The sequence below is a fragment of the Bubalus kerabau genome, chromosome 2 (genome assembly GCF_029407905.1).
Source record: "Bubalus kerabau isolate K-KA32 ecotype Philippines breed swamp buffalo chromosome 2, PCC_UOA_SB_1v2, whole genome shotgun sequence".
In the NCBI taxonomy this organism is placed as follows: domain Eukaryota; kingdom Metazoa; phylum Chordata; class Mammalia; order Artiodactyla; family Bovidae; genus Bubalus; species Bubalus kerabau.
In genome coordinates, this window is record NC_073625.1 from 162,558,922 (window position 1) to 162,703,100 (window position 144,179).

The window sequence follows — 144,179 nt, forward strand, 5'->3', positions numbered from 1 at the left end:
TCCTTGGAAGAAAAGTTATGACCAACCTAGACAGCATATTAAAAAGCAGAGGCATTACTTTGCCGACAAAGGTCTGTATAGTCAAAGCTATGGATTTTCCAGTAGTCATGTATGGATGTGAGAGTTGGACCATAAAGAAGGCTGCGGGCTGAAGAATCAATGCTTTTGAACTGTGGTGTTAGAGAAGACTCTTGAGAGTCTCTTGGATTGCAAAGAGATCAAATCAGTCAATCCTAAGGGAAATCAGTTCTGAATATTCATTGGAAAGACTGATGCTGAAGCTGAAGCTCCAATACTTTGGCCACCTGATTCGAAGAGCTGACTCATTAGAAATGACCCAATGCTGGGAAAGACTGAAGGCACAAGGAGTAAGGAACAACAGAGGACAAGATCTTTGGAAGGCATCACTGACTCACTGGACTTGAGTTTGAGCAAGCTCCAGGACATGGTGAAGGACAGGGAAGCCTCGCATACTGCAACCCATGGGTCACAAAGAGTTAGACACAACTGAGTGACCAAACAACAAAAAACATGATTTTCTACCTCTGAAACAGTACACACCTCTGTATACAATCTCTGCCGCGGTACACTTCAAAACTGATTTAGGACTTTGCCTCCAGATGCTGACAACACAGGACAATAAAAGAGCCTGACATCTGTGAAGGTAAGACATGATTTTTGAGGAGCACCACCATTGAGTCCTACTTGAGTACACCTTTAAGGATTTCATTTTGGCTAAGTCATCAAAGCACTACAATTCATTTCTATGTTTCTATACACCAATACAGGGCTTCCCTGGTAGCTCAGCTGGTGAATAATCTGCCTCCAATGCTGGAGACTCAGATTGGATTCCTAGGTCGGCAAGATCCTCTGCAGAAGGGATAGCCTACCCACTTCAGTATTCTGGGGCTTCCCTAGTGATTCACATGATAAAAGAATCTGCCTGCAATGCCTGAGACCTGGGTTCGACCCCTGGGTTGGGAAGATCCCTTGAAGGAGAGCACAGTAACCCACTCCAAAATTCTTGCCTGGAGAATCCCCATGGACAGAGGTGCCTGGAGGCCTACAGTCCATAGGGTCACAGAGAGTCAGGCACAGCTGAGCAACTCAGCACAGCACATATACCAATATAGCCAATCAGCAAAAATATGTGCCACAGATTTCTAATATTCATAATTTAGAATTTACCACATAAATTATAATACACTTACCACATAAAATACTACATTATTTATAAGTATATCCTTTATTTCTAAAATTATCATTCTTAAAACATTTCTTCCCAACACATAAAATTTTCATGTTTCAAAAACCTCACCCTATTTGAAAATGTACTACTAAACTTCAATGTGCAAATAAACCAGTGTCACCAAACTGAAAAAAGGAAAAAAAAAAAAAACAGGGAAACACACTGCTGTATTGGGTATATAGTTTTACCACAAATAATGACAACATGTGTCTTACACGGTAATAATATACATATTCTTGTTTCACTTCTCAGTCATTGTCAGAACCATTCATAGGTAGGAAAACCAACACATCATTGAAAACATGCCCAAATGCTCTTAGATGATATACCCCATACATCATCACATACATCTGATTACATGTCAGCCCATTAAAAGTAATAGCCATATCTGAACAACATCCTTCCACCACCTGGTTGGGATGATTAGTCATTGCCTCTTTAATAAAAATCCCAACAGATTTGGTATTAAACACATCTTTTCCTTTAGAATCTTCTGCATTTTCTGCAAACACTCCAGCATATTTCAGGCAGACTGCAAGCTGCTTATCTTCAGATACCTCTCTAACCATCCTTCCCTTTTCAGGACACTTTTCAGGAATACTGAGAAGGCTGTTAAGTCTTTTAATTGATTCTATACTTAAGACAATTCCTCCTCCCACACTCACATATTCAAGATCTCCAGATTTTGCAGTGTGGCCTAGATAGAAAGGTTGTGAAGAATTCTTTTTTAGCAGAAAGTACTTTAAGTTTTCAATAATAGCAAACGTAGTGGGGTGTGCAAGGAAGAACCAGTTGTATTGGTCTCTATATTTATCGAAGGCATATTTGTAAGCTTTTCTCATCATTAACCACATGTCATTAGTTTCCATGTTAACTGACTCAAACACTTTAACATTTTCAGAACTGAAGAACTCTGCTTTGTCACAATGTTTGGCCCACGTCTCCTTCACGGCCGCCCAGAGACGCACATCCTTTGGTTTTACAAGGATGATACAGTATACCCGAAAGCTTTTACTGAGTTCCGTGCGTTCATCCTCTGAAATTTTCAAGATATCTTCTTTAGTAGGAGCTTGTAGGTGGTGACGCTCATGGCGGTGCGTTCTCTTTCCATAATCAATCTTAATATGTCCTAGCATAGTCATCAAGACACATAAAATGCTTCCGAGCAGTACACCCTTCAAAAACAAACTGCTTTCTGAAAGCATCTTCCCCCACGTCCGGTATGGTTTAATGACCGAAAGCGCAAGCGCACCCGGCTTTCCTCTCACTTTCGCGAGCCCCTCCTTTACGTTCCAGGCTGCTCTAGATGCAGGCGGTGTCCTCTCGTTGGTTCGGCTAAAGGTGGAGGAGGCCAAGCAGCAGCCTGAGGGCCACGGGGCGGGGGCAAAGGAGCCCTGGGCAGGTAGGCTGAGCCGCCCTCGGAATAGAAGAGAAAGAGTTTCCACTTAGATCTTGGATCATATCTAATTAGGATACTGTATTTCACTATGACTGGGTCTAACCAGCCAGGATGGTTAAACCCTGCCCACTGGTCCACCCTAGAACACTATCAAAGATTTTACGCTGAACAATAAACAATAAAACTCACTTTAACCGATCAAAAACAGACTTCTAGATTCACGTCACACTACCCAGGGTGCAAATTTCAAACCATAATTAACGTAACAGTAAGAAACATTCTCTTCCTAAAAAAATTATCGGAATTTTCTTCTCGGTGTTGTAGCAAGTGTTTTTTGTTCTGTTTTGTTTTGTTTTGACCTAACAAGTAAACAAGTTCAGCACTTATTTACTTAATCACTGCTACATTAACATATTGATTTGGTGTTTTGATTATGTTTTATGTTAAGTTGAATTAACCTTGGGCTTCCTTGTTGGCTCAGTGGTAAAGAATACGCCTCCAAAGCAGGAGACATGGGTTCAGTGCCTGAGTTGGGAAGATCTTCTAGAGGAGGAAAGGATGATCTACTCCAGTACTCTTGGCTGAGAAATCTCAGGGACAAAAGAGTCTGGCTGGCGCTCAATGAGGTGGCAAAAGAGTCAGTCAGACATAACTTAGGGATTAAACGAACAATTTTAAATTAACCATAACACTTTAAAGAGGTTCACTAATTCTTACTTAATCTTAGCCTTGAAACTGTGAATTCCTATTAGTCAAGTCTGCTACTAAATTAAACCTGAAAAAATTATGGTGGTTGCATTCAAAACATTTAATGAAGAGTAAACATTTTCCTCCTATGGGAGGGAAAAATGCCAACCCTAAAAAAGAAATACCAACCCTACTCTACTTGCTGAAAATGATTTCTCATTGAGTACTCACACAGCTTTGCATACGTTATTACCCATGAAGACATAAGTGTGAAAATAATAGGTCAATAAATGTATTTCCTACTTTCAAAATTCTCCAAGCCAGGTTTCAGCAATACGTGAACTGTGAACTTACAGATGTCCAAGCTGGTTTTAGAAAAGGCAGAGGAACCAGAGATCAAATAGCCAACATCCGCTAGATCATTGAAAATGCAAGAGAGTTTTTCTGAACTCTCCAGAAAAACATTTATTTCTGGTTTATTGATTATGCCAAAGCCTTTGACTGTGTGGATCACAATAAACTGTGGAAAATTCCGAAAGAGATGGGAATACCAGACCACCTGACCTGCCTCTTGAGAAATCTCTATGCAGGTCAGGAAGCAACAGTTAGAACTGGACATGGAACAACAGACTGGTTCCAAAGAGGGAAAGGAATGGGTCAAGGCTGTATATTGTCACCCTGCTTATTTAACTTATATGCAGAGTACATCATGTGAAATGCCAGACTGGATGAAGCACAAGCTGGAATCAAGATTGCCAGGAGAAACAGCAATAACCTCAGATATGCAGATGACATTGCCCTTATGGCAGAAATCAAAGAAAAACTAAAGAACCTCTTAATGAAAGTGAAAGAAGAGAGTGAAAAAGCTGGCTTAAAACTCAACATTTAGAAAACTAAGATCATGGCATCCATGATCATGGCATGGGCCCATCACTTCATCGCAAATAGATGGGGAAGCAATGGAAACAGTGACAGAATTTATTTTGGGGGGCTCCAAAATCACTGCAGATGGTGACTGCAGCCATGAAATTAAAAGACACTTGCTCCTTGGAATAAAAGCTATGACCTACCTAGACAGCAGAGACATTCCTTCACCAACAAAGGTCCATCTAGTCAAAGCTATGGTTTTTCCAGTAGTCATGTATGGATGTGAGAGTTGGACTATAAAGAAAGCTGAGTGCTGAAGAATTGATGCTTTTGAACTGTGGTGTTGGAGAAGACTCTTGAGAATTCCTTGGACTGCAAGGAGATCTAACCCGTCGATCCTAAAGAAAATCAGTCCTGAATATTCACTGGAAGGACTGATGCTGAAGCTGAAACTCCAATACTTTGGTCACCTGATGCCAAGAACTGACTCATTGGAAAAGACCCTGGTGCTGGGAAAGATTGAAGGCAGGAGGAGAAGAGGACGACAGAGGATGAGATGGCTGGATGGCATCACCGACTTGATGGACATAAGTTTGAGTAAACTCCGGGAGTTGGTGATGGACAGGGAGGCCTGGTGTGCTGCAGTCCGTGGAGTCTCAAGGAGTCTGACATGACTGAGCAACTGAACTGAACTGAACTTAGATTTTTTATTTTATAAAACATTTTGTCATTGAGGAAAATATTAGATGAACCACTGAGAGGCAGTGTAGTCCCCCAGATTATCCTTTCTTCCCATGAAGAGATAGTTTTAATATTCCTTTTGAATGCAGAACATACTAATACTACTTTCAATATTTTAGTGTACGTAAAGGATTAAGAATCACTAGCAACCTCTCATTTTTCTTACTGGCTCTTTTTCTATACAACTGAAAATCAAGCTATTTTGGAATCACATCCTGGAAAATTGAAAACTGTCTTTTAAAAGAAAATGTTTCCCAGAAAGATCACAAAGTGAATATTGTCATCATTGAAACAAGGATGGATCTAACATTTGTTAAGGATCTTATTCAAATTGAGCAACTATTTTTAGCAAGTAATTTTACTGCAACAAATTCAGTGAAAAGAAATAAAGTATAAATGATCTACTGTGAATATGTTAAGCAGATTTATAAAACTAAAGTAGACAAACTCACAGTAAAACATTTCAGTTGAACCACTAGAAATTTTTTGGTTTCTGCTCCATCTGCAGGTGATACTGCGCTACTCACCACATCATCTCTGGGGAAGGAAAACTCAGAGGGACACAAGCTGTTAAAAATACCCCCCCCCCAACTCTGGCAATGTTTTACAAAAATGACTTCAGAATAAGTAGCTATCAAAAGAAAGCAAAACACACAGAGAAAGTAAAAACCAAAAACAAAGAAACATAAATATTACCACAGTTATAGGTTTTCTGTTCAAGATGGGAAAATAGCAGTTTGCTCACTTGATTTTTATATCTGCCAGGGCCAAAGGTCATCGTATATCTCCAGTCATCAGTATTTCAAAAGTCAGGGAGATAGCAACTTAGCAAAAGGGCTCAAGGTTTTACTTACTTAGAAAATGCTCTGAAAGAATGTTTCTGCTTTAAATTTATCCTTTTAAGAGGATGTGAATTCCTTTTTTTCTAACTGTTATATCATGTGCTTGATAAAAAAGGCAGCAGAGCAAGGATCTATTTTGCACTCTCAGCCCCTGTCTCTGGTCAAATATCATTCCCACATAAGTGGAACTTTGACCAAAGCTGTTTGTATAGCTATTTCTAATTCAGTGTCAATAATGTGATGTTTTGTTTATTTGGCTGGTTTTATTTTATTTTATTGTAATTAATAACCAAAAATTATTAACTTTTGTGATTAATGTGAACCATATGAAACTAGAGTGTGATATTTGATTTCTCTCTAAAGGGTTTGTAAAGAACTGAGGGCCATAAGTTAATCACTTATTACAAGGTTGCCTTCAGAAAACAACCAGTGTATCCCTACTAAGTTCTACCTGCAATGCGTATAAATGTTGACATATTTCTTTTTCTCTAAGATTTCCAAGATTCCTGACCTATAAGAAAGTGGCATTCTTTCCTATCTGAGAGTCTGGGAATCTATAAGTCATAGACAGAAACCAAGGAGTATATTGTAGCAACATTTCCATATGAGAAAAATATTCTTTGTTCCTCAATTATCTTATCATGCCTTAGTAAATAAGATTCTTATTGAAACTATGCAAATAATTATATTTAATAAAAAGTCACAGAACACACTAAAGGCATTTTGCCTAATATTTAACCATTGTTCTGAGCAGTTCTGCCAACAGGAACCAATAATGTACCTTTGAATTAAACAAAATCATCGTCTTAAAATTTTTCAAATTATGTTTATTTTGTATATTAAGGGCTTAAATAAGAAACCATTTAAAGAATTTTACTGTTTGTAATAGGATAGCCTGTTAAGGTTGATAGATCAAGAAGAAAAGTAAATATTAAAAAAAAACACATTAAGCACAATTACATTTTCTCTTTAGACTCATTCAGTCTGAAGTAATTGTTTCTTATTTGTCTGATTTGGAGTTTTGGGGAAGTCTATTATCACATAGTTATATGCATATATATCGGGAATGCTAGAAATCCTTTCTGCTCCTGGGAGCTGTATACTAAAGGCTGTTCCTTATAGAATCAGTAGTTAAGAGTGTGTGATCAATTCCTTTACTGAAGTCATCATTTTTTTTTTATGTTTCTTTAGGAGGGGCCTTTAGGCAAGGGTGAATGAAAAGCAAAAATCACTTTTTGATTTTAGTATTGAAAGACTATGGCTATTATAATAATGAACAAAATAAGAACAGAGAAGCCACCTATTAAAGATAAATTGATATTTTAACAATTTAATAAAAGATCACCCTGAGAATAACTACATATTAATGAATGCCTTTAGTGTGTTCTGTGACTTTTTATTATATTATTTGCATAGTTTCAATAAAAATCTTATTTAGGCATGATAAGTCAATTGAGGAACAAAGAATATTTTTCTCATATGGAAATGTTGCCACAATTTACTCCTTGGTTTCTGTCTATGACTTATAGATTCCCAGACTATCAGATAGGAAAGAATGTCACTTTCTTACAGGACAGGAATCTTGGAGATCTTAAAGAAAAAGAAATATGTCTACATCTATAAGCATTAATATTAATGACAGTGAGATCATTAACAAGTCTCCAGGGTCTGTTAATTTATCCTCAAATTGTGTGTTAATAATTTTCATCAATTGCAAGCTATTTTAAGCCTAGAAACTAACTCTTTATCATCAACTTATTGATATTTGTACACTATGGTTATCTTTGTACATTAATTTGACTTTTCTATTCATCCTAAAAAGTACAAATATACTAAACTATTTATTTTGCATATAATTATTATAGGAAAAAATTAGCTCTTTTTGATTTGTCATCTCTTCTTATATGTTAGGCTTGGCAAACAAGACAGGTTTGACAGTAGTGTTGAGCCAATTAAAATTATGGTATGATTTTATAAACATATACAATTATCTTTAGCTTCCCTCCTTTTGTAAATTAAAAGACAAAGTTACTGATGTATGATTGTTGGTTGATCTATTAGTCTTCTGAGTATAAAAGATACCGTGATAGTTTTATTACTCTGGTTTTGAGAGCTGAATTTGTTGCACTCAAAAGAAGACAGTATATATTGCGAGGTTTTAAACATAGTAAATAGTTATAGGAAACAACTATAATCTTCATATAGCCTGGAAACAAACACAGCAATGAGCAACAAGATACATGAGAAAATCTAATTTTCAGAAGTGAAATCTTGTTAAAAATATATTCAAAGCATGGAAAAAGTATACATGCAAAAATCAGTAGGCTTTTGAGTGAGATAGTTTTGTTGATTATAAGAAACTTTTGCCATCTAAAACAGAAAAATATACTACTATTTGTCAAGAGTGGCCAGTAGTAGATCAAAGATCAAATGTAGTTTGAACTATTTGGTCATTTTTTTCCTTATTATCTGGAAGCTTCTTTTAACCATTTTATATCTTCATATTTATTTTTAGACATGTATAAACAATATTTAGTTAAAGGCTAGTTTTTTGATTATCAGTTCAGTTCAGTCACTCAGTCGTGTCCAACTCTTTGTGACCCCAAGGACTGTAGCATTCCAGGACTCCCTGTTCATCACCAACTCCCAGAGCTTATTTAAACACATTTCCATTGAGTAGGTGATGCCATTCAACCATCTCATCCTCCGTTGTCCCCTTTTCCTCCTGCCCTCGATCTTTCCCAGCATCAGGGTCTTTTCCAAAGAGTCAGTTTTTCACATCAGGTAGCCAAAATATTGGAGTTTCAGCTTCAGCATCAGTCCTTCCAATGTGTATTCAGGACTGATTTCCTTTCAGTTCAGTTCAGTTCAGTCGCTCAGTTGTGTCCGACTCTTTGAGACCCCATGAATAGCAGCACACCAGGCCTCCCTGTCCATCACCAACTCCCGGAGTTCACTCAGACTCACGTCCACCGAGTCAGTGATGCCATCCAGCCATCTCATCCTCTGTCATCCCCTTCTCCTCCTGCCCCCAATCCCTCCCAGCATCAGAGTCTTTTCCAATGAGTCAACTCTTCGCATGAGGTGGCTAAAGTACTGGAGTTTCAGCTTTAGCATCATTCCTTCCAAAAAAATCCCAGGGCTGATCTCCTTCAGAATGGACTGCTTGGATCTCCTTGCAGTCCAAGGGACTCTCAAGAATCTTCTCCAACACCACACTTCAAAAGCATCAATTCTTTGGCGCTCAGCTTTCTTCACAGTCCAACTCTCACATCCATACATGACCACTGGAAAAACCATAGCCTTGACTAGATGGACCTTTGTTGGCAAAGTAATGTCTCTGCTTTTGAATATGATTTCCTTTAGGATGGACTAATTGGATCACCATGCCATCCAAGGGACTCTCAAGAGTCTTCTCCAACACAGCAGTTCAAAAGCATCAATTCTTCTGTGCTCATCTTCCTTATAATCCAACTCGCACATCCCTACATGACTACTGGAAAATCCATAGCTTTGACTAGATGGACTTTTGCTGGCAAAGTAATGTCTCTGCTTTTTAATATGCTGTCTAGGTTGGTCATAGCATTTCTTCCAAGGAGCAAGTGTCTTTTAATTTCATGGCTGCAGTCACCATCTGCAGTGATTTTGGAGCCCAAGAAAATAAAGTCTCTCACTGTGTCCATTGCTTCCCCATCTAATTGCCAGGATGTGATGGGACTGGATGCCATGATCTTAGTTTTCTGAAAACTGAGTTTTAAGCCAACCTTTTCACTCTCCTCTATCACTTTCATCAAGAGGCTCTTTTGTTCTTCTTCATTTTCTGCCATAAAGTGGTTTCATCTGCATATTTGAGGTGATTGGTATTTCTCCCAGCAATCTTGATTCCAGCTTCTGCTTCATCCAGTCCAGCATTTTGCATGATGTACTCTGCATATAAGTTAAATAAGCAGGGTGACATATACAGCCTTGACCTACTCCTTTCTCTATTTGGAATCAGTCTGTTTTTCCATGCCCAGTTCTAACTGTTGCTTCTTGACCTGCACAAAGCTTTCTCAGAAGACGGATCAGATGGACTGGTATTCCCATCTCTTTCAGAATTTTCCACAGTTTGTTGTGGTCCACACAGTCAAGACTTTGGCATAGTCATAAAGCAGAAGTAGATGCTTTTCTGGAACTCTCTTGCTTTTTCAATGATCCAACAGATGTTGGCAATTTAATCTCTGGTTCCTCTACATTTTCTAAATCCAGCTTAAACATCTGTAAGTTCAAGGTTCAGGTACTGTTTTGAACCCTGGCATGGAGAATTTTGAGCATTACTTTGCTAGTGTGTGAAATGAGTGCAATTGTGTGGTTATTTGATCATTTTTTGGCATTGCCTTTCTTTGGGATTGGAATGAAAACTGACTTTTTCTAGGCCACCACTGACCCACACCTCCCCTGGAGACTCCTGGACACTCACAAGCAAGTCTGAGTCAGTATCTTGTGGGGTCACTGCTCCGTTTTCCTGGGTCCTGGGGCACACAAGGTTTTGTTTGTGCCCTCCAAGAATCTGTTTCCCCAGTCCTGTGGAAGTTCTGGTGGTTCTATGGTGGGGTTAATGGTGACCTCCTCCAAGAAGGCTTATGCCATACCCAGGTATACTGCACCCAGAGCTCCTGCAGCAGTCCACTGGTGAGCCATACATCCACTGGAGACACTCAAACACAGTTCTGGCTCAGTCCTTGTGGGGTTTCTGGGTTCTGGTGCACACAAGGTTGGTTTTAGCCCTCCAAGTGTCTCTGGTGGGTATGGGGTTTGATTCTAAATGCAGTTTTTCCCCTTCTACCATCTTGCTGGGGCTTCTCCTTTGCCCTTGGATGTGGGGTATCTTTTTGGTGGGATCCAACATTCTCCTGTCAATGGTTGTTCAACAGCAAATTGTAATTTTGGAGTTCTTACAGGAGAAGATGAGCACACAGGATGCAAATTGCTTCCTCCCCCAACTCTGTGGGAGGTAGTAGGCTCATTCAAAATGGCAAAGAACAATGAGTCAACTTTCCTTCTTACCTGGAACATAGAGAAGAAAGGACTTGAAAGGAGAAATACAATCAGTTTCTTGTCCAACAGATATCACACATATAAGCTACTGTATAAAATGTACCTTCTCTTTCCAAAATGAACACAGTGGGCTTCTGTTTCTATTAATTTGGCAGATGAAGAAACCATGAACTAAAGAGATAAGTGTGACATAAGCCAAATTTCTTAATTATTCATCCTGTTTTTAAATGGTGAAGACAGAGGTTCCATATAACTATCTATTTACATCCTGCTGTTTAACAAGCTAACAGTTAAGGAAAATGATCTGCTTTAAATATACTGAAGGAAAGATCAAGAACACTCATTTGATACAAGCCTTATGCACCAAAAATCATATAAGGTTGACCTACAAAATCACAGCAAGTGAAATACACTGAAATAATCAAATACATTTAAGAAAGGTTAAAAGAACTTTGGAAGTGGAAGTTTCAAAATTGCTATTTACAGACTCTGTACTTTGTTAGCTAGCCATAATTTATCTTTAAAATATCCCATAGTACTGTTATGTTTAAAGAGGGGAGAGAGAAAAGGGGATATAATAATTAATTTGATACAGTTGGACATGACCTATACATTTTGATTCCTAACCATCCCACAACACCACAAGTATATATTTTACTATAAAAATATGCCTGGTAGCTTCAACAAATCATTCAAAGTAGCCTAGGTTTTGTCAAAAATTAAAGTATACACATCACCAGTTAATGGTAATTTTTAGGATCTTAACATTCCTTGGGTGAAAAATGAAAGAGTAAGAGCTTAACCATAGATGTTTTTGCAAGGGTGATTTTTCTATAGAGGAGCCCACTTACTGTGACTTGCTTTAATAAGGAATCTTTGAGTAGTGATGCCCCCCCAAAAAATGCTGAACATTTTTAATGGAAAGAAAGAATGGTTTTCTTTCTCATTTGTTATTAATTACCAGATTAGAACTTGTGCAAATAGAAACAAATTGCTTCACTTCATGAACCATTTTCTAAATAAACATACAACCCCCCCCCCAAAAAAAAACAGAATTCAAATTAAATATCTCATGTATTTGAGGCAGGGCTGGGCCAAATTATATTTCTTCCACCAAAAGAAGTACCAGAAAAAATTCTGAGTGACATCAAGAAGATGGTAGGATAGGAAGTTCTAGCTCTAACATAGTAACACCAATTCTATAACTGTCCACAGAAGAAAATACCTTCATGAGATTTCTGGACTCCAGGTGAGAGGTAACAGTACTCAGTGGAGCACTGAAACAAAACAAAACAAAAAGATTGGAAAGTAGGAAAGAGTAAGAGTAGCTTCACTTCACCTGTATCCCTTATCAGAGTGCAATCCCAAGAGAGATCCCTTTGGCCCACAGATCTCCCAGGGTGGAAGGGAGAGTGAAATGAGCAAGCGACTTTGCTGCAGACCCTTGAACACTGGTTAACCTCATCAGCCAGCCCACCCAGAATTTTTGTTTAGACTGACTGGTAAAGTATTTTCCTTGCAAAGACTGGGAGAAGTGCTGCTTCTTCAAATGCATAGACAGTAACAAAAGCAACAAGGAAAATAAAGAAGCAGGGAAACTTAACACAACCAAAGGAACTAAACTAGAACCCTAGTAACTGTCCTAAAGAAACAGAGATATTTCTACCTAAAAAAGAATTAAAAATAATTGTCTTAAAGAAGTTTGGTGAGCTACAAGTGAACATAAATAACCAAATGACATAAGGAAAACAATACATGAGAAGAACTTTACATAAAAAAGCAAAAAAGCATGTTCCTTGTAAACGAGAATCATCTGTGCTGCTCAAAAGACTTTGTTTTTAACATTCCATTATTTTACATATAAATTATTGTGCATGTATAAAGTCATGTTTTCAAAGACTATATATAGCTATTTTTGAGACATTCCTAAATCAGAGGCCCTGTACAAGAAATACATTTAGACATTTTTGAATAAAATAATTAAATATTAAGCAGTAAAATAAACACACAATTTTTGGATTCCAAGCAATATAAATTATATTATTTTAAATTCTAATTTAAGTGAAAATAGTTTTGCTACTGTACAGATGGGTGCAGGAGCCAACATGAAGGGGTTCCCACTGACCAAATATGGAACAATTCAAATTTTAATATAGAGAAGAAATGCAATGGATTAAATTCTATAAAAAATGTTTAAATATGTAAATTTATAATAATATTTTAAGAGTAAACCAACAAACTAGGTATCTTCTGAAAATGACAATGAAAACAGTTTGTCATATTGAAAACTGTATGTACGGGAAAGGATCAAGAATTTATCCTGGGCTTCCCTGGTGTCTCCAGTGGTAAAGAATCCACCCGCCAATGCAGAAGACCCAAGTTCAATCCCTGATCCGGTAATACACCACATGCCTCAGAGGAACTAAACCCATGCACCACAACTATTGAGCCTGTGCTCTAGAGCCCAGGAGCTGCAACTACTGAACCCACATGCCACAACTACTAAATCCCACACACACTAGGGCCCATGCTCTGCAACAAGAGAAGCCACTGCAATGAGAAGCTCGTCCACGGCAACCAGAGAGTAGCTCCTGCTCACCACAACAAAAGAAAAAGCCGGTGAAGCAATGAAGACCCAGCACAGTCAAAAATAAATTAAATAAAGAATTTATCCTGACTTTCCCGTATAAAATACTAATGGTCAACCTAGGAGTAGGTAAGAGGAAAATGCTTTTTATTAAAATAATTACAGCTAATGAATGAAAAAGAAGTAATACAATTAGAATATCACCTTTTTTCAAACCCAACTGAGGTTAACAGTTTTAAATACTAAGCATCAGTGGTTACTAACAACAAAAAAGAGCAAAAGCCAACAGCATGTTTTCTGATGGGTGAACACAGCTTCACCTACAGAATGGCCAAAGAGATGGATCCCGAGTCTGATCAGTACTTTTAAACCAGCTCCCAATTTGCATAAAAATACTGAAAACAGAGTATCATTTTGAACTATACCGTAACTGGGCAAAATGAATGTATAAAAATCAATTGTATTTCTATACACTAGCAATGAACAATTTAAAATTAAGAAAACAGTTCTGTGTACAACAATATCAAAAAGAATGAAATACTTAGGAATGAGTTACCAAAAGAAGTTCAAAACATGTTCTCTAAAAACTACAAAACACTATTTAAAGAAATTAAAGAATACCCAAATAAATATAAATATATGCTCTGTTCATACATCTTTTCTCCTTCACAGCTTAGTCATTAAAGTGCAAAATCTGTTCCTTATCTTTGAGAATATTCTCTAGCATAAGAGATTAAATAGAAAACAACAAAGAGTTCATTCATCATTTTAGCCTCTATAAATAAAAATGAAAGTTCTAAGATCAATAGATTTATAAGCAGATAAAAATTTTAATGAAGTAAAACATATTGCCTATTTTTGAGGAAGACCTAAGAATCCCCATTGCTAATATGAATGCAAATTAGTACAATATTTTTGGTGAAAATGATAGCATCAAGAGACTGACAAATATTTTTATTCTTGGATTAAGTAATTTGCATGCTCTTCTTAGTCTTATTAAACACAGAGAAGGCTTTAAATACTAAGAAAAGTATTGTGTGTTGTTGCGGTCCTTTAATGGACCAGAACCTGGTGGTCCAGAGTCGACGATAAGAAAGTGAAAGAGAAAGAAGCTAATATTCCCTGGGTTATGCAGAGAACCAATAAACACTCATTCCTGTTACCAAGAACTGATAAGGAACAGAGGATTTATGAGAAATAGAAAACAGCACACAGGAATCCTCCTGTTAAACGTTCCCTGACAGTGTGTAATTTTCATCATAGCCATATTTATAAGATAGGAGAATTGGAAACAGTTCAATAACAGGGGGATGCAAAAGCAAACCACAGTACAGCTATGCAATATAGTACTATGTAACCACTAAAAATATTTCAAAGTTTAGCAATGTGAAAAGGTATTTATGTTAAATATTAACTAAAAACAATCAGAATGAAAATCTCTTTGTAGAATCTCAATGGTATAAATGTGCATGGGAAAAAACAGGAAAATGTTAAATTATTAATAATTGTTACCTTTGCATGATTGTAAGAAATCCATATGATCATTTTTCTTCTTTCCAACATAAACACTTTTATATAATGACTATATATACTAACTATAAAGAAATACATGTAACACGATTTCCATGACCAGGAATTGAATCCTCACTCTATGCATTGGAAGTTTGTAATATTAACCACTGGACTGCCAGGGAGGTCCCATACAGCATTTTAAAGAAAACAAATGACCTGAAAAATAACCTGCTAAATCAAAAAATTGGCATAGTATTTTTTAAAATATAATTTGCTTGACTAGTTATTGGCTGACTTGTTGCTTATAAACAAATATACAGGGATTTTTGTTTCTCCAAGTTAATTTCCTTAACTTTATGCTCAAAGTGACCTTTTGTTTACAACTCTGAGAACTTAAGGAAATAAACTTTCTTTACCAAATATGACTATTAAAGGAAGATGCATAATTCTTAGCATAACTCTAGAAATGATTACTAAAATTCAAAATGTGTTTAAGGAAGCATTCCATTTTTTAGTAATCATATGCAACTTAAAAAAAATCAAATCCAAACGTTACTGATTCGTTTACACTTACATCATCAAATAACTGAACCCGGTTTTGGCGAGATTTAGTGATTCAGGAGCATTTAAATGGTTTTTCCAGTAGTCATGTATGGATGTGAGAGTTGGACTGTGAAGAAAGCTGAGTGCCGAAGAATTGATGCTTTTGAAGTGTGGTGTTGGAGAAGACTCTTAAGAGTCCCTTGGACTGCAAGGAGATCCAACCAGTCCATTCTAAAGGAGATCAGTCCTGGGTGTTCTTTGGAAGGAATGATGCTAAAGCTGAAACTCCAGTACTTTGGCCACCTCATGCGAAGAACTGACTCATTGGAAAAGACTCTGATGCTGGGAGGGATTGAGGGCAAGAGGAGAAGGGGACGACAGAGGATGAGATGGCTGGATGGCATCACTGACTCCATGGACGTGAGTTTGGGTGAACTCCGGGAGTTGGTGATGGACAGGGAGGCCTGGCGTGCTGCGATTCATGGGGTCGCAAAGAGTCGGACACGACTGAGTGACTGAACTGACTGAACTGACTGACTGAAATCTATTTCACAAGCTTATTTTTTCCTCTTAGTATTGTCGTACTATCTCAAACTACCAGCCTACTTTCTATCTCATAGTTACAAAGAATTTGATTTATGGATGAACAATCCCCTCTCAAAACATAATTTTCATTGTTCAATTTTATCTCAATGAAAAAGAAAACTAAAGATCAAAGTGTATAAAGAGTAGAAATGGTATACTGATATATTTGTTGATTTATATTATACAAGATAAATATACAATAACTGCATTTTGATTAAAGTCTGTCAGAGCTTGAGAGAGGCACAACTTTTTCCTTTTAGCTGAGACTACTAATATTTGGGGGTTTCCCTGGTGGCTCAGAAGTAAAGAGTCTGCCAGCAGTGCAGGAGACCTGGGTTCAATCCCTGGGTTGGGAAGATCCCCTGGAGAAGGAAAAAGCAACGCACTCCAGTATTCTTGACTGTAGAAGCCCATGGGTTTAGGAGCCTGGCAGGCTACAGTCCATGGGGTTGCAGAGTCAGACACAATTGAGCAAACTTAACACTTTGACTTTTCACTGTTATTTTGATAAATGAAGATGTGCCCAAACATGTCTATTAAAAACTGGATTTTCTTTAAAATGTTTACATTTAACACAAAATTATAACATAATTGTATTATTCTCAAGATAATTAGTTTAGTGAAAACATTAATTTGACATATGAGAAACATAATATGGTTCATAATGGACACAAACATAATGAAGGCATCTTCTTTTACACTGTCAGAATATCTATGGAACTACGTGTAAAACTTGATTACATGTAAACCTTTAACCCAGGATTTCCTATTCTAAGGCAGTTGCACTTTTCACTGATGTTGCAGAAGACTTTCAGGCAGTAAAGCTCTGACCAACACTGACATTGAAATGACACACAGACTCTTCATCAACTAGTCTAATAGCTGGAAGGGCAACAGGTACTACAAGGTCCAAGATTTCCAAGAAGACAAAAAACAAAGACACAACAGAATAATGTGATAAGGAAGTAATTGAAGTAGACTAAAATAGGGGTGCTGGCACTTTCCAAGACCAGTGGAGCTGCAGGAAATGCCAAAGGATGACCTTACACATGAAGCCCTGGTCAGGATTCCATAAATTTATTTAGATAAAAGAAGAAAGCATCAAAAGATATAGTAGAATTTTGTGGACTTCTTACATCTCAGCTCAGATGTTACCCCTGCAAGAAGATCTTCTTTACAGAAAACACTAGAGAGGTATAATGCATCATTTAAAACCAAAAAAACCATACAAGTGACAATTTCAACTCCTTGAGAGAAACCTGAAGTGTACAACGTCAATATTTTGCTACGGATAGTGTACTTTTCACATCAGGATAGACATCACCAGCGAGTCTATAGAATTCCAAAATACAGGTCACCCCAGACCTACTAAATCATATTTTGCATTTTAACAAGCTCATCAGTTAATTCATAATTCTACTTGCCAGAAGCAGAAATTGTATTAGACAGATACTCTTTCATCTTGTTTAATGGGTAGATGAATGGAATCATATAAAAGAATATGATCCTTTTATCTAAAATATTAAGGATTATTTTAGTCTCAGAACTTCAGAGCAAGGTGATCAATATTTTATTTGCTTCTTTAACCTACAGCTTGAAACAGTCTAATTGAACATTTTCATAGGAAATAATTACTTGAGTTACTAAAACTCAAATAATATAGATATAAAACTATAAAAAAAGTTACATTTTTTGAAAGCCTGGAGTAAGCATGCTGCTGCTGCTGCTGCTGCTGCTAAGTCGCTTCAGTCATGTCCAGCTCTGTGCAACCCTGTAGACGGCAGCCCACCAGGCTCCCCCGTCCCTGGGATTCTCCAGGCAAGAACACTGGAGTGGGTTGCCATTTCCTTCTCCAATGCATGAAAGTGAAAAGTGAAAGTGAAGTTGCTCAGTCGTGTCCAACTCCTAGCGACCCCATGGACTGCAGCCTACCAGGCTTCTCCGTCTATGGGATTTTCTAGGCAAAAGTACTGGAATGGGGTGCCATTGCCTTCTCCGGGAGTAAGCATAACATAGGCTAAATGTTGTAGAAAATATTTAAAAAGAAGTTTGACACCTCAAAAATATGATCAGAAGTTTACAGATACCTAGAAAAAAACATTCTGTATAAATACAGACATAAAAAAGAATAAATATACTTGAATATTTGAGGATAATAAAACCACCTTGAATCAGAAATGGAAATATATGGGGGGGGGTGGGGAATGGGAGAAATAAACGAAGAGTTGCTTGAACTCAGGAAAGCAATGGGAAAAAAAAAGACAAAATTATCTCAGAAATGTAAACTATAAAATGCTTAAGGCAGAAATCATGTCAAATAAGAAAGTAACAAAGGGCACTGGAAAAAGGCAGGAAAATGACTAAGAGGCTGAAAATAACATAAAGTAAAAACTTCAGAAATGGAAGACAGGCAAATTAGGAATAATATTCATATTACCAGAGTCACTGGAAAAGAAAAAAAGAGGCAATGGAACAGAAATATGTAAAATAAAGCCTAAGAAAAAGTTTCAGAAATTTTAAAAAGATCACCTAAATCTACACATTGGAAAGGTTTACTGGGTAACTGGCAAAATGATGAAGTCATTTTCTTAGTAAAATAATTAGATTTAAAAGATAAATTCAAAATCTTCAAGATCTCCAAGCAGATAATTCAGATAGTTTACCAAACCAATATTATTAATTTACAGACTTTAAAACCAAATACAACTATGAATCAATCTTTATAAAAATATTCAGCAAAAGAAAATGTAAAACATAAAGAATTTTATATCCAAACAAGTCATCCATCCTTTAAATACCAAGCATAGTAAATTCATTTCTAACATATAAGAACATATGTGATTCTTCATTCAGCAGCCCTTCTTGGGGAATTAACAATCAAATGAATTTCAATCAAGTAATGATTGGGAAATCTTAAACAAAAGGATCAATAATAATTGTATTAAAATACATAAATGTACATGTAAGATTAAAACAATATGGGATAAAAGTGGAAGACTAAGATACAAATGTTACATGCTATGACATGTAAGTAGAAGTTACTTACATGGTAGAAGTAACCATGTAAGAAGAAGTTAAAAGTAGAAGTTAAAAGGCTCAATGCTGTAAGGGCTCATTGCAATAAGGGAGTATTAAAAAATGTTAAAAACATAATATAAACTGGATATTAAAAGATTAGATAAGAAAACATGGGACTAAATATATTTTTATAGAAATAAATACAAAGGTAACCACAAGGTTTGTAAAAATACAAACCCTCCTAAATACAAATAATAAGTGAACAAAAAACATAAAGAATATACATCTCACAGATGAAGACACATAGCAAATCCAACAAAATATCCATAATTACAAAACATTTTGTGACAATTGAAACCAAACCTATCAGTCATATCAATAAATGTGAAAGAATTTAACTCACTTATTTAATAAAAAAACAAATTTTAAATTTGGCTCAAAAAACAAGACCCAAATAAAGTAACTCAGAGAGGCTAAAAATTAAATGGACTTTGACTTACAGGAAAAGAGAACAGACACACTTTTCCTTAAGTACAACTAAAGTACTCAAATAAGTAAAAGTAAAAGTCCTGAACATTGTACATAAAAGAAACTTAAAAAGTCTCTGATAGGTGGAAAGAAGGCAGATGGGCTAGAGAGCTCCAAACCTAAGGAACAAATCTTAAGTTCTTTCAGTTGAGTTCAGTTCAGTCGCTCAGTTGTGTACGACTCTTTGTGATCCCATGAATCACAGCACACCAGGCCTCCCTATCCATCACCAACTCCTGGAGTTCACCCAAACTCATGTGCATCGAGTCGGTGATGCCAGCCAACCATCTCATCCTCTGTCGTCCCCTTCTCCTCCTGCCCCCAATCCCTCCCAGCATCAGGGTCTTTTCCAATGAGTCAACTCTTCGTATGAGGTGGCCAAAGTATTGGAGTTTCAGCACAGCATCAGTCCTTCCAATGAATACCCAGGACTGGTCTCCTTTAGGATGGACGGGTTGGATCTCCTTGCAGTCCAAGGGACTCTTAAGAGTCTTCTCCAACACCACAGTTCAAAGGCATCAATTCTTCAGCACTCAGTTTTCTTCACAGTCCAACTCTCACATCCATACATGACTACTGGAAAAGCCATAGCCTTGACTAGACAGACCTTTGTTGGCAAAGTTATGTCTCTGCTTTTGAATATGCTATCTAGGTTGGTCATAACTTTCCTTCCAAGGAGTAAGCGTCTTTTAATTTCATGACTGCAATCACTATCTGCAGTGATGTTGGAGCCCAAAAATATAAAGTCTGACACTGTTTCCACTGTTTCCCCATCTATTTGCCATTAAGTGATGGGACCAGATGCCATGATCTTCGTTTTCTGAATGTTGAGCTTTAAGCCAACTTTTTCACTCTCTTCTTTCACTTTCATCAAGAGGCTTTTTAGTTCCTCTTCAGTTTCTGCCATAAGAGTGGTGTCATCTGCATATCTGAGGTTATTGATATTTCTCCTGGCAATCTTGATTCCAGATTGTGCTTCTTCCAGCCCAGTGTTTCTCAGGTTTTCTTTTTTGGCTCACGAGTTCTAAACTTGGAGTTGAAAAAAGCAGCTCCCTGGAAAAACCAAGGAACACAGGCAAAAACCTGCTCTAACAAAGGATTAGGAAAGGGGCAGCTTAATTAGTGTGACATAAATATATAGATAATAACCACTCTGCTCCAGTCAAAATACAGAAAAAACCATGGCTCACCCCGATGCACACCCTAAATGGCCAAGTAAGCAGCCTAGACTTCCACCATCATGCTTGCTTTCCACATGGCAAAGACTATAAAAGAAGAGCAATTAGCCTGTCATAAATACAGGAGACAAGAGACAGGGGTTCAATCCCTGAGTCAGAAAGATCCCCTGAAGAAGCAAACAGCAACCTACTCCGGTATTCTTGCCTGGAAAATTCCATGAACAGAGAAGCCTGGCGGCCTCAGTAGTCAAGAGTAGCATGGGTAGCAAAGAGTCTGACGCAACTGAGAGCGTGCACACAAGCACACAAACACACACACACATAAACACACTATAATTCACTCTTTTTTTGTCAATACTGCTTGCTATTGGGCCTCCAACGTTCTAGACTTCCATCTACATGTACCTCTGCCCACCTCATGAAATTGGCCTTCGAGTTAGATTTGTAAGATGTGACATCCACTCTTCAGACTGACCTTGATGCCCTCCACATTCCAAAATTACACACCAAACTATAAGGTCTCTAAATGGATTTAGCTTCTTATTTCCCAATTGTTTTTAAAGTTGCTGAAACAATACCATTTTCACTAGACTACTTGTTGAAAGAGAAAAAAGCGTGGAAAAGTAATAAAAGCTAATATTCAACACATGTTAAAAACCACTACCACTAAATATTTGAGCGTTATTTGCTTATGTAAGGGGAAACCTCACTCAAGCTACTGCAAATGATTTTCAAATGATATTGCATAATATTACCAAAAATCAGGAATTAGAATAAAATGCTTATTTTCTAATCACATGAGATTCTCAAATAGATCCAGACACAGTGCAATGTCTTCTCAAAAAAGATTGTATTAGAAAATACCTTTAAAGTTCTAAAAAAAATCAGTCATGTTTTACATCAAAGATTTCTTGAATTTGAAAGATAATGTTATATTTGCATTATCTGCTCAACTATAAGATGACTTTGGCATAACATCTTTATGAAAAGATAAAAACTATTACTATATTATTTCTCCAATAGGACACCAAAGGCACAGGCCATAAGAGAAAAAAACAAACAAATTGGACTTCGTGAAATTTCTAAAATTTGTGAACCAATTGATAATGTCAACAGAGAAAAAGGCAACCCACAGCATAGGAGAAAATATTTGCAAATTATATATCTAATAAAAGATTAATATGCATAATACACAGAGAATTCCTATAATTCAAAAATTAACAAAATAACTTTATTCAAAAACAGGCAATGAGTTTGAACAGGTATTTCTCCAGAGAAGATATACAAGTGTCCAATAATCACACATAAAGATTTTTATCATCAAAACTTTAACAACATACCATATCATACCCATTAGGATGGCTACTAAAAAAACAGAAAGAAAATATCAAGGGTTGGCAGGAGGTGGAGAAATTGGAACACTTTATACTATTGGTGGGAATTGAAAGCAAGGTCTCAAAGAGATATGTATAACAATATTCATAGCAGCATTATTAACCATATGTATAACAATATTCATAATTCATATGGAAGCAACCAAGAGTTAGTTCATAGATACACAAATGGATAAGCAAAATGTACATATGCATACAATGGACTGTCATTTGACCCTCAAAAAGAAGGCACTTCTGACATACATCACAACATGGGTGAAACTTAGGGACATTATATTAAGTAAAATAAGTCAGCCACACACAAACACACACATACACACAAAAACATACTGTATGATTCCACTTATAAAAGATATTAGTACTTAGAGTACTCAAAATCATAGAGACATAAAGTATAAAGTATCTATGGGACATCCAGGAAGCAATTAGATGTCAGATTGTCAGTGAAGTAGACTGGGATAGAAATGAACTTTAAACTCAATGAAAATGTTAGTCACTCAGTCATGACTGCCTTTGTGACCCCACGGACTGTAACCTGCCACGCTCTTCTATCCATGGAATTCTCCAGGCAACAATACTGAAGTAGGTTGCCATTCCCTTCTGCAAAGAATCTTCCTGACTCAGGGATAGGTCCCTAAATAATTAATTTCTCCCGCAATTGGTTCTTATATTTATTTTCTCTATCTTGATGTTAGTATCTTATCCAATTTATCTTCCAAGACCACAACTCTTCTTTCCCTTCCCCAAACTTGATTCCCCCATTTAATTGTACACCAGTAACTTCTCTTCATTCTAACTCTCACTCAGCCTAAATTATCTCTCCTGGGTTCCTGCAGTGCTTCCTCAGGGGGGCTTCTTGTCTCATTTCTCCTGCCCACTCCGAATCTGTCCTCCAAACTGCTTTCAGGATTATCTTTAAAAAACATTTTTCTGTTGTTTCTCACCTAGTTGGTGTCATCAGTGATTCTTTATCATTATCAGGATAAAAATATATTTCTTAGCAGGATACTGTTTCCTTTTCTAAACTTATCTGTTGCTACCTTCCCCCTTAAGAAACATTTTAAATTATCTTTGTTTCTCCTAACATGAAGTGTGGTAAAAGCAGGCACTAAATATTTTTCAAGTGAAAGAATAAAGAAGGCATATTTCCCTTAACAAACAGTAATGTTTTATGTTCCTTAGTCTTCTGCACAAGTCTAGAAAATCTTTACACTCCATACCACACTGCTGCTCTCCATTGTCTTTATCTAATGCTCACTTATTTGTGCTTCCGTATTCAGTTCAAGTATCACTTCCTTCGATATATCTTCACTCACCCCTACCTAATAATAATAAAGTAAATGAATCTCTCCTCTTCATGACCTTATCACTGTGATGCTATTCCAAGCAGCAACAAGCAATTATACTTAATCTGTTTAACATATATTCTTTCTTAACAGGCTTGAGGATAATATTTCAATCAATTCATACATTCCCAAGGTGTGGCATAGAAATTAATAAGCAGTAACATAGAAAGGGTACAACAAATGATTCCTCAAAGAGTAAAGAAATAAAAGTGTAAATCAAAATATAAGAAATTTGGTAAGGGAGATGTACAACATGTATCATTATAGTAGAGCTAGTATCTATTAGAATAAATATTTTCAAATGTTCTAACTATTAACATAGGTGTATTCTTGATGTGGTATGCTACACTTTCAAGAAATAAAGAATAATTAATGATCAATAATCTTCCAACCCTAGGATTTTTGAAAAATATTCTGAAAACCTAGAACTAATCAGAAGAAGAGTGACACAAATAGAAAAGAATAAAACAAATAGGAAAAAGAGACATTCTCTGATAAAAACAGAAAGTCTAATTTTATCCAAAAATAGAATTGAAACACATTCTTCAAATTCAAAAATCTTGGTTTTGACTTCTGTTGCTTATTTTTCTAAATCTCTTCTCATCTTGCAACAGAAGTCTCAGGGTACCATTTCATGGTCTAAACACTAACTAAACACTAAACCCTGACCAATTTCTAGACCAAACACACTTTGCTAAGCTTTTTATATCAGGATGCAAATGCTTGCCCAAAAGTAACTCTTAACTGCTCATCCATCACAAAACAGTGGGTAAGAAGAAGTATCTCGGATCTGGGTATGCATAAGCTTTGCTCTGAGGAGCCAAGATTGATTTTAAACAGGACACATTTGTTCAGTGGTAAGTCAAAATGTTCACATGAGAAAGGAGAGAAGGATATTTGTAAGATTAAGAACAAAAGAATAGAATAGTGTCTGGTATATAGTACATGCTGGGATAAATGTTTGTTAAATAGGTCTGTTGATTATTTGTGATTGAATAAAATAGAATATATTTGTTAATTCCTGTTTACTATCCTTTATGTAACAGAGAAGATTTGAAAAGCAATCCTTACCTTTAAAAAAGTGTCTTTTCCTTACAGAATGACTCAGTAGTAATTCCTTCTCTGAGAAATGGACACTATGAAATTATTCTTATGAGAGCAAATTGTTGCATATGAAATCTATAGAGTTAAATGTTACTTGAATTATTTTTACTTGAATTACCCAACACACACACACACAGTATTCCATGTATAATTAGTAAGTTTACCCCTCAAATGTTAAGAGGAAAGTGAGAGTTGAGATAGTACCTACAAGGGAGTAAAAAAAGTATATTAAGAGTTCAAGGAAGAATGTTTTTGAGGAGACTCCATGAACAAGCAGGGAAGAGAGGGCTCCTGTTGTGGGGAGGTTCCTACAGCTGGGACAAATATGTGAGACAACTTTCACTCTGTCTCATGGCTTTGCCTAATTTAGAAGATAAGACATTGATCACACCCCCAGCTCTCAACCATGCCTGTCTTTTAAGATGAAGCAGCTTTCTATGGATCCCTTTCTCTTTGCAATTTTCTGAAGACCACACCTTATGAAGCTCCCAGGGAGCCACTTAGATTTGTAATCCTAGGGATTTATAATCCCTAATCCTAGGGATTAAGAATCCTATGGATTCCTTTCACTTTGCAATTTTCTGAAGACCACACCTTATAAAGCTCCAGGGAGCCCCTTAGATTTGTAATTCTAGCCCCTTAGATTTGTAATGCCCTTAGATTTGTAATCCATTTTAATTACATTAAAAATGTAATAATTTTTAATGTAATTAAAAATTCATTTCTTAGTTACCTTTCTAAGAACTTAATGCCAAAAAGGAGTAATTCATCCATTCCACCCTTCTATCTTCTGTTTTCTATTTTCCCAGTATGGGAATAATGAGAAATCTAAAACATCATTTAGAGCCCCTCCTGTAATTTTTAGTTTATCTGTAAATACCCTTAGGAAAAAAATGATCTGCTAGAAGGAAAATCTAAGGACATATCAACGGCTATTTGACATCCAAAAAAGAGTCTGCTTATAGCTTTCAAGTGTTTAGGAGACAAGCTCCAAGAAGAGACAAGGATGGCTTTTCCAAAGACCCCATAACAGACAAATAACTTCCCCTCAACCTGCACCTGATCACCACTGAATGTGAAGGTCCTTCTTTTGTCCCTTAAGATGTTGAGTGCTCTTATTCTGATTAACTGAAATATTTTCTTCCATAATTTGTTGAGGGCTTACTGATTAAAGACTAAATGCCAAGACATAGGTAATATATGTTATTTCCCCTGTTTTGCAGGAAAATTTTTAAATAAAGTTCTTCCATACCGAGGCCAAAGCTTTTCTTCATATAGTGAAACCACTCATTGAAAATTGTACAAAGCATTTTAGAGGTGTTTATTCCACCTTTGGCACTTCCCAGGTGGCTCAATGGGTCAAGAATCCCCTGCAATGCAGGAGATACGGGTTTGATCCCTGGGTCAAGATGATTCTCTGGAGGAGGGCATGGCAACTCACTCCAGTATTCTTGCCTGGAGAATCCCATGGACAGAGGAGCCTAGCAGACTATAGTCCATAGGGTCACAAAGACTTGTACATGACTGAAGTAACTGAGCATGCATTTGCATGCATTCCACCTTTATGAATCAAGATTACTTTTCTGTCTACCACTATACTAGTTTAATCCATCTTTGGAACATCCACAAACAGATCATAAAAAATTATCATCAGCAGAAAAGAAGATTAAAAATTTAAAACGAGAAAACAACCTGTTCAATTCAGTTCAGTCGCTCAGTCGTGTCTGACTCCTTGTGACCCCATGAATCGCAGCACTCCAGGCCTCCCTGTCCATCACCAACTCCTGGAGTTTACCCAAACTCATGTCCATCGAGTCGGTGATGCCATCCAGCCATCTCATCCTCTGTCGTCCCCTTCTTCTCCTGCCCCCAATCCCTCCCAGCATCAGGGTCTTTTCCAATGAGTCAACTCTTCATATGAGGTGGCCAAAGTATTGGAGTTTCAGCACAGCATCAGTCCCTCCAATGAAAACCCAGGACTGATCTCCTCTAGGATGGACTGGTTGGATCTTCTTGCAGTCCAAGGGACTCTCAAGAGTCTTCTCCAACACCACAGTTCAAAAGCATCCATTCTTCGGTGCTCAGCTTTCTTCACAGTCCAACTCTCATATCCATACATGACCACTGGAAAAACCATAGCCTTGACTAGACAGACCTTTGTTGGCAAAGTAATGTCTCTGCTTTTGAATATGCTATCTAGGTTGGTCATAACTTTCCTTCCAAGGATTAAGCATCTTTTAATTTCATGGCTGCAATCACCATCTGCAGTGATTTTGGAGCCCAGAAAAATAATGTCTGACACTGTTTCCACTGTTTCCCCATCTAATTCCCATGAAGTGATGGGACCAGATGCCATGATCTTTGTTTTCTGAATGTTGAGTTTTAAACCAACTTTTTCACTCTCCACTTTCACTTTCATCAAGAGGCTCTTTAGTTCTTCTTCACTTTCTGCCATAAGGGTGGTGTCATCTGCATATCTGAGGTTATTGATATTTCTCCCGGCAATCTTGATTCCAGCTTGTGCTTCTTCCAGCCCAGAATTTCTCATGATGTACTCTGCATATAAGTTAAATAAGCAGGGTGACAATATACAGCCTTGATGTACTCCTTTTCCTATTTGGAACCAGTCTGTTGTTCCATATCCAGTTCTAATTGTTGCTTCCTGACCTGAATACAGGTTTCTCACGAGGCAGGTCAGGTGGTCTGGTATTCCCATCTCTTGCAGAATTTTCCACAGTTTATTGTGATCCACACAGTCAAAGGCTTTGGCATAGTCAATAAAGCAGAAATAATGTTTTTCTGGAACTCTCTTGCTTTTTCCATGATCCAGAGGATGTTGGCAATTTGATCTCTGTTTCCTCTGCCTTTTCTAAAACCAGCTTGAACATCTGGAAGTTCATGGTTCACATATTGCTGAAACCTGGCTTGGAGAACTTTGAGCATTACTTTACTAGCGTGTGAGATGAGTGCAATTGTGTGATAGTTTGAGCATTCTTTGGCATTGCCTTTCTTTGGGAAAACAACCAAGGCTTGATCTAAACTTTATCTTGGTTATTAACAAGTTTATATTTCAGTGCCAAGATGACTGGTAGGAGGGTATGGAGGAAAGAAAAGAGTAAATGATGGTGTAAATTTTCTTTTTGTTTTTGATCATTTTAATTTTATTCCTCAAATAGTTCCAAAAGCATATTCCCCCTTTATCTTGCCTTTCTTTTACATTTTATTTATTGTCCCTCTTTGTAGCCTTCTTTTTCCATTTCTGCCTATAAATGTTTGAGTTGATATGGAGAGGAAAAAAATGAGGCTTAGGAAAGCTTAATAATGAGGAAAAAAAAATGATTTCAGAGCTATTAGTTTAGTTTTGCCCATGCAAAGGCAAACTCCAAATGTCATTTGGGTTTCTATAAAGTCAATTTTATTTAGCCATGAGCAAGCTTTTATTAAATAAAAATAAGGTTTTTTAATAATCAAAATTATGAAATCAAAATAGCTGTATGAGTTTTCTACCATCTTTTTCCCCAGAAAAAGTAGATTTTTAACAATTGTCCATGAATGAGAGAGCATTTGTGGATTTCCAGAGTTCAGTGGAGAAGATCTAGTATATCAAAGGAGCAAAAAAAGCCCAAGATTGGATACACCGAAGAGGTCAAAGGAGCTGTTTTGCTTTACCTGTGTCACTTTCCCCAGGGTGCACAAACTGCCAAGAGAGACCTTGTTGGCCCATGGATTTCTGCCAAAGAGAAACTAAGAACATATGAGTGAGCACCTGATTTTCCCAGCTGTGTGTGTCCCTGCCAGTTCTTTCTTGCCCACCCATAATACTGCTTCATGAGCTACACAGCTGAGGAGCAGTGAGTGGCTGGGAGAACAGTGTCTTGGGCTATGAATGAAACACATCGAAGAAATGCAGATCCTAATAATTGCTTTACAGATGCCATCAGGAAGGCCATCCATGAGGCTCTGGAGCTGCTTCACCTGCAGATGATCCCAGCTAGCTCATGGGTTCCTCCAACACTCCACATACCTCACTCCCACCACCTCTTCCCCACACACCCCAAACTAGCTCCCTATGTGCACCCCTAACAGCAGTGAGAGTGAGCCTTTGCAGAAACCTAGTGAATGTATGCAGAAAGAGGGTCAACTCTGCAGGTTTGGGGAAAAGTACACAAACCTGTGAAGGCAATGGCACCCCACTCCAGTATGCTTGCCTGGAAAATTCCATGGACGGAGGAGCCTGGTGGGCTGCAGTCCATGGGATCGCTGAGAGTCAGACACAACTGAGGGACTTCACTTCCACTTTTCACTTTCATGCATTGGAGAAGGAAATGGCAACCCACTCCAGTGTTCTTGCCTGGAGAATCCCAGGTTTGGGGGAGCCTGGTGGGCGGCCGTCTATGGGGTCGCACAGAGTCTGACACGACTGAAGCAACTCAGCAGCGGCAGCAAAAACACACAAACCTGAGCATTCAATACCACCTTAGAGAAAGCAAATAAGACACAGCGAGCACCTGGCCTGGCTTACAGAATCCAGAGAAGGCATATAACCCTTAGAATTCCTCAAGAAGGCACAAGTAATGTAGGACAGGTATATCCACATAAAAGGTCTGAGAGAGCCTCAGAATCCTTAATAAAGAAGTATAAAAGAGTTTTTCTATGAGATCAAAGTTAAGTTGCTATCATCTTAAAACAGACTGCTTTATCTATAAGATGTTGTGAACCCCATGGTAATCACAAAGTAAAATCCTACAGCAGATACACAGAAGATAAAGGAAGGGAATCAAAGCATACCATTACAGAAAGTCATTAAGTTACAAGAAAGAGCAAGAGAGGGAGAAAGAAAGAAGGGAACTACTTAAAGTCAAAAAACAATAAGCAATATGCTATTGATTAGTCAGTGTATCAAAGCACTCAAAAAAGAAATCAAAATTATCTGAAAATAAATGAAAATAGCATATGAACACTTATGGGATACAGGGGGAAAAAGCAGTTTTAAGAAGGAAGTTTATAGTGATAAATATCCACATTAAGTAAAAAGAAAGATGACAAATAAATTACTTAACTTTATCCTCAACAAACCAGAAAAACATTAAGTCCAAAGTTAAGAGAAGGAAGGAAATAACAAAATAGAGCAAAAGTAAATAAAATAGAGACCAAAAAAATAACATAAAAGATCAACAAACTAAAACTGGTAAGATAAATAAAATTGACAAGTTAAGGTAAAAAAATGTCAGAAGGTAAATAAAATTGACAAACATTTAGCTAGACTAGTGAAAAAAATAAAAAAAATTTTTTTCTAGGATCAAGAATAAGACAGAGATGCCTATCCTTATCCCTTTTATTCAACACAGTATCGGGAGCCCTAGCCAGAGCAGTTAGGCAAGAAAAATACAAGTTATCCAAATCAGCAAAGAAAAAAATTCAAATTGTCTCTGTCTGAAGATGACATGATGTTATACACAGAAAACCCTAAAAACTTAGCAAAAAACTGCTAAAATTAATGAACAAATTCAAGAAAGTTGCAGAATAAAAATAAACATATAAATATCTGTTGCACTTCTATATGCTAACAACAACAATACTCGAAAAAGGAAACCATGTCATTTACAGAGGCATTAAAACAATTCTAAAAAGCCTTTGGAATTCATTTAATCAAGAGGGTGAAAAATCTGTACACTGAAACATGAAGACACAGATGAAAAAAAAATTGAAGACACAAATCAAAATTTCATCTTGTGAGCAGAAAGAATTAATATTGCTAATGTCCATACCACTCTAAGCCCTCTATAGGTTAAATACTATCTCTGTAAAAATTCTAATGTTATTTTTCATGGAACTAGAACAAACAATTCTAAAATCCGTATGAAACTACAAAAGACCCCTTATAGCCAACACATTCTGAAAAGAAAAAGAAAGCTATGGGCATCACACTTGCTGGTTTCAATCTATATTACAAAGCTACAATAACCCAAACTGTGTGGTACTATCATAAAGACAAACTCATAGATAAGTGGAACAGAATTGAGAACCCGGAAATAAACCTATGCATTTACAATCAACAAATACTTTATAAAGGAATCAAGAATGCTCAATAGAGAAAGGGTAACTGTTCAATAAATGATGCTAGAAAAACTGGATATTCACATGCAAAAGGATGATACTGGACTCTTAACACTGCTCACAAGAATTAAATGGATTAAAGGCTCAAATGTAAGACTTGAAACTCTAAAACTCCTAGAAGAAAACATAGGGGAAAATCTCCTTGACATTGGTCTTGCCAACAATTTTTTGGATATGACACCAAAAGTGCAAGCATGTATACTAAGTCACTTCAGTCATGTCTGACTCTTTGTGACCCCATGGACTGTAGGCCAACAGGCTCCTCTGTCTAAGAGATTCTCCAGGCAAGAATACCGGAGTGTGTTGCCATGCCCTTCTCCAGAGGATCTTTCCAACCCAGGGATCAAACCTGCATCTCCTGCACTGAAGGTGGTTTCTTTTACCACTGAGCCACCAAAGAAGTCCCCAAAATACAAGCAACAACAGCAAAATTCAACAATTTTGAGTACATCAAACTAAAACACTTCTACACAGCAAAAAGAAACAGTCAACAAAATGAAAAGACAAAAAATGGATCCAGAGAAAATATTTGCAAATATGCCCTCTGGTAAGGGGTTAATACCAAACATATATAAGAAACACATATGACTCAATAGCAAAAAAAAAAAAAAAATCAATTAAAAACTGGGCAGAAGAACTAAATATACATTTTTCCAAAGAAGATATACAAATGATCAACAGGTACATGAAAAGGGGTCAGCCTCACAAATCATCAGAGAAACACAAGTCAAAAACACCGTGAGATATCACTTTACACTTGTTAGGATGGGTATTTTCAAAAAGATAAAAGATAACACATGTTGACAAAGATGTGGCAAAGTGGGAATCCTTTTGTCTTGGTGGGGATGTAAATTGGTAAAGCCACTGTAGAAAGTAGTATGAATAGAAATAGAATTAGAATAGAAATAGAATTACCATATGATCCAGCAAGCCTATTTCTGGGTATATGTCCAAAGAATGAAAACAATAACTTGAAAAAATTATCTGCACACCCCTACTCATTGTAGCATTATTCACAATAACTAAAACATAGAAACAACCTAAGTGTCAGTCCTGAATATCCATTGGAAGGACTGATGCTGAAGCTGAAACTCCAATACTTTGGCCACCTGATGCAAAGAACTGACTCATTTGAAAAGACCCTGATGCTGGGAAAGATTGAAGATGGGAAGAGAAGCAGATGACAGAGGATGAGATGGTTGGATGGCATCACCAACTCAATAGACATGAGTTTGAGTAGGCTCTTGGAGTTGGTGATGGACAGGGAAGCCTGGTGTGCTGATGTCCATGGGGTCACAAAGAGTCAGACATGACTGAGCGACTGAATTGACTGACTGAAGTGTCTGTCAACAGGTCAATGGATTGGAAAATGTGAAATTTATATGAACATTATTCAGCCATAAAAAGAAGGAAATCTAGCCATTTTTGACAATATAGATTGATCTTGAGAGCATTATGCTGAGTTAAATAAGACAGTGAAAGACAAGTACTGTGTGATATCCATTATACATAGAATCTGAAAAGTCAACTCACAAAGAGAATAGAATAGTGGTTTCCAGAAGCTTGGGGTGGGGAAATGATGAATATTAGTCAGAGAGTGCAAACTTCCAGTTATAAGATGAATAAATTCTGGAAATCTAATTTACAGCATGATGACTAAAGTTAATAATATTGTATTATTTACTTAAAGTTGATAAGTGAGAATATCTTTAATGTTTTTACTACATTACACACTCAAAAAGGTAGTTTAGGAGGTTATGGATGTGTTAACCAAGATTATTGTGGTAATCACAGCATTTACATATATCAAATCATCACATTGTGTAACTTAAACTTATATAGTATTATATATTAATTATATCTCAATAAAGTTGGGGGGAAAAGAAATGCAAATATATTTTCTTTACATCAAAAGAAACGTATTAGGATTTTTAAAGTAATAGTCACTACCAGGTAAAGGGCACACGAGACTTCAGTACAATCTTGGCAATTTCCTATGAATCTAATTTAAAATAAAAAGTTTAAAAAATAATAAGCAAGAGAAAGCAGTGTGCGAAATATTAATTCTTACTGAATTTAATAATGGGTATTAAACATAGGTACAATGGGTAAAATAAATATAATTTAAATATTAAATATAGATATAGGTGTTCGTTGTGTTATTCTTTTTACTCATCTATATGTTTGGAAATTTTCATAATAAAATTTTGAAAATAAAAAGAAAACTTTTATTTAAAAGAAGTAAAAAATTATTACTCAAGCCTGGAATTCATTCATTTTAATTGTGTTTACATATCTATTCTGTTATAAACTGATTTGCATCCATTTAGCTTCTGCATATGTATCATGTTTGTCTAAATGGGTGATGATGGACAATTAATACTCAGGAAAAAAGTGAAAGAAAAATTATGAGAGAAAAGAAATGCACATAAGTCAATTTAAGTCTTCAAAATTCACTTTAAAAATGTCTTTCTTAGGGCTATTTTATGAAATGAGTTTCCTACTTATCCCCTTTCAATGTGTAATTTTCAATACTTGATCCCCCCCCTTTTTTTTTTTTTACCATTTTCAAGGTTTCAGAACACTAAATCCAAGGGGATTTAGTTTGGCTTTAGTTAGAAATTTCAGGCTAAAGTTGGATCCTGCTAAGCTTTCTGTCTTTTTTTTTTTTCTTTCATCTCTTCTCTCCTCCCCCTCCTTCTAAGAATTAACATTTGACTCTAATCACTAATCTCTAACAACTAGAAAAAGACTTGACTTTCATTTCTGTCTTAAAATGATACTTTGAAGGTAATGACAAGAAACCCAGGATTAGTTCATTACAGAAAAAGAAGATATATGAATGTTAAATTACTCAGCAAAGTATACCAGGATGATATCAATATACTTAGAGGGGCCTGATACAGAGGCTATCTAAAACTTCCAAAAGATGCTAAAGTCCTTTAAAAACCTAAAGCATCCAAACTATGTGCAACAATCTCACTTGCTGCACAGAAGACTGATAAAGAAGACTTTGAGATTGAAAATCAATAAACAAAGATAAAAAGTACACTCAAAAGAGTCTGGAAATAATCAGTTTTCCTATATCTTCATAAATAAACCATGTCTGAAAAAAACCAGATTAATTTCAACTCCCCCTAGTTGAACCACTTCTCAACTTCTCTCAACATCTATGAAAAAATCATTCAATCCGTAACACAAAAGATCTACTTGACTTTTAACAAAATTACTCACTTCCCATATTACATAATATTTTTCAAAACATCACTATAAAAGGGTAACACATGTCAAGGAAAATAAAAACCTTTCATTAAAATTTAGAGAAAGTGCAACAGGATAGTCCCAGGAATGTAAAACACTTCTGTTTATTTTCTTTGGGTCCCTGTTAGATTGGCCTTGCTGTTTCCAGTAGTTTGAACAACTAAGGGTTCAAGAATATATTCATGATTTTTCTTCTGGTCTGAGTTAAAATTCCTGCAAGCCCTGCAGTTTATAGCATGTTATCTATAGAGTTGTTGTCAGTCTCTCCCCTTGAAAGGAAGAATAATAATTTTTAAGGTCTTTAGCATAGGAAAAAATAGGTGGAGATATCAGAGCATTTATTGCTGAATAGGAAATTATGCAAATGATTTTTTTTTTAAGCCATGTGTAAAGAGAAACGTTTAAAAGCTGTTCTAATACAGCAAAACCTGTACCAAAGCAAGCTGAGTGACCTGGATTTCCTTTTCTTTTTCACATAAAATTTGTCAATAAAAAAAAAAATCCACAATTTTTATTCCATTGTTATAAAGAAGTGAAGACAAATTATCAGAGCATAAAATCAACGCATTGATGAAAAATAACCTCTCAGGAAGAGAAAGTTAACAGAGCGTGTGCCCTAGCCCTGATTTATATCAGTGTTGTATTATTAGTGTTTCCCTTTACGAGAGGGAAGGTAGGAGAGAGGGAGGAAATAAGGAACTAGAAAGAAAGAAGTAACAAACTGTTATGATTGTAATCCAGAATTTCATACATACATTTAATGTTCAGAAAAACATGGATCCCCAATTTTACAGCATTCTCTAATATCAGTGAAGGAGGAAACAGACAGAACAGGCTCCATCTTGAAAGCAGGACTCCATCTTGGGCCGGACTGTGGACTTTGAGCTATATGCCCAGTATCTACGGAAACGACACACCAACTGGAAAACCAGACCCCCCAGATAGAAGAGCCCCGGGGCTTGTATGTGGACTCTCCATTGCCTAAAAGAATACCTTTATTATCTGTGTAACCGAACAGAATCATAAATTCTATTATGCTTATTGGGGTATGACCACAGGCCTATTGATAATTGTCCACTGTTAACTACCTAGGCTTAAGGCATGTGAATCACGGGTTAACTTTGATTGTATCTTTCTTTTCCTTTGTTCAGACTCATTTCAGGGAATTTGGGGAGGTGGGTTTGGGCATGTACACTTAGGGTATATAAGGTTTTCACAAAAACTGGTCAGGGTCCTTGGCTAAGAGGAGACTCTGCCTGGGGCCCACCAGTGTAATAAACTGCACTCCACTATCTGCATTGTCCTTCTGAGTGAGAGTGTTTTCCTGGAACACGTGGCTACAACATCAACCAGCTAGGACTCAGTATGTTTAGCTGATCTTTTCTTGCCCTGGGTAGGACTGAAAATTACTTACAAAGCTATGTAAAATGCAGATCTCAAAACCCATTCCAAGATTAATGAATCTCCAAAGATAAGAAACAAGAATTTATATATATATATGTTTTATTTTTTGTTTAACTTTTTAACTGAACTGTAGTTGATTTATATTGTTTCAGGTATACAGCAAAGTGATTCAGAAATATATAATTCTTTTTCAGATTCCTTTCTAAGTTATTACAAGATATTGAATATAGTTCCCTGTGCTACATGGTAGGTCCTTGTTGTTTACCTATTTTATTTATAGTAATGTATATCTGTTAATCCCAAATTCCTAATTTATCACTCCCCAACCTCTTTCCTTTGGTAACCACAAGTTTGTTTTACATGTCTATTGCATATATTTTGAAAAAAAAATGGTAAATCACAAGGGATTCAGATTGCATCTTGGTTAAAAACCTAGTGCTACTAAAAATCCAGAGAACCAAGTGAAAAGGTAAAAGAATTCAGCAAAATAAGTGAATATAAAATTAATGTATAGAAATTTTTAAAACTTCATGCATCTTTAAGATATAGTCACAAGTAAAATAAGCAAATAAAATAACAACAAAAATATTGGAGTTACAGGCTACTATATACAAAATAAACAACAATAACAAACTACTGTATAGCACAAGGAACTATATTCAGTATCTTAAAATAACCTATAATGGAAAAGAATCTGAAAAAGAATCTATCTATCTGTGCATTCATATATATGAAACAATTTGCTATACTCCTGAAACATCATAAATCAACTAGACTTCAATAAAAACAAATGATTTTTTAAAAATCTAGGAATAAAATTAAATAGAAACCTTCAAGATCTCTCTAGAAGAAACTTTAAAATTCTCCTGCAGGACACAAAATAAGACGAAACAACTAGAAAGTCTGTGTCCTCTGGAAGGAAGATTCAACACCATGGAAACACCCAGCAAGATAAACAAGATGATTCTAAAGTTCATATAGAAAAGTAACAAAGAGAAATCACCAGGGAAACTCAAGAGTATTGACTGATTATCAGTTTTTCAGAAGTAAAAGCATATTATAAAACTATAATAATTAAGCCAGTACATGAATGTCATAAAGCATATAATTTGCTATAATAATAGAAAACTAATAGTGGGAAAAGGAAATCCAGTAATAGGTGAAACACACACAGAGACATTGTATATTAAATACAATAAAAGCAACATTTCAAATCAATGAAGAAAATTCAGTTTACTCATAAATGCTCTCATCAACAATAAAAAGTATAAATCTACTAGATGAAAATATGGAAGGAGCATATAAAATAAACTTGGAGTGAAATTTTTCTAAACGTAACACAAAACTGAGAAGCCAAATAAAAGATTGATAACTTCAACTACCAAAAATTTTATGAAGGTCAAAAAGAAAATCTACAGAAGGCAAAATAAAACTAGGAAAATTATCTAAAACTCATATCACAATGTGAAGTCCTCAAATAACTCTTAACCACATGCAACTACAGATCTTTTCCTCTTGTCAGATTGGCAAATATCACAAACTGTTATTTTCAAAAAAAAAAAAAAAATATCTGGCCAAAGTGTGGAAAAAAGGCATTTCCATATATTACCAGAGGGAGTATAAATTGAAGCAGTCATTGAGAAGGGTGATTTAACAATGGCAATTCAAATAAAAAATGTGCATATCCTTTGATCCATAAAAACTACTTCTATAAATATAATCTGATTTATATTTGGAACCGATATATGCACAAATTATTCATTTTAGCATTGTGTGTCAGATCAGAAGGTTGAAAACAATCTAAATCTCTATTACTGAGGATCTAGCTAAATAAATTGTGGGGACACTTTTATGCAATGAAATAGTCAGCCAGTACTTAAAAGAATAAGGTGTATCTATGTAGATTGTTTTGGTGGAAAATCAAGAACTGTGCCAAGGTGCCAAGAACTGTGTTTACCCTGTTATTTTCATGTAGCATATATACTTTTTTGTGAAATAGAATATCTCCAAAGTATACACAGAATTGGTACTAGTGCTTTCTTCTTGGGAGGAAGGTTAAGTGGCTTCAGAAAAAGAATGGGAGGAAATTTTACTGTTCATTGTATTTGAATGTTTTTGTTTTTATAATATTTATTCAATTAAAAAAATGAACCAGAACACTAAAAACCAACACCTTACTCCTGCCTGAGGGTTAACCAGCTTGTTTTTCAGACAAAGCCTCTTTAAAAAGAAGAGAGACAACACTCAAGGCAGAGCTGTCCAGGAAATGCCAAATTGGTCTGTTCAAACAGTGATCTTGAATTACACCTTCTCAGCTACTGTGCCTGACTGGCTCCATTATTGGCTGGCCTTCTTTCAGCTCTCCTGGCTGAAATGACTTCCATTGCTCCTGCTTCTTGATTACTTTAAGCTGGCTTGTCTGAGGTCTGTAAGTCAGCTTGTTTACTCCCTCCAATGATAGCTTCATTCTCATCTACATTCCTGAAACACACAAGCAGTACTTTATCCCATCATCTACCTTCGATTATTATTCACAGTCCCTTTGACCTAGCCCCAGCTCAGTTTCCCACCTTCTATTCCTATGTCTACAGAATAGTTAGGCATTTGAGCAGGCAGTCCCCTTCTCACTCCAATTCTCAATTTCATTACTAGCCTTCCCTCAGCCTCCTCTTCCCTAGGCATAGATGTCTTCTCCTCAGTTCAGAGGAGAAGAATTTCATGCAGGGCAATGACATGTGTACTAGTATGTACAGTATAGACAGTGGATCACAAAGATCAGGTGTGGGAGGTACAAGAGGAGGTGGTAAAGTCAGTTAGAATTCTTCTACTAAGATCCAGAGAACAACAAACAAGAACTTGGCTAGAGAGTTGAGGGAGAAAATGAAAAGTGAGTGAATTTGTATATTTTTTTGGACTCAGAGAAGTTACTGATATCTAGAATACCAGGAGGAGAAGGCAATGGCACCCCACTCCAGTACTCTTGCCTGGAAAATCCCATGGATGGAGGAGCCTGGTAGGCTGCAGTCCATGGGGTCGCTAAGAGTCGGACACGACTGAGCGACTTCACTTTCACTTTTCACTTTCATGCATTGGAGAAGGAAATGGCAACCCACTCCAGTGTTCTTGCCTGGAGAATCCCAGGGTTGGGGGAGCCTGATGGGCTGCCATCTCTGAGGTTGCACAGAGTCGGACATGACTGAAGCGACTTAGCAGCAGCAGCAGCAGCAGAATACCAGGGGCAACTATTGAGGATAACTATGATCTTTGGCTTCATGCTTGATAACAGCAAGGAAGTTGGTGCTTTCCTGATACGGGAAAAAGCAAGACACAAAAGGGCAGAGGGACACCCAGAGTTTGAGATGCTTTGATAAAACCTGTCAGGGAAGTAGGGTAGCTATTTGGGTATAATCAGTTCAGTTCAGTCACTCAGTAGTGTCCAGCTCTTTGTAACCCCATGAATCGCAGCACGCCAGGCCTCCCTGTCCATCACCAACACGAAGTTTACTCAAACTCATGTCCATCGAGTTGGTAACACCATCCAGCCATCTCATCCTCTGTCATTCTCTTCCTCTCCTGCCCCCAACCCCTCCCAGCATCAGGGTCTTTTCCAATGAGTCAACCCTTCGCCTGAGGTGGCCAAAGTACTGGAGTTTCAGCTTCAGCATCAGTTCTTCCAATGAACACCCAGGACTGGTCTCCTTTAGGATGGACTGGTTGGATCTCCTTGCAGTCCAAGGGACTCGCAAGAGTCTTCTCCAGCACCACAGTTCAAAAACATCAATTCTTCGGCACTCAGCTTTCTTCACAGTCCAACTCTCATATCCGTACATGACCACAGGAAAAACCATAGCCTTAACTAGACGGACCTTTGTTGGCAAAGTAATGTCTCTGCTTTTGAATATGCTATCTAGGTTGGTCATAACTTTCCTTCCAAGGAGCAAGCGTCTTTTAATTTCATGGCTGCAGTCACCATCTGCAGTGATTTTGGAGCCCGAAGAAACAAAGTCTGTCACTGTTTCCACTGTTTCCCCATCTATTTGCCATGAAGTGATGGGACCAGATGCCATGATCTTCGTTTTCTGAATGTTGAGCTTTAAGCCAACTTTTTCACTCTCCTCTTTCACTTTCATCAAGAGGCTTTTCAGTTCCTCTTCACTTTCTGCCATAAGGGTGGTGTCATCTGCATATCTGAGGTTATTGATATTTCTCCCGGCAATCTTGATTCCAGCTTGTGCTTCATCCAGCCCAGGGTTTCTAATGATGTCCTCTGCATATACATTAAATAAGCATAACAGCCAATAACTATTAGCTGACTTAACTGCACTCTAGATCTAAGTGGGTTTATATGTGTAAGAGGTTTATATATCATTATGGATTGACTGTTTATGTCACCCCCAAAATTCATATGCTGAAGTCCTAACCCCTCATATAATGGTGTGCCCTCAGTCATGTCTGACTCTCTACAACGCCATGGACTTTAGCCTTCAGGCTCGTTTGTGCATGGAACTTAACAGGCAAGAATACTGGAGTGTGTAGCCACTTCCTACTCCAGGGATTGAACCTGCATCTGTTGCATCTCTTGCATTGGCAGGCAGGTGTTTTACCACAGTGCCACTTGAGAAGCCCAAATATAATGATATAAAGAGGCAAAACCCTTGTGAGGTAATTAGACCATGAGGGTGAAGTTCTCATTAATGAGGTTAGTGCCCTTATAAGAGACACAAGAGCTTCCCTTCCCTTTCTGATCTGGAAGTTACAGAAGACAGCCATCTGCAAACCAGGAAGGTGTCCCTCATTAGGCAGTGGATTTGCTGGTATCTTAATCTAGGAATTTCCAACCTCCAGAAAGCATATCTTTCACCAGTACTGTAAGAAAGAAATGTTTGTTTTTTACTCATCCTGTGGTATTGCATTACAGCAGCACAATCTAACATGTAAGTAATTCAGGGTACATAACTCCTGGTGTTATATGTTATTATTAAGCCAATTTTTCTGCCCTAACTCACTTAACCCTCAGAACAAATGTACAAGTTTTGTACTATTATTAAACACATGAAAAAACTAGAACATACAGAGGTCAAGAAATTTGCCCAAGTTCATCATGTAGCTGAAGAGGGGAAGAGCCAGGGTTTAAATTTGGGTGGTTCCTAAAATGAGCTCAGAGAAGAGGTCCTATACAGAGAAATCCATGGTGGAGTCAGTCAATAAATGGTATTTATAACTATGAAAATGGATTGACACAGTTTAAGAAGAGCATGTTATTAGAAAAGAATGCAAGTCCTGTGGAAAGCTAATGATGTAAGGGCATTTAGAGAAGGAGGATTTAGAGAAGGTGAAGGCAAAAGACCAAAACTGTAGGAAGAAAACTCATGGATCTGATGCCCTGCCAATGTCATTGTGTGTTCACAATGGTCAGCTTTGTTTAAAGAAGAAGGAAAAGGAAAGGAGGAGAAGGGAAAAAAAAAAAAAGGAAAGGCAAAGGAAAGAAATGTATAAAAATATTAAATCAAATATGCTTATAATACATCAGAGGGCAAGGGGTAGAATCTTAAGTCTCAGGTAACAAGTCAGGGTCTCATTTTTCAGATGAAAAGCTGTATGTCTAGCTTAGATTTAGTAATCATATTTTCCATAATATATAGTTGAATTTATTGGACAACTAAATTGAAGGGTATTCAAAAAACTCCAAAGCACAGTGCCCATAATCACACGAGGCATATGAGTATAGGCTCCCTCAAGGAAGGAATTTCCCTTTTACTTCCCAAGCCTGGGGCACAGTAAACACTCAAAAGTGACTTGATAATATTGGACATAGCACAGAAAGATTCATTTAGAAGATAAGTAATTTTGAGGAAAACAATGTTACTTTGCTAATTTCTTTTTATTTTTAATGTCACCAGATTTGCAAAGTTTGCAGTCTCAGAATTAGATTAGTTTTATAAAGTTTTCCTCACTTTGTTTTTCCCCAATCCCATACCAGTCAAATAAAATAAATTTTCAGTTCTGCTAACATAGCTTGAATTATGAATTTAGGTCTTATTTACAGACCAGAGTTCAACTTTTGAAAGAGTTTTACTACCACATTATAAAGTAACAAATGTTCAGTAATGTTTGACATTTCAAAAGCTAGTACATAGAACTGTAAATTTCAGATTTATAAGGGGAACATGTAGATTTTTAATTATAGCAATTTCATTAACTTCAAGATGTGTACTCAACCACACAGAAACATTTCTTTCTTATAGTTATTTGGGAACCAAAGAAATACATGTGCATCACTACAATCTTCTTTAAATGGAAATTTCAAGTCTCTCAGAGACAGAATGCCATCTTTTATGTTTTTAAGTATAGAAACATTTCACTGATTTTCCATAAAATGTTTTCATTAGAGTCAGGGAGATCTTGGATTTTTAATCTGACCTCTTTCAAAAAGAGATGGAAAAAATGTTTAATGCATGACTACTAAGAATTTTGCAAAAGACTTTCACACTAATGTTTAAAGAATTCCCAAATGTCATTTATCTGATACCTTTTTTCTTTGACATGGGAAAAAAGGAAGTGGCAGAATCGAAAAAAAAGTATTGAAAACAAATAGACTGACCTATGCTTAGCCTGTCTCCATGTTGTCAGGTTGAGATAAAAGCCCCAACAGAGTCCCCAAGAATCCCACAACTGCATGGGTTCTCAGTACACTACATGTGCCCAAGAGAAGAAAAAGAAAACTGAGGAAGAAATAGAAAACAATGTGTAATTGGTGATTTTTTTCTTCTAATGAAGACCAAATAAAGGTGTTGTCCTTCTCTCCTCTTGAGGCCAACTGAATGGGTCAAAACAGTAAAAAATAGGGAAGGAAATATCATCTTCAATAGGTCAGGGAAATGGCCATGTTTTCAATACATGAGTCAGGACACAAATCTGCTAAACTGTGAAGGATAATAAAAGAAAATGCATGCTACATCAGACTTGGAGGAGGATACAGTTCCCTCTCAAAATAGATGTCATGACCCAGCTTATCTAATAAATTCCAGAATTCGTAGGAAAATGAGTAATAAAGGCATGATCAGGTCACAGGGACCAAAAGAGTCACAGGTTGATACTACAGAACACGGAGCAGAGATGAAGGAGAAACCATGTTGACATAACCATTGTTGTTCTCTCTGGATGGGCCGCTCAGCTGTGGAAGATGAGTAGAGGGAAAGCAGGGCAGTATGGAATGTGGTAAGGAGACACACGCAGGTGGCACTAGTGGTAAAGAACCTGCTTGCCAATGCAGATAGACGCATCCATTTTCCCCTAAACTCCCCTCCCATCCAGGCTGCCACATAACATTGAACAGAGTTCCCTGTGCTATACAGCAGGACCTTGTTGATATTCCATTTTATTAATAAATATAGCAGCAGGTACATGTGGATCCCAAACTCCCTATCTATCCCTTCCTCCCATCCTTCCCCTCAGCAACAGTAAGTTTATTCTCTAAGTCTGTGACTCTGTTTCTATTTTGTAAATAAATTCATTTGTATCATTTGTTTTTAGATTTCACATACAAGGGATGTCATATTATATTTCTCTTTGGCTTACTTCATTCACTATGACAATCTCTAGGTCCATTGATGTTGCTGCAAAAGGCATTATTACATTCCTTTTAATGGCTGAGTAACATTCCATTGTATATATGTACACATCTTCTTTATCCATTCCTCTGTTGATAGGTATTTATGCTGCCTCCATGTCTTGGCTCTTGTAAACAGTGATGCAATGAACAATGGAGTGCATGTGTCCTCTTGAACTATGTTTTTTTCCGGATATATGGCCAGAAGTGGGATTGCTGGATCATATGTCAATTCAGTTCACTCAGTTTTGTCCGACTCTTTGCGACCCCATGGACTGCAGCACACCAGGCTTCCTGTCCATCACCTATTCCCGGAGCTTGCTCAGACTCGTACTTCAAGTCAGTGATGCCATCCAACTATCTTATCCTCTGTCATCCCCTTCTCCTATCTTCAGTCTTTCCCAGCATTAGGGTCTTTTCCAATGAGTCAGTTCTTCGCATCAGGTGGCCAAAGTATTGGAGTTTCAGCTTCAGCATCAGTCTTTCCAATGAATATTCAGGACTGATTTCCCTTAGGATTTACCTTAGGATCATATGGTAACTCTGTTTTAAGGAGCCTCTGTACTGTTCTCCATAGTGGCTGTGTCAATTTACATTCCTACCAACAATGTAGGAGGGTTCCCTTTTCTCTGCACCCTCTCCAGCATTGTTTGTGGATTTTTTCATGAGACTCATTTTGACTGGTGTGAAGTGTTTGCAGATTTAGAATTGACAACTCCACAGGAGAACAGGTTACTTGTGACAGGCACTTGGAGAGGGCTGCTTTTTAAGGTTATGAGAATATTTTTCTGATGTAAGTGAGTTTAGAATAACTGGGAGGAACAAGACATAAACACAGGGCCAGCACAGCTTGGTTTCCCCAGGACTATCCAGGTTTCAGCATGGAGAGTCCTGCATCCTGAGAAACCTCTCAGTCCTGGGCAAATGAAGATGGTTGGTCAGCCAAGGGAGGAGCCACAATTCCTCCAAGATTCCTCAGCAAAAGGGATCCTAAAGGTAGTATTCTAACTTCAGCTTGGGAATTACACTAGGAAAGCGAAAACGATCGAGAATGTGAGTGGGGAAGAGATGGGGCCCAGGTAAATGACTGAAAACATCAAGGCTACACAAATCTGTCACGACACTGGGCCCTTCAATTTACCCAAAGGTAAATAAGTGTTCGGGTCCTGACAAGTCTCATGCTTGTAATAAAATGATTAGTTGATTTCTAAGCAGTTTAAAATATCACCCTGTTGCTGGAAAGCAGTAAGAAAGACTCAAAGAAGACTGAAGTTCAGACTCCAGAAAGGCTGCTGCCACATCCCTGTGTGGTGGCAGAGGGAATTTTGGCAGTGAAAGTAGTGAGTTTTATTAAAATGTCCAAAAATATTGTGCCTTTTGTGACTAATTTTATTGTTCCATTAGATGACTTCCTAGAACTCTCCTCTGGAGAAGTATTAGTCATCATTAAATAAATAAAGCCCTGCTGCTCCTCCCCTGTAGCTCACGACATGGAGCAGCTCACATGACTGACAATTCAGGTCTGCATTTGTGCACTAATAGTTCAGTCAAAATTATAAATCATACATTTGTGATGACACCAGTTAAGCCCAGATGTGTTCTTTCTTCAACACCTGTCAATCTGAGGAGAAAGGATGGTTGGGTGAATCACAGTGATGCTGAGAAGGGCCTAACAAGTTACTGGGAATGAGATTAAAATGATTGACTACAGGGCCCCAGCTGGGGAGGAAAGGATGTGAGGGAACTGGGTAAATGCAGTGCAGGTAGCAAGACCACCATGTAATGGAAAAGCAAATGCGTTAAATGGAGTTTTGACCAAAGGATAGAATGTGAAAATACAAGGTTTCAGAGACAAAAACCCTTAAAATTGATTAAAGCTCCAGAGTACCGGCATGAAAGTACCTTGCTAAAATTGAGTGAAGAAAAATGTCCTTGAAGGATGATTGAAGGAATTCCTAAGGGATTGGATGGGTCAGTGTGGGTGCTGAATTTTTCTAGTCTTATGTCAAAAGGCACACTGAGCCATGACGAACCCCATGGAATTTGGAGAACGATCAAGGCAATTCTATCTCTGTCACAAATTCTCAATGTGGCTCACAATGAAATTCTCATTACAGCAACTCTTGATTAGCACTAGTAGTTAGTCCTGTCTGACTCTTTGCATCCCCATGGACTCTAGTTCATGACCCCATGGACTGTAGCCTGCCACACTCCTCTGTCTGTGGAATTTTTCCAGGAAAGAATAACAGAGTGGGTTGCCATTTTCTCCCCGAGGTGATCTTCCTGACCCAGGGATCGAACTTGTGTCTCTCGTGACTCCTGCATTGGCAGATGGGTTCTTTACAACTGTTCCATCTGGGAAGCCCTCCTGAATTTTGTGTTAGGGGAAAAGAAAAAGATGATATATACTAGAAACCTAAACTTCAGGGGCTAATTTAACCTACCTATTACTATACACAGTGCTCATAAAACTGCATTAAATATCCAATGCTGAAATAATTACACTTGATGTGCAAGATTTCCTGACTTTGGAATGGTTGAACAGAGGCCTCAATGATAGGACAGCCAAAGAATTACTTAACTGCTTAAATATCAACAAACCTGATCTTAAAGTGAAGCCAGTCACTTCAACCACAGGATAAAAGAAAGTTTATGGAAAAAATGACTAAATGATCACCATATGAACAGCTTGGATGCAAAAGGCAGAGTATCATCTTGTGTGTGTGTGTGTGTGTGCACACAAATGTGGTTGTTATTCTGAAGTTGTCAACATGAGTTAGCAGAGGGAAGAGAGGCATATTCACTTTATTTAGACTTGGATCTTTCAACTTTTCTTTCTAGTCATGCCTGGATGTCCATGTGGCTGATCATCCTCAAATCTTATACCTCTTACCTTGTTTCATGTGGTTTCTTCATATCTTTCATTATGCTCTCAATGTAAACATTAACAAGACTTGCTTACATTAAAACAGGACTTTTCCCAGAAACAGAATCACTATAACTTCATCAAAAGCACTATCTTACTGAAAAATAATACATATTTACTGTGTGCCAACCTCTGTCCTAAGTATTCCATATTGATCAATTTATCTAATTCTCACAGTGATCTTATGAAGTAGATGCAATCATTACCCTCATTATATCAATATGGAAACCAGGCATGGAGAGAGAAGTAACTTGCCCAAGCTGAAGCCTTGATTTGAACTGCACAGTCTGGCTCCAGGGTACATGTTCTTAACCACTAAACCAGTGGTCTTCATAGGATGGTCCCCAGACCAGCAACAGCAGCCTTCTCTGGGAACTTGTTAGAAATTTAAATTCCTGGACATCACATCATGTCTACTGAAACTTTGGAGGTGGGGCCTAGGAATATGTGTTTTAACAAGGTCTTTAGGAGACCCTTTACCAAGGATCAGCTTGACCAAGCATTTTCCAAGCAGGCTCAGTTTGGGAAACACAGCAACATGCCACCCTGCTCAAAAGTAACAATGCAGTAACAAATATGTATAGACATTGAAAGGGCTGTGCTGACAAATTTTCCCCCATACCTGGGACTTGGGATAACTGTTGTTTCAAATTTTCTGTATTAAATTTTTAGCCTCAGGTCTTGAATTCTACTGAAAGGAATTCACTTAAAAACCCACAACAGGGTAATGTTCATGGCATAAGCTGTCAGTATGTGGCTTGGAGTAGAAAAATACAATTCCTTCTTGTCCAGCATGGTTTCTACATCTGCCCATTTGAAATTTCAGTTGGAGTGGTTTTGGCCAACAAGCAGTGTGTTTTGAATCACAGAGGTAAAAAGCCACTCAACTTTTTCAGAGTGGCAACTATCAAATCCATCTGCCAGAACATCTGCATTATAATCCCAGGCAACACCCTGCCAGATCTATCATTATGAAAAAGTGACTCTGGGTCATTTTCAGGGTTTCAACAATGTGTTTCCAAATCATATTAAGAGATAAAATATCATTGCCTTTGGCCAAGATCCTATATATTTTTAAAATATTCTTTCTGCTTAAATAATATATCTGCATAAAAAGTCTGAGAAGTAAACCAGCAATTAACAGTGTCTGCTTCTGGCAGGTGGAATTATGGGAGTATTTTTCTTCTTACATTTTTGTATCTCATGTCTTGACCTCTGCCCTGAACTCCAGACTCAAATATCTAATTGTCCACTCAACATATATTTATATGTCTGATAAGCAACTCAAATATAAATGTAAAAATACAACCACTTTATTTCTAGACCCCCTCAAGAATCATTTAGGCCCCTTTCTTTCCCATCTTACCAATAGGCAAATGCTTGGATCAAAATCTTATCCTCATTTTTATTCCCTTTCTCTCATAAATTATATCCAATCTGTCTGAAATCCTACTTAACCAAATATATCCAGAATAGGACAACTTTTCATTAACATCACAAAACCACCCTAATCCAACCTACTGCCTCTTCTCACCTGGATTACTGTGGTTGTCTCCTTGAAGGTCTCTGTTTTCATCCTGGCCCTATAAGTATACAGTCTATGGGGTAGTCAGAGTGACCATTTTAAAACATGAGTCATGTCATTCTATTGATCAAAAACTTTCCAATGGCTGCCAAAAACTGTGAAGAATTTAAGATTTTATTTTTCCTACTTACAAGTCAATAAATTAGCCTATTACTATTTTATGGATGTTAACAGAAAACACAAGGCTCCTGGGTCCAAAAGGATTTTATTACTCACAGGCTGGCAAGCAGCATGAGTATCAGCATATTTGCAACAGCTCCTCATATGCTCCAAGTTCCAAGAGGGCAATACAATGGGCCTAAATGATTATGTGCATAGACAATGGATCTCTTTGTAGAAGATGAACATTGAGGTCAAAAAGTCCATCATTTTGTAGGAAGTACTGAGCAAGCCTGATCTTTGTTCTGGTGGAAGATGTCACATCATCCCTCAAGGCTGCTAATTACAAACACAACCCTGAGAAATAGTTTGCATAAAGAGTGGTCAGGGCCTTGCATTCTTGGCATACTTGGCAAGACAAGTAGGAGTGCAAGAAATCCATGAAAGATAGTTTCTCCCAACAGTAGCTTCAATGTTAATCATAATAAGTTGTTAGTCAGTCATGTCTGACTCTTTACAATCCCATGGACCGTAGCCCACCAGGCTCCTCTGTTTATGAAATTCACCAGACAAGAATACTGGAGCAGGTTGCCATTTTCTTCTTCAGGGGATCTTCCTGAGCCAGGGATCAGACCCAGGTCTCCTGCACTGCAGGTGGATTCTTTCTTTCCCTGAGTCACAAGAAAAGCCCCAGAATAAAAGCCAAGGTCTTTCTTATGATCTACAAGGCCCTACACTATCTGCATTCCTCTATTTCCACGTCTTTCTTTCTTTGCAAATTATCTCTACCAATCATCCTACCTTAGTCATACTGGGCTCCATGCTATTCCTCACACACACCAGGTACAATCCTGCTCAGAACTCTTGGACTTACTGTTGGTCTGCCTGAATGCTTTTCCTCCAAGATGTTTTCATGAGCTTGTTCAAATGTTACCTTCTTAGTGAAGCCTTTCTTGGCCATATTTATAACTGCTACTTCTGAACCTCTTGGCATTTCATGTCCCTCTATCCAGCATTTTTTACTTCATACTTATCACAATCTGACTTTATGATATACTGTATATAAATTATGTGTGTCTACATAAATGTATACACATAACTTGTTTATGTCTATTTTATTATATATCACTCCTCTAAGAGGTGGCTTCCCTGGTGGCTCAGATGGTAAAGAATCTGCCTGCAATGGGGGAAACCTGGATTTGTTCCCTGGGTCAGGAAGATCCCCTGGAGAAGGGAATGGCAACCCACTCTAGTATTCTTGCCTGCAGCATTCCAAGAATAGAAGAGCCTGGTGAGCTACATCCATGAGTTGGCAAAGAGTCAGACATGACTGAGCAACTAACACTTTCCTCTAAGAGGAGAAGGACTCTATTTGTTCTATGTGGGATTTGTTCACAATGGGATTGCCAGTGTCTAAAAGCAGCACTATAGCTCACAGTAGATCCTTAATAAGTATCTGTTGAATAAATTCATGTTTTTGCATACTTTTCAGATTTTCTAAAATAATCATTCGTATACCCAGGAAAAACATTATTTTCTATATACAAGAATTTCCTAAATAACAGCCAGTTGTTTCTGTATTCAAACAACTTAGTTTGACCCTAGCCATGCCCCTGGCCAAGGAAGAATTGCTAGTAATAGTCAATTTTACTAAGCATTTTCCATATTTGGGGCACTTTATAAATTAGTTCATATAGTTTTCACATCTTTGTAAGGCATTATCCCCATTTTACCTATGATAAAACTGAGTGAGGCTCAGCTGAATAACTTTTCTAAGAAAGGAGGGCCACTGCTTGAGTCCCTGTGATTTTTGGGGTAGGCTTGCCTCCTTCGAAATGTTGACTTATTCTCAAGTGTGTGGGACAAATTGGGTTCTGCACTGCTGTCTGGGAAAAATGCCCTGAGCCTGGGTGGAGAACCAGATAGATCCTGAACCTATTTCTTCTCTTCCAAGTGCTCTCCAATTCTCTACCTTACATTGGGATCAACTAGATCTTGAGGATCTTTGAAACTGACACTTATGGGTAAAAAGAGACTGGCCCAAATGTGGGTTCCAGGACAGTGGCTGGACATGTGAACCACTCCTTCTGGCTTTCCTTAGATATCATGAGACTAGACCACAAGAATGACAGACTTGAGTGACTCTTACCCCACTCCCAGGCCATGTCCCAGGCTCAGGGCTACTAGGGTCCACTGCTGACTATTGGTCTTGAGCCACATTTGAGTCCTTGCATCATCGTTTGCCCGTTTGTTTCAACCATGGTATCACTTAACTGTTTACAGCACCTGAGAATGGTGGGGGCAGTGGTCTTTTATGTACCCACCCTGTGTGCCCACGCCCTTCCTCAGTGTTTACATCCCACATCTAGCGGTATCAAAAAAGCCACCACAACTATCTATTCCTGATGGAAGAAAACCAGCTGTCACATACAACTCTGCTAAATACAGTTGCATGCATTTGCTATGATGTTACAACATGAATCTGTGCACGTGTTGCCCTGCAGCCTGAATACCTCTTGTGCTGCTGCTGCTAAGTCGCTTCAGTCGTGTCCAACTCTTTGCAACCCCATAGACGGCAGCCCACCAGGCTCCCCTGTCCCTGGGATTCTCCAGGCAAGAACACTGGAGTGGGTTGCCATTTCCTTGTACTCTTGTCTAATTTCCATGTCCCTCTCATAATACCTTTTAGGAAAGCCTTCCCTGATTCCTCCTGCATTTCCCTCCAGAGGCCTAGGCTCCTTTGGAGTCACCCTTTGTTTATACCTCTTTTGATAGTAACAATGACTCTGTATTTCTAATTATTATTTCATAAGACTGTCTTGCCCTCCAAACTATGAAGTTCTTCAAAGCTATCTTTATATCCCCAAAAATTTGTCACCATACTTGATCCATACTAAGTACCTAATAAATATTTGTTGAGTTAATGAATGAAGAAGAAAACCAAGAAGTACAGACCCAAGTGATTTTGAAAAATTTTTAAATGAGTAACTTCAAATCATCTAAACACTACTTCAGGAAGAAAAATGTTATTTGAATCTACCCCAAATTTTATTGATTTCTTTATGCAAAATATGTGCTATGTTCAAAGTCAATGGCTTTAAGTCAGATCCTCCATCAAAATCCTTTGGAAGTAACACTGACAATGAGGAGATGGCAAATTATAAATAAGGCTAAAAAATCACTATGAACTAAGCTAGTGGAGGTGACGGAATTCCAGCTGAGCTATTTCAAATCCTGAAAGACGATGCTGTGAAAGTGCTGCACTCAATATGCCAGCAAATTTGGAAAACTCAGCCGTGGCCACAGGACTGGAAAAGGTCAGTTTTCATTCCAATCCCAAAGAAAGGCAATGCCAAAGAATGCTCAAACTACTGCACAATTGCACTCATCTCACATGCTTGTAAAGGAATGCTCAAAATTCTCCAAGCCAGGCTTCAGCAATATGTGAACCATGAACTTCCTGATATTCAAGCTGGATTCAGGAAAGGCAGAAGAACCAAAGATCAAATTGCCAACATCCGCTGGATCATGGAAAAAGCAAGAGAGTTCCAGAAAAACATCTATTTCTGCTTTATTGACTATGCCAAAGCCTTTGACTGAGTGGATCACAATAAACTGTGGAAAATTCTGAAAGAGATGGGAATACCAGACCACCTGATCTGCCTCTTGAGAAATTTGTATGCAGGTCAGGAAGCAACAGTTAGAACTGGACATGGAACAACAGACTGGTTCCAAATAGGAAAAGGAGTATGTCAAGGCTGTATATTGTCACCCTGTTTATTTAACTTATATGCAGAGTACATCATGAGAAATGCTGGACTGGAAAAAACACAAGCTGGAATCAAGATTGCCAGGAGAAATATCAATAACCTCAGATATGCAGATGACACCACCCTTATGGCAGAAAGTGAAGAGGAACTAAAAAGCCTCTTCATGAAAATGAAAGTGGAGAGTGAAAAAGTTGAATTAAAGCTCAACATTCAGAAAATGAAGATCATGGCATCCGGTCCCACCACTTCATGGCAAATAGATGGGGAAACAGTGTCAGACTTTATTTTTCTGGGCTCCAAAATCACTACAGATGGTGACTGCAGCCATGAAATTAAAAGATGCTTACTCCTTGGAAGGAAAGTTATGACCAACCTAGATAGCATATTCAAAAGCAGAGACATTACTTTGCCAACAAAGGTTCGTCTAGTCAAGGCTATGGTTTTTCCTGTGGTTATGTATGGATGTGAGAGTTGGACTGTGAAGAAGGCTGAGCACCAAAGAATTGATGCTTTTGAACTGTGGTGTTGGAGAAGACTCTTGAGAGTCCCTTGGACTGCAAGGAGATCCAACCAGTCAATTCTGAAAGAGATCAGCCCTGGGATTTCTTTGGAAGGAATGATACTAAAGCTGAAACTCCAGTACTTTGGCCACCTCATGCGAAGAGTTGACTCATTGGAAAAGACCCTGATGCTGGGAGGGATTGGGGGCAGGAGGAGAAGGGGACGACAGAGGATGAGATGGCTGGATGGCATCACTGACTCGATGGACGTGAGTCTGGGTGAACTCCGGGAGTTGGTGATGGACAGGGAGGCCTGGCGTGCTGCGATTCATGGGGTCACAAAGATTGGACACGACTGAGCGACTGATCTGATCTAATACCATTTAGCATTGGGTTTTTCAAGATCCAAAAGTATCCATGTGTGGCATTTAAACTTAACATCTGCTCTTTCAACCTGTTCAGTTGGGCTATTTGTGAAAAATTCTCATTTATTTCTTCAAACAAAGGGAGCGGGAGTAGGATTCCTTTGTTAAGAGCACTTTTGTTAAACCATAAAGGTGAGGTTGTGGGTGGAAATCAGATGACTGTTGGTGGCACTGGAGGAGCCACAAATAGATGGAGAGAATAACTTGGTTCCCTGTGACTTTTTCCTTATGCTAACCTTCATTCTCCTGAGCTGAGAGCTTCTGGTCCTCCCTCCCCAAACAGCTCCTTCTTACTCGATAGTCCACTCCTTTCCTAAGCCCCACCACAGCAGCTATTTTAACTGACAGAGGAGAATTTTTCTTTTAGGCATCCTAAAAATGAAGGTGCTCTTCTAAACAAAACATCCTCCAAGAAACTGTCAAGGAAAAAACACTAAATCAAAAGACACACCAAAAACTTAAAACAACTGGAATTTTTCCCATATTGAATTAACTGTTTCTCAGTTATCCTCTAAATTACATATTTTCTTCAGAGAAGTTCAGATCATCATCTTCAAGGGTCAAGGCAAACTTTGGTAGGAAGCCTTGACACTGGGTATAAAGAAATTCTCCTTCAGCTAACATCTTCATGGCATACCTTCCACAATTAGATGTTCATTTGGAGAACACAGGTATACCTGTGGCAGATTCATTTCGATATTTGGCAAAACTAATACAATATTGTAAAGTTTAAAAATAAAATAAAATTAAAAAAAAAAACTATTGCAGACTTTTTGTCTGTATAAAAATCTGTAATAGTGTTACAACCAACAGAGATACCTCAGAGTGAAGAGATATATATCTGTTTCTGAGACCAAAAGACAAGGGGCTGATAGCAGGGGGTTGAATAGAAGATGGGGTGAAAAAGGAATATGTCAGACTATCTGGGCTGCTGGGAGTTAGAGAATCAAAAAAATTTCAGGCCAAATTCTTTTACCCCACAATTTCTCCCAGTCCAGTCCTACTTAGTTTGTGGTAAAAAGCACAGGTTTTCACCATATGTTCTTTGATTCCCTTTCCTAGAAATATTAACAGCCCCCCCAAAAATAAAATATTCTGGTATTCTTTAAAGAATAACAAGGAGAGATAAGTCAGCCTTCCTCGGAGATCAATGCAAAGAAATAGAGGAAAACAACAGAATGCAAAAGACTAGAGATCTCTTCAAGAAAATTAGAGATACCAAGGGAACATTTCCGGAGAAGGCAATGGCAACCCACTCCAGTACTCTTCCATGGAAAATCCCATGGATGGAGGAGCCTGGAAGGCTGCAGTCCATGGGGTCGCTGAGGGTCGGACACGACTGAGCGACTTAACTTTCTTTTTTTTTTTTTAATTTTATTTTATTTTTAAACCTCAAACACTGTATTAGTTTTGCCAAACATCAAAACAAATCCGCCACAGGTATACATATGCTCCCCATCCCTCCTCCCTCCCCACACCATCCCTCTAGGTCGTCCCAGTGCACCAGCCCCAAGCATCCAGTATCGTGCATCGAACCTGGACACTTTTCACTTTCATGCATTGGAGAAGGAAATGGCAACCCACTCCAGTGTTCTTGCCTGGAGAATCCCCGGGATGGGGGACCCTGGTGGGCTGCCATCTACGAGGTCGTACAGAGTCAGACACGACTAAAGTGACTTAGCAGCAGCAGCAGCAAGGGAACATTTCATGCAAAAATGGGCTTGATATAGGACAGAAATGGTATGGACCTAACAGAAGCAGAAGATATTAAGAAGGGGTGGCAAGAATACACAGAACTGTACAAAAAAGAGCTTCATGATCCAGATAATAATAATAAATGATGGTGTGATCACTCACCTAGAGCCAGACATCCTGCAATGTAAAGTCAAGTGGGCCTTAGGAAGCATCACTACAAACAATACTAGTGGACGTGATGGAATTCCAGTTGAGCTATTTCAAATCCTGAAAGATGATGCTGTGAAAGTGCTGCATTCAATATGCCGGCAAATTTGGAAAACTCAGCAGTGGACACAGAACTGGAAAAGGTCAGTTTTCATTCCAATCCCAAAGAAAGGCAATGCCAAAGAGTGCTCAAACTACCGCACAGTTGCACTCATCTCACATGCTAGTAAAGTAATGCTCAAAATTCTCCAAGCCAGGCTTCAGGAATATGTGAACCGTGAACTTCCAGATATTCAAGCTGGTTTTAGAAAAGGCAGAGGAACCAGACATCAAATTGCCAACATCCGCTGGATCATGGAAAAAGCAAGAGAGTTCCAGAAAAACATCTATTTCTGCTTTACTGACTATGCCAAAGCCTTTGACTGTGTGGATCACAATAAACTGTGGAAAATTCTGAAAGAGAAGGGAATACCAGACCACCTGACCTGCCTCTTGAAAAACCTGTTATGCAGATCAGGAAGCAACAGTTAGAACTGGACATGGAACAACAGACTGGTTCCAAATAGGAAAAGGAGTATGTCAAGGCTGTATATTGTCACCCTGCTCATTTAACTTATATGCAGAGTCCATCATGAGAAACGCTGGGCTGGAGGAAACACAAGCTGGAATCAAGATTGCCAGGAGAAATATCAATAACCTCAGATATGCAGATGACACCACCCTTATGGCAGAAAGCGAAGAAGAACTAAAGAGACTCTTGATGAAAGTGGAAGAGGAGAGTGAAAAAGTTGGCTTAAAGCTCAACATTCAGAAAACTAAGATCATGGCATCCGGTCACACCACTTCATGGCAAATAGATGGGGAAACAGTGGAAACAGTGTCAGACTTTATATTTTGGGGCTCCAACATCACTGCAGATGGTGACTGCAGCCATGAAATTAAAAGATGCTTACTCCTTGGAAGGAAAGTTATGACCAACCTAGACAGCATATTAAAAAGCAGAGACATTACTTTGTCAACAAAGGTCCATCTAGTCAAGGCTATGGTTTCTCCAGTGGTCATGTATGGATGTGATAGTTGGACTATAAAGAAAACTGAGTGCCAAAGAATTGATGCTTTTGAACTGTGGTGTTGGAGAAGACTCTTGAGAGTCCCTTGGACTTCAAGGAGACCCAACCAGTCCATCCTAAAGAAGATCAGTCCTGGGTGTTCATTGGCAGGACTGATGATGAAGCTGAAACTCCAATACTTTGGCCACCTGATGTGAAGAGCTGACTCATTGGAAAAGACCCTGATGCTGGGAGGAGTTGGGGACAGGAGGAGAAGGGGATGACAGAGGATGAGATGGCTGAGTGGTATCACTGACTCGATAGACATGAGTTTGAGTGAATTCTTGTAATTGGTGATGGACAGGGAGGCCTAGTGTGCTGTGATTCATGGGGTTGCAAAGAGTCAGACACGACTGAGCAACTGAACTGAACTGAACTGAACAGAAGGTGTTAGTGCACTTTAAAGATAATTTTAATTGTAGTACATGAACCCACGTTGCGACAGAGACCTAAAGTCATGATGGTCATTCTCAGTAGATGCAGAATAAGATTCACAAACCAACAACAACAACAACAAAAATAGGAGAAAGAAAAAGATACGTTGATCATATCACAAGCTGTACACAGCTACATGTTTTCTCACAGAAATGAATTCTACTAACCATTATGGGTCTACAAGCCGAGAATGTTGGCATGAGTCAGGGATTCATTTTTATCAAATTATTAATAGCTTGACCAAAAGCCCCAATGTGATTCAATTATCTACACTTCCCTATTCCTAATATGAGAAATGCTTTCAGCAAATTAAGGTCCTGAAAATGTATTTGGCATCCCTCTAAAGTCTTCTCATTCTTGCTCTTCTGTCTTCTAACCCTCTGATACTGCCCTAAATTCTTTCCTTCTGTCTATTTATTACTAGAGCTAGTGCTTTAATGTTCTTTATTATCCATAAATTATCTGACAAAAAAACTGGATATGGTTTAAATTAAGTTCCTCTGAAACAGGTTTAAAATACGGACATAGAATTTAAGTAAGCTAATAAAGACTGGGAATATCTACCACTTTTCAGTTCAGTTCAGTCCCTCAGTCATGCCCTACTCTTTGTGACCCCATGAACCTCAGCATGCCAGGCCTCCCTGTCCATCACCAACTCCCAGTGTCCACCCAAACCCATGTCCATCGAGTCAGTGATGGCATCCAACCATCTCATCCTCTGTAGTCCCCTTCACCTCCTGTCCCCAACCCCTCCCAGCATCAGGGTCTTTTCCAATGAGTCAGCTCTTCACATCAGGTGGCCAAAGTATTGGAGTTTCAGCTTCATCATCAGTCCTGCCAATGAACACCCAGGACTGATCTTCTTTAGGATGGACTGGTTGGGTCTCCTTGAAGTCCAAGGGACTCTCAAGAGTCTTCTCCAACACCACAGTTCAAAAGCATCAATTCTTTGGCACTCAGTTTTCTTTATAGTCCAACTATCACATCCATACATGACCACTGGAGAAACCATAGCCTTGACTAGATGGACCTTTGTTGACAAAGTAATGTCTCTGCTTTTTAATATGCTGTCTAGGTTGGTCATAACTTTCCTTCCAAGGAGTAAGCATCTTTTAATTTCATGGCTGCAGTCACCATCTGCAGTGATGTTGGAGCCCCAAAATATAAAGTCTGACACTGTTTCCACTGTTTCCCCATCTATTTGCCATGAAGTGGTGTGACCGGATGCCATGATCTTAGTTTTCTGAATGTTGAGCTTTAAGCCAACTTTTTCACTCTCCTCTTCCACTTTCATCAAGAGTCTCTTTAGTTCTTCTTCGCTTTCTGCCATAAGGGTGGTGTCATCTGCATATCTGAGGTTATTGATATTTCTCCTGGCAATCTTGATTCCAGCTTGTGTTTCCTCCAGCCCAGCGTTTCTCATGATGGACTCTGCATATAAGTTAAATGAGCAGGGTGACAATATACAGCCTTGACATACTCCTTTTCCTATTTGGAACCAGTCTGTTGTTCCATGTCCAGTTCTAACTGTTGCTTCCTGATCTGCATAACAGGTTTTTCAAGAGGCAGGTCAGGTGGTCTGGTATTCCCTTCTCTTTCAGAATTTTCCACAGTTTATTGTGATCCACACAGTCAAAGGCTTTGGCATAGTCAGTAAAGCAGAAATAGATGTTTTTCTGGAACTCTCTTGCTTTTTCCATGATCCAGCGGATGTTGGCAATTTGATGTCTGGTTCCTCTGCCTTTTCTAAAACCAGCTTGAATATCTGGAAGTTCACGGTTCACATATTCCTGAAGCCTGGCTTGGAGAATTTTGAGCATTACTTTACTAGCATGTGAGATGAGTGCAACTGTGCGGTAGTTTGAGCACTCTTTGGCATTGCCTTTCTTTGGGATTGGAATGAAAACTGACCTTTTCCAGTTCTGTGTCCACTGCTGAGTTTTCCAAATTTGCCGGCATATTGAATGCAGCACTTTCACAGCATCATCTTTCAGGATTTGAAATAGCTCAACTGGAATTCCATCACGTCCACTAGTATTGTTTGTAGTGATGCTTCCTAAGGCCCACTTGACTTTACATTGCAGGATGTCTGGCTCTAGGTGAGTGATCACACCATCATTTATTATTATTATCTGGATCATGAAGCTCTTTTTTGTACAGTTCTGTGTATTCTTGCCACCCCTTCTTAATATCTTCTGCTTCTGTTAGGTCCATACCATTTCTGTCCTATATCAAGCCCATTTTTGCATGAAATGTTCCCTTGCTGCTGCTGCTGCTAAGTCACTTTAGTCGTGTCTGACTCTGTACGACCTCGTAGATGGCAGCCCACCAGGGTCCCCCATCCCGGGGATTCTCCAGGCAAGAACACTGGAGTGGGTTGCCATTTCCTTCTCCAATGCATGAAAGTGAAAAGTGTCCAGGTTCGATGCACGATACTGGATGCTTGGGGCTGGTGCACTGGGACGACCTAGAGGGATGGTGTGGGGAGGGAGGAGGGATGGGGAGCATATGTATACCTGTGGCGGATTTGTTTTGATGTTTGGCAAAACTAATACAGTGTTTGAGGTTTAAAAATAAAATAAAATTAAAAAAAAAAAAAGAAAGTTAAGTCGCTCAGTCGTGTCCGACCCTCAGCGACCCCATGGACTGCAGCCTTCCAGGCTCCTCCATCCATGGGATTTTCCATGGAAGAGTACTGGAGTGGGTTGCCATTGCCTTCTCCGGAAATGTTCCCTTGGTATCTCTAATTTTCTTGAAGAGATCTCTAGTCTTTTGCATTCTGTTGTTTTCCTCTATTTCTTTGCATTGATCTCCGAGGAAGGCTGACTTATCTCTCCTTGTTATTCTTTAAAGAATACGAAAATATTTTATTTTTGGGGGGGCTGTTAATATTTCTAGCAAAGGGAATCAAAGAACATATGGTGAAAACCTGTGCTTTTTACCACAAACTGAGTAGGACTGGACTGGGAGAAATTGTGAGGTAAAAGAATTTTATTATTATTATCTGGATCATGAAGCTCTTTTTTGTACAGTTCTGTGTATTCTTGCCACCTCTTCTTAATATCTTCTGCTTCTATTAGGTCCCTACCATTTCTGTCCTTTATTGACATCTTTATTGACATCCTAACCTACTATCTTTAAGATATTACTAATGAAGAGAACAGTCTAGTGGAGGAACTTATGGTCTAGTGAGGAATTTATAATCTAGAAGGAAATGATAACCTAGTGAGAAGCAAAGACAAAGCAACGTGACTTTGCAATGGAAGAGGAACAAAGTTTAGTAGGAACACCAAGGAGGAAGGTGCTATTTCTGTCAAAAAGAAGGGAAGTCCTCCCAAAGGAGGGGGATAATGCTAATTGATCATCATCAATTATATGGTTATCCACTGGTTTGAAAACTACTGCTTTGAATAATAATTTTAGAAAGTATTATTGACCTAGATTCTTCTCTATAAATAAGTTTTAATAAAACATTAAATGTCAGAGAGGAAGGTTACCTAAACTACTAAATGAAGACTTATTTTTGCTCTTAAATCTTAATAACAGCACTTTTCTAAAAGACTGCATCCAAGCTAAATCCCTGTAGAATGTGAATTTAAAAGTAATTCAAACCATGTAGACTTATACAATTTCAACATCTTTGAAAACTGTTTCAGTATCAAAGTTAAGTGCCAAGGCTGAGAGGTAATGGGTGTCCTTGCTTTGCCAATGGAGGGAACTGAGTTCAAATCCCAGCTCTGCTGCTTGTTAGTCCTGTGATCTTTGATTCAGGTCCTTTAATGTTTCAACAAAAGTTTTAGTTCTTGTCTCCTAATAGAGAAATGTTATATAGATTTCACTACTATACACACCTGAATACATTTTTCCCTCTTTCTTTCTTTTTTAAAACTTTTGTTTAATGTTTTATTTTATAAAAAGTATAAAATACACATTTATATAGTACAAAATATACTTCAAAAAACTATTTTGGGGTATAGTTGATTAACAATGTTATGACAGTTTCAGGGGTACAGCGAAATGATTCAGTTATACATATGCATGTATCTATTTTTCAAATTATTTTCCCATTTAAGTGTTACATAATACTGAGCAGAGTTCCCTGTGCTATACAGTAGGTCCTTGTTGGTTATCCACTTTAAATACAGTGATGTGTACATGTCAACCCCTAACTACCCCTCCCCCATCATTCTCCCTGGCAATCATAAGTTCCTTGTCTAAGTCTGTGAATCTGTTTCTGTTTTGTAAGTTCATTTGTATCATTTACTTTTAGATTGCACTTATAACCAATATCATGCAATATTTCTCTCTCTCTCTGACTTATATCACTCAGTTTGACAATCTCTAGGTCCATCCATGTTGCTGTAAATGGCATCATTTCATTCTTTTTAATGACTGGGTAATATTCCATTGTATATATGTGCTACATCTTCTTTAGCCAGTCCTCTGTTTTGGATATATAGCTTCTTCCATGTTTTGGCTATTGTAAGCAGTGCTGCAGTGAATATTGTAGTGCATGTATCCTGGAAATACGGATTTCAAGTTTCCCTCTGCTAGTATTCTTGATTTGTGCACCTGTTTGCCTCTTCAAGTGCTTTCATATTTATAATCACACTGATGATACCACAATGAATCTGGGCAGTGTTTATTATCACTTACCTAGCACTCTGCTGCTTCAGTCGTGAAGCAGTCATGCTTAAGTCACTTCAGTCATGTCCGACTCTATGCGACCCCATAGACGGCAGCCCACCAGGCTCCACCTCCCTGGGATTCTCCAGGCAAGAACACTGGAGTGGGTTGCCATTTCCTTCTCCAATGCATGAAAGTGAAAAGTGAAAGTCAAGTCGTTCAGTCATGTCTAACTCTTAGCGACCCCATCGACTGCAGCCCACCAGGCTCCTTCGTCCATGGGATTTTCCAGGCAAGAGTACTGGACTGGGGTACCATTGCCTTCTCCACACCTAGCACTCTACCAGAAAACTAAATCCAACCTAGGCTGTTTGTTTCTCTAGCACCAAACTCACTAGTAGAAGAGCCCAGTCTTAACCTAGATTTCATAATTCCAATTGCTAGACACTCTTATCTTCAAGCTTGTGAGGTTTCCCTCCTCACATTTCCCAGTGGCAACATCATGCACTTCTTTCTGGACATAATGCCAAGTGCCTTACATGCAGTCTCTTGAATAACTTGAACCTCACTGCAAGTTAGAAAAGAGGGTACTTTGGAATGAATTCTACAAATGCCCTCTCCTCCTTACCCACCATTCCACTGTAAAGTCCTAAAGACCAGTGATTGGCTTACTCTACTTTTGTACCATTCTGAGTGCTGTAACAGCTCAGATATAGTTTTAAGTCAGTAGCACTACCCTCCAGAAAGCCATCCCAAAGAAAGGAAAGTCAAGCCTGTGACTCCACCACTTCACTCACTGAAAATCAGTAAATGACAGGATGCATCTGAATTAGTCAGATGTTTGCTTTCACAGGAAGCAAATAGGTAGCCTCCTTTTTTTATTTGCTAGTGAAATGAGAAAAAGTGATGACTTATACTTCCTTTGGTGCTCATTCTTATCAATCTTTGCCACTGGCCTTCCACTTACAGAAGCAAGACCTAGTATGACTAGGCATCAGCACAAACTTCTAGATGGTGTTATCTTTTTAATCTTAATTATTTGATAAAGAAGATTAACGTAACTCATGGTTTCAAAACTTGTTTATTATCTTTCATCAAATCAGTTCAGTCTCTTCTGTAGCTCTAAGGGAAATTCTGGTTAGGGCAGATCTCTTTCTGGATTTAATCTCCATATGCCTTTCTTCCTTTAGTGTTCATAGGTATCTACTCTTCTCCCTGGAAGCTCAGAGTAAGAGTACCAAAGCTTCAGAGATGGCAAAAGTTCATTATTTGAATATTTGTTTTCAATGGGAGGAAATAAACCCATGCCAACAGGGTATCCTCTACAAAATGAAAAGCTTTCATTGTTTCCTGAAGAAATAAATAAGGTTACAGGACCAATAGTTTAATCCTTCATTTGTCAAATATATTTGAGGATGTATATAAATTTGTCTCAAATTCTTCATCCTTAAGCATCAAAAATTTAGGGTGAGCTCTTTTGATGAACTGACGTTTGGGCTATGATTCACTGTCTCAGACAAGCAGACCATCAAGATGAATGTTTAATCTACATTAAATAAAAATTATGGAGTCTGAAAATCTGGAGAAACATTTAGCACTACTGTTCCTTAAATGTCAGGATATGCCCGATTTCTCTCTCTGGAAATACTACAGGTGAAAACTCCATCAATGATTGTTCATGTCTGCCTCAGTGCCAGGATATATAAGCAGTCATTCATTTGGACAATTCTGAAGGAAATTAACTTCGAATGGTTTGGTAATCACCTCAAAAACATATTTGTCAAAGGGAATCAGGCTGGAGGTTTAGAGAAATATCTGTTGTTGTTGCTTTGTTCAAATAAGCAGAACCTTTTCCCCCTCAGAAATCTGAAAGCCTGATTGTCTCACATCCTTCAAGCCTCTCCTAAAAATCACCTTCCCAATGACACCTTACCCCCGACTCTATTCAAAACTGTAACACTTCTCCAACCACCATATGCTTATTTTTATTTGCTCTTCTCAAATGTACTTATTACCAGCTGACAAACTACATATTTCACTATTTTATAGCTTCTCTGATTTCCTCAGTTAAAATGCAAGCTCCATGAGGGCAGGATTTTTTTCCTGCTATATCCCACATGCCTAGAATAGTTACTTTGTCATATATAGGCATTCAATAAGTATTTGAGTGAATGTGTTAGTGAGCCAATAATCTAAGCTTGGAGTCTTATTAAAAGTGAAGCCATAAATCCAGAGATGTCAGGCAATAATAGCTCTTCCTATAATTTTTATGGGCCAGAACATTTTCTTTAATAAAACCACAGATTGCTTTTTTTTTTTTTTTTAAATGTATATGCCTACAGTTCACCCAGTTGGGGAGCTGTGAACAAAGGAGTATGTTCTGGAAGTGAAAACATAACTTAAGAAATTTATCCTTTCTTTTTTTATTATTATCTCTCAAGTAGATGCTGGAGGTGACAAATTGAGTATTCAAATACATGGTGCTTTCTATGCTGGAGCTTAGGAAGAGTAGTTTTGTGTGGAAATGTAGGATGGAGAGAAAGTCACTCTAAAATTTTGTGCCTGAGTTATCTTGAGTTGTAAAACTTTTTCTCTGGAAAAGGGATACTGTGAGAGTAAAAGTAAAGGGTAAAATAAAACCAATGTGAAAAATATAAACACTAGATATTATTGTTGCTAAGTTTTATGCTTATTGTTAATAAAGTTATGTACTTTGGCAATATGTTAACATCTAACACTTAATTTAGGAAAATATTGGCCCATATTGAATATTATCCAGTGTTTGAAAACACTTGGATAGATATGCTTCCATTGACTTCATCTTTGGGAGAAGATGGAGAAAGGCAATTTTGACTTTCCTATGGCTTGATTTTATGAAAACAATTTATCCATAAATATAAAAATAATTTAACATGTCTTAAGTACCATCAAAATAAAATTAGCTTTCAGTTTAAGATTTAGTCCACTATTTCAACTTGTTCATAATCAAATTATATAGCTCAGATTTTTCTATGAAAGTTCTAAAATAATAGGGATCTATCTAACAGACTGGTTCCAAATAGGAAAAGGAGTTCGTCAAGGCTGTATATTGTCACCCTGTTTATTTAATTTATATGCAGAGTACATCATGAGAAACACTGGACTGGAAGAAACACAAGCTGGAATCAAGATTGCCAGGAGAAATATCAATAACCTCAGATATGCAGAGGACACCACCCTTATGGCAGAAAGTGAAGAGGAACCCAAAAGCCTCTTGATGAAGGTGAAAGCGGAGAGTGAAAAAGTTGGCTTAAAGCTCAACATTCAGAAAATGAAGATCATGGCATCCGGTCCCACCACTTCATGGCAAATAGATGGGGAAACAGTGGAAACAGTGTCAGACTTTATTTTGGGGGGCTCCAAAATCACTGCAGATGGTGACTGCAGCCATTAAATTAAAAGACGCTTACTCCTTGGAAGGAAAGTTATGACCAACCTAGATAGCATATTCAAAAGCAGAGACATTACTTTGCCAACAAAGGTTCGTCTAGTCAAGGCTATGGTTTTTCCTGTGGTCATGTATGGATGTGAGAGTTGGACTGTGAAGAAGGCTGAGCGCCGAAGAATTGATGCTTTTGAACTGTGGTGTTGGAGAAGACTCTTGAGAGTCCCTTGGACTGCAAGGAGATCCAACCAGTCCATTCTGAAGGAGATCAGCCCTGGGATTTCTTTGGAAGGAATGATGCTAAAGCTGAAACTCCAGTACTTTGGCCACCTCGTGCGAAGAGTTGACACATTGGAAAAGACTCTGATGCTGGGAGGGATTGGGGGCAGGAGGAGAAGGGGACGACAGAAGATGAGATGGCTGGATGGCATCACTGACTCGATGGACATGAGTCTGAGTGAACTCCGGGAGTTGGTGATGGACAGGGAGGCCTGGCGTGCTGTGATTCATGGGGTTGCAAGCAGTCGGACACGACTGAGCAACTGATCTGATCTATACACCTGTCCCTAAATGAAAATGACCCTAGAATTATAAATTATAGTATATCTATATCAAGAAATATGAGAACTGACTATTCTAATAAATGTTCACTGACTCCATGCCATGGTGGAAAGTTTAGCTGACTCTGGAAGACAAATATTTGGGTTTCCTGTCTTCAGTTGAATAACTGGCTCTGAGAAACCCCAAAATGTGCTGGGGAATTAAGACCCCTGCCTTCCATATTGGTTCTGCTACAAAAAATCTACTGCATGTGGTCTTAGCCAATCTGCATTCTTTGGGACTCAGTTTTTATTTATATAAAAGGAAACATGAATTCTATTGTCACAGGAGCATCAGAGAATGTTAGAACTAAAGGAGATCTGCGACTCATTTAGTCTAACATGTTTATGTTATAGAAGAAACAAATTCTAAAGGGCCTGCATCTCTTGGATGTGCTAATTCTATTGCTAATCTTTCCAGTCAGATTTTTATAGTAACTTCTCACTCCTTCCTCCAAAATGAAATGAAATTAAGCTTTCTATTTAAAAAACATCCCAAAAGATATTAGCCAAAATAAGAAACATTATCAAGAGTAGATTTATGACCTATGACTATCAATGTTATTCTTAATCAATCCCCCAATTGAAATATTTTCCCTTGCCTAAGAATGTGAAATGGGTATATGTTAAAATGAAATTATATATCATATACACTCCAATTAATACTTCTTTGGGAGTAAGGGTTAATGATAAATTTTTGAACCTCTACTATTTGAGAAGCATTTTACATTTATTTTTTTGTTTCAGTCCTTTAATCAGTGGTATCTATCATCATTTTTATTTCATAATTTAGTATCATGGGAAATAAATGATTTGTCTTAAAATAGATTACAAAGATGAATGTCAAAGCTGGGATTCAATATAAAGTCTTGCTGGCGTCAAAGTTTAGGAACCATTCACTATTCTACATGACCTGACTAAAGAGAAAATTTTGTCTCAAAATTTTGGGGTAGTTTAGAGTTATCCACTTTTGGATAAAAGTCACTTAATAACTCAATGACTTGACAATCCACAGAGAGCAGAATGCCTGGGTCAACATGGAGGAGTCCCCCATTTGGATCTCTCTTTCCCACTAAAATAGAAATAAGGGATAGGACTTCCTTGGTGGTACAGTGGATAGCAGTTGCCTGCCAGTGCAGGGGACCTGTGTACGATCCCTGCTCTAGGAAGATTCCACATGCCACAGAGCAACTAAGTCTCTGCACCACAACTACTGAGCCCATGTACTGCAAATGCTGAATCCCACGTACCCAGAGCCCTTGCTCTACAACAAGTAAAGCCAGAGCAATAAGAAGCCCGCACACTGCAGTGAAGAGCTAGCCCCCACTCGCCACAACTAGAGAAAGCCTGCATGCAGCAACGAAGACACAGCACAATCAAAAATTAATTAATTAATAAAAAAGATAAATAAGGGGTAAAATATTTAAGTGTTAAAAGGTATAGAAAGTGTAAGTCGCTCAGTCATGTTTGACTCTTTGCGACCCAATGGATTATAGAGTCCATGGAATTCTCCAGGCCAGAATACTGGAGTGGGTAGCCTTTCCCTTATCCAGGCAATCTTCCCAGCCCAGGGATCAAACCCAGGTCTTCCACGCTGCAGGCAGATTCTTTACCATCTGAGCCACCAGGGAAGCCCAAGAATACTGAAGTGGGTAGCCTATCCATTCTCCAGGGTATCTTCCCAATCCAGGAATCAAACCAGGGTCTCCTGCATGGCAGACAGATTCTTTACCAATTGAGCTATCAGGGAAGCCCAAAAGGTATAGGACTACACTCAGAAATAGAAAGTGAAAATCTTTATGTTGCAGAAGCAGGGGGAGCCCAGAGCAATAGCAGGGATTAAAGTATTATAACCCAAATGGAGGTATAACCACATATATGTATTGGAGACGATACTTTAGGAATTGTAGGTACAAAAGTCAAATCTGCCACACACATAGCAGGGAACAGGAAATGGCAACCAATGTGAGCCCAGGAAGCAGAACACTACTGCCTGCCTATTTAAAGAGCTGAAATAGCTCTACCCACTCACATACTTACAGTTAGACACATTCCATTTGAGTACAGAAAGACTGCATGAGATCTGTACCCATGCTTCTGAATAACTGCCATAGTTGCTGAAACAAAATTTGATAAAGTGTAATATCTATTCATGTAATATCTATTCTCGGAGAAGGCAATGGCACCCCACTCCAGTACTCTTGCCTGGAAAATCCCATGGATGGAGGAGCCTGGTAGGCTGCAGTCCATGGGGTCGCTAAGTCGGGCACGACTGAGCAACTTCACTTTCACTTTTCACTTTCATGCATTGGAGAAGGAAATGGCAACCCACTCCAGTGTTCTTGCCTGGAGAATCTCAGGGACAGAGGAGCCTGGTGGGCTGCCGTCTATGGGGTCACACAGAGTTGGACACAACTGAAGTGACTTAGCAAAAAAAAAAATATATATATATATATATATATATATTCTGGGTTAAAAACCATTCATGAAATAGCAAATGGATATTTTCTAGTTATTTATAAGTTACAAAATCCATCACCAAGCTTAATAGGAAAACACTAGAAGATGAAAACTGGCTTCTAGCTAACACACATAGACAAAGAAGAGAGACAGAAAAGAAATTCATGTTGTAAAGCTTAGAGGAAAAAGGTAAAATTAGCATTGCTTGCACATGTTACCATTGTGATCCAGAAAAGGCCATGAGATTCAAAATCAAAACTATTACAAGCTATGTGAAGTTTGATGCCGGGAGCCGGCATATTGCATATTGAGTGCAGCACTTTCCACAGCATCATCTTTCAGGATCTGGAATAGCTCAACTGGAATTCTATCACTGCCGGGAGCCAGCGTGAGGAGCTCCACCCATGACAAAGGTCATGAGGAAGGAGGCTCGGCATACGCAAAGGCGGGATCGAGCCTCAGGAGTCCCCCTGGAAATTCTCAAGCATCTACCCCCAAAACCAGAGTCTGCCTACTTTCTGCTTTGTGCTTTCACCTACACCTCTGACTTTACGGGGGGCTGTCTCTCACTACCTCTCTCTGAAAAAAGAGTTAGCTTATAGCTCCAGTTAATAATTCTTGGATGTGACAGTGTTTAACCTACAAACTCCTTTGGAAATCCTCTAGCCTGCCTGAATAGGTTTTTCCGGCCACATGTGATTGTTCAGAGCCTCCCAACTGTGAGAGGCAGGAGATGTTCTAAACTGCCTAAACACAGATTCCTTTGAGTAGTTAAAAGATTGATTAGAAATTGTATTGGTGAAGGGTTTTTCACTTGTTGGGCCGATGTTTGCTGCTAAGTCTCCATACTCCTTACCTACTGTGTCCTTGGCAGTGTATTGATTGATATAATGGGTGTATAGAAATGTAAAATGCAGCTTTGTCCAATGCTTTTTGGAAGGCTGGTGCCTGACTTTGGAATAATCACCTTTAGAGAAAAATAAGTTTCTTAAAATGTTAACAGGCCTCCGGGCCAGAAGATGATGTCAATCACCTGAAGTTTTGCATATGTTAAGTTTGAAAGCCTGGCTTCGATTAGAACCAGGAACTGCTGTTCTTGCATGACTCCACCCCTTCCCCCATTATCCTCTATGCATACCTTAAGGTATAAAAACTACTTTGGAAAATAAAGTGCGGGCCTTGTTCACCAAAACTTGGTCTCCCCATGTCGCTCTCTCTTTCAACTTCTGGCTGAGTCTCCATCTGGAGCGCGGAACCCGCCATGCTTGCTAATTATGCCTGGGCTTCTAAGATCCGACCGGGGAGGCCTCAGTGTCTCCTCTCCTTCGGGAGAACGGAAGGACGCCTGCGGCCTACGTAAGTGGTGCAAACTTCTTGTCTTGAAGTTTTATTGGTCTCCCGCGTAAACCAAGCTACTCAGCCTCTTTTCTCCACTGAATTTTCCTACTGAGCTATCCTCATTCTATTACTCTTTATATCTTTGATGAATAAATAATTAAATAGGTCGCCGACGCCGTCCCCGCTTCAAATACCCTGGATCAGCCGGGGCTGGACCCCGGCAGTTTGAGGTACAAATATAAATAACCTTCAATAAAAAACACAATGTTTAGACAAAGATAGTATACTTACATAATGATTAGCAAGAAAAATGAAAAACTAAGAAGAAAACTTTAGAGAGCTCCTGTGAGACAAAAAAAGCACTTAGTCAAAAAAAAAAAAAACCTACTTATCCTTACACAAGTTTCATAGCATAAGGTTACTAATTTTCCTAAAATTAGTCAGCAGGTCTAAAGCATCCCAATAAAATAAGAACATATTTTCTTTGGAAATAAACAAGCTGATTCAAAAGTTCACATGAAAAAATAAACAAACAATAACAGTCACTGAATCATGATATTTATGTAATAGAATTAACTGTGTCCTCCCAAATTCATGTTCATAGGGTTGAAGCCTTAACCCACAGTGCCTTAGAATGTGACTGTATTTGGAGACAGAACCTTTAAAATGGCAGTGAAGTTAAAATGAATCCTCTAGGATGGACCATAATCCAATCTGACTGGTGTCCTTATCAAGAGATTAGGACACACAGAGAGACACCAGGGGTGTTCATGTACAGATGAAAGGACATATAAGGACAAAGCAAGAAGGTGGCCATCCACATTGCAAGGAGAGGGACCTCAGGAGAAATCAAACCCACAAGCCCTTCTGAGTTCAGTAACACTGCTGCTGCTGCTAAGTCGCTTCAGTCGTGTCCGACTCTGTGCGACCCCATAGACGGCAGCCCATCAGGCTCCCCCATCCCTGGGATTCTCCAGGCAAGAACACTGGAGTGGGTTGCCATTTCCTTCTCCAATGCATGAAAGTGAAGAGTGAAAGTGAAGTCGTGCACTCGTGTCCGACTCTTCGTGACCACATGGACTGCAGCCTACCAGGCTCCTCCATCCACGGGATTTTCCAGGCAAGAATCCTGGAGTGGGGTGCCATTGCCTTTTCCTCAGTAGCACTACTTACATTGAAAATCTAGTAAGAGATACATACTAAAATTGTTTCAGTAAGGAATGTTTATCCCTGCAAGATTTTTAGGACCTGACAAGCAGCACCTTAAGCAATTTAGTAATCTTCCATAAAGAGAAGTCTGGTGCTAGAATTGGTCCTCAATTCAAAGTCATCAAAAACCTAACCTATTAATACCCTCTTATTCAGCCATCTTCATTTTTGGGGCTTTTTGGTGCTTATGCTATTGTAACCTCCATGACACAACTCAGCTATCAGAGCTTCAGGCATGACTATATCACATTAGCAACACAGACCACAAGGAAGAAGGAGAACACGTCTCACAGGGCTGTCTTTTTAATGTATAAAGAAAAGCTTTCCCCCAACTTCCTAGTTGACTTTCTTTCATGCTTGGTAATATTAATGTGATATACACATGCATCCATTCTTTACACACAAAATTACTGCTTATATTGCTATTGCTATTGCTAAGTCACTTCAGTCGTGTCCGACTCTGTGTGACCCCATAGACGGCAGCCGACCAGGCTTCCCCATCCCTGGGATTCTCCAGGCAAGAACACTGGAGTGGGTTGCCATTTCCTTCTCCAATGCATGAAAGTGAAAAGTGAATGTGAAGTCGCTCAGTCGTGTTCGACCCTCAGCGACAAGTATCAGACAAATATTCATATGTTACTATTAATACTAATTAATGTTATTAATAACCTGGCTCTGCATATTGGGAACAATCATAAACTGTAGAGCTGAGGAGAACCTGAGCTACTATAGGAATCACCCAAGTGTCTCTACCCACTGAAAATCCTGTTAAAATAATGGCAATTTGCTAAACTGGTTAAAGTAAATAATTCAACCCACAATATTTTCCCTCCTAGTCTTCTCAGGAGAAGATTCCCCATATATAAATAAATCAGAATATTTATTGTACAATCTCTAGATATAGATTTAGGTGACATGAGGGATATTAAAAAAAAAAAAACTTTCCACGAACAAGATTCTTTTAGATTTATTAGGGAAATAAGATCTATATTTGAAAGAAAATGTGACCAAGAATGAAATATCTCTATAAAAGTAATACTTATGCTGTGTGGTGCTAAGTTACTTCAGTCATGTCCAACTGTGTGACCCTATGAACTGTAGCCCACCAGGCTCTTCTGTCCATGGGATTCTCCAGCAAGAATACTGGAGTGTGTTGCCATGTCCTCTTCCAGGCAGGGGATCTTCCCAACCCAGTGACTGAACTTGCATCTCTTGTGTCTATATATGTTTTAAATTTTCATTCTGTTTAGTTTGCAGTTCCCCAAACTTCCACTCCTTTCCTTTAACCTACAATTTCCTTCCTTTCTCTCCTTCTATTCCTCCTCATTCTCTGAAGCTCAGATTAAGGGTTCGCTTCTGTAAAAAACTTTGTCCAACCAATGACATCCTCTTTGTGTATCCTCTGCAAAATATTTCAACAGCACAAGCTGTCAGTTCTTGCTTGTATTTGTTTGCATGCTTGTCTCATCCATGATTACACCCATTCAACTTTATGTACCTGACACCTAACACAACATTGAAAACAAAAGAGGTCAAGCAAATAACTGAATAAAACAATGGGAGTCTGACTATTTAAAAAGGAGGCAGAATACAATATTGTAAGGACCAAAAGAACTAGAGAAGCACAGGAGTCATTTTTGAGCCCTTCATGCTGAAGGAATGAATAAACTAGATCTAGATGCATGCTTACTCTAAAAGACAAAGATCTGGCTGTGTACAGCCTTTGAATTGATTTTAAGTAAATTGCAGTGAGAAATAAGGGCTTCTCTGGTAGCTCAGCTGGTAAAGAACCCACCTGCAATGCAGGAGACCCCAGTTCAATTCCTGGGTCTGGAAGGTCCCCTGGAGGAGGACATGGCAACCAACTCCCAATATTCTTGCCTAGTGAATCTCCAGGGACAGAGGAGCCGGGCAGGCTATAGTCCATTGGGTCACAAAGAGTCAGACACAACTGAGCGACCAAGCACTCTGAGGAATAAAATCATACTTGACTTTCCTGGGCTAAAAACTTTGAAGACAAATATATTTTCCTATTTCTGTGCTAAAAAAAAACTGGGACTGGGCAAAAGCAATTTAGCAGCTTGCTATAGCAAATGTTTGCTTTGGAAGATAAATCTGTGAACTAACCAAAATAGCGTACTTACAAAGACTCAGCTCACTTCAAGACCTTCTCCTTCCCATCCACCAAACCAAAGCTATTTTGTTATAAATCCTGCCAATCCATTTCCTCCCTTGCAACATCTGCCTTAAAAATTACCTGAGGTTCTGTATACTTTCCACATTCAGTTCAGTTCAGTCGCTCAGTCGTGTCCGACTCTTTGCGACCCCATGAATCGCAGCACGCCAGGCCTCCCTGTCCATCACAAACTCCCAGAGTTCACTCAGACTCACGTCCATAGAGTCAGTGATGCCATCCAGCCATCTCATCCTCTGTCGTCCCCTTCTCCTCCTGCCCCCAGACTGTGTGGATCACAATAAACTGTGGAAAATTCTGAAAGAGATGGGAATACCAGACCACCTGACCTGCCTCTTGAGAAATTTGTATGCAGGTCAGGAAGCAACAGTTAGAACTGGACATGGAACAACAGACTGGTTCCAAATAGGAAAAGGAGTACATCAAGGCTGTATAGTGTCACCCTGCTTATTTAACTTATATGCAGAGTACATCATGAGAAATGCTGGACTGGAAGAAGCACAAGCTGGAATCAAGATTGCCGGGAGAAATATCAATAACCTCAGATATGCAGATGACATCACCCTTATGGAAGACAGTGAAGAGGAACTAAAAAGCCTCTTGATGAAAGTGAAAGAAGAGAGTGAAAAAGTTGGCTTAAAGCTCAACATTCAGAAAACAAAGATCATGGCATCTTGTCCCATCACTTCATGGGAAATAGATGGGGAAACAGTGGAAACAGTGTCAGACTTTATTTTTTGGGGGGCTCTAAAATCACTGCAGATGGTGACTGCAGCCATGAAATTAAAAGACGCTTACTCCTTGGAAGGAAAGTTATGACCAACCTAGATAGCATATTCAAAAGCAGAGACATTACTTTGCCAACAAAGGTCCATCTAGTCAAGGCTATGGTTTTTCCTGTGGTCATGTATGGATGTGAGAGGTGGACTGTGAAGAAAGCTGAGCGCCGAAGAATTGATGCTTTTGAAGTGTGGTGTTGGAGAAGACTCTTGAGAGTCCCTTGGACTGCAAGGAGATCCAACCAGTCCATTCTGAAGAAGATCAGCCCTGGGCTTTCTTTGGAAGGAATGATGCTGAAGCTGAAACTCCACCTTCAGAGACCTGGCTAAAAATCTATCACACTGGTGTTCTCTCTTACTCTAAACAAATTCAGATTTGCTTGATCAACATGTGTCTCTAGGGGTCTTTTGGGTGGTGTTGGAGAAGATTCTTGAGAGTCCCTTGGACTGCAAGGAGATCCAACCAGTCCATTCTGAAGGAGATCAGCCCTGGGATTTCTTTGGAAGGAATGATGCTAAAGCTGAAACTCCAGTACTTTGGCCACCTCATGCGAAGAGTTGACTCATTGGAAAAGACTCTGATGCTGGGAGAGATTGGGGGCAGGAGGAGAAGGGGACGACAGAGGATGAGATGGCTGGATGGCATCACTGACTCAATGGACATGAGTCTGAGTGAACTCCGGGAGTTAGTGATGGACAGGGAGGCCTGGCATGCTGCGATTCATGGGGTCGCAAAGAGTCAGACACGACTGAGCGACTGATCTGATCTGAAAGGCCAATAGTAACCTTAAAATGAATTTGACATATACCCAGCCTTGAAGAACAGTAGATCTGACATAGGAAAGCTATTTTTGTGTTATTTATCTTAAACTTTATTCTTCTCCTCAAATATGAGGAGGTCTTAGTAATTTATAAGAACATATTTTTCTTCATTTTTAAAATAACAGCTAGTTATCAATTTTTTCACTTGCTTCCTCTGATAAGAATTATTTATTCATATTTTCATACTGAACTTTAATGACTGGTATTACCTTTAAAATAATAATTTATTTTAAACAGCTTTTTTAGGACACAAGTATTTTTTACATGAAATGTACATTTCCTGTGAGAGAATTTCTAAGACATAAAACCATTGCCTCTTTTGGAAATGTTTTAACCTAATGAATGTCCACAGAAAAGAAAATACACTGTCACCATTCTATTACAAGATGTTGTTTATAGAAATTTTATATATTTCAGTTGCTTTACTATATCAAATTATGACTAGTTGTTATCTCTAAAACCTGTAATCTATGCTGAATGAATTAAACAAAATGAAAAAAAAAAAACAACCTATAGTAAAATAGATGTTTGGTAAATAAATAAGTGGATAAGTGAGTGGTTATAAATTGATATAATGCTAGGAAGCCACAGTTGCTTAAGTATTTAAATGAGTATTTTGCCATTTTAAGAATTATTGACTGCCAGTATTTCTTTATTTTTCATTCTTCAAAAGATTCATTTCCATCCACCTTTCTGTTCTATTTTAATCATTCTCTTTTTATAGTCCATATGTTTTATTTGCCATTTTCCTTTATTGTTTCCTTCACCAGACCTTCCCTGGTGGCTCAGATGGCAAAGTGTCTGCCTGCAATGCGGGAGACCTGGGTTTGATTCCTAGGTCGGGAAGATCCCCTGGAGAAGGAAATGGCAATCCACTCCAGCACTCTTGCCTGGAAAATCCCATGGACAGAGGACCCTGATAGGCTACAGTCCATGGGGTTGCAAAGAGTCAGACACGACTTCACTTTCACTTTCACTTTATTGTTTCCTTTTAGCATTACTTATTTGCTTTTCTTTGTAGTTTACTTAATCCATAAAGATCTTATAAAATATTTTTTATTAATTCCACATTGGCATGTTCTCATTAAGCTTATTCCATGAACTTAGCATAACTTCAACTTCTATTTACCCCTTAATGCAAATTTCTTCACTTCCTTGGAGTTTAAAGAAGGTAGAAGAACTAAAATACAGCATGAAAAAATAAGGAAAAAAGTATATTTTTTAGAAACTGCTTGTAAGATGTGACCATCCATGGGATTTTCCTGGCAAGAATACTGGAGTGGGTTGCCATTTCCTTCTCCAGGAGTACGAGGTGATAAAGAGATTTTTTTTAAAGTATTTCCACATAGAGATGAGATAAATATAAAAATTTTAAAGGAAAGATACTAAAGAAGAAAGTAATACCTATAGTAAAGACATGGGAAAGGCTCCATTTAGGTGAATTTTCATTGCTTTAAATCACAAGACAAAATTTGACATCCAATCTTCTAAATAAAGCAATTTTAGTTATATATCTCAATCAAATCTCACATAGGAGACCAGAACAGGAGAGGCTCAATGCATATGTTTCCTCAAATATGTCCGAATAAATTTACCAAAAATCATGGTGTTAAAATTTTCTGTCCTCAGCAAATGTTAACAGATTGTGGAAGGCCACAGACTTCGGGAGTAATGAATCATTAAGAGAGGGCTTCCTAGGTGAATCAAAAGTAAAGAATCCACTAGCCAGTGCAGGAGATGCAGGAGACAAGGGTTCAATCTCTGGGTTGGAAAGTTCCCCTACAAAATGAAATGGCAACTCACTCCTATATTCTTGCCTGGGAAATCCCATGGACAGAGATGCCTGGTGGGCTACAGTCCATAAAATTGCAAACAGTCAGACACAACTGTGCACACACACACATCAAGGGAACACCTGCGACTATTTTTAGTCAGGTGTCTTTTCTAGTGATGTAACCAAAATTATTAGGTTATAGATTTCGTAATACCCAATATCAGCCTATTCATTTTCACTGTTAAGAGCAAAGTTTTTACAAAGTGTCCTTTCTCTGGAACCATCAAAGATTATGACTTAGACGGTCTACCCCAACTGTTAAGCCCATTTGGAAAGCTGATATGCCTCAAAACCTCAGAAGGAATACTCCCATAAATAATGGACTTTATTCAAAGAAGTCTTATTTCAATTCAGTCCAAAAATCATTTGCCAGCCGTGTTGTATGCGTAGCTTTGGACCAGTCATTGAGGGACAATGGAGACCAGAAGACACAGAGGATATCTCAAGGAACTTGCTTTCAAGGAGCTAGACCTCAAGTAAAGTGAAAGTGAAAGTTGTTCAGTTGTGTCCAACTCTTTCCAACTCTATGGACTATACAGTCCATGGAATTCTCCAGGCCAGAATACTGGAGCGGGTAGCCTTTCCCTTCTCCAGGGGATCTTCCCAACCCAGGGATCAAACCCAGGTCTCCCGCATTGCAGATGGATTCTTTACCAGCTGCGGCACAAGGGAAGCCCAAGAATATCCCAAAAAGTCCAAGGGATAGGAGTGGGTAGCCTATCCCTTCTCCAGCAGATCTTCCGACCCAGGAGTTGACTAGGGTCTCCTGCATTGCAGGCAGATTCTTCACCAACTGAGCTATCAGGGAAGCCTAGAATTCAAGTAAAAGAAGTACAAATAACTAATTCAAATTAAAGTGTCATATTTGTACAAATGGAGACAAAATATGATAGGAGACACAAGAAGAGAGGTTATGATCTCCAAAAGTAAGAGTAGGAAAACCTTCAGGATTTTCAAGTTACTGATTAAGTATTATGTCAAATATAGTTGAGAGAAAGAGAAGATAGTTTAGGCTAAACAGAAACAAAGATATCTGCATATGTGTGGCCCTGTCAGTGGTGGTGAAGATTATGGAATATAGAAGGAAATAAGGCAAACAAAAAAGTGGAAAGATGTGAGGGACCAGATTGTGAAAACCTTGAATATCATGGTAAGGAGTTTGTATTTACACCCTCTAGCCCACATACATGTTCCAAAAGTAGCTGAGATCTTAGCTGTACCAGAATTGCTTCAGGCAGATCATACTCTCCAAGACTCATTTACTCCTTGGTGCATTCTCAGAATATTGATTCTTGGTTGCTTACTCATGCTCTCAGGTTAAACAACAAAAACTCTTGTAGTGAGCTCATTTTTAATATTCTACATTCTTAATTTTATTAATTGTAACTAAGCTTTTCTCCCACTTATTGAGTCACTGGCAATACAATGTCTGGTTGACAGTTTCCCCATTTCAGCCCTGTACAGGATTCGACATGTTTCTCAAGAAAGTTATGTGGCAACAGCACCTCACATTTGTATACTGCTTTGTTGTTTGCAACCTGTTTTCAAATACACTGTAACTCTGTCACATTGTGTAACATATTGTGTCCTTGTTATTTGACAGACATTAGGCCAAGCTCTTGGAGAAGGCAATGGCACCCTACTCCAGTACTCTTGCCTGGAAAATCCCATGGATGGAGGAGCCTGGAAGGCTGCAGTCCATGGGGTCGCTGAGGGTCGGACACGACTGAGCGACTTCACTTTCACTTTCCACTTTCATGCATTGGAGAAGGAAATGGCAACTCACTCCAGTATTCTTGCCTGGAGAATCCTAGGGATGGGGGAGCCTGGTGGGCTGCCATCTATGGGGTCGCACAGAGTCGGACACGACTGAAGTGACTTAGCAGTAGCAGCAGCAGGCCAAGCTCTTAATATTTAATCCCATTTAGAAATGAGAATATTGAGACTTATGAACATTAAGAGACTTTAGAAGATGATAGAATTAATAACTAGAAATAAGATCAGGGCTGAGTCTATAATTTCCACCTTAACCATCATGCTACATCATTTCTGTTACAAACACACATACCCCAAAACTATTACATTTTCAACAGGCCAACAAAACATTTTTAAATCAGTGACTTTCCAGACTTTGTTCCTCTAAATTCTTAATTCAATTCAGACTAATATTAAATTTATCTTACTTGTTCAATGCATCCAAAATTATCAAAAATGTATCATGTAATGTTTTTTTACATGGACTACCCCAGCCAAGAGACCAATGCATTTGAAGTTGTATGCAAAAGTTAATGCATTTGAAGTTGTATGCCAAGCTTATGCATTAAAATATATTCAATTCAGTTCAGTCGCTCAGTCGTGTCTGACTCTTTCTGACCCCATGGATTAGAGTACACCATGCTTCCCCATCCATCATCAACTCCTAGAGCTCACTCAAACTCATGTCCATCGAGTCCGTAATGCCATCCAACCATCTCATCTTCTGTCATCCCCTTCTCCTCCTGCCTTCAATCTTTCCCAGCATCAATGTCTTTTCCAATGAGTCAGTTCTTTGCATCACGTAACCAAAGTTTTGGACTTTCAGCTTCAGCATCAGTCCTTCCAGTGAATATTCAGGACTGATTTCCTTTAGAATAGACTGGTTGGATCTCCATGCAGTCCAAGGGACTCTTAAGAGTCTTTTCCAACACCACAGTTCAAAAGCATCAATTCTTTGGCACTCAGCATACTTTATAGTTCAACTCTCACATCTATACATGACCACTGGAAAAACCATAGCTTTTAGACAGACCTTTGTTGGCAAACTAATGTCTCTGCTTTTCAATATGCTGTCTAGGTTGTTCATAGCTTTCCTTCCAAAGAGCAAGTATCTTTTAATTTCATGACTGCAGTCACCATATGCAGCAATTTTCAGTTCAGTTCAGTTCAGTCGCTCAGTCGTGTCCGACTCTTTGCGACCCTATGAATCGCAGCACGCCAGGCCTCCCTGTCCATCACCAACTCCCAGAGTTCACTCAGACTGACGTCCATTGAGTCAGTGATGCCATCCAGCCATCTCATCCTCTGTCATCCCCTTCTCCTCCTGCCCCCAATCTCTCCCAGCATCAGAGTCTTTTCCAATGCGTCAACTCTTCGCATGAGGTGGCCAAAGTACTGGAGTTTCAGCTTTAGCATCATTCCTTCCAAAGAAATCCCAGGGCTGATCTCCTTCAGAATGGACTGGTTGGATTTCCTTGCAGTCCAAGGGACTCTCAAGAGTCTTCTCCAACACCACAGTTCAAAAGCATCAATTCTTCGGCGCTCAGCCTTCTTCACAGTCCAACTCTCACATCCATACATGACCACAGGAAAAATCATAGCCTTGACTAGACGAAACTTTGTTGGCAAAGTAATGTCTCTGCTTTTGAATATGCTATCTAAGTTGGTCATAACTTTCCTTCCAAGGAGTAAGAGTCTTTTAATTTCATGGCTGCAGTCACCATCTGCAGTGATTTTAGAGCCCTGAAAAATAAAGTCTGACACTGTTTCCACTGTTTCCCCATCTATTTCCCATGAAGTGATGGGACCGGATGCCATGATCTTTGTTTTCTGAATGTTGAGCTTTAAGCCAACTTTTTCACTCTCCACTTTCACTTTCATCAAGAGGCTTTTCAGTTCCTCTTCACTTTCTGCCATAAGGGTGGTGTCATCTGCATATTTGAGGTTATTGATATTTCTCCCGGCAATCTTGATTCCAGCTTGTGCTTCATCCAGTCCAGCGTTTCTCATGATGGACTCTAATATAAGTTAAATAAGCAGGGTGACAATATACAGCCTTGACATACTCCTATTCCTATTTGGAACCAGTCTGTTGTTCCATGTCCAGTCCTAACTGTTGCTTCCTGACCTGCATACAGATTTCTCAAGAGGCAGATCAAGTGGTCTGGTATTCCCATCTCTTTCAGAATTTTCCAGTTTGTTGTGATTCACACAGTCAAAGGCTTTGGCATAGTCAATAAAGCAGAAATAGATGTTTTTCTGGGACTCTCTTGCTTTTTCTATGATCCAGTGGATGTTGGCAATTTGATCTCTGGTTCCTCTGCCTTTTCTAAAACCAGCTTGAACATCAGGAAGTTCACGGTTCACATATTGCTGAAGCCTGGCTTGGAGAATTTTGAGCATTACTTTACTAGTGTGTGAGATGAGTGCACTTGTGCGGTAGTTTGAGCATTCTTTGGCATTGCCTTTCTTTGGGTTGGAATGAACCTGACCTTTTCCAGTCCTGTGGCCACTGCCAAGTTTTCCAAATGTGCTGGCATATTGAGTGCAGCACTTTCACAGCATCATCCTTTAGGATTTGAAATAGCTCAACTGGAATTCCATCACCTCCACTACTAGCTTTGTTCACAGTGAGGCTTTCTAAGGCCCACTTGACTTCACATTCCAGGATGTCTGGCTCTAGGTCAGTGATCACACCATCGTGATTATCTAGGTCGTGAAGATCTTTTTTGTACAGTTCTTCTGTGTATTCTTGCCATCTCTTCTTAATATCTTCTGCTTCTGTTAGGTCCATACCATTTCTGTCCTTTATCGAGCCCATCTTTGAATGAAATGTTCCCTTGATATCTCTAATTTTCTTGATGAGATCTCTAGTCTTTCCCATTCTGTTGTTTTCCTCTATTTCTTTGCATTGATTGCTGAAGAAGGCTTTCTTATCTCTACTTGCTATTCTTTGGAACTCTGCATTCCAATGCTTATATCTTTCCTTTTCTCCTTTGCTTTTCACTTCTCTTCTTTTCACAGCTATTTGTAAGGCCTCCCCAGACAGCCATTTGCTTTTTTGCCTTTCTCTTCCATGGGATGTTCTTGATCCCTGTCTCCTGTACAATGTCACGAACCTCATTCCATAGTTCATCAGGCACTCTATCTATCAGATCTAGGCCCTTAAATCTATTTCTCACTTCCTCTGTATAATCATAAGGGATTTGATTTAGGTCATACCTAATGGTCTAGTGGTTTTCCCTACTTTCTTCAATTTAAGTCTGAATTTGACAATAAGGAGTTCATGGTCTGAGCCACAGTCAGCCCCAGGTCTTGTTTTTGCTGACTGTATAGAGCTTCTCCATCTTTGGCTGCAAAGAATATAATCAATCTGATTTTGGTGTTGACCATCTGGTGATGTCCATGTATAGAGTCTTCTCTTGTGTTGCTGGAAGAGGGTATTTGTTATGACCAGTGTATTTTCTTGGCAAAACTCTATTAGTCTTTGCCCTGCTTCATTCTGTATTCCAAGGCCAAATTTGCCTGTTACTCCAGGTGTTTTTTGACTTCCTACTTTTGTATTCCAGTCCCCTATAATGAAAAGGACATCTTTTTTGGGTGTTAGTTCTAAAAGGTCTTGTAGGTCTTCACAGAACCGTTCAACTTCAGCTTCTTCAGCGTTACTGTTTGGGGCATAGACTTGGATTACTGTGATATTGAATGGTTTGCCTTGGAAACGAACAGAGATCATTCTGTCATTTTTGAGATTGCATCCAAATACTGCATTTCGGACTCTTTTGTTGACCATGATGGTTACTCCATTTCTTCTGAGGGATTCCTGCCTACAGTAGTAGATATAATGGTCATCTGAGTTAAATTCACCCATTCCAGTCCATTTCAGTTCTCTGATTCCTAGAATGTCGACAGTCACTCTTGCCATCTCGTTTGACCACTTCCAATTTGCCTTGATTCATGGACCTGACATTCCAGGTTCCTATGCAATATTGCTCTTTATAGCATTGGACCTTGCTTCTGTCACCAATCACATCCACAGCTGGGTATTCTTTTTGCTTTGGCTCCATCCCTTCATTCTTTCTGGAGTTATTTCTCCACTGATCTCCAGTAGCATATTGGGCACCTACTGACCTGGGGAGTTCCTCTTTCAGTATCCTATCATTTTACCTTTTCATACTGTTCATGGGGTTCTCAAGGCAAGAATACTGAAGTGGTTTGCCATTCCTTTCTCCAGTGGATCACATTCTGTCAGATCTCTCCATCATGACCCGCCCCTCTTGTGTTGCCCCACGGGTATGGCTTAGTTTCATTGAGTTAGACAAGGCTGTGGTCCTAGTGTGATTAGATTGACTAGTTTCCTGTGAGTATGGTTTCGGTTTGTCTGCCCTCTGATGCCCTCTTGCAATACCTACCGTCTTACTTGGGTTTCTCTTACCTTGGGCGTGGTGTATCTCTTCACGGCTGCTCCAGCAAAGCACAGCCACAGCGATTTTGGAGCCCCCTAAAATAGTCTGCCACTGTTTCCATTGTTTCCCCATCTATTTCCATGAAATAATGGGACTGGATGCCATGATCTTAGTTTTCTGAATTATGACCTTTAAGCCAACTTTTTCACTCTCCTCTTTCACTTTCATCAAGAGGCTTTTTAGTTCTTCTTCACTTTCTGCCATAAGGGTGGTGTCATCTGCATATCTGAGGTTATTGATATTTCTCCCAGCAATCTTGATCCCAGCTTGGGCTTCACCCAGCCCAGCGTTTCTCATGATGTACTCTGCATAGAAGTTAAATAAACAGGGTGACAATATACAGCCTTGACATACTCCTTTCCCCATTTGGAACCAGTCTGTTGTTCCATGTCCAGTTCTAACTGTTGCTTCTTGACCTGCATACAAGTTTCTTAGGAGGCAGGTCAGGTGGTCTGGTATTCCCATTCTTTCAGAATTTTCCACAGTTTGTTGTGATCCACACAATCAAAGGCTTTGGCATAATCAATAAAGCAGAAGTAGATGTTTTTCTGGAATTCTGTTGCTTTTCTCAATGATCCAATGGATGTTGGCAATTTGATCTCTGGCTCCTTTCTTTTCTAAATCCAGCTTGAACATCTATAAGTTCACAGTTCATGTACTGTTGAAGTCTGGCTTGGAGAATTTTGAGCATTACTTTGCTAACTTTTGAGATGAGTGCAATTGTGAGGTAGTCTGAGCATTCTTTGGCATTGCCTTTCTTTGGGATTGGAATGAACCTGACCTTTTCCAGTCCTGTGGCCACTGCTGAGTTTTCCAAATTTGCTGGCATGTTGAGTGGAGCACTTTCACATCATCATCTTTTAGGATTTGAAATAGCTCACCTGGAATTCCATCACCTCCACTAGCTTTGTTCATAGTGATGCTTTCTAAGGCCCACTTGACTTCACATTCCAGGATATCTGGCTCTAGGTGAGTGATCACACCATCATGTTTATCTGGGTCATGAAGATATTTTTTGTCTAGTTCTTCTGTGTATCCTTGCCATCTCTTCTTAATATCTTTTGCTTCTGTTAGGGCCATACTATTTCTGTCCTTTATTGAGCCCATCTTTGCATGAAATGTTCTCTTGGTATCTCTGATTTTCTTGAAGAGATCTCTAGCCTTTTCCATTCTATTGTTTTCCTCTATTTTATTACATTGATCACTGAGGAAGGCTTTCTTATCTCTACTTGCTATTCTTTGGAACTCTGCATTCAGATGGGTGTATCTTTCCTTTTCTCCTTTGCCTTTTGCTTCTGTTGTTTTCGCAGCTAATTGTAAGGCCTCCTCAGACAGCCATTTTGCCTTTTTGCTTTTCTTTTTCTTGAGGATGGTCTTGATCACTGTCTGCTGTCCAAGGTCATGAACCTCCATCCATGTTCTTCAGGCATTCTATCAGATTAATCCCTTGAATCTATTTACTACTTCCACTGTATAATTATAATAATAAAGTACATTATTAATGGATAAATAGTTGTAAAATGCACCAATGGTAAGACAACCATTTTGAAATCTAAACATATTTCACTTCTTTAGATTTTAGAATTCTAAATATATTTCATTATTTTAATACAAAACACTTAAGAGAAAATTGAAACATTATGTTTCTGAAGTCAAAGTCAGAATAAACGTATAATCTCCCAAGTATTACACTAGTCACTATTTCCTTTTTTAAAATTTATTTTTTAATTGAAGGATAATTGTGTTGGTTTCTTGCAAATATCAACATGAATCAGCCATATGGTTTGCTATTTCAAAACTGTATGTCCTCGATGTTATAATTGTGGCCTTGAGGGACCTTTATTCATACATGAGTAGGAAGATTTTTAGCCATTACTGTACTTCCATTCCTGTTCAAACAGCAGCACTAGCTAGTTTCCCATCTCTTTACCGTCCCAAATGTAGCAATACTTTCCTGTGATTGAAGTCACTCTTGCCTCTCCTTAAGAAAGTCATTGGCAACTGAAGAAAAAAATGAAGTCTAATAAAAACCACAGGAGTATTATTAAACTGGATTTAAATGAACAACCTTATTAGAAAAACATAAAAGTTCTGTTTCCTATCTGTTAAAGAAATACCATTTTGATGTTATACATAACAGAGCTAAGCAAGAAATTATAGCCCCAGAAGCAAATTGCTAGCCTAGTATGGTTATACCAGAGGAAAGAGCAAAGTGTCCTTTTAAAGAAGCTTTATTGTCAAAGTAATTCTTAAAATCTCATAGCTAAGAGGCATTCATTGATAGCTGTAAATTTGAAAAACTATCCAGGAAGGAAAACCAAGTAATAATAGTTTTGTATTGATTAAATATCATTTGGTCAAATATCATTTGTAAATATCATATGTACAAGTGCCCAGCTCCTCCTTAGCAGAACTCCTAAGAGAACAAATACTTGGAGCCATGGAATAATCAAAGAGAACTGAAGAAGAGAAAAATATATTACATGTAAATTATTTTTATTCTGGAGACAGATAAAAGTGGTTTCTCTAAACAGAGGACATGAGCCAAAATAAATTTTAATGGCCATTTGGGAACACATGATTGACCAAGCAGCAGAATGAAACATGTTCTCCAGAGAACAGAACAGGCCTTAGGAATTCCGTAAGTAAAAATGTGTAATGATCGTGATGACAACTTATCTACATTTTTTATTACCTTAAGAATCCAATAAAGAAAATAAATGTGTTCTCTCACAAGAAAGAATTTACCTCAAAAACTTATTTGGTATCCTTTAAATAAACCACATTCATATTTTACAGGTATGTATATTAAATCTAATATTAGTATGAAAACCCAGGCAATATAATTTGAGAAATCTATTCACTTTATTTACAGTTAGCACTAGGGAAATCAAAAGGCTATGTTTCTGATAAAAATGACTGATTTACATTTTGTTAATATAAAAAAGATAAATGATAGCTTTACTGACTCTGTATTTTGAACTGTTAACTTATTAAAAAATAAAAATAGGAATTTCCCTAGTGATCCAGTGGTTAAGACTCTGTACTTCCAATGCAGGGGGAATGGGTTTGTGGCAAAAAAAAAAAAAAAATTAGTATCCCTATCTTTCATTATTTAACACCCTTTCAACATTCTCCTCTTCTCGTCTAAATGTTCTATTTCTGCCTTTTTTTCTTTCCTCCACTTCTTTGCTATTATTCATGCAGTTTCATAGGAGGATGACAGTGACGGAACTATGAATTCCAATAGTAAACCCACAGCACTGAGTCCTCATAATAATGAGCCAGGCTCTCTATATTTTAATCCTCATTTATTTGTCCTTTTGATCCCTGAGGAAAAATCTCACACTTCATTGTGTTTTACATAACTTCCTTCCAGAGTATAAGCCATTTTATTGAACTTATTTTATATCTTTTTCTCTATCAGTCTAAGTTCCTTGAGCACAGGACCCTCTAAGCATCTTCATGGAACCAACTCAACGCCTAAGACTGAACAAGTGGTGTTAACTCAACCTGTACTATCAACCTTTTTCTTCAATGGCCAGTAGTAAATATTTCAGACTTTTGAGGGCCATCCAATCTCTGCCACAACTACTCAACTCTGCCACTGTAGTAGGAAGTTAGCCATAAATAAAATGTTTGTTCTTGTTTAATGAGCATGGCTCTCATTCAATAAAATTCTATTTGCAGAAAGGTGGACATCCTGTATTTCAATAAAATTATATTCACAGAAAAGGTGAGCTGCCCACAGTGCCATTAATTTACCAGCCCCTGCTATAGGAGGGTAGGCATAAACACAAAAGTGAAGGCTAGGGAGTGAGTCTAAAACACTGTAGCTTAGGTGAAAATTACTTACACCTCATGCCATGTGTTCCTAAATAAAATATGGTTGTCTTTAAGTTTTTAAACTTTATATAAATGGTATCATAGAACAAACAGCTTCCTACATTTTGCTTTTGAGCAATGCACAAGTGTCAACATGTAATGCACATGTTGACACTTGTGGCCTCTAGTTCATTATATCCGAAAACTGTATAATATTATATCTATCAGTAGACCACAGTTTTCCCTTGCTGCTGATGATAAATGTTAAAACAACACAAATCTTTTATCTCACAGCTAATTTTTAACTACCAAAAATGTTGCAACTATCTTATATAAATTCTTTTGAAAATGTTTTTCTGAACGTTTTCAAATTTTCTGAAAGGACTCTACCTAGAAATGAAAGTGCAAGGTCATTAGACATAAAAAACTCAGTTTTAATAGATAGTTCCTATTGTAGGCAGAATAATAGTTCCTCAAAGAAGTCCATGTCTTAGTCACCAGAATTTGTGAACATGTTTGTTGACATGGCAAAAGGAGATTAAGGTTGCTAACCAACTGACCTTGAGATGAGATTACCTTGGATTATTCAGGTAGACCCAGTGTGCTCACAAGGGTCCTTATAAGTACAAGAAGGAAGAAAATAGTGAGAGGAAGAACCAGAGAGATGGTAGTATGAGAAGGACTCAGCTCAATGTTTCTGACATGAAGATGGAGGCAATGTAGATGGCCTCTAGAAGCTAGAAAAAAACAAGGAAGCAGACTCTTTCCTAGAGTTTCCAGGAAGGAATACAACCCTGCTGACCCATTTTAATCCAGAGAGACCCATTTCAGACTTCTGACCTCCACTACTGTGAGATAATAGTTTTGTGTTGTTTTAAGCTACTTGATTTATTATTAATACAGCACCAATAGAAAATTAGTACATGTCTATATTGCACTTGTATAAGTGTTAACTCGTGCTAATTTATAAGCTTACAAGCAGTATACAATGCCTAGAGTTATTGTTTGCATATGGTTTTAGGAAGGAGTATAACTATGTTTTTCAATATTAGCTACTCAGTACAATTTATTGTATCATTTCTACTAATAAGTAATACCAATTTCATTATTATATCAAATTCAAATTTTTATATATAGTAGATCTATTTCTTAGGTATTATTTTCATTCTATTTGATTGGTTCCTTTATCTAGCCTGCTTCAATACTATATTACATTTATTATCATTATTTTGTAACTTTTGTCATTTATATTTTACTATTGTTTCATAATTTTACCTTATTTTTCTTCAAAGTTGTTTTAGCAACTCTTGGTATTTTGTTCTTCCATATAAAGAATTTTAGAAATTCTCTCAAGTATATTGCTTCTCTGATATTCTGTTATTTTTCTCTTGTATCTTTTCTAGAAACCTTTCTATTTTCCTTCTCTTATGACTGTTCTATTATTTCTTCTTCTTTTAATTAATTGCCCTATGCTTTGCTCTGGCATTTAGCACTCTTCTGATTAATTTGTTTTCTTTCTACAGTTTCTCTTATTGCATGACTTACAGAAGGTAAGGAGAAAAGAAGTCTCCAGAATCCCCAGTTGACACTGAAGTTCATTTTTCCAGAGAGCAGTATTGTACATAATAGCTATTTCCTTAATGGTGTTGGTATACATGGACACTTCAGAAATCGTGAGAGGTGGTGTGGGAACCTAGCTACTATACAGAACGTTTAATTCTAAGGGAAAATGTATCTGCTTTCTAAGCAATGGAATGAATTTTTAAAATACAATCAGTTTGTAAGGTAGAAACTGCCTTTATAAACACACACTCACATAAATACCAGATGGATTTTGTTTATATGTGCTCCACAATCCCAACTCCCTCCACTTACAAATAGACTTTATAATGGCCTCCAAAATCATCTATCAACTTAATGACATCGAGAAAAGTTTAGTTCTCTAAGAGCCAGGTCTGAAGTTTAGAGATTTTTTTCAGCATTGAAAAATTATAATACTAAAGAATGCAAATAGCCAGAAGTCATACTGAAGAGAACTACCTAAACAATTTTATAAGGGTTTTTGTGGATATTCCCTTAATCATTGGGCCAGGGAACACCAAACCAAATGTACATCCCTTCCAGAAGACCGTTAGCTTTTTCACAGGACAAAATTTTAATATTATATCATTCTCTCTTAAAGAAGCATACTGAGAATATACTCAGAAATACTATGGTATGCTCCTTCCCACAGGGATGCTCAAGAAAAAATTATAAATTAAAGATTGCCTTTGGAGTCTATTCACTGTGATATTTTCTGATACTTCTTTCCTTCTAGATAATATCCTTTTCCAACTCAAATATCAACCACTTTTTAAGAAGTATTGTGTCCTTCTAGATTCCAACAGAATGTCTTCAATGCTCTAAATAAGTGCATTCCCACTTATATAAGATTCACATTCATATTTCATTCATAATTTCATTGCAAAGTAGTTACTATCTGAGAAACTAAATCTTCAAGAATATTACCTATCATTATTGAAAACAAAATGAGCTACTTTTCTTAGGAGACTATGCATTATAAAAAGACATTTTTGAGAAAATGTCACAAAAAAAAGGAATCTATAACAATGGGTTATCTAAGAGTATTATAGTTGATGGATGGTAAACTTATTTCCCCACCAAATTAAGGATCATGTTTGCAAAATTTAACCTTGTGTCCATGAGCACTTCATTGAAAATTAAAGATTCTCTGCCTCTCTGAAAGTGAAAGTGTCACTCAGTTATATCCAATTATTTGTGACCCCATGGACTGTAGCCCACCAGGCTCCTCTGTCCATGGGATTCTCCAGACAAGAATACTGGAGTGGACTGTCATTTTCTTCTCCAAGGGATCTTTCCAACCCAGGGATTGAACCTGGGTCTCCTACATTGCAGGCAGACTTTTTACTGACTAAACCAACTGGGAAGGGTTTGCCTCTATGAGTTTGCCTAATTTAGATACCTCATAAGTGGAATAGTGCCATATTTCCTCTTCTTTGACACTTATTTCACTTATATCATGTCCTCCAAGTTCATCTATGTTGTGGCAAATGGCAGGATTTCCTTCTTTTTAAAGGCTGAATTATATTCTATTGTATGTATATATATTTTCTGTATCTATTCATCAGTGATGACATTTGGATTATTTCCATATCTTAGCTATCATTGAATAGTACGGCAATGAACATGGAAGTGTAGACATCTCTTCAAGATTGATTTCACCTCTTTTGAATATATATCCAGAAGTAGGACTGCTGAATCATATGGTAGTTCTATTTTTAATTTTTTAAGGAACCTTCATTCTTTTTCTTAACTGCATTATTTTACATTCGCATCAACAGTGTATAAGAGTTCCAATTTCTCCATATCCTTGCCACTTGTTACCTTTGGGGTTTTTTTTATAATAATCATCCTAACCTTGTAACTCAGTCAGTAAAGAATCTGCCTGCAGTGCAGGGTACCCGGGTTCAATCCCTGGGTTGGGAAGATCCCCTGGAGATGGAAATGGCAACCCACTCCAGTATCCTTGCCTGGAAAATCTCATGGAGAGATGAGCCTGGTGGGCTGTAGTCCAAGGGGTCACAAAGAGTCGGGCATGACTGAGCAACTAACACTAAACAATGTAAGATGATATCTTATTGTATTTTTAATTTGCATTTCCCAATAATTAATGATGCTGGGCATCTTTCCACAAAAAAAGGATGTAGATTCCTTAAAAAAAAACTAGGAGCAAAACTATGACCCAACAATCCCACTACTGGGTATATACCCTTGCTGCTGCAGCTGCTGCTGCTAAGTCACTTCAGTCATGTCCAACTCTGTGTGACCCCATAGACGGCAACGCACCAGGCTCCTCCATCCCTGGGATTCTCCAGGCAAGAACACTGGAGTGGGTTGCCATTTCCTTCTCCAATGCATGAAAGTGAAAGGGAAGTCACTCAGTCGTGTCCGACTCTTAGCAACCCTGTGGACTGCAGCCTACCAGGCTCCTCCGTCCATGGGATTTTCCAGGCAAGAGTACTGGAGTGGGGTGCCATTGCCTTCTCCGGTATATACCCTTAGGAAACCATAACTGAAAAAGACACATGTACCCCAGTGTTTACTGCAGCACTATTTATAATACCTAGAACATGGGAGTGACCTAGATGTCCATCAACAGATGAATGGATAAAATCCATATATGCAATGGAATATTAATCAACCATAAAAAGGGATGCATTTGAGTCAGTTCTAATGAGGTGGATGAACCTAGAGCTTATCATAGAGCGTGAAGAAAGAAAGAGAAAAACAAGTATCATATATTAATGCATATATGTGGAATCTAGAAAGATGGTACTGATGAACTTACTTTCAGGGAAGCAATGGAGATTATACATAGAGAACAGATTTGTGGACACAGTAGGGGAAGGGAGAGGGTGGGACAAATTGAGAGGGTAGCATTGAAATATATACATTATCATAAGTAACATCAATAGCCACTGGGAATTTGCTGTATGATGCAGGGAGCTCAAATGGGTGCTCAGTGACAACCCCAAGGGGTGGGATGGGGTGAGAAATGGGAAGGAGATTCAGAGGGAGGGGACTTATGTATACCTATGGCTGATTCATGTTGATGTATGGAAGAAACCAACACAGTATTGTAAGGCAATTATCCTCCAATTGAAAATAAATAAATTAAAAAAAAAAAACAGAGGACACAAGGAAACTTTGTGAGGTATTCAGTTCAGTTCAGTCACTCAGTTGTGTCTGACTCTTTGTGACCCCATGAATCGCAGCACGCCAGGCCTCCCTGTCCATCACCAACTCCCAGAGTTCACTCAATCTCATGTCCATCGAGTCGGTGATGCTATCCAGCCATCTCATCCTCTGTCGTCCCCTTCTCCTCCTGCCCCCAATCCCTCCCAGCATCAGGGTCTTTTCCAATGAGTCAACTCTTCACATGAGGTGGCCAAAGTATTGGAGTTCCAGTTTTAGCATCAGTCCTTCCAATGAACACCCAGGACTGGTCTCTTTAGGATGGACTGGTTGGATCTCCTTGCAGTCCAAGGGACTCTCAAGAGTCTTCTCCAACACCATAGTTCAAAAGCATCAATTCTTTGGCACTCAGCTTTCTTCACATTCCAACTCTCACATCCATACATGACCACAGGAAAAACCATAGCCTTGACTAGACGAACCTTTGTTGGCAAAGTTATATCTCTGCTTTTTAATATGCTATCTAGGTATTAGGTATGCCTTTTACTTTGTCACAATGATATCACAGGTGTTTGTATATGTTCAAGCTCAAATTGTACATGTTAAATATGTACAGTTCCTTATTGCAGTAAATCTGCTTTAAAATGAAAATTAAACAGTTTTATGGAAAGAAACAATATCCTAAAATGAATACATGCACAAATAATTTGAAATTACACAAAGAACAGTAAATCAAGTATGGAATTTTTTTTTCTATGTTGGCAAACTGGAACAATTGTGGCTCTTATGTCATAACACTTTTGAGTCATTCATGTCATGTGTAATTCACCCAAACAAAAATAATTGCTAGACCCTTTCTGTGCGGGGTGCTGTGTGTTGAGATTGCTCAACTTCATACCAAAGTGTACCAGCAAATTCAATTGAGATTTATCTGGTACAAGTAATTATCTTTAGTAATTTATAATTGGATCATATAATTTAGATTAAAAAAAAATTAGCCAAGAATGTCTGAACTCAAAACTCAGGAATGGATTATATGTAACCCAAGTTTTACCAAGACCCAAAGATTGCAATATCAACTCAAATTACACTGGCTCTTGCTTGCATTTTCCAAAATAACATCCACCTTCTGCTGAGCGACTTGCAGTATTTCTGTGAAAACCCAGAATGCTTAATTTGCAAGTGTTTAAACTCCTTTAACCACTTCCATTCACTGTTGTCCTCCAATAATTCCAGGACAGGCACTGGCGTAGCCCCCTCTCACCAGATACTGCAGTCACTATGAAAACTACGGAGTAAAATGAAGGATGGCAGTCCCTAAAAACTTCTAAAAGGTAGAAAAGTTAAGAACAGATTTTTTTCTAGAGTCAGGAGAATGGAGCCCTAAATTCCTTCCAATACTTGATTTTAGCCAAGCAAGACCCATTTCTGACTTCTAACCTCCAGAACTGTAGGATAAATTTGTATTGTTTTAAGTCACTAGATGTGTGATAATTTTTATACCAGCCAGTAGGAAACTAATGTGAAAGATAAACTAATCTGTTTTTCTTGGTTTAATTCAGGTTCTCCTTCCTTTTTTGTTATTGGATGTGACTTCCTAATCCTCTATTATATTCTGCACTGGTCTTGATTCACAGATCCAACAAGATCTATTCTAGAATTTGTTTCCTTTTATCAAATCTTTAACACTCATTGAAGAGAATTTTAGGTCTTTTCCTTATAGATCTTAGAGTCTATATGCCCATATATCTAATTGTTTTTATTTCTGTATATCCTTAAATTGAATTATTAGCAAAGCGTTGAGTGCAAATAATTGTTATTTGGGAATGGCTTATTTTGGGAGTGATGGAATCCTTCTTTTCTACTTTTTACACTCTTGTGTTGCTCTTTCCTTCTGGGTCATTGTGGAAGAGACAAACTTGAAGGTTAGCTGCCACCTGAAAAAGCATTTCCCAAGATGCTAAAGTCACTGGTTCTGTGGTATGTGAGTATCATACAATCAGGTATCTTCTGTGAGTAGAACAGCCTAGGATTGTGCTATGAAATCATCTTATTCACACTGTGTGTGGGCCACATCCAGGGGAATTAAATGAGAAAGAAAATGCTTACCAATTCATTTCCAGGGCTTCTCTGGGGGTGCTGAGATTTTAGGAAGTTTGTAAAAGAGAAAAAAGATGCTTTGAGAACTTGATAAGAATTACATACTTGGTACAGGAGCAAACAAAAAGAAAATGAAAGATGCAGCTTGGAACAAAAGAACTATAAGATGTTCATTTGGAGACAGGGAAAGAAGTCTGAAGGAGAGAGGATAAGAAAGGAAATAGTCCTCAGGTCAATGCTGTTGATTTCTCTACTGTATCAACATTTTTTCAAAGCATCTGAGCTTTCATAACTTTTCACATCCAACCAATGTTCCTATTCACTAGCAGAATTATCTTTAAGGTTACTGGCTCAGCCTAGAAGGGAATTCCTGCATAGTTTTTTGTTAACTACTTAATATTTCTTCTCCAATACAGTATCTAGTATAGTTATTCAAGTAATAAATCTGAATTAGAAAAGAAAGGAATGCAGAATTCAGGTTAAAATACAAGTGGCAAAATGTACATATGATTTAAGTTGCTTTTCTACATGCAGCTGAAATTTTAGAGGTAGAATTTGTTATTGTTGGGCTAACACAGCATGTCAGGAGGTCTTAATAATTTTGGCAAGCAAGAAAGCTGTTGGAAAGTTTCTCTGCCTAACAAAAATCCTTTTTAAGGACTCATGGGAGGTATTCATTACAGAGAATTGAGAAATCCATGAGGAAAGGGAAACATTAAGACACTATTTTTGTTCTGGCGTGCAAGTTTTTCCTTTCCCTTTTTATAGAAGCAAAATCAAGTTCTTACTTTACAGGTCAATGAATCAAGATATTGGATCTGTTTGGCCTCAAAATGTATGTTTTGCCCATTTGGTCACAGGCAAATATAACAGACTTTACATTCAACATGTATAAATAATAAATGCAAAGACTGAATACTTAAAGTTTGGGGAACTTAAGGTAAACATTTAGTGAATTTTGTTGAAAACATTAAAGTACTTTTTCCAGGTGTTACTTTTTCATTAGAAATTTGAGAAATGTTTACAACAATTTTATGGAGATATTCTCATTTACAATGTTTATTTAAACTCTGCAAATTTTGGCACATGACAAGCTACATAAGTATATTCTTAGTTGTTTTTCTAAAACTTGGTTTATGACAATCTAACAAAAATCACAACAGTTTCTTCCACCTTTATAACCAATCTACTATTTTTTTTTTTAAGACAAAATCAGTTTAGCTGGCCAGCCTGAGGCCAGCAGAATAGAAACTCAATTAAAAAAAATCTTGGCCTTGAAAACATGCATGTGTTACCTAAGTTTAATTAAAACACATTTAATTAAAACACATACCTTTGAGAAGTTCACCATTTTCATAATTTATACATTTGATCATTATGTCATTCACTAATGACAAATCTGTAAAAAATTATCATTAAGGGAGAATCTAAGAAAGACTGAGTAACTATCATACCTGTAAGCCCTCTCAAAATAAAGCTCTTCCTTCTGTATGAATTAACTTGCTTTGTCCCATATAAGCCATGGGCCATGACTCATTAGAGCTCCAAATACTAAGACAACCATCCATTAATGGACACAAGGAAAACTAGTAGCCTATAAGATGGCATGATGTTCTGCAATGGAAATGGAGTGGGTTTGTCAACTAAGTGACTCACTGCTCAGATTTTCTTTCTTAGGGAATGGATAATAGATGCATAGCAAGTCCCACCAGTTCCTCTTCTAAAATATTCTCCATGTTCATGCACTCCATCCACTCCATTGCCACCACACTATCCAAGAGACCATCTTCTTTATTGGGCTGAAGTCATAGTCTCCTTGCCTGGTCTCTCCTCTGCAACAATTGCCCCTTAAAAATCCATCTTCCATATAACAGCCAGGGTGTTCTTTTAGAAAATATTAAGATCATGTCACTCACCTGATTAAAATTCTCCAGTGATCTCATTTCATTTAAATGTCAAACATATAAAATATATAAAATTCCAACGATAGCATGAACTGCTGTCTACCTGCTTCTACAAACATCCATTCTCTCTCTTCTACTGTGCTCCAGCTCTGTGAAACTCCATTCTCTTCCTGGGACATGCCAAAGTCTCTCCCTCCTCAGGTCTTTGCAACTGCTCTTTTCTCTCTGAAGCAATCTCTTCTCCACTCCAGCAGGCTGACTTCTTCCTTCAGGTGTCAGCTCAAACATCTTCAAGAGATCTTCCTCTCAAATAGTAGTTCTCAATCCTTATCACATATCAAAACTACCTAGGAAGCTTATAAAAACTTCAGCTGATGGGGTCCCACTGCTGCTGCTGCTGCTAGGTTGCTTCAGTCATGTCCGACTGTGCGACCCCATAGACGGCAGCCCACCAGGCTCCCCTGTCCCTGGGATTCTCCAGGCAAGAACACTGGAGTAGGTTGCCATTGCCTTCTCCAATGCATGAAAGTGAAAAGTGAAAGTGAAGTCGCTCAGTCGTGTCCAGCTCTTAACAATCCCATGGACTTCAGTCCACCATCCTCCGTCCATGGGATTTTCCAGGCAAGAGTACTGGGGTGGGGTGCCATTGCCTTATCCGGGGTCCCACTACTAAGAATTATTCTGAGTAGGACCATGGCAGCAGAATTAAGACAAACCAGACCTCTACAGGTGATTCTAATTGCAGCCAACTTGTGAATCAGCAATGAAGAATCTCATCATCTCCTCCCCCATCATATCCACCTATTAGTGTGCTTCTTAGTATGTATCCTATGTAATTCTTCTTTACTTGTTTACCTGTCAGTTGTCTTTTTCTTTCACTAAAATGTTAATTCCATAAGGGCAGGGAAGTTCCTTCTGTACTCCCAATGCCCAAATATATGTAGGTCAATAAAGGAAGGATTGAATATCCATCCTTCAATTCAGTAGAGAAATTTTAAGCACATGAAAGACAGTACAATATGGAGAATCTGATAAGTAGAGGGGATATAGAATAAGAGTAAGAATGAAAAGATGAAGAAACCAAAGAGAAGCTGAGTAATGTAAATGAAAGATGAGCATAAACCATGGACTACAGAAAGCTCTCTTGGGCCACTGTCTTCTCCAATGAAACCTGAAAGTAAATTGACTCAGTTGCACACAAACTTAGTTCCATGCAAACAATGCTTACTTTGTTAACACGCTGAGATCAAGGCTATCTCATTTTTTATTTTTAACACAGAAAAGTCTTATCTTAGATCCGAAGCTTTCTCTTTTTATTCAAACTATTTTACTAGAAGCCTTCTTAAAAATATATTACATTTACTTACCTTTTAAAAAAAATATATGAAGGAAATTTACATTGTCTATATCCAGGATATTCAAAGTCAGATATTTTGCTATCTATATTACCTTGATAGTATTATGAAATCTTTAAACATATAAACCATATAATCATTTTAAAGTTTTTGAAAGAGGGAAATTTTATGGCTCTTTAGTTTTTTTAAGTTTTATATTTTCTAAGTTTGCAGCTCAGCTTTTACCTACATGCCCTCATTGCTTACCTTGCTTATACTCAGCTGTGACCTTTTAAAGTTAATCATACTCATTATAAACAAATACAAATGCACAGTGGTTTCTAATCTATGACTGTAATTACCTGGAGAGCTTTAACACCCACAAATGCCTGCCTGCCTGCCTCCCTCTTCAGACTACAGAATTTATTATTTAATTGGTCAAGAGTGAGACCAGAGTATTGTGTTTTGGCTTTGATTCTGACTGTGTTTTGGTTCCCGTGTGATTCTAATACGTACCTCATTGAAAAAACCCTGTGCAAAACCTTAATAAAGAAATTTGGAATGACCAAGCTTTATATTTTTAGGGGTAATTGTTCAAGCCACAATTGTTGACTCTTCCTCTTAGATTGGTTCTCTCTTTAGGGTCCATCACATGAACTCTGCTGCCCCCACCCAAACAGCCCCACGGTTATGAGGCTCCCATTTAAAATTCCAGACCAAGAATGGGAAACCTCCATTTTCTTGGTTTTCCAAGTGGCAATCCACTCTAGTATTCTCACCTGGGAAATCCCATGGACAGAGGAGCCTGGCAAGCTACAGTCCATGGGGTCACAAAGATTCAAACATGACTTGAGCAAATAACAACAATAGAGCTGGAGAGCTCTTTAAAAAATAATCCAGATTAACTCGCCTCTATCTACAAGTGACAGATTTGAGGTAGGAGAGTAATGTCCCTGAAATCTTGCAACTACTTCTTCCCAGAGGTGGCACAGCTAATTCTCCATTCCTTGCCAATTACAACAGTGTCCCTGAGGAAAGGTGGTGCTCTAGGAAGAGTATGTCTGTAGCAGGCTTGTTAGGGAAACACTGACTGAAATCACCCACTTCAGCCAGGCATCATAGTAACCACTCGCATGCGTTATTTTACGACAGGAGGCTCCAGTAAAGAACATGGAATCAACAAGCCATCACCAACCAGAAGAATTTGGGAAAGGTCAAAAGGAGACACAAGTCCGTATGGCCTACCAACCTCCTAGAATCCTCCTCACTGGAATCCATCTTGACTGAGAAATATATGTGCTACCAGGAAGGACCCTGAGTCAGAATGATTGGCCAGAGACAACCCAGAAACTAATCCCATCACCATTAAATCTGAGATTCCGAGTGATGTGGCAGAGCAGTTCTCCTGGTTTCCTTACTGTTGCTCTCAGTCCAGGAGCCCCTAACCAATAAAGTTTCTTGCTTTGTCAATACATGTGTTTCCTCAGACAATTTTTTTTGCAAGTGTTAGATGAGAGCCCACTCTGTGGCCCTTCCTGCAACAAACTCTAAAGTTATTTTAGAGGGGAAAACCAAAAAACCTATTCAAAAATGAGAGCATCTCAGAATCAAGGGCATCTTACAAATTTCCAGTCAAACCTCCTTATGAAGTGGAACCTGCAAATGGAAAAGAGGCGAGAACCCACTTATTCCCTGACCCTATGTGTGGGTGGGTGTGTCTCCAGGCCGCTTTTTCCCCCTCACTTTGCACTTGAAGGTAAGTAACCGACTCCCCTGCTCCTGCATAAAAATGTCCTTCAGTTTCTAGAGCTAAACGGATCTAGCAAATACCTCTGTTTCAAAGTCTCAGGAGCAGGAATCTGATCAGCCCTCTTAGTCAGGCATCCACCCATTCCCCTTTCAGGAGTGAACAGAGAGCAAAATCAGGTTGTAGAAACAAACATGGGTACAGGATTACCTTACTGCTGGTGGAGAAATTCTCAGAATAGGACATGTGATATCTACTAACACAATCCTAAACAATTTTCACTTCACTTAGTAGAACAATGGAACTGGCAAACTTTGCATAACAAAATCTTAACTGGTTTTCTTTGACTCATTTTATGTCATGAGATTAATACCAGTAGTTCTTGCCCAGTCCCATATTGAAAGCTGTATTCCAGAAACTGATCTTTTTGTTACTTTCAAAAGATTTTTAAAAATTAAATAGCTGAAAGCTGAAGGGCATCAAGGGTGCAATCCCAGAGAAAATAGTTCCACATGCGTGCTTAGGCCGGTGGCAGAAGTTAGTAAAAGCACAGCAAGTCCAACCTGTGTTCTTCCATCAGCCTCACCAAGACAGATTGCCCAGTGAAACTGGTTCAAGTACCGAAGTGAAAATAGTCTCCAACCAGCAGCGTCAGCATTACCTGGGAACTTAAAAATTCGCAGGCTCCAACCTAGGCCTACAGAATCAGAAACTCTGTGGGGAGTGGGGAGGACCAAGAAACCTGTGTTTTAAACAGCCTTCTTGTTGATTCTGACTATTCTGAACTTTGGAAACACTAGAACAGAAAGTTATTGAGGCCATAGCCACTAATTTGACCTGGCATAAGCTGGTCAACTTTCCATACAAAGACGAGGTAAAGAAATGACCATGGGGTATGTCATGGAAACCTAGCTATGCCCTGGTATCATCTTTACTAGAAGTATTATGGCCTTGAACAAGTCACCTAACCTGTCCAGCCCTTAGTTTATTTCGTCTTTAAAATAGAAAATAAGGTTTTTGGAAATCAAATTTTGAGCAATTCATGATACCTTTGTGATCAAAATTTTAAAATAATTGTACCATAATTTTCATACTGTAGACTATACCCATTCTCAATGGTGAAGAATAAAATCTAGAAATAGAGCTAATAGCACTCCTGGATTTTAGGCCTCTAAACTCGGACTGGAACTAAATGTGTTAATCAGTGTTTCTGGGCCTCCAGTTTGCTGACTCACCCTACAGATCTTAGGACTTGCCAGCCTCCATAATCAGGTGAGCCAATCAATATATATATATATATATGTATATATATATATATATATATATATACACACACCAGTTCTGTTTCTCTTGTGAACTCAGACTAATAAAAAGTGGAAATTATACAAATAATGATAAGAGTTAAAGAGAGAAATTTCTAGGAAAAAAGAAAAATGGGTACAGAAATCTGGAAGCAGAGGGTATAGCATCTTAAAATAATTTAAATAAAAATTACATCAACAAATAATTAATATTCACTGTATGTTTTACATACAGACCTTGTTTTAAGTTCCCTTCATATGTTACGTCACTTAATCCTCAAAACAACCTAATGAGGTAGGTTCAGTTATTATCTCAAAGTGCAAATGAGAAAATTGAAGTACAGAGTGGTTAAATAACTTGCTCAAGGTTACAGAGATGGAACAGGAAGACCAAGGTACCATGGGCAAATGTTCTATCTCCAGAGTCCAAGCTCTTAACTATGACTCCTTCACTTCTCTCTGGGGCTGGGGAGAATGCTGCTGCTGCTAAATCGCTTCAGTCGTGTCTGACTCTGCGACCCCAGAGATGGCAGCCCACCAGGCTCCCCCGTTCCTGGGATTCTCCAGGCAAGAACACTGGAGTGGGTTGCCATTTCCTTCTCCAATGCATGAAAGGGAAAAGTGAAAGTGAAGAAGCTCAGTCGTGTCTGACTCTTTGCGACCCCATGGACTGCAGCCCACCAGACTCCTCTGTCCATGGGATTTTCCAGGCAAGAATACTGGAGTGGGGTGCCATTGCCTTCTCCAGGGGAGAATGAGGAAGCAGTAAAGAGAAATGCCAGACCATAAGGAAACTTGGAAGCCTTGAGCTTTTTCCTAAAAGCAATGGGAACCACAGAAAGAAAGGTTTAAAGCAGAAGAGTGACAGATCAGACTTTAACAGACATGAAATACTCACAGGGAGCAAATGAAATGGAGGAGGTAGCAAGATGGGTGATTTATTTATTTACTGTTTATGACTGTGCTGGGTCTTTGTTGCTGCTGCGCTCCAGCTTTGCCTAGTTGTGGTGAGCAGATGCTACTTCTTAATTGTGATTCACAGGCTTCTCATGATGGTAGCTTCCCTTGTTGCAGAGCACAGGCTCTAGGCTGTGTATGCTTCAGTAGATGTGGCACATGAGCTCAGTAGTTGCGGCTCTCAGGCCATATATAGTGCATGGCAGGCTTAGTAATTGCGACATGTAGGCTTACTTGCCCTGAGGAATGTAGACTTTTCCTGGACCAGGGATCAAACCTGTGTCCATTGCACTGGCAGGTTCCTAACCACTGGCCCACCAGGGAAGTCCAAGGTGATTTTTCTTTGATACAAGATTTTCTCTTTTAATCACTTTTAATTGAACATTTAAGAATAGTTTAAATTACTCCAGAAAATCCATATTAAAGAATTAGATGAAATCATGTGTGTAAAACTTTCAAAAATTGTAAACATTATAGAATTTAAATAATTTTTCATTCAATAAAAAATTACTCCAGAAAATATCAAAAGCAGAAACTCATACAATATAAAAATCTTTAATATCATGTCTTCCTAAAAGGGTAATTATGATACCACTCCCTTTAGTTACCTCAGGATACTGTTCCAAGAATGTTCAGAAGTTCCTGGTCACTCAAAAGAGCAAAGATGAGGCAAAATGATTTATGAAGGTATGTGAGGAAGACAAGAGATATGCAGGAGAGTGTCAGGGGACAACCTTGATCAAGAGTAGCAGGTCAGAGGATGATGAAGGATGAATAAAAAAGAAACAGGAGATCATAAAAGGAAACTGTTGTATAAATGTATGAGCCAACTAATACTGCTACCGCTAAGTCACTTCAGTAGTGTCCGACTCTGTGCAACCCCATAGACGGCAGCCCACCAGGCTCCACTGTCCTTGGGATTCTCCAAGCAAGAACACTGGAGTGGGTTGCCATTTCCTTCTCCAATGCATTAAAGTGAAAAGTGAAAGTGAAGTCTCTCAATCGTGTCCAACCCTAGCGACCCCATGGACTGCAGCCTACCAGGCTCCTCCGTCCATGGGATTTGCCAGGCAAGAGTGCTGGAATGGGTTGCCATTGCCTTCTCCCATGAGCCAACTAATATAGATCTCTTATTTAGAAATTTAAATATAATTTAAATTTGATAGAATTTCATCACTGTCTACAGCTGATCCAGAAATGTTCCAAAGGCCACACATGTAGCATTGGGCCATTTGGAATAGCAATTTTCCAAGGGAAAGTTTAGCTTCTTAGATTCAACATACAATGATTAAGCTCAGGAAACCAAATAGTGCATTGAAGCCAAATTTTACATGAGCATAATATATAAACCATTAAAGGAGTCTCAACAGATATGTTTTTTTACTTTAAAATGCAAATTGGAATTTATTTTAAAATCCAATAAATTCTCCATATGTAGTTAGTGGTAATAAATGTTCTATCATGGGAGAAATACCAGAATAGCCAGTCCTGTTCTTAACTCTAAACATCAAAAGGAGTCCACAGCAAAGCTTGCCTTAGAGAAAGTCACAATAAATATGCCCCTAGGCTGTTTCCAGTTTTATTTTCATTTTTAAGTATTGCTAGTTAAATACTACTGATAAAAGTAGGAAATTCTTGGCAAGGCTTTACCTTGATTTATAGCAATGCTCCTTGAGTAATAACTTGTGTTTGACATCCATGATCCCTCAAAAGAGATACTTGAGAAGGTATTTAGCTGCCTTTTTCTATAGGAAGAAAGTTTCTGAAGACTGTGACTAACTGCCCTGAGGGGACATATGTCGGAGCTTGGATTCAGCTTTCCTTAAGTGTCCTTTTCATATAAGCACAGAATCTAGAGCAGTTAGTTCAATGCCCTTGTGTTCTTGTGTGTCCATTACTGGTTCTGTATCTATGGACATACGCATATAGGTTTTCAACAACTTACTGACAGAAGCACAAGGGTACTGAGCTCAGACTCATGCCTCTGAGGAACTTTACTTTGGATGTTAGCCTATGTGTTAAACCTCATGAAATTTTATACATGGGCAAAGAACACAAGAACACAAGACAAGCAGCCTGATCATTAAGCCTCTCTTTCATTTAAAACAGGTTTTTTGAGCCAAAGCAACAGCATTTTATTTGGTAAGCATCTTTTTCTAACGCAATATGAGACACGACTTTAAAATTTACTCATAAAAATGTGTATTTTATTCCAAATTTCATTCTCCTTTCAAATGTAGTTTTTGCATAACTTTAAGATATTCCGAAGGAATGATGCTAAAGCTGAAACTCCAGTACTTTGGCCACCTCATGTGAAGAGTTGACTCATTGGAAAAGACTCTGATGCTGGGAGGGATTGGGGGCAGGAGGAGAAGGGGATGCCAGAGGATGAGATGGCTGGATGGCATCACTGACTCGATGGACGTGAGTCTGGGTTAACTCCGGGAGTTGGTGATGGACAGGGAGGCCTGGCGTGCTGCGATTCATGGGGTCGCAAAGAGTTGGACACGACTGAGCAACTGAACTGAACTGAACTGAAGATATTCTGCTGCTGCTGCTGCTAAGTCTCTTCAGTCGTGTCCGACTCTGCAACCCCATAGACAGCAGCCCACCAGGCTCCCCAGTCCCTGGGATTCTCCAGGCAAGAACACTGGAGTGTGTTGCCATTTCCTTCTCCAAGATATTCTGCATGAATTTAAATTGGCTGCTTTTTCCTTCTCTTCTGATTACTATTCCAGTCCTCTTGGGACTGGCTTAGTTACATTAAAAGGATTTTACTTTATTTTTTCTTTACCCTGGATCTTCATCTCTGAACTTGTTCATTTACACCTTGAGTCAATGACATTATTCAATAGGGAAGTAAGGTCACAAAAAGTATTGATTATAGATCAAATAGATTTGTGTGACTCTCACAGGATGTTGTGTAAAAGTGAGCTAAGTGGGACAATTCTTGTTTTCTGGTAAAGTAATTGAAATCTTTGAACTGTAAGGCTTTCTCTTTTCCCTTTGTGAAACATGGTTTGACTAGGATTTCTTTCCTTGAAAAAGTACTTTCAAGAATTATTTTATTTTTAAAACAGAACATGATCTCAATAGAACAATAAGCCAAGAATATGATCAGACAATTCAAAGAAAAGGAAATGAACTTTAAAAACATGAAAAGATGTTCAAGTTCATGATCATATGAGAAATGTACTTAAATATTATAATGGAATGCCTCATTTTTTAATCTATCAGTCTGGAAAAGATTTACAAATTTCAGTTCAGTCGCTCAGTTGTGTCCGACTCTTTGCAACCCCATGAATTGCAGCACGCCAGGCCTCCCTGTCCATCACCAACTCCCGGAGTTCACCCAAGCTCATGTCCATCGAGTCAGTGATGCCATCCAGCCATCTCATCCTCTAGCGTCCCCTTCTCCTTCTGCCCCCAATCCCTCCCAGCATCAGGGTCTTTTCCAATGAGTCAACTCTTCGCATGAGGTGGCCAAAATACTGGAGTTTCAGCCTCAGCATCAGTCCTTCCAATGAACACCCAGGACTGGTCTCCTTTAGGATGAACTGGTTGGATCTCCTTGCAGTCCAAGGGACTTGCAAGAGTCTTTGCCAACACCACAGTTCAAAAGCATCAATTCTTCAGTGCTCAGCTTTCTTCACAGTCCAACTCTCACATCCATACATGACCACAGGAAAAACCATAGCCTTGACTAGATGGACCTTTGTTGGCAAAGTAATGTCTCTGCTTTTGAATATGCTATCTAGGTTGGTCATGCCTTTCCTTCCAAGGAGTAAGCATCTTTTAATTTCATGGCTGCAATCACCATCTGCAGTGATTTTGGAGCCCAAAAAAATAAAGTCTGACACTGTTTCCACTGTTTCCCCATCTATTTCCCATGAAGTGATGGGACCAGATGCCATGATCTTCATTTTCTGAATGTTGAGCTTTAAGCCAACTTTTTCACTCTCCTCTTCCACTTTCATCAAGAGGCTTTTTTAGTTCCTCTTCACTTTCTGCCATAAGGGTGATGTCATCTGCATATCTGAGGTGATTGATATTTAGCTATTACTTTATTTTGAGAAAGAGATAAAACATACATTATGATATATAGTTGGGATGGTATAAATTATTGAAACTTTTGGAAGTCAATTTAACAATATTCATCAGTTAAATATGCAAATGTCCACTGCACTGAAATCTACTCCTAGAAATTTTTCTTATAGAAACCCTGTCATGCATACATAGAGATGTTTGTACACAGTTACTTGTTATAGCATCCATGTGTTGGAATACTTTGGAGCTATTAATAAGGGAAAGCTATAGAAATTGATATGAAATCAACTCCAAGTTATATTAACTAGCAAAAGTAAGATACAGTACAGTCTGTAGAGTGCATTGCTGTGTGAGTAAAAGAAAATGGCACTATATACATATACATGTTACTTATGTGTGGATGTGAAGTATAATGAACTGATAAAATAAATGACCTCTCAAGTGGACTGCCAAATTGAGAAGATAGGAGAATAAAGTGAACGGAAACTCACTTTTTAGTGTGTATCTTTTTCTCCTGTTCAGATTTTTTAAAAAGCCATCAGCACTATACTTTTATTTTTTTTAAATAGCATTAAAAAAAAGGTAAAAACTTATGCCCTTAGCTACATGATGGTGTGTAAAATAAAAACAAAAAATGCCAATACATATAAAGGGGTTCTATTTACCTGCTTTAATTTGATAATGGTGATATAAAATCCTTTAAAAATGCATATTAATGATCTTAAGTTATACTTTATGATACTACAACAGATAAAAAATGATTTAGACAACTTACTGCTTTGTCTGCATGGCAAAAACATGTTTGTTACACCCCTGTGTTTTCCACATCCATGCATAGTCAGGAAATTCACATCCTCCTACAGGGATTCACACCAGGATAGGCCTGACCATCTGGTCTGTTTTCTCCTGTCCTTTCATACTTGCCTCATTATTTCCCACGTAGATCAGTACCTGGCTAGCTTTTTCTGTAAAGAACCAGAAATTAAACACTCTAGGCTTCGTGGGCCAAGAGGAAAAATTGAGGATTTATCTATGTGTTTATACTACAAAAGAGAAAACAAATTTCTCTACTTTTTTATTGAATAAATTAAAAATATAGTAATTGAGAAAAAATTGTACTGTAGGCCTACTAATGAGAAAAATAGAATTTTTTTCAGGGAGATGAATTTTGCTTAATTGGAGTTCAAGGTTAGTGTTCCCTATCAAGTTGATTGAAAATATTTATACAAACCTGTCTTATCTCCTGAGCCAAATAAAAAGAGGTAGTAAGTCAGTTTGGGCCTAAGGACTGTAGTTTTCCACTCCTAATTTTAAGACCAGTGTCTTCACCTACCTTTCTGTTGCTAGTATTTTGACAAGTGGATCCAATCTGCCTCAGAGATATACTAACCTCCAGTATGACTACCCACTCTTCTGCTGAAATATTGCAATAATTTCCCACTACTCAGACTAGAGAACAAAGCTTGAGCCCTTTGGCCCATCACGCTAGGTCCTCCGAGCACACTCTTTGCCTAATCTCACCCTCATCTTCTTCCTTTCCAGCCATCAGTCCTGCTCTCATCCCAGACATACCAACACATTTTGCTAACTCTGAACTACTTTCCGGCACATCGCATGCTATTTTACCACCTCATACTTGCTGCTTCACTGCCTGGAGTCTTCCCTTCCTTCCCTTGATGGGCTCCCAGTCACAGAGTGCTCACCACTCACCCCTCTGGGAAGACTGGCTGCTCCTCTCTCTACCCTACCACAGCAATACAACAATTTCACTACTTCTGTAGTTTGCCTGAACTTCCATTCTTGAATGGATAAATGTATTGTTTTTATTAGTGGTAGATTTCTATTGCCTTTCCTATCTCTGATTTATCATTGCTAGCCTCTAGCATATGCCTAGAACACAATAGGTACTCAATAATTTTGGTAAACTGAGATATTATCAATTACAAAGCAATTATGGCGGTGAATACAATTGACAATACAACCTCCATCCACCCACTTGTTCAGTTGCTAAGTTGTGTTCCAACCCTTTGCAATCCCATGAACTGAAGCACAGCAGGCTTCCCTGTCCTTCACTGTCTCCCATCTTGCTCAGACTCATGTCCATTGAATATGTGATGCCATCCAACCATCCCATCCTCTGTCACCCCCTTCTCCTCCTGCCCACAATCTTTCCCAGCATCAAGGTCTTTTCCAATGAGTCATTTCTTTGCATCAGGTAGTCAAAATACTAGAGCTTCAGCATCAGTCTTTCCAATGAATATTCAGGACTGATTTCCCTTAGGATGGGCTGGTTGGATCTCCTTGCTGTCCAAGGGACTCTCAAGAGTCTTCTCCAGCACCACAGTGTGAAAGCATCAATTCTTCAGCACTCAACATTCTTTATGGTCCAACTGTCACATCCATACATGACTACTGAAAAAACCATAGTTATGACTATACGGACCTTTGTTGGAAAAGTGATGTCACTGTTTTTTAATATGTTATCTAGGTTTGCCATAGCTTTTTCTTCCAAAGAGCAAGCGTCTTTTAATTTCATGGCTGCTGTCACTGTCCTTGGTGATTTTGGAGCCCAAGGGGAAAAAAAAATCTGTCACTGCTTCCACAGAAAAATACCCCAAGCTCCCCTAGGAGAGCACATGTCATGGCAGTGTGGCCATCCAGAGAATACAGGGATCACCCCGATGTATCCAAGTAGCTCTCAATCCTCTAAACACTAAGCCAGTGAGTCATTAAATCAATCGGATCTTTACATGACACTCCTTGAATCTGTGCTCACTGATAACATCATCCGAAGTCCCTGATTTTGTTCTCTGAATCTTTGATTTTGATTTTGTTTTGATTTGTTATTTTAGATTCCACATATAAGTGAGATTATCCATCCAGTACTTGTCTTCCCCTGTCTGACTTATTTCACTTAGTGTAATTCCCCCAATGTACACCCATGCTGTTGTAAATGGCATGATTTCATTCTTTCTATGGCTTTTCATATATATGTCAATATATGAGATATATACATATGTAGGTATATAGGACAGATTTATCCATCCATCCATTGATGGACACTTTGATTCTTTATCTTGGTTATTGTAAATAATACTGCAATGAACATAGGTGTGCATATATATTTTCAAATTAGTGTTTTAGTTTTCTTCAGATAAATATCCAGAAGTGGAATTGCTGGGTCATACGATAATTCTATTTTTAATATTTTGAGGAATCTCCATACTGTTTTCCACAGTGGCTGCAACAATTTACATTCCCAGCAACAGTGCACAAGTGTCCCCTTTCCAACATCCTTGCTAATATTTGTTATTATCTTTTGATAATAGCCCTTCTAACAGGTATGAGATATTTCGTTGTGGTTTTCATATGCATTTCTCTATTAATTAGTGATGGTGAATATACTTACATGTGTCTGTCGGTCACCCATATGTCTTCTTTAGAAAAATGTCTCTTCAGATCCTCAGCCCATTTTTTCATCAGATGTTCGCTTTGTTGTTCAGTTGTATGAGTTGTATCAGTTTGTTGTTCAGTTGTATGAGTTCTTTCTATATTTTGGATATATAACAGATATGTAACTTGCAAATGTTTTTCCCACTCAGTAGATTGCCTTTCATTTGTTTCATTTTGTTCATAGTTCTGTTTGCTGTATAGAAGCTTTTTAGTTTGATGTAGTCTCACTTGTTTATTTTTGTTTTTGTTACCTTTGCTTTTGGAGCCAGATTCAAAACTTCATCACTGGGACTGATGTCAAGTGGCTTACCACCTATGTTTTCTTCTAGGAGTTTTATAGTGTTAGGTCTTACATTCAACACTTTAACGCATTAGGGATTAATTGTTGTGTATGGTGTAAAACTGTGGTCTAGTTTCAATCTTTTGTGAATAAGTCTTTTTAAAGTAGTAAAGAATTCTGCTGCTGCTAAGTCACTTCAGTCGTGTCCGACTCTGTGCAACCCCATAGACGGCAGCCCACCAGGCTCCCCCGTCCCTGGGATTCTCCAGGCAAGAACACTGGAGTGGGTTGCCATTTCCTTCTCCAATGCATGAAAGTGAAAAGTGAAAGTGAAGTCGCTCAGTCGTGTCTGACTCTTAGTAACCCCATGGACTGCAGCCTACAAGGCTCCTCAGTCCATGGGATTTTCCAGGCAAGAGTACTGGAGTGGGGTGCCATTGCCTTCTCCACACTCAAAAAAAGAATCACTACTCGTTTGCACAAGTTAAATTTTCTATTATTGCTATTGTTCTGCTGCTGCTGCTGCTAAGTCACTTCAGTTATGTCCGACTCTGTGCAACCCTATAGATGGCAGCCCACCAGGCCCTGCCATCCCTGGGATTCTCCAGGCAAGAACAGTGGAGTGGGTTGCCATTTCCTTCTCCAATGCATGAAAGTGAAAAGTGAAAGTGAAGTCGCTCAGTTGTGCCCGACTCTTCACGATCCCATGGACTGCAGCCTACCAGGCTCCTCTGCCCATGGAATTTTCCAGGCAAGAGTACTGGAGTGGGGTGCCATTGCTATTGTTCTAGGGGTTCCAGGAAGAGCTTTTCATCAAAATATTTTAATCTGTGTTTTCATATAGATAGTGACTGCTGTGTATAATTTGGAGGACTATGGTATTCCAAAGTATTTCCCATCATTATGGGTTTCTATGTTCCATCCTACAATAAAATAGCATGCAATAAAAATTTCCAAGTGATTATATTTTCTGATCATTACTGTTAAGGAGTTCCATGGCCTTTACCAAAGCTGGACCTTGTCCCTTGGATGTTCTTCCTAATCCTCATGATTTCAAATCTTACTCACAGTTTCGAATCTTATGGTTTCAAAATCCCCATCTTATCTGGCTTGCATGTCATGTAATCTATACCAGTCCTCACTCTAATATGTCCATTTAGTTTTCATGTTTAATGTTATTTCACTGTCAGCTTCTCAGAGGTCCATTTCTATTCTTGAAAGGGAAATAAAACCTGTTGTATTTCTGTTCTAGAAGATGTGGCCTGAGGGAGAAGTATAATACAAGGTACCCTAAAGGTTGTGAATGTATGCCTTCTAAGAATGTGCTAATGTGAGAGAGGATATAGATGCATGAGAAGTGCATAGGCAATCGTGGGCATGCATAGAAAACACACGCATCCGCGTGCACACACAATCTCTGTTTTAAATTAATTTAGTCTGGGCCTCATTATACGAGAAACATTTTTTGTTCATCATTTTGCCTTTTGTTTATTCTTCAGTCTATCAAGAGTTCAGATTGTATCCAAAAAATAAGTAAACAAATATGATAAGAAAATATCACACATAGGTGATACTGAAGTGAAAGTGAAGGTGAAGGCACTCAGTTGTGTCTGACTCTTTGCAACTCCATGGACTGCTATCAGGCTCCTCCATCCATGGGATGTACTGGAGTGGGCTGCCATTTCCTTCTCCAGGGGATCTTCCAAACCCAGGGATCGAACCCTGGTCTCCGGCATTGCAGACAGATGCTTTACCATCTGAGTCTCATAAATGGGTATTCAATAGCTTACCCACTCCCATAAAAACATTGTTTTGTCTATTGATTAATGGCACTGTTTTAAAAAACTGACTATTGTAAGCTCATTGTCACTCATGGCTCAGCTAATTAAAGCAGAATGGCAATAAAAAGAAAACTGAAAAAACAAGTACTGAGTAAAAGCCTTTGAACCATGGATGTAACCCCATGGTTTGCATGTTCAGTTCATTAGTTTGGTGTTCAAAATGCCTCTCAAGTGTACACGGAAACAGCAAATGGAGTTTTTTACTTAGTTATATAATGGAACCTTAGAAATCCAACTCAGTTCCCTTTAAAAAATAATCTGTGCAGCATTATACTCATGGACTGTTTCCTGTTCAGCCAGAAAGAGACTCAATCTGGACACGTTTCTTCTCAGGATTTTGAGTTCCAGTACAAGGCTTCCAAATAGTGTTATTAATGATGAGTCAGTTCAAAATAGAAGCAGTACAAACCACGTATTAAGAGAAGCCACTTAAATCTAACAGCAGGAAAGAACTGAAACCAGAGAGCAGACTGGAGGCAAAGTATAGTTGACCCAGTTTGAAGGTAGCCTGCAATAAAAGTCTCTTCTGATCTACCAAATCAATTCCTTCAACCTATTCCTCAGTCTTTTTTTTTTTTTTCCTGAGATGAAATCTATGCAGAATTTCTATTTATTGTTAATATTATCAATTTTTTCATTGAAGTTTGTACAAATACACTGCTTTTCCCTTCCTCTTCTAATTTTCTTTACAAAAACCAAGTTCACCCTAAGAAGCATTTTAATAGTCTTTTTCAGTTACAGTTTTTAACTTTGAGATGTCTTTTCTATTAATATCTCCTTTATATCATCCCTTTCTTGCATTTAATGGCTGAAACAACATTCCAAAATTCTTCCTTTACCAATAATAATATAATACCAATAAATTATGTAATACTTGCTATTTTTTCCCTATGTCTTTCATCTATCCTAAGTGGTCTCTGACTTTTTTCTTTCTGAGTATTTGTTGGAAGTGTCTTTGTCCTATTGTCAGAAATGTTAATTTTTTCCTGATAATTTTCCATATCTACATATGTGCCGACATTTGTGAAATAGTACAAAAATCGCAAGTCCTAAGCAACACAATAATCAGAAGAAAAAAACCCAGACACAGGTTGCTGTGCATAAACAGTAGTAACAGCCACTTACTCCCTCACAGAAAGCTATCATAACATTACTTAGGATTACTTTTACATTCTAATTGTTATACTTTGGGTTTATTAATAAAATATTGACAAAGTGTTTAAACTTCTGTTAAAATGACCTGTGGACCCAAAGCAGTTAAGTGCTACTGATCAGAAACAAAATTTCAAATTTCTCCAAGTTTATTTCTGAGAAATATCTGTTAATATAAACATACTTCTCTGTAACTCTTTTTACCTGAATATATACTAAACATCGGGCTTCCCTGGTGGCTCAGTGGTAAAGAATCCAGCTGCCAGTACAGAAGCCACAGGAGATGCAAGTTCAGTCTTTGGATCGGGAAGATCCCCTAGAGGAGGGAATGGCTACCCGCTCCAGTATTCTTACCTGGAGAATCCCATGGACAGAGGAGCACGATGGGCTACAATCCATGGGCTCACAAAGAGTCAGACATGACTGAACACACACTCATTAAGTCTATTTTAATTATTTTTATTAAAATAGTTGATTTACAATGTGTTAGTTTCAGGTTACTAGCACAGTGACTCAATTATGTATATATTTCCCTGTGCTATACAGTAGGTCCTTGTTGTTTACTCAAGAGTTTATAATATGCGAACAGCACTGTTCTTAATTGCTTATACAGTTGAGAGAGAGAATTCTTCAAGAGTTTCTCATGCCCTTATATGTCTTGCTAGGGATGTTAATAATGCAAGGTCTTAATAGCCCATTTGTTTGTTGTTTAGTCACTAAGTCACATCTGACTCTTTTGTGACCCCATGGACTATATAGCCCACCAGCCTGCACTGTCCATGCGATTTCCCAGGCAAGATACTGGAGTGGGTTGGCATTTCCTTCTCCAGGGGATCTTCTTGACCCAGGGACTGAACCTCTGTCTCCTGAATGGCAGGGAGATTCTTTACCACTGAACCACCTAGGAAACCCTAATTAGCCATTATGCAAGCCATTTCTCAGGGTTGTATTTACAGCAAGGAATGCTGAGAAGGGAATGGCAACCCATTTCAGTATTCTTGCATTGAGAACCCCATGAACAGTATGAAAAGACAAAAAGATAGGACACTGAAAGATGAACTCCCCAGGTCAGTAGGTGCCCAATATGCTACTGGAGATCAGTGGAGAAATAACTCCAGAAAGAATGAAAGGACAGAACTAAAGCAAAAGCAACATGCAGTTGTTGATGTGACTGGTGATAGAAGCAAGGTCCAGTGCTGTAAAGAGCAATATTGCATAGGAACCTGGAAATATAGGTCCATGAATCAAGGCAAATTGGAAGTGGTCAAACAGGAGATGGCAAGAGTGAACATTAACATTCTAGGAATCAGCAAACTAAGATGGACTGGAATGGGTGAATTTAACTCAGATGACCATTATATCTACTACTGTAGGCAGGAATTCCTCAGAAGAAATTGAGTAGCCATCATGGTCAACAAAAGAGTCTGAAATGCAGTACTTGGATGCAATCTCAAAAATGACAGAATGATCTCTGTTCGTTTCCAAGGCAAAGCATTCAATATCATGGTAATACAAGTCTATGCCCTGACCAGCAATGCTGAAGAAGCTGAAGTTGAATGGTTCTGTGAAGACCTACAAGACCTTTTAGAACTAACCCCCAAAAGATGTTTTTTTCATTATAGGGGACTGGAATGCAAAAGTAGGAAGTCAAGAAACACCTGGAGTAACAGGCAAATTTGGCCTTGGAGTACACAATGAAGCAGGGCAAAGGCTAATAGACTTTTGCCAAGAGAATGCACTGGTCATAGCAAACACCCTTTTCCAGCAACACAAGAGAAGACTCTATACATGGATGTCACCAGATGGTCAAAACCGAAATCAGATTGATTTCATTCTTTGCAGCCACAGATGGAGAAGCTCTATACAGTTAGCAAAAACAAGACCGGGAGCTGACTGTGGCTCCGATCATGAACTCCTTATTGCCAAATTCAGACTGAAATTGAAGAAAGTAGGGAAAACCACTAGACCATTCAGGTATGACCTAAATCAAATCCCTTATGACTACACATTGGAAGTGAGAAATAGATTTAAGGGACTAGATCTGATAGACAGAGTGCCTGATGAACAATGCACAGGGTTTCATGACATTGTACAGGAGACAGGGATCAAGACCATCCCCAAGAAAAAGAAATACAAAAAAGTAAAATGGCTGTGTGAAGAAGCCTTACAAATGCTGTTAAAAGAAGAGAAGTGAAAAGCAAAGGAGGAAAGGAAAGATATACCTATTTGAATGCAGAGTTCCAAAGAATAGCGAGGAGAGATAAGAAAGCCTTCCTCAGAGATCAATGCAAAGAAATGGAGGAAATCAATAGAATGGGAAAGGCTAGAGATCTCTTCAAGAAAATTAGAGGTACCAAGGGAACATTTCATACAAAGATTGGCTTGATAAAGGACAGAAATGGTATGGACCTAACAGAAGCAGAAGATATTAAGAAGAGGTGGCAAGAATACACAGAAGAACTGTACAAAAAAGATCTTCATGACCCAGATAATCACGATGGTGTGATCACTTACTGAGAGCCAGACATTCTGGAATGTGAAGTCAAGTGGCCTTAGGAAGCATCACTACGAACAAAACTAGTGGAGGTGATGGAATTCCAGTTGAGCTATTTCAAGTCCTAAAAGATGATGCTGTGAAAGTGCTGCACTAAAATGTCAGCAAATTTGGAAAACTCAGCAGTGGCCACAGGACTGAAAAGGTCAGTTTTAATTCCAATTCCAAAAAAGGAAATGCCAAAGAATGCTCAAACTACTACACAATTAGACTCATCTCACAGGCTAGTAAAGTAATGCTCAAAATTCTCCAAGCAAGACTTCAGCAATACGTGAGCCATGAACTTCCCGATGTTCAAGCTGGTTTTAGAAAAGGCAGAGGAACCAGAGATCAAATTGCCAACATCTGCTGGATCATCGAAAGGGCAAGAGAGTTCCGGAAAAACATATACTTCTGCTTTATTGACTATGCCAAAGCCTTTGACTATGTGGGTCACAATAAACTGTGGAAAATTCTGAAAGAGATGGGACTACCAGACCACCTGACCTGCCTCTTGAGAAACCTATGTGCAGGTCAGGAAGCAACAGTTAGAACTGGACATGGAACAACAGACGGGTTCCAAACAGGAAAAGGAGTACATCAAGGCTGTATATTGTCACCCTGCTTATTTAACTTATATGCAGAGTACATCATGAGAAACACTGGGCTGGAAGAAGCACAAGCTGGATTCAAGATTGCAGGAGAAATATCAACAACCTCAGATATGCAGATGACACCACCATTATGGCAGAAAGTGAAGAAGAACTAAAGAGCCTCTTGATGAAAGTGAAAGAAGAGAGTGAAAAAGTTGACTTAAAGCTCAACATTCAGAAAACTAAGATCACGACATCTGGTCCCATCACTTTATGACAAATAAATGGGGAAACAGTGGAAACAGTGGCTGACTTTATTTTAGGGGGCTCCAAAATCACTGCAGCTGGTGATTGCAGCCATGAAATTAAAAGACGCTTACTCCTTGGAAGGAAAGTTATGACCAACCTAGACAGCATATTAAAAAGCAGAGACATTACTTTGCCAACAAAGGTCCGTCTTGTCAAGGCTATGTTTTTTCCAGTAGTCATATATGGATGTAAGAGTTGAACCATAAAAAAAAGCTGAGTGCAGAAGAATTGTCGCTTTTAAACTGTGTTGTTGGAGAAGACTCTTGAGAGTCCCTTGGAATGCAAGGAGATCCAACCAGTCCATCCTAAAGGAGCTCAGTCCTGGGTGTTCATTGGAAGGACTGATGTTGAAGCTGAAACTCCAATATTTTGGCCACCTGATGCAAAGGGCTGACTCGTTTGAAAAGACCCTGATGCTGGGAAAGATTGAGGGCAGGAGGAGAAGGGGACAACAGAGGATGAGATGGTTGGATGGCATCACCAACTCAATGGACATGAGTTTAGGTTAACTGCAGGAGTTGGTGATGGACAAGGAGGCCTGGCGTGCTGTGGTTCATGGGGTCGCAAAGAGTCAGACACGACTGAGCGACTGAACTGAACTGAATTCCAAAAAATGAGATAATGTCTCCCATTAGGAACAAGAGCAGGCCAACTTACTGGATGTTATAAAAAAAAAGGTGGATTCCCCAAGCTTAGTGTTCCCGGGCTACAACACAAACCTACTGTGTGCATAATGTCTTCCTGGATTCTTTACATACAAACCTGATACTCTTGCTGCTTGCTGACCATCAATAGTGCATTCCTTTGTCTCCAGCACTGAAGTTGTATATATTTTGCTAATATCCATGAAAAAATAACAGTGTAAGTTATTAGCTTTTAAGCAGAGTAAATTAAATTCCAGCCCCATATATATATATATATGTGTGTGTGTGTGTGTGTAATTTAATCTCAAAATATTTTACGAGGTAAACACTACTCTAGCCCCGTTTTTATAGACAGGGAAACTAAAACATATATAAGAAATTCAATCACTTACCCTAAATCACATGGCTGGTAAGGATTGGAACAAGGATTTACACCCAGGCCATTTGTCTCCAGAGTTCATGTCTTTACCTCCATGTTTTTTATATCACTTTAAGGAGACATATTCCTTCCTGTGATTCATGGGGTCACAAAGAGTCGGATACGACTGAGCGACTGAACTGAATGGAACTGAAGGAGACGTATTAATTCATTTATCATTTATGCTTTAAAAGACCTTTAATTACTTTTCTTAGCAATAAAAGCTACTAAAGCGTAACTAAAAATTTGTATCTTAAAGTAGTATTCTCAATGTAATGAAACAGAATGACACACTTGTACAGTAAAAAAAAAAAAAAGTTTTTTTTCCCATGCCAGAATGTTACCAGAATTTGTGTATCTTTTACCAAACAGTAATAAAGAGGATAACGCAAAGTGATATTCTTCCTCTCTCCAGACCTTCATGGCATCTCAGACATTCTCCCAGGCCAAACTCAAGTGCCATTTCTCAACAAATCTTGCCTGAATAGCTGCATATGATCTCTCCATCCCATTTCCATTTTCTGTCTGGCTGGAACTTAGCACCTTAGCCTGTGCATTCTCCTTATTCCATGTTGGTCACTTCCCTTTCTAGACAGTTAGTTCCTTAAAAGCAATTTCTACTTATGATTCACCTTTGAGTGTGATGCTTTGCATCTGTTGAGAAATGATACAAAGTACTAGTTAAGAAATGATAAAAAAAAAAATAAATAAAATCCGACAAGGAATTTTAAATATTTTTTTAACAAAGAATGTTTGAAGCAAAGTAAGATATTCAGATTGTCTAAATCTCTGCTGTGATTACCTGACAACAAAAGTAATGTTTTCCCACTGTAAATTATAGAAAAGCATACTGAATTTATATGCACTGATGTATTATTCATATCTATACAAACACACACACAGACATACATATATATTTGCTTTCAGTTGAATGTTCTGATATTTTGAGGGTAAGAAGTGTGTATTTTCATCATGTTTTCCCACATGATAGCCATCACAAGGAAGATAATCACATCACATCTCTTCTGCCTTTAAATCCCACGCTGAAACTGACTGGTGTCATTTCAGGGGTACTCCAAAGAGCCCTGGTACCACAGTCCTATATGTCTCAGTGCAGAGAAAAATTCAGTGAAAGCAAAGTGATAGATAAGAAGTGGTTTATTAAAATAGGATGCTTGTGAGGCTTACAAGTGAATGGGTGAAACAAGTCTGCTTGGGCTTGCAGTTAAGCAAACCTGTATTCTCAAGTAATTATTAACTTACAGGTGTTTCCTATGCTTTTCTACTTACAATCCCCTAGTGGGATTAACTATTGAATTACCTATTGTGTCCCTTCCTTCTGTACCTATCAACACCTGGCCTCCTCTCCAGTCTCCCCCACTCTCCAGTCTATTCCACTACTAGATGGATCTTTTTAATATTCTAATTTCTCTACACTGTGATTCTACTCAAAACCTTCAGTGACTCTCTGTTGGCCATAATATAAAGCAAAACTCCTTGAGAGCATAGCCCTTCAGTCCAGATTTAACATGAGTGACACCTATTGCCTGCTTCTTTTCTACAGGAAACATTACTTCTGTCAAATTGACCTGCTCACTATCTCACACATGTCCCTTGCATTTCTCTGCTTTTCTCATCCATGGGATAGAATATATGTAAATCTTTCACATCCTTCAAGGGCAAAATCAAAGCCATGCTTTTCTTAACACTCTGGTCAAGAATTTTGCCCCTATTCTCACATTTTTCCCTGTGGTGTCATGCTAGATTTACTTTATTCCATGTTATTCTTCTTACCCGAGGTGGGATTGTGATGTGTATTGAAATTTTTGCACTCCAATAAGTGTCATCTTTCAAAGATTTCCCTCAGGAACTAGTCCAATAATCCTCACATTATTTGAAATATTTCAAGGGCTCTTTCCTGGTAATAGCAGCACCAGCTTTGCTAGAGACCTAACCATTTTATTTTACAAACTCTCCTGGTTTCTGTAAAAGAAAAAATATGGCCCAACATGGTCATCCATCCTTTTTCTCAAAATCAATTTCCAATGATTTTTTTGTTCCTTTTTTAAAAAGTACTTTCTTTCAGAGGGAAGAAATTGACCACAATTGAGGACATCTTGAAAAATACACCATGAGTTGTAAAAGCATATACTCCTTGCCATGATTTAAAAAGAAAATCTTTTCCTTAGATTAACTGATAGAAATAAACAAAGGTCAGGTCTATGAGCATTTACATTAGTAACCAGAAGTTCTAGTCACCCTGTAGAGTCCTTTAGGGTTCATTTACATCACTTTTGGCAGTGACTTAGGCCATGGTTTTCCCATTAAAACTTTTTTCCAGCTGGCATGACATGAAAAATTTAAATATTTTGTCATATTTAAGACTGTGCAATAATAAGAGAGCATACTCCATTGCCTGAAATTGCAGACAAATGTGCTTGCAAATTCTTTCTCTGTGGCCAGAAAAGCAATGGAGACTTTTACCATGGAGAGATTGACTATGAATTTCCTCAGTATTTCTGCCACTTCTAAAGGCATCAGCTGGGTTAAATATATTAATGTTTTACATCTGTGTATATGTTGATGTAAGACCACTGTCAAGTACATCTTCAGACAGAAAATTAGTGATGGTACATCTGCATTAAATAAAACCTAACTACATTGCCTTTCTCAGAAAGTCTGTGGGAAGATAATATGCTTCTACCACCATTGCCACTTGGTTTCATTTGTGGAAATGAGTGTTTTCCAGCTTTTAGATGATCTCTAACACTACAGAAGCCAAAAGTACAAGTTTAGAAGATTTTCATCAAGAACTCACTGAATTTCCCATGAAATTTTACTGAATAAAATCTAACAAAAATTCTTTTTTTAAAACTTTACATAATTGTATTAGTTTTGCCAAATATCAAAATGAATCCACCACAGGTATACAATTAAAAAAAAATAATAATAAAATAAAGAAAAAAAATTCTTTTTTTTTTTTTTGGTTACTTCTGATTTTCCAAAGAAAATATCTTAATTTTATCCATCATTTCTTTTTTTTTAATCTATTTAAGTAACCATAGAAAGAGCTTTAATGAAATCTTTTATGACTCCTGCATCCTATATTCCCAATATTATCGATATAAAGAAATTATAACAGGAGTTTAGGAAACTGTTTAAAAATCATTAAAGAAATGCAAAATTTTGTATGTTTTATTTTGATGTTTTTCTTCATAGCATGCTGTCACTCTTCATCCTCTTACTATATGTTATTTCTTCACTACACTTACTAACCTGAATTTATATTCTTTTGTTCTATCTGCTGATAGTCATGTATTATCTACTTATCTACTAACCTGATTTTACACGCTTTTATTCTGTCTGCTGATAGTTACCTGTTATCTAGTTATCTATGTCTCACTAGGATATAAGGAAGCCCCATGAGTGTAGGAAGTTTCTCTTCCTCATTATGGTATTTCTAGCACCAAGAGCAGTATATGTAGGTCCTCACTAAATATTTATTAAATGTAGAGATGATTTAATTTTCAGTTACTCCTAACTGACATAAATTTGTACATCATATCAGGAACTGGGCTGTAGTCTTGTAATAGGGGCTCATAACTGGGTATCCCTAAATTTATACAGCAACATTTGTATATATGCATTTCATGATTTGTCAAACATCCTCTCAATAGATCATAAACCCCAAAGGGACAGAGGATTGTTGTTACAGAGGGGGAAAATGAGAAATTATCAGTTATGCCAGGAAACATCTGGAATTGAGACAATGGGGAGAACCAACCATGGAGCTATTGGACATAGGAAAGAGCCCTTTTGCATTCTGTTTCAATATTCCCCAGTGATGTTTTTCTGGAGATTCAGGACCAGAATAGAAAAAACCATCATGATGGAGACACATAGATGTGAATTATAAAATGATAGAAGATAGTTTTATATATTCAAATGAGTTCCCTGTATTTATCTGTCTCTGACATACTCACTGAAATCCTGACAACAGCTGATATGTTGTCATCTGGAGCCCCAAATCCTCAACTTTTAGAATCTTGAAGGTTAGTTTACATTGACTATTTATCTACTTCATACCACACTATAATTTATTTAATATTTTCTGGGACTTTTGACCTTATGTCTTTAAAGGTTGAAATTTGTCTGGGCCAGTATGCTACTGGAGGAGTTTGGCAAATGTTAACAAGAAAAATAAATCATAAGGTGTTAGTTTGAAAATGAATCTGTAATCCTATGCAAGCAATAAAAACTGGAAAAAAAATCTTATTCAGTACCCAGAAGAGAAATTACTAATTCAAGCAGTGCAAGTAGTGAAATTTAGCTATTCTTTTTAAGCAAATTAAAGCATCACCTTAGTTAAATTCAAACCAAAAATTTCACATTCTCTACAAGATTACACATTCTCTCAAAAATTACACATTCTCAAAAAGAATCCAAACTTACATATTAGTTCATAAAGCAAGATGTTAATCCAGGACAACCACAGTATGGCTTTTAGCACTCACTATAAATTACCCTGATGCCCACTGAACCCTGGCTCAGGGAAGACTATGGTTTGTTAGATTTATTCAAGCATTATCTCATTTCCTTTGCCAATAGTTTACTGAATTTACTTTTTTTTTAAAGTGGGTTTGCTTCTTTTTGGTTGCTTCTTGTCTTTCCCTTGTAATGTCATTTCATTGGATATTTGGGCTAGTAACTGAAGACCCTTAAGTCAGCTTTAAAGAACAAAAGCATCTTTTATTTCACCTTTTACTTACCTAATAAGTAAGGCAATCTTTCGTGCTTGGTTGATTAAGCACTTGGATAGTATTGTCAAGGACCCAGGTATTTTCTCTTTCCATAGGAAGATCATCACTGTTGGTTTAGCAAGATACCCAGGATAATTAAAAATGCTGCATGCAAGCATGACAATTTCAAGAAGCGATAAGAATACTCTGAAGAGAAACTTCCCAGATTACCAATAGCAGGTTTATCCTTGTATTTTTGATGCCCTGATTAAGTCATATTTCTGATCTAACTACACACTCCATCTTCTCCTGGTTATGATAGTTATTTTTATTATTGTCAGTTTTTGTTTTCTCATATAGTTTTAATATCTTAATTAGTATTCATAAAAATGATAGCACTTAGCCTTCAAACTGCAGACCTTTAAATATCTCTAATGTTTGTGAGGAAATACCAGCAAGGTTCAAAAAATATATATCCTCTCCCAGCATAGCTATAGAAAAGCAGCTATTATTTTGCATTATAATGTTCATGTTCAATTTAATTCTAATAAGGAAAGTTTTTACAATAGCTGAACTTCAACAGTGGTTATATATTATCGAAAAAAAAACTTTAACCTCTAAAGTACTTGTAATTCTGATTGGCTTATTTCATGTTGTCCAGATAATGGTATCAAATTGACATCACTGTATTCTAAAATGTATAAAAGTTCCTGAGTTTATTAGGAGAATTAATTGACATTTTCGGGCTTTCCAGGTGGTGCTAGTGGTGAACCCACCTGCCAGTGCAGGAGACGTAAGAGGCATGGGTTTGACCCCTGGGTGGGGAAGATTCCCCTGGAGAAGGGTGAAAGGTTGTTGTTGAACCACAAAAGATGCCAGGATTCCTGTCCTCTGGAGGAGAATTCAATCTGAGGCCAGAGACAAGGCTTGATCGCTCAGAGCTTTTGTGTAATAGAGTTTTATTACAGTATAAAAGTGACAGAGAAAGCTTCTGACATAGACATCACAAGTGGGCAGAAAGAGTACATACACCCTTGCTAGTGTTAGCAATGGAGTTATGTACCTTTTAATTAGTTATTACAATGAATCAAAAGAATGTCTCAAGTTTGTGAAAATTTTACCAGACCCACTCCAATAATATACATTCTAAGATATCAGGATTAGTCAGAAGGTTTTCAGGAAGGAGAAACTGTCCTCCAGCAGGATACACAGTTGTTGTACCATCCCTAGTACAGAGTTTAAATTGAGTTGTGTAATTGACTAAGACATGAAATTAAAAGATGCTTACTCCTTGAAAGGAAACTTAAGACCAATCTAGATAGCATATTCAAAAACAGAGACATTACTTTGCCAACAAAGGTCCGTCTAGTCAAGGCTATGGTTTTTCCAGTGGTCATGTATGGATGTGAGAGTTGGACTGTGAAGAAAGCTGAGCGCCAAAGAATTGATGCTTTTGAACTGTGGTGTTGGAGAAGACTCTTGAGAGTCCCTTGAACTGCAAGGAGATCCAACCAGTCCATTCTAAAGGAGATCAGTCCTGTGTGTTCTTTGGAAGGACTGATGCTGAAGCTGAAACTCCAGTACTTTGGCCACCTCATGCGAAGAGTTGACTCATTGGAAAAGACTCTTATGCTGGGAGGGATTGGGGGCAGGAGGAGAAGGGGACAACAGAGAATGAGATGGCCGGATGGCATCACTGACTCGATGGACATGAGTTTGAGTGAACTCCGGGAGTTGGTGATGGACAGGGAGGCCTCGCGTGCTGCGATTCATGGGATCACAAAGAGTTGGACATGACTGAGCAACTGAACTGAACTGAACTGAACTGAAGGAATGTAGAGGGGAAAAAAGTTTGTCCTTTTCTCCTCCTTGAGAATTCCAGACCCCTCTCTCCTTGGGGACCCCTAGACTTCTTATCAACCTACCTAGGAATTGACTCTCTCAAGGGTATGGCAACCCACTCTAGTATTCTTGCCTGGAGAATCCCATGGACAGAGGAGCCTTGTGGGCTACAGCTCATAGGGTCGCAAAGAGTCAGATATGACTGAAGAGACTTAGCACACAAAAACAAATAAAAGATGAGCTTTTGTATATCTGATTTAAGAGAGAAAAACTATTTCCAAACAAACAAAAACTGAGAGAGTTTGTCAACAACAAAGCCCATGTAAAGTAAATATTAAAAGGTATTCTTCAGCCAAAAGAAAAATCATCCTAGAAGGAATAAGGAAATGCAGAAGGAATGGAGACCAATGGAAAGATAAAATGGGGCTAAATATAAATAAATATTGACCGTATAAAAATTAGTAATAATACACATGGGGGTTAAGAAATATGTATAATTTAAAATGCATGCAACAATAACAAATGTTAGAGTGAGTCAAAGGATTGTATGGTTGTAGTATTATTTGGGAAGTAGGCAAAACATTAGTTTATATCAGACAGAGTTGTCCCATTGAAATATTATGTCATGCAAGCCACTAATGTAATTTTAAATTTTCTAGGTAGTAACATTAGAAAAAGTAAAATCAGTAACATCTGTTTTAGTGTATTTTTATCTAAGTAACATATGAAACTTTCAATATATAATAAATTTTTAAAATACTGAGATATTTTACATACATTTTTGTACAAAATCTTCAATGTTCAGTATGTTACACTTACAGCAAATCTCAACTCAGACTGACCATATTATAAATGCTCAACAGCCACATGCAGTGACCACTATGTTACATGAAACAATATCAGGCCCTAATAAATCAAAGATATATCTTTAAATCTTTACAGTTATCACTAAAATTACTAAAAGTAGAAGAATATATAGTCCTCAAGTATGAGAATAGGAAAAAAATGTGATGTTAAGTACAATTACTAAAGTAATAAGTACTAACAGTGCCCTGCCCAGATCTCCTTTATCTGGCCAGCGTACCTACACTCCAACTGTTTTGAGTGTTTGCTGCTTATGGCACAAAGCTTCCCTCATCTGAAGAATTGCCCTTCACCAAAGGGGAACCAGTACCCCTGTAGGTTATGTTCCTGACCCCCAAGAGGAAGTCAAAGGCAATGACTGGCAGGCAGAGGGCAAAAAGACCTGCAACCCTTGGCAAAAGGGTAGACCAAAGGAACATAAAACAAGTGAGACAAATAAATATAGTAGATATAAACCCAAATATATCAGCAACTAAATTAAGATGTATATGGTCTGAGTATTATAGTTAAAAGATAAACACTATCAGATGATATAAATATGTTTTTAAAAAGCCTAACTATATATGCAGGTCAGGAAGCAACAGTTAGAACTAGACATGGAACAACAGACTGGTTCCAAATAAGAAAAGAAGTACGTCAAGGCTGTATATTGTCACCCTGCTTATTGAACTTCTATGCAGAGTACATCATGAGAAATGCTAGGCTGGAAGAAGCACAAGCTGGAATCAAGACTGATGGGAGAAATATCAATAACGTCAGATATGCAGATGACACCACTTTTACGGCAGAAAGTGAAAAGGAACTAAAAAGCCTCTTGTTGAAAGTGAAAGAGGAGAGTGAAAAAGTTGGCTTAAAGCTCAACATTCAGAAAACGAAGATCATGGCATCTGGTCCCACCACTTCATGGGAAATAGATGTGGAAACAGGGTCAGACTTTGTTTTTTGGGGCTCTAAAATCACTGCAGATGGTGACTGAAGCCATGAAATTAAAAGACGCTCACTCCTTGGAAGGAAAGTTATGACCAACCTAGATAGCATATTCAAAAGCAGAGACATTACTTTGCCAACAAAGGTCCGTCTAGTCAAGGCTATGGTTTTTCCAGTGGTCATGTATGGATGTGAGAGTTGGACTGTGAAGAAACCTGAGCGCCAAAGAATTGATGCTTTTGAACTGTGGTGTTGGAGAAGACTCTTGAGAGTCCCTTGGACTGCAAGGAGATCCAACCAGTCCATTCTAAAGGAGATCAGTCCTGGGATTTCTTTGGAAGGACTGATGCTAAAGCTGAAACTCCGATAGTTTGGCCACCTCATGTGAAGAGTTGACTCGTTGGAAAAGACCCTGATGCTGGGAGGGATTGGGGGCAGAATGAGTAGGGGATGACAGAGGATGAGATGACTGGATGGCATCACCAACTCGATGGACATGAGTTTGAGTAAACTCCGGGAGTTGGTGATGGACAGGGAGGCCTGGTGTGTTGCGATTCATGGGGTCGCGAAGAGTCAGACACAACTGAGAGACTGAACTGAACTGAACTGAACTATATATATGCTCCTTATCACCCCACTCCAGTACTCTTGCCTGGAAAATCCCATGGTCGGAGGAGCCTGGTGGGCTGCAGTCCATGGGGTCGCTAAGAGTCGGACACGACTGAGCAACTTCACTTTCACTTTTCACTTTCATGCATTGGAGAAGGAAATGGCAACCCACTCCAGTGTGCTTGCCTGGAGAATCCCAGGGATGGGGGAGCCTGGTGGGCTGCCGTCTATGGGGTCGCACAGTTGGACATAACTGAAGCGACTTAGCATAGCATAGCATAGCATATGAAAAATAAACTTACATATAAAAGGACTCAGAAAGATATACTTTACAAGCTCATGCCAAAAGAAAACTGATTTTGCTATACCAGTATCACATAAGATCTACTTTAAAGCAAGAAATATTCCTAGAAATGAAAGAAATCTTTAATAATAATAAAAGGGTCCATCTACTAGGAAGATATAAAAATTATTTTGTATACACCTACTAATACAATTGTACAATATGTAAAGCAAAATTGACAGGCTTAAAAAGAGAAATTTACAAATCCACAGAGAGGCAGAATTTAACACATCTTTTGGATAAGTTTCAAAATAAACATCCAAAAAAGTTTGAAGCTATAGTAAATCTGAACAACACTATTAATAAAATAATAGCATTGTTTCATTAAAATGCACAAAAGAATGGCACCATACACAGTTTTGGCTAGTATATATATAGAACATTTACAAAATAGACCATATTTGGGGCCAAAAAGCCAAACTCAAAAAATTTAAAAGGACTTGAACAAATTAAATGTGTTATTTGATCATAGTAGAATAAAACATGAACGTGAGTCACTCAGTTGTGTCCGACTCTTTGCGACCCCATGGACTGTAGCCTACCAGGCTCCTCTGTCCATGGGATTTTCCAGGCAATGGTACTGGAGTGGGTTGCCATTTCCTTCTCCAAAGTAGAAACCAATAACTAAAAGAGAAATAAAGTCCTCAAACATCTATAAGTTAAACAATTTGTTTTTAAGGGGAGATGGCAATGGCACCCCACTCCAGTACTCTTGCCTGGAAAATCCCATGGATGGAGGAGGCTGGTAGGCTGCAGTCCATGGGGTCACGAAGAGTCGGACACGACTGAGCAACTTCACTTTCACTTTTCACTTTGATGCATTGGAGAAGGAAATGGCAACCCACTCCAGTGTTCTTGCCTGGAGAATCCCAGGGACGGGGGAGCCTGGTGGGCTGCCGTCTATGGGGTCGCACAGAGTCGGACATGACTGAAGTGACTTAGCAGCAGCAATGAGTTTAAGATGAAATTTTAATGTAATGGTAAAATACATGAAGTGAATAATGACTGAAGTAAAATATTTTGAGATATCTAGTTGAGCTATCACCAAGCTCAGAGAGAAATCTATAACTTAAATTCATGTCTGAGGAAAGTAAAAAGTCCAAATATCAATTGTTTAGATATTAATCTCAATAAATAAAAAATACTAAATTAAACTAAAAAAAGAGTAAAAAAGGAAAAATAAATATAAGAGTAAAGATAAATAATAATAAAAATAATAAAAAATAAAGGACAAAAATAAGAAACATAGATGCAAGAAAAAAATCAATGTCAAAAAGCTGATTCTTGGAAAGACTAATGAATTGACAATTGACTTCCTAGCAAGTCTAAACAATGAATAAATATATATGTATTTGTGATATATATCACAAATAACATATATCAAGAGATGTAAGAAGTAAAAAAAAAAAAAAGTAAGACCACAGAGGGTGGCAGAAATAAACCTCTAGGCAAGCTAGGAATAAAAAGATTTTCTATAATAAAAAAAATTTACTGAAAAATACAAATCAATAAAAGGGAATTATCTTAAACTACAGAATATTTATTGAATATTTTTAAGCTATCACAAAATTGTACTTAGGTATGAAATATTGAAAATTGATCTCTAATTTTGGGAATGGATGGGAAAATGTTGTCCACTATCAGCCTTTGTATTTGACATTTTACTGCAAATAATATCCAGAATCAGAAATAGATTATTGTTTGATAGCATCAATAGTTGAATGGATGACTAAATGGTGATATATATTCACACCCTGGAGAAGGGAATGGCAACCCACTCCAGTATTCTTGCCTGGGAAATCCCATGGACAGAGGATCCTGGCTGGCCATGGTCCATGGGATTGCAAAGAGTCAGACACTACTGAGTAACACACATATAATCATACAGTGGAATACTGTGTTGCAAGGAAAAATAATAAACTATGGCTACACTAAACAATATGAATAGATCTCATAAATAAAGTGATGAACTAAAGAAACCAAAGACAGGTGTACACTATATTATTTCATTTATATAAAGGTAAAAAATCAGTAAAAATAAATTGGTGGTAAATAGAAACAAAGATAAATAGTTAACTTTGTGGCAATAATCACTAGGAAGGAGAAAACTGGGACTACTGGGCTACTTCATTGGTGCTCTGTTTCTTGATCTGAGTATTTGATTACATGGGTTTGCACTTTTAATTTGTGCTCCTTCTCTCTGTGTGTCTCTCTGATATTTTTAATGAAAGATTTATTTAGAAACAAAAATGCTTAATACTTATTAGATGTTCCTGGTTCTTCCTGGGGTGCATGTGTGTATGTGTGCATGCGTATGCATGTATGCATACTTACTTGCTCAGTCATGTACAACTCTCTTGGCCCCATGGGCTGTAGCCCACCAGGCTTCTCCATCCATGGGATTTCCCAGGCAAGAGTACTGGAGTGGGTTGCCATTTCACTCCAGGGGACCTTCTCAACTCAGGGATTGAACCTATGACTCTTGCATCTCCTGCATTGGTAGGCAGATTCTTTACCACTAGCACCACCTGAAAGCCCATGAAAATATGTTTGTTGTGGAAGGCAGATTAAATTTTGTGAGACAACCTATTGAGTTATCATTTGCTTTATATACCTTTTATAATTATATTTTAGAAAGAACATTTCATGTTGATTATTGTACATATACAATCACCATTTAATAACAGCTGAAATATAGAATGACCAACCTAGACAGCATATTAAAAAGCAGAGACGTTACTTTGCCAACAAAGGTCCATCTAGTCAAGGCTATGATTTCTCCAGTGGTCATATATGGATGTGAGATTTGGACTATAAAGAAAGCTGAGTGCTGAAAAATTGATGCTTTTGAACTGTGGTGTTGGAGAAGACTCTTGAGAGTCCCTTGGACCACAAGGACGTCCAACCAGTCCATCCTAAAGGAGATTGGTCCTGGGTGTTCATTGGAAGGACTGATGTTGAAGCTGACACTCCAGTACTTGGCCACCTGATACAAAGAGCTGATTCATTTGAAAAGACCCTGATGCTGGGAAAGATTGAGGGCAGGAGGAGAAGGGGACATCAGAGGATGAGATGGTTGAATGGCATCACCAACTCAATGGACATGAGTTTGGGTAGACTCCGGGAGTTGGTGACGGACAAGGAGGCCTGGCCTGCTACAATTCATGGGGTTGCAAAGAGTTGGACACGACTAAGCAACTGAACTTAACTGAAATATAGAAAATAGAGAAAAACTATAAATTCTGTTACAAATTATGTTAAATAACCTTTTAAGTTTTCATTATTACTTCTCTCACTAAGAGTCTGGTCTTTAAAATATGCTAGAAAGGATTTTTTCTAGTAGTGAGAAGAAAAGATGTAAAGTTTAGATCCATTACCTGGTGGAGGCAACAGAAATCTTTCAAGTATGAATAAGGTGAGCTAAGTCATTTGCCTAATGAGACCCTCAGCACTCTTTCAGTAATCTCATTTTATCTTTTTTTAATGCAGCTTCCTCTATTGTGTGTATATTTATGTAATTGTGCATAATCTTTTATATATTATACGTGTACAATACAGTGATTCACATTTAAAGGTTATATACCAAAAAGCACAATGAAATAGCAGTCCTTCAGACACTGTTTAGTTATGACAGTGAGTACTCTTATTTTTTTAAATAAATAGAATTGTTAAAACATCTTCTTTCTCTCTACTTTTCTATTTTCATGGAGATCCGTGTAGGTTATGGAAAGTCTGTAGAGGCTTGTGGGATGAGTAGAAAGTGTGAGAACTGCTGATTTCTGTTGAAGCAGTTGAGGTCTTAAGATGAATGGGGTTTCTGATCTACCACATTACATCACTTCTGGTTGTATCAAATTTACATCTACTAAGCAGCACAAAATTTTTGTGGCAGACATCTTTTGCCCACAGTCTAACACAAGAATATATGGAAATTGAGTTAAATATTTGATTTGACTCAAAGCATAATACACACAGAAAAATGAAGCAGAAACATGTATATAAAAATATGAGCTTTTTTCACAAATCTGTTTATACTCAGAAGAAAAAAATCTTATAATAAAATATTTTTGTGCTATAATAAAAGACTTCCTCTCTCTTTGCTTTTCTCTCCTCCGGTCTCTCTCTCTTTCTCAGTCTCTCTTGTACACACCCAAACAAAATCTGATTTTACAAAAAGCAGAAATGCAATTTAGATGGTCTGGGAAAACAATAGACAAATGATATCATAAATTTAGAAAATGCTATTGGAAAAATGTCTGGTATAAACAAATAGGGAAGCTGCAATGTATCAAATTAGGCAATTAAGCTCTTTCTTCTCTAAAGCAAAGGGATATCAGAGTGAGGAAAAACAGTAAGTTCTCCTTGGAAATTGAACCGTGGGGTTGCAAAGAGTCGGACACGACTGAGCGACTGAACTGAACTGAACTGAGACATCATCCATAAATATTCATACCATAAGTTCCCTTTTAGACAAAAATTTTAGAATTTAAACAGAATTTTAAAGGGAACTTGTTTTTAATGCTAAAACCTCTGGAGGGTTTTTGTTGGATGGTTAATGGGTGCTTGAGTAAGTAATACAATAAATAATAGTCTTGAGTCACAACAAACCTTAATAGGCTTTTTCAGTAATCAAATATTAAAATTATTTCAATAAATATTTATATGTTATATACTGTGATATATTACTTATTTTTTCTTTAGTCAATAATCTTTTAGTGTAAATCAAAATAAGAAAAATAAATTGTATATTTACTTTCATTTTTACCATTTCCAACATTTTTTTTCTTTCTATAGACACAGGTTTCTATATGATAACGTATTCCTTCTACCTAAAATACTTTTTAACATTTCTTATAGTGAAAGTTTGCTGATAACGAATTCTTTTGTCTTTCCTTGTCTATAAAATCTTTATTTCTCTTTCATTTTTCAGTGATAGATTAACTGGGCACTGATTTCTGAGGTAATTGTTTTTTTCTCTTTCAGTGCTATAAAGATGCTCCTCCGTCATTGTCAGGCTTCAGTTCAGTTCAGTTCAGTCGCTCAGTCGTGTCCGACTCTTCGCAACCCCATGAATCGCAGCACGCCAGGCCTCCCTGTCCATCACCAACTCCCGGAGTTCACTCAAACTCATGTCCATCGCAGAGAAGGCAATGGCATCCCACTCCAGTACTCTTGCCTGGAAAATCCCATGGATGGAGGAGCCTGGTAGGCTGCAGTCCATGGGGTCGCTAAGAGTTGGACAGGATTGAGAGGCTTCACTTTCTCTTTCCACTTTCATGCATTGGAGAAGGAAATGGCAACCCACTCCAGTGTTCTTGCCTGGAGGATCCCAGGGATGGGGGAGCCTGGTGGGCTGCCATCTATGGGGTCGCACAGAGTTGGACACGACTGAAGCGATGCAGCAGCAGCAGCAGCATGTCCATCAAGTCGGTGATGCCATCCAGCCATCTCATCCTCTGTCGTCCCCTTCTCCTCCTGCCCCCAATCCCTCCAAGCATCAGAGTCTTTTCCAACTCTTTGCATGAGGTGGCCAAAGTATTGGAGTTTCAGCTTCAGCATCAGTCCTTCCCATGAACACCCAGGACTGGTCACCTTTAGGATGGACTGGTTGGATCTCCTTGCAGTCCAAGGGACTCTCAAGAGTCTTCTCCAACACCACAGTTCAAAAGCATCAATTCTTTGGCACTCAGCTTTCTTTATAGTCCAACTCTCACATCCATACATGACCACTGGAAAAACCATAGCCTTGACCTTGTCAGGCTTAGATAGCTTCTAATAAGAAGTTTATTATAACTCTTAGCTTTGTTCTCCTTGTGTATCTTTTTTGCACTGGTTGCTGTCTAGATTTTATCTTGGTCTTTAGTATTGGTGTGTCTAGGTGTTTTCTTCCTTTCTCTTATGTACTTATCTTCCCTTCCTCACCCTCCCTCCTTTCTTTCTTCCTTTTTTTTCAGTATTTCTTCTATGGGTGTTCTATGAGTTTTTCAAGTCTTTGATTTAATATCTTTCACTATTTGAGAGGAATGTTTAGCCATTATATTTTCAAATATATCTTCTCCCCATTCCCTCTTTTTATTTTGGAATTTCAATTGCTCATATTTTAGACTGTTTGACATTGTCCCACAGTTCTTGGACCTACTGGCCTTTTCTTCCCTCTTTGTGTTTGCCTTGAATTTTTTATTTTTGACTGATCTTTATCTTTGTTATTATATCTTTATTTCTGGTATTTCCATTTCATACTTTCTTAGTTTCCATTTTTATGCTAAAATTTTCTGTATGTTCTTGTATGCTATCCTTCTTTTATACTAGAATATTTAACACATTACTCAAAGTTTTCCCTTTTAAATATCATGCCTAATAGTATTGTCTCTTAGTAAAAAGTTACTTTATCTTGAATTTTTGGAATCACATCATTTTTGGTTGAAAGCTGGATGTCACATATAGACCAGTAAAGACTGAGTTATATATAGATTATAGATATATGCCTAGAATTGGGCACACATCTTCTTCTACTATACAATGGAGAGTTGAGTCAACCTAGTCAAAAGTTGGGGGGTTCCCTGGTGGCTCAGACAGTAAAGCGTCTGCCCTCAATGCAGGAGACCCAGGTTTGATCCCCGGGTCGGGAAGATCCCCTGGAGAAGGAAATGGCAACCCACTCCAGTATTCTTGCCTAGAAAATCCCATGGATTGAGGAGCTTGGTGGGCCACAGTCCATGGGGTCGCAAAGAGTCGGACACGACTGAGCAACTTCATGGAGTCAAAAGTTGAGTAGACTTTGAGTTTTGTTAGCTCAGTGTTAACCTTCTGCACACTATTGACTTCAGATTCCTCTGGAATCACCTTGTACTTAACGGGGAAGTTGAGTTTCCAAAGAATAATTTTTAATGTTCCATTTCCATTCTCAAGTTTAGTCTTCTTCTGTGAACGTAACCTCAAAGACGGTTTCTCATTTCTTGCCTCTCCTCCAATGATAGACTGTTGTTACTTGTTATTTGGTGTTAGCAAGCCTGGTGGTGGAGGGGGGAAATATTCTCTGTTTCATCCTTTATCCTTTCTTAGGCAAGACCTCTTCTCACAGAAAGGGATTTTTTGGTGATTATGCCCCTTGGCTACTTGTAGGTGACCTCTAATAGTCTGGGCCAAGCAGAATTCCTTCCGTTCCCTCAGGAGTTAAAGGTGGTTTTTTGTTTTTGTTTTTTTCTGCTCCCTCCCCTATTTCCAGTGGGTCTCCAATTATGTCTGGGAAAAACAGTATTTGCTGCCGGTTCCCCAGAGGCTTAAAGTTTTTATACCATAGAAAAAATAGAAGAAATGATCCAGGCATGGGTTTCTATATCCCTCACTGCTGTTCCCCTACCTGAGTCCTGCATTGCCAGGGGTCTCTTTCTGGTCTACGGCCCCATTCTCAATCTATCTCATGGGAAACCAATGAAGGCCATGGAAAAGAATCTAGAAGTGTGTACAAAATGCCTTTGTGTCTATCATTTCAGGTATTCTACATTAAGACCCAGAAAACTGGTTTGTGGGCTAATCACCTGTTTTTGTAAATAAGTATTCAATGGAGTGTAGTCATACCCAATCATTTGCATAATGTCTATAGTTGTTTTTGTATTATAAACACAGAGTTGAGTAGTTGCAGCAGATACCTTGTGGCCCACAAAGCCTAAAATACTTATTATTTGACCTTTATATATAAGTTTTCCAATCAATGTTCTATATTCCTACACTAACCTAAAGTTAGCCATTAGCAATTCATTTAAAATTTAGGTAATTTCTACTTACCTACTTTTTGATTGCCCCATTTTCTTCCCATGCTCTATCCCAAGTAAACTCACTTCCCCATATTTTAATAAAGCCCCCTATCTTTTCTTAGTTTTCAGGTTGCTTGTTAACCTATGAAACTCAATTCTCTGGTTGAAGAAATGTTATTTTGTCAAAGTGCTGGTGTTTTATGGATTTTTTCTTACTTTTTTTTTTTTTTTTAGGTTTCTCTTATTGTTATGTTGGAAGTGATTCTGCTTTCAGTTTTTTTTTTGTTTGTTTTTGTTTTTTTTTTAACATTCTAGCTGAAGCCCCTCAATGAAATTTTAGTTTGGTATGCTATATTTTTTTTCCCCAGTCCTGTGAAAGTTCTGGCAGCTCTATGGTGGGGTTAAAGGTGACCTCCTCCAAAAAGGCTTATGCCATACTCCAGTCTGCTGCACCCAGAGCCCCATCCCTGTGGCAGTCCACTGCTGACCCATACCGCCACAGGAAATGCTCAAACACAGTTCTGTCTCAGTCTCTGTGGGGTCCCTGTGTCCTGGTGTGCATACATTTTTCTGAGCTCTCTTACCTCTCTGGCAGGAATGGGGTTTGATTCTAAAGGTGAATTTGCCCCTCCTACCATTTTGCTGGGGCTTCTCCTTTGCCCTTGGATGTGGGGTATCTTCTCACAGCCAGTAAAGCAAAGCACAGCTGCCACTCCTAACCCTGGACATGGGGTATCTCCTCCTGGCCACTCGCCAGCTCCAGCACCACACAGTCACCACTTGGGGCTCTTGGAGGACACAAACAGAACCTTGTGCACCAGGACCCAGGAGAAAGGAGCAGTGACCCCACAAGAGACTGAACCAGACTTGCCCGTTAGTGTCCAGGAGTCTCCAGTGGAGGCATGGGTTGGTGATGGCCTACTGCAGGGTTGGGGGCACTGAGTGTAGCAGTACATGTATAGGATGTTTTGAAGGAGGTCACCATTATCTTCATTACCTCCACCATAGTTTGGCTCCACATAAACAGCAAGGAGGGAACACAGCTCCTCCCATCAGCAGAAAATTAGATTAAAGATTTACTGAGCATGGCCCTGCCTATCAGAACAAGACCCAGTTTCCCCCTCAGTCAGTCTCTCCCATAAGGAAGCTTCTTCCATAAGCCTCTTAATCCTTCTCCATCAGAGGGCAGACAGACTGGAAACCACAATAACAGAAAACTAACCAATCTAATCACATGAACCTCAGCATTGTCTAACTCAGTGAAACTATGAGCCATGCTATGTAGGGCCACGCAAGACAGACGGGTCATGGTGGAGAGTTCTGACAAAACGTGGTCCACTGAAGAAGGGAATGGCAAGCCTCTTCAGTATTCTTGCCTTGAGAACCCCCATGAACAGTATAAAAAGACAAAAAGATAGGACACTGAAAGATAAACTCCCCAGGTCGGTAGGCACCCGATATGCTACTGGAGATCAGTGGAGAAATAACTCCAGAAAGAATGAAGAGATGGAGCCAAAGCAAAAACAACACGTAGTTGTGGATGTGACTGGTGATAGAAGCAAGTTCTGATGTTATAAAGAGCAATACTGCATAGGAACCTGGAATGTTGGGTCCTTGAATCAAGGCAAATTGGAAGTGGTCAAACAGGAGATGACAAGCATGCAAGTTGACATTTTAGGAATCAGCGAACTAAAATGGACTGGAATGGGTGAATTTAACTCCGATGGCCATTATATATACTACTGTGGGCAGGAATCCCTTAGAAGAAATGGAGTGGCCATCAGAGCCAACAAAGAGTCCAAAATGCAGTACTTGGATGCAATCTCAAAAATGACAGAATGATCTCTGTTTGTTTCCAAGGCAAACCATTCAGTAGTATGGTAATTGAAGTCTATGCCCCAATCAGTAATGCTGAAGAAGTTCAAGTTCAATGGTTCTATGAATACCTACAAGACATTTTAGAACTAACACCCTAAAAATATGTTTGTTTGGTTTTTTTTCTTCATTATAGGGGACTAAAATGCAAAAATAGGAAGTCAAGAAACACCTGGAGTAACAGGAAAATTTGGCCTTCAAGTAAAGAATGAAGCAGGGCAAAGGCTAATAGAGTTTTCCCAAGAGAACACACAAGTCATAGCAAACACCCTCTTCCAACAACACAAGAGAAGACTCTACACATGGATATCACCAGATGGCCAACACCAAAATCAGATTGATTATATTCTTTGCAGCCAAAGTTGGAGAAGCTCTATACGGTCAACAAAAACAAGACCAGGAGCTGACTGTGGCTCAGATCATGAACTCCTTATTCCCAAATCCAGACTTAAATTGAAGAACATAGGGAAAGCCACTAGACCATTCAGGTATGACCTAAATCAAATCCCTTATGACTATATAGTGGAAGTGAAAAATAGATTTAAGGGACTAGATCTGATAGAGTGACTGATGAACTATAGACGGAGGTTCATGACATTGTACAGAAGACAGGGATCAAGACCATCCCCAAGAAAAAGAAATGCAAAAAAGCAAAATGGCTGTCTGGGGAGGCCTTACAAATAGCTGTGAAAAGAAGAGAAGCGAAAAGCAAAGGAGAAAAGGAAAGATATACCCATTTTAATGCGGAGTTCTAAAGAATAGCAAGGAGAGAGAGATAAGAAAGCCTTCCTCAGTGATCAATGCAAAGAAATAGAGGAAAACAACAGAATGGGAAAGACTAGAGATCACTTCAAGAAAATTAGAGATACCAAGGGAACATTTCATGCAAAGATGGGCTCAGTGAAGGTTAGAAATGGTATGGACCTAACAGAAGCAGAAGATATTAAGAAGAGGTGGCAAGAATACACAGAAGAACTATACAAAAAAGATCTTCATGACCCAGATAATCACGATGGTGTGATCACTGACCTAGAGCCAGACATCCTGGAATGTGAAGTCAAGTGGGCCTTAGAAAGCATCACTCTGAACAAAACAAGTGGAGGTGATAGAATTCCAGTTGAGCTATTTCAAATCCTAAAAGATGATGCTATGAAAGTGCTACACTCAATATGAGAGCAAATTTGGAAAACTCAGCAGGGCCACAGAACTGGAAAAGGTCAGTTTTCATTCAAATCCCAAAGAAAGACAATGCCAAAGAATGCTCAAACTACTGCACAATTGTTCTCAATTTTATGTCAGAGAGTGAAGAAGAACTAAAGAGCCCCTTGATGAAAGTGAAAGAGGAGAGTGAAAAAGTTGGCTTAAAACTCAACATTCATAGAACAAAGATCATGGCATCTGGCCCCATCACTTCATGGCAAATAGATGGGGATACAGTGGAAACACTGGCAGACTTTATATTTTTGGGCTCCAAAATCACTGCAGATGGTGACTGCAGCCATGAAATTAAAAGATGCTTACTCCTTGGAAGGAAAGTTATGGCCAACCTGCTAAGTCGCTTCAGTCGTGTCCGACTCTGTGCAACCCCATAGACGGCAGCCCACTAGGCTCCTCTATCCCCAGGATTCTCCAGGCAAGAATACTGGAGTAGGTTGCCATTTCCTTCTCCAATGCAGGAAAGTGAAAATTGAAAGTGAAGTCGCTCAGTCGTGTCCAGCTCTTAGCGACCCCATGGACTGCAGCCTACCAGGCTCCTCTGTCCATGGGATTTTCCAGGCAAGAGTACTGGAGTGGGGTGCCATTGCCTTCTCCATGGCCAACCTAGATAGCATATTAAAAAGCAGAGACATTACTTTGTCAACAAAGTTCCATCTAGTCAAAGCTATGGTTTTTCCAGTAGTCATGTATGGATGTGAGAGTTGGTCTATAAAGAAAGCTGAGCACTGAAGAATTGATGCTTTTGAACTGTGGTGTTGCAGAGGACTTTTGAGAGTTCCTTGGACTTCAAGGAGATCCAACCAGTCCATCCTAAAGGAGATCAGTCCTGAGTGTTCATTGGAAGGACTGATGTTGAAGCTGTAACTCCAATATTTTTGCCACCTGATGCAAAGAACTGACTCATTTGAAAATAGCCTGATGCTGGGGAAGATTGAGGTCAGGAGGAGAAGGGGACGACAGAGGATTAGATGGTTGGATAGCATTGCTGACTCGATGGACATGAGTTTGAGTAAACTCCAGGAGTTGGTGATGGGCAGGGAGACCTGGCCTGCTGCAGTCCAAGGGGTCACAAAGAGTCAGACATGACTGAGTGACTGAACTGATATATTTTTTAATTATAATCATCAAAAGTTGTTAATCAATGTGTGGTATAGATAGGACATATTGATAGGACAAAAGATAGGACATCAGGAGCTTCTTTAAAACTTGAGGACAAATTTAGAGACTGACACTCATGTAACCTGAAACTCATGTAAAAATGGAAAAGGTTGGCCATGGGAGATAGTTGGTATAGCATTCTTAAGCATGGTAACTATAATCAAAGCATATAATTCTTAAAATGCTACAGGATGTGTGTTACAATTCCAAACCCTGTTATAAAGTCTCTCCATTTTCAAGAGAAATTTTAAAATATTTTGATCTAAATTAAAATGAAACACAACTTATCAAAACTTGTGGGATGTACCATCATCATTACATAGAGAAATTTATAACATTGAATGTACTTATTAGGACAGAAGAAAGACATAAAATCAGTAATATCAATTCCCACCTGAGAAAATTAGAAAGAGAATGCTACCAAGTCCAAGCTCAGTTTCCTCACATGATAGGCCAATTAACTGAGAGAGGAGGTTTATTCAGAAAGCTGGCTGACCAAGAAGATGGTGGACTAATGTCTCAAAATAACCTTCTTATTGGGGTCTGGATGCTAGGTTCTTTTATAGGACAGAGAAGGGGAGGAGTTGAAAGTGGAAACTATTATCTTGCAAATATATCCTGGAATGGCCAACCTCAGGGAGTGGATGTGTTAATTCTTCAAGCAGAGGGGCAGGGATCACCAAAGCAGGTAATTATGTATGATTATAATAACACAGCAATAAAAAGCAAAGATTAAAGTCAAAGAAACAGATCCATGATGGAGTCAGTATTGCTCTTTTCTGTAACAAAAAGAATAAATTAAATCCAAAGTAAGTAAAACAAAATGAATACTAGGAATTAAAGCAGAAATCCATTAGGCTGGAAGTAAGAAATCAGTAGAGAAATCAACAAAACAAAAAGTTGGTTCCTTGAGATAAACACATCAATAAATCTCTAGGAGGGCTAACTAAGGAAAAAATAAAAAAGAGGATACAAATTACCAGTATCAGAAATGAAAGAGAGCCATCACTTTGGATCCCATGAACACTGTAAAGATAACAGAGGAATTGTGTGAACAACTTTTGAGCCACAAATTTGATAATCTAGATGAATTGAACCAAATCCTTGAAACACTTAATCTGCTAAAACTCAATAAGAAGCAATCTAAATAGCCCTATGTATATTAAATAAATTTTAAAAAATAGTTAATAATCTTCCAATAGGGAAAGTATTAGTACCAGATGGCTTCACTCATGAATTCTATCAAATATTTAAGGAACAAATTATACCAATTCTCTAAAATCTCTTTTAGAGGATACAAGTAAAAGGAAAACTTCCTAACTCATGCTATGAGATAGCATTATCCTAATGACAAAACAGAAAACAAATTATAAGGAAATAAAACTACAGACCAATATCTCTCATGAACATACTTGCAAAAATCATCAACAAATTTTAGGCAGTTGAATTCAATAATATATGAAAAAAGTTATACCTCACAATCAAGTAGGACTTATTCCAGGTCTGCAAGCTTGCTTCATCACTCAAAAATCAACATGATCCACCACAATAACAGACTAAAAATAATACATCGATAGATACAGAAAAATATTTGACAAACTCAAACACCCATTCATGATAAAAACTCTCAGTAACCTAGAATATAGAGGAATTTCCTCACCTTAATAAAACATAGCTACAAAAACCTACAGCTAATATTGCACCTAAAAATGAGAAATTGAAAGCTTTCCCTCTAAGATCAGATACAAAACAAGGATGTCTCCTCTTACCACTCCTTTCCAACATGTTGCTGAAAGTTCTATCCAAAGCAATGGGATAATAAAAGGAAATTATTTGTATACAGATTTAAAAGGAAAAAATAAAGCTCTTTGTTCATAGATGACACAGTCACCTTTGTAGAGAATCCAAAAAATTGACCCCCCCCAAAAAAATCTTTGAGCTAATAAGTAATTATATCAAGGTTGTAGGATACAAGGTTAATACACAAAAGTAAATTGCTTCCCTATATACTAGCAATGGGTGAATGGAATTTAACATTAAAAGTATGGTATCATTTACTTTAGCACTAAATGGCAAACCACTTCAGTATTCTTGCCTTGAGAACCCCATGAACAGTATGAAAAGGCAAAAATATATGACACTGGAAGATGAGCTCCACCTCCCCCAGGTCAGTGCGTGTCTGATATGCTACCAGGGAAGACTGGAGAAATAACTCCAGAAAGAAGGATGATGCCCAGTTGTGGATGTATCTGGTGGTGAAAGTAAAGTCTGATGCTGTAAAGAACAATATTGCCTAGGGACCTGTAATGTTAGGTCCATGAATCAAAACAAATACTTAGGTATCAGTTCAGTTGCTCAGTGGTGTCTGACTCTTTACAACCCCATAAACTGCAGCATGCCAGGCTTCCCTGTCCATCACCAACTCACAAAGCTTGTTCAAACTCATGTCCATCAAGTCGGTGATGCCATCCAAACATCTCATCCTCTGTTGTCCCCTTCTCCTCCTACCTTCACTCTTTCCCAGCATCGAGGTGTTTTCCAAGGAGTCAATTATTCTCATCAGGTGGCCAAAGTATTGGAATTTCAGCTTCAACATCAGTCCTTCCAGCGAGTATTCAGGACTTATTTCCTTTAGGATAAACTGGTTGGATCTCCTTGCTGTCCAAGGGACTCTCAAGAGTCTTCTCCAACACTACAACTCAAAAGCATCAATTCTTCAATGCTCAGCTTTCTTTAGAGTCCAACTCTCACATTCATACATGACTACTGGAAAAACCATAGTTTTGACAAGACAGACCTTTGTTGGCAACGTAATGTCTCTGTTTTTTAATATGCTGTCTAGCTTGGTCATAGCTTTCCTTCTTTTAATTTTATGGCTACGGTCACCATCTGCAATGATTTTGGAGTCCAAAAAAATAGTCTGTCACTGTTTCCATTGTTTCCCCATCTATTTGCCATAAGTGATGGGACTGGATGCCATAAACTTAGTTTTTTGAACACTGAATTTTATGCCAACTTTTTCACTCTCCTTTTTCACTTTCATCAAGAGGCTCTTCTCCACTTTCTGCCATGAGGGGTGGTGTCATCTGCCTGCCTGAGGTTATTGATACTTCTTCCAGCAATCTTGATTCCAGCTTATGCTTCATCCAGCCTGGCGTTTCGCATGATATACTCTGCATATAAGTATGTATGCAGAATGTACTTAGGTATAGACCCAACAAAATATGAACAAAATCTATACAAGGAAAACTATAAAACTGATTAACAAAATCAGAGAACTAAATAAATTGAAAGATATTTCATGTTTAGGGATAGAAAGACTCAATATTGTCAAGGTTTTTTCTTTCAATTTGATTTATAGATTCAATGCAATCCTAATAAAATTCCCCAGCAAGTTTGTAGATATTGACAAGCAGGTTCTAAAGAGGCAAAAGATCTAAAATAGCACATATTGAAGGAGAAGGACAAGGTTGGAGGACTGACATTACCCAACTGCAAGACTCACTATTAATATAAAGCTGCAATAGTCAAAACAGTGTAATATTAATGAAAAAAAAAAGACAAATAGATAAATATAAGCCTAGAAATAACAACTGGATATACACATGCAAATAATAATAATAATCTAGATACAGATATTGTACCCTTCACAAAAATTACCTCAAAATGGATCACAGACCAAAATGTAAAGTGAAAAATTTTTAAACTCCTATAAAATAACTTAGAAGAAGGCATAGATGCCCTTGTATATGGTGTGACTTTTTAAATATTAATATAGCACCAAGCATAATGGGTAAGATGGGCTTATCAAATTTTAAAACTTCCATTCTTAAAAAACAATGTCAGAGAAGAGAATACGAGTCACATATCGATAAAAAATATTTGCAAAAGACAGCTGATAAAGAACCAAAACTATACAAAATATACAAAACTTAAAACTTAGGAATAAGAAAACAAGCAACCTAATTAAATGATGACCCAAAGACCTTGAGAGACATGTCACCAAAGAAACATAGATGGCAAATAAGCATATGAAAAGATGTTCCACATCATACATAACAAGGGACATGCAAAGTAAAATAACAATGAGATATCACTATAAATCTATTAGAGTGGCTTTGGCCAACAAAGGTTTTGGACAACACCAATGCCGACCAGGAAGGGGAGAAACAGGAACTCTTATTCATTGTTGATGGGAACGTAAAGTGCTACACTGAAAGGCAATTTGGCGGTTTCTTACAAAATTAAACATGTTCTTACCATATCAGCCTTGGTATTTACCAAAAGGAGTAAAAAAACTTCCTATATTTCCAAACAAAATCCTGCATATGAGTGTTTATAATAGCTTTATTCATAACTACCAAATCTTGGAAGGAACCAAGATAACCTTCAATAGACAAATGGCTAAATCAACTGTTGTACATCCAGATAATGGAATTTTATTCAGCACACACCAAAAAAGCTATCAAGCCATGAAGAGACATGGAGGAAGCTTAAATCCATTTTGCCAAATGAAGTAATCAATCTGAAAAATCAACATATGCATGATTCCAACTATACAGCATTCTTGAAAAGGCAGAACTATGGATTCAGTAAAAGGATCAGTGACTGGAGAAAGAGAAATAAGGATGAATAGGAAGAGTGTAAAAGATTTTCAGAGCAGTGAAAATATTTTGCATGATACTGTGATAGAGGATACATGTCATTATACAGTATGTTAGTTGTAAACTACAGACTTTGGGTAATAATGATGTGCCAGGATAGGTCTATTAATTGTAATAAATATACCACTCTGGTGGGAGATGTTGCTTAATGGGAGAGTGTATGCATATGTGGGCACAAGGAGTACATGGGAAATCTCTAGCTTCTCAATTTTTTTTGCGAATCTGTAACTGTGGTTTAAAAAGTAGTATTTTAAAAATCATCCAAAATACCAAAATAAATGCCAAGAAAAAACAAAAAAACAACACTTCTACATACTACAAGTATGCATGTCTTACATATACTTCTGTATACAGAAACATATGCATAGAATAAATATAAAATAGCATGAGTAAACTGAGCCAAAGGTATTGGTTATTTAATTAAATGTGAATAGGATATCATACCTATGAAAGTTTCATATTGGCAGTCAAAACAAAGTACTGCTGCTGCTACTGCTGCTAAGTCGCTTTAGTCGTGTCCGACTCTGTGCAACCCCATAGATAGCAGCCCACGAGGCTCCCCCGTCCCTGGGATTCTCCAGGCAAGAACACTGGAGTGGGTTGCCATTGCCTTCTCCAATGCAGGAAAGTGAAAAGTGAAAGTGAAGTCGCTCAGTCGTGCCCGGCTCTTAGCGACCCCATGGACTGCAGCCTACCAGGCTCCTCTGTCCATGGGATTTTCCAGGCAAGAGTACTGGAGTGGGGTGGCATTGCCTTCTCCGAAACAAAGTACAACTCTTCCCAAAATATACTCAGAAAGATGATGAGGCAGATTGGATGATGGCAAACAAAACTATACATGCATACATAAATAAATAGGAGGAATCAGAATCTTGATTTCAAATAAGGCATAATTTAGCCTCCAAAATATAAAATGAAACCAAAAAATATACTTTATACGTTTTTCATTATGCTAAGGACCAAAATGCATATTGAAAAATTTTATTAATATTTTTACATAAAATAGCATAGTAGCTACTTTATAAAGCAGAAACCAAAGGAGATAAAGAGAAAAAAACTAATAGACTAGTATAACTGTCTTAAATTTAGTAAAATCAAGTGGGAAAAATTAGAAAAAGTATCAGAGCTCTAAATAACACCGTAGAGTAGAACATATGGAAAAATCCATATTAAACTCTGTGCCACAATGAAAGAGAACATCCTTTTTATTCAAATGGACATGCAACATCTGTGATACCTAAGTCTACAACAAGTTCAGTTCAGTCACTTAGTTGTGTTCGGCTCTTTGCGACCCCATGAATCGCAGCACACCAGGCCTCCCTGTCCATCACCAACTCCCAGAGTTCACTCAGACTTACGTCCATTGAGTCAGTGATGCCATCCAGCCATCTCATCCTCTGTCGTCCCCTTCTCCTCCTGCCCCCAATCCCAACCAGCATCAGAGTCTTTTCCAATGAGTCAACTCTTCGCATGAGGTGGCCAAAGTACTGGAGTTTCAGCCCCAGCATCATTCCTTCCAAAGAAATCCCAGGGCTGATCTCCTTCAGAATGGACTGGTTGGATCTCCTTGCAGTCCAAGGGACTCTCAAGAGTCTTCTCCAACACCACACTTCAAAAGCATCAATTCTTTGGCACTCAGCTTTCTTCACAGTCCAACTCTCACATCCATACAAGATCACTGGAAAAACCATAGCCTTGACTAGACGAACCTTTGTTGGCAAAGTAATGTCTCTGCTTTTCAATATGCTATCTAGGTTGGTCATAACTTTCCTTCCAAGGAGTAAGCGTCTTTTAATTTCATGGCAGCAGTCACCATCTGCAGTGATTTTGGAGCCCCAAAAAATAAAGTCTGACACTGTTTCCACTGTTTCCCCATCTATTTCCCATGAAGTGGTGGGACCAGATGCCATGATCTTCGTTTTCTGAATGTTGAGTTTTAAGCCAACTTTTTCACTCTCCTCTTTCACCTTCATCAAGAGGCTTTTTAGTTCCTCTTCACTTTCTGCCATAAGGGTGATGTCATCTGCATATCTGAGGTTATTGATATTTCTCCCAGCAATCTTGATTCCAGCTTGTGCTTCTTCCAGCCTAGCGTTTCTCCTCCTGCGGGCACAGGAGGGCCTAGAGTAGCTATTCCACGTTCAAGGTCAGAAGGGGCGGCAGTGAGGAGATACTCCTCAGCCAAGGTAAGGAGCAGCGGCTGTGCTTTGCTGGAGCAGCCGTGAAGAGATACCCCATGTCCAAGGTAAGAGAAACCCAAGTAAGACGGTAGGTGTTGCAAGAAGGCATCAGAGGGCAGACACACTGAAACCATACTCACAGGAAACTAGTCAATCTAATCACACTAGGACAACAGCCTTGTCTAACTCAAAGAAACTAAGCCATGCCCGTGGGGCCACCCAAGATGGGCGGGTCATGGTGGAGAGGTCTGACAGAATGTGGTCAACTGGAGAAGGGAATGGCAAATCACTTCAGTATTCTTGGCTTGAGAACCCCATGAACAGTATGAAAAGTCTACAACAAAACCTATTTTAAATTTTTAAAAATAGGTGTAGTATCATGATCATTTCAAAACATATTCACAAATTCTTTTGTATTCCTAAAATTCAGGGAGAGAGTCTATATACCCTACCCCTGAACCAGAGCAGGCCTTTGTGACTGCATTTGAAGTTGTTAGGCCTTTAGACACAGCCTTTGTGTCTGGGTGATAAGGCATTGTAATGTCCTGATAAAAGTGGGACAAATCATTTTAGCACTCAGCATCACTTCTGTGCCTTTTATACTGTCCTCGGGGGTCATAGGACTGGAAGCTTGGGAACGACATTTCCCATGGAACCTTCCCATTAGAATTTATTAAAGCTAGCAAATGAGAGGCAATGGTGACACTCAATAGGTATATTCTTGCTACAGAAATGCCGTGGTAGACCAGCAGTCGTTTGCTGAAGCTACCTCAGACTGCGCACATTTCTCTCATCCTCTCTCATCTGTCGGCTGTGAGGTGGCTGTGGCTTCATATGAGCTTCCTGCACTTCCCTATGATCTATCTTTGCCCCGCCCCTATGATTTCTTAAGTGCTGATATTAAATTTCTTTCTATTTGAAACATTTAAAGTAGTTTTGTTTTCATGACTATACCCTAACAAATACACCTGAGAGCAATCATGAGGGTTCCTTACCTAGCATATCAATCTTGTATAGTCCATTCTTCTTGAGCCAGAAAGAACTAATTCAGCATCTGGGAACCCAACTTCTGAGATACATTTTTCTATTTTATACCAACACTAAGTGAGGAAATAAAATATTGCTCTCCTAAACTCTCCCCTGTCTTGAGGTTCTGGAACTAAAAGGAGGTAAATATTTTCAACAAATTCCATATGTGATTGAACGCCAGGTTATTACAAACGGAAGCAAAGCCATGAGTTTATAGAGAGAGGAGAATTGTGCCATGAGTCTCCCCTGCTGCTAAGTCACTTCAGTCGTGTCCGACTCTGTGCATCCCCATAGATGGCAGCCCACGGCTCTCCTGTCCCTGGGATTCTCCAGGCAAGAGTACTGGAGTGGGGTGCCATTGCCTTCTCCGAGAGTCTCCCCTAGAGGGATATATAAATCATGATTCAAGCATTTCCGTGTCCCCTAGCCAAGTGCTATCTAGGAGTGTCCCAGATCAGTAATTTAATTCTCACAGAGTTGAGGTCATTGTTTTGTTGTCATAGTAAAAGAATGATAGTTGTCACTGTGTTTGGACTAAAAGAGGAGGGATATATCTGTGTA

General features: G+C 38.3%; 1 protein-coding gene and 1 long non-coding RNA gene across 9 annotated transcripts; one reads left to right on the top strand and one right to left on the bottom strand.

Moving 5' to 3' along the window:
- Positions 1-1,205: 1,205 nt before the first annotated feature.
- On the bottom strand, positions 1,206-94,298 carry LOC129644022 (C1GALT1-specific chaperone 1-like). Of its 8 annotated transcripts, none has more exons than XM_055569341.1 (3): positions 93,820-94,298; positions 12,048-12,099; positions 1,206-2,666 (listed from the first exon to the last, which is right to left on the bottom strand). In XM_055569341.1, exons 1-3 carry the CDS (start codon positions 93,844-93,846, stop codon positions 1,498-1,500), a joined length of 1,248 nt encoding a protein of 415 aa, XP_055425316.1. In that variant the 5' UTR covers positions 93,847-94,298; the 3' UTR covers positions 1,206-1,497. The 8 variants fall into 8 exon arrangements, with proteins under 8 accessions (XP_055425316.1, XP_055425315.1, XP_055425319.1 ...); XM_055569340.1 differs by lacking the exon at positions 12,048-12,099 and adding an exon at positions 28,287-28,347; XM_055569344.1 differs by lacking the exon at positions 12,048-12,099 and adding an exon at positions 93,237-93,302 and having other exon boundaries at positions 93,820-94,297.
- A 1,435-nt stretch (positions 94,299-95,733) lies between these two features.
- LOC129644023 (uncharacterized) lies at positions 95,734-96,541 on the top strand. The gene is made up of 2 exons (XR_008710705.1): positions 95,734-96,077; positions 96,294-96,541. It is a non-coding gene; the product is annotated as an uncharacterized LOC129644023 (long non-coding RNA).
- The last annotated feature ends 47,638 nt before the right edge of the window (positions 96,542-144,179 follow it).

Excerpts from the sequence above, each read along its gene's own strand:
- LOC129644022 (XM_055569340.1), bottom strand. The coding sequence starts at position 93,846 with ATGAGATCACTGGAGAATTTTAATCAG. Across the intron at positions 28,348-93,819 it reads CACTGGAGAATTTTAATCAG|AAATCCATGGGCCAACAAGG; the intron begins GTGAGTGACATG and ends TCTCTTTGGCAG. Across the intron at positions 2,667-28,286 it reads CCCTGGGGAAAGTGACACAG|GGCGGCTCAGCCTACCTGCC; the intron begins GTAAAGCAAAAC and ends TTCTATTCCGAG.